This window comes from Staurois parvus, unplaced genomic scaffold (genome assembly GCF_062004578.1).
Source record: "Staurois parvus isolate SC_StPar_1 unplaced genomic scaffold, SC_StPar_1.0 ptg001566l, whole genome shotgun sequence".
NCBI lineage: Eukaryota > Metazoa > Chordata > Amphibia > Anura > Ranidae > Staurois > Staurois parvus.
The window spans coordinates 584,911-729,089 of NW_028319362.1; the positions used below are offsets into that span (position 1 = coordinate 584,911).

The 144,179-nt window shown below is 42.0% G+C and overlaps 4 protein-coding genes across 4 annotated transcripts; 1 reads left to right on the forward strand and 3 right to left on the reverse strand.

Moving 5' to 3' along the window:
* Window positions 1–15,677: 15,677 nt before the first annotated feature.
* On the reverse strand, window positions 15,678–17,400 carry LOC149435271 (uncharacterized). The gene is made up of 2 exons (XM_089662847.1): window positions 16,832–17,400; window positions 15,678–15,776 (listed from the first exon to the last, which is right to left on the reverse strand). The coding sequence occupies exons 1-2, from the start codon at window positions 17,396–17,398 to the stop codon at window positions 15,678–15,680; spliced, it is 666 nt and encodes a 221-aa protein (XP_089518973.1). The 5' UTR covers window positions 17,399–17,400.
* Window positions 17,401–20,060: 2,660 nt separating this feature from the next.
* On the reverse strand, window positions 20,061–77,454 carry LOC149435272 (uncharacterized). Its single transcript, XM_089662848.1, has 4 exons — window positions 77,413–77,454; window positions 76,456–76,621; window positions 66,688–67,394; window positions 20,061–20,417 (listed from the first exon to the last, which is right to left on the reverse strand). The coding sequence occupies exons 1-4, from the start codon at window positions 77,452–77,454 to the stop codon at window positions 20,061–20,063; spliced, it is 1,272 nt and encodes a 423-aa protein (XP_089518974.1).
* An 8,495-nt stretch (window positions 77,455–85,949) lies between these two features.
* LOC149435273 (serine/threonine-protein kinase SBK1-like) lies at window positions 85,950–101,898 on the reverse strand. The gene is made up of 5 exons (XM_089662849.1): window positions 101,861–101,898; window positions 93,236–93,352; window positions 87,699–87,874; window positions 86,921–87,123; window positions 85,950–86,531 (listed from the first exon to the last, which is right to left on the reverse strand). Exons 1-5 carry the CDS (start codon window positions 101,896–101,898, stop codon window positions 85,950–85,952), a joined length of 1,116 nt encoding a protein of 371 aa, XP_089518975.1.
* Window positions 101,899–102,149: 251 nt separating this feature from the next.
* On the forward strand, window positions 102,150–118,326 carry LOC149435274 (ribosomal protein S6 kinase 2 beta-like). The gene is made up of 8 exons (XM_089662850.1): window positions 102,150–102,270; window positions 102,945–103,147; window positions 103,432–104,031; window positions 104,125–104,214; window positions 115,075–115,243; window positions 115,918–116,120; window positions 116,412–117,194; window positions 118,255–118,326. Exons 1-8 carry the CDS (start codon window positions 102,150–102,152, stop codon window positions 118,324–118,326), a joined length of 2,241 nt encoding a protein of 746 aa, XP_089518976.1.
* The last annotated feature ends 25,853 nt before the right edge of the window (window positions 118,327–144,179 follow it).

The window sequence follows — 144,179 nt, forward strand, 5'->3', positions numbered from 1 at the left end:
AAATCAGTGAGCTTTTGAAAAAAAAGTCTATGTGTTGCAGATCGTATTTACATGCATATACATAAATATTTATAGAGGATATTGAAATGGTGGATAGAATTATTCACTGACCTGTTTTCCTGTCGTTTGCCAAGAATACTTTCCCAAATCCACCTTCTCCAAGTTTCTTCACAATGTGGACGTGCTTCTCTAAGTCTATCTTCTTTAATCCTCGGGAATAGAAGGAGACCTTTCTATCCAGAAGACGTTCCACATAATAAGCACTGGAGGCCATAGTGTCCTGGAGAGAAAAAAAAGAAAAGGATGAAAGTGACCTTACCTTAATGTGGTGAAGATTCCGCTGTGATGAAGTCAAATCAGTTTTCTTTGAGTATTGGGTTCCTCTGCAGATCAGCTCCGGACAACGTCACCAAATCTCCAGCTGGGCTGTAGTAGATGAGTATACCGGAATCTCTGGAAGTAGAGTCACTTATTAGAGGAGGGAGAGGCCCGCTTTATACAAGGGAGATGGGCGGGAAAGGCAGAGAAGGGAGGTTTTTGATTGGTTGACTTCTAATAGAAATGTTGTGTAAATAAACCCGGACTGTTGTTGCTGATTTGCATATTAAAAGGTTTTCTAGAGAATAGGTGATACAATTAAACATGATGAAACCCAAGAATGTTGAAACTTTACTGAATTTTAAAATGAAACTTTCCACCATATTAACAATGAAATGGAAAATTAGTTTTATTTTATAAGATTTATATTTTTAGAAGAACTTAGAATTTTAAAATAACTAATGCAAGAGTGAGTATTAACCAGATAATGAAATATGAAAAAAATGAAACAAATCTCATTGTCACAATGGCTGTAGGTTCTTACTGTTCTTTTATACCATTAGGTCTTATTTCTGGCAGCATTGTACACCAATGGGGTTAGTTTAAAAATGACTTGATTGAAAATAAAAAATAAATGACTATAAACTGTAATCAATAGAAAACGAGTTTGCAGGATTAAAAGGACCTGTCAGGATAGAAATATTGGAGCTTCCATATCTGAGTTTATTTCTGGAGATTCATCTCCAAACATCCTCATCATTTCTTCACTACTTGGTGGGTCAGTGACCTAGAACAAGCCATGTGTAGATCAAGTAATGGAAAATATCATACTGACATGATGTTCTGGGTGAATGACAAACCAAGTGTTGAGGCAAGGAACCCAGATCTGTAGATATTTAGATATCCCATAAATATGTTGGAAGAACCATCAAAAACAATTCAATTGAATGGGGAGGATATCAGAAGGAATTTTTGGGTTTAATTTGATATGTTTAAAAATGTGCTCAACTTACTTCAGTTTCTTAGGTTTGTGTTTTTGTTGGTGACATAATTTTATGAGAAAGAAGCAATTTCTGCCACTGACACCAGTGATCTTTTCAAGCTATCTGTAGGTGGCATTTTCTTCCATTGACCACAAATGTAAGGAACATTCTTCCCACTGACCATCACACTGATGTACACGGAGATGAAGCTCTATCTATTATTAGCAGAGGTTCTCTGAGACTTGGAAGTTATGTCAAAGGTTCCTCCTTGTTGAAAAAGTTGAGAATGGATGGCATAGACACTCTTTCTACAAAATGTAAATCATTTAGATTTGTATATGACAATGTTCAGCTTAAAGTGGAATTACACATAATGGTCCCCATGAGTTACAATCTACGTTTATGTGACATCTCCATTGACAGATGTAAATAATCTGATAACAAGAAATATATTTTATTTAGAGTTTGATGGATGTGGTTGTGTAATATGTTGTCTTATCTGTCCAAGTTCTGAAGAAAGATGGGAATTGTTTGATATTCTATTATTAATTACAGGTGATACTGTATGCCTGAAAGTGTGACAATAGGTGGAGACTATCCAGTGCCTGGGTAGTTATCTAGACAATGGGATCCAAATCTTTGTTTTCCAGATATCCATTTCAAAGGATCCTCTTGGTTAGATATGCAATAAGGGTGTCCAGCCTTCCAGGAATGCATAACTTGACCATTGGAGACCCTGTAATTCTTGCTCCAAAAAAATGTGCTGAAAGGTTGCTGAGACAATGAACTCTCTGGGATCTATTATCTCTAGTGGTATAATTTAGTAAAGTATATCGATTGGGTAACTTAATTTGTGACCACTTGTCAGAACACTCAACTGAGGGTTTCAGTGCAACATAGTGGGTATTAGAAGACCTCCAAAACAAACAGGGAGGATACACCACAGAATTGTTTTTCAATATTTAGATCTCCCATAAATATATTGGAAGAACCATTAAACACAGTTCGATTTAATGGGGAGGATATCAGTAGTGGGAACTTTTGGTTTAATTGATTTGTTTAAAATGTGCTCAACTTACTTCAGTTTCTTGGGTTTGTGTTTTTGTTGGTGACATATTTTTATTAAGAAGGAATTGAAAGATTGTTTTTTTTCCTAAAGTTTTTACTTATTTTTTCTCACTATGATATTTTTTTTTTTATAAGGTAAAAAAGCTTGACTTTTTTTAATAAAAGCCTTAACAGTTTTTTCATTATTTAAATTTTGTGTCACTGAAATGCATTGGGGTTGATTTATAAAAACTGGAGAGTGAAAAATCTGGTGCAACTTTGCATGGCAGCCAATCAGCTTCTAACTTCAGCTCATTCAATTAAGCTTTGACACAAACAAAACTGGAAGCTGATTGGTTTCTATGCAGGGATGCACCAGATTTTGCACTCTCCAGTTTTACTAAATCAACCCCATTTTATTTTGCAGGAAAGTGAAACTAGGAGAAACTTATGGAGATGATTTTAATGTTTTAAGCATTCTCATTGCTGGGAAAGTGGAAATGAATTCATTACTTCCAATTATTTTAAATAGATGAGTTTTGGTCTTTCTGTGCAAGGCTAAAAAACGTTCTAGGGTATGGAGCTGTGTATGTGTGGTCAGTTTAGCAGATACGTATTTGTTGGATTGTGTTTTTAATATCTGTTACATCTAGAATACATTATTATAAGTTGAGGATGACTTTTGAGGTGTACTGCCCCCCTAACATTGGCTGTTGAATGGGTTGTGGTAGTTATTAGCATAACACTGCCAATGTTTACTGTTCCTATTGTCTTCCTGGGGGGTCCACCTGTACTATTGTTCATTCCATGCTTACTGTACATACAGGATCCCATCACCATTGTTCATCATGTCCCCTCTGTCTATTGACTATCAGGTGTTGGCTATTCAAAGTAGACACCATTGTTATTCTAAATTTTGTGTCTCCATCCTGTGTTTGGAATATTCCAGTCTTAGAACATTGTGGGATACGTTTTTTTTTATTTGGTGGTGGTGTACTGTTGAATAGCTACTAAAAATTTTGCACTTTATGGAGAAGTTGATGGACAAGATTGGTAAAGTTGAAGAAAGGACTGAAATGATAAAAGTAATGAAGGAAGCCCATGGCACCAGACACAGGAGGATGTGAAATTAAGGCTTATCGATAAAATTCAGTAAATGTGATGGAAAGACAAGGCTAACATTTGCTGCTGTTGGATGGTTGAGCAATGTGAATATTTAAAGGTTCAAAAAGAAGAACTTTGACTGAGTATCTTTGGATACCCAGGCCTCCTATCCCTCTTGTATTGAACTGTATTGTTGCTGTATTGTCTCCCGTTATATTGTAAAGCGCTGAGCAAACTGCTGGCGCTATATAAATCCTGTATAATAATAATAATTTGTGCTCACACTAAAAAAGTATAATTTCAGGAAGTCAAGAAAGCTGATCCAAAGGACTTAACTAAGTCAGCTATACCAAATTAAAATCTTTATGGAAGGATGTTCAAGAAAAAAATGCAACATGATCAGATCGCATTTCAGACTTATTTATTATTGGACTGCTGAGAACTGTGATCTGTGATTTTTTTTTTCTTTTGTGATTATGAATTTAGTACATCCAGAGCAAATGATGGACTACAGATATTGAGATCCAGATCTATGGAAAAGAGATCACAGAGCTGTACTGGAGTCTACCTCCATGCTGCCTGCCAATGGGGTCCAATCTGCCTCCATTCTGCCTGGCTATGGGGTCTAGTCCCCCTCCCTGCTGCCTTCCAAAGGGGTCCAATGGGTCAGTAGACTTCATTTTGTGCTTAAAGAGTCTTCAGAATACAAAGGCAAAACTATAAATCGTAAAGGAGATTGCATATAAACCATTATTACATGTGTGGTCTGGTTTTACTGGCTACAAGGGGGTGACTGTTACAATAGGAGTTTATGTGAAATCTCCATTGGTAGATATCAATAGTTCTTGTCCTGGACTAGGTCACTTACAGACCATTTACCGTGATCTACCAGTGAGCCAAATTAATATGAGAATACGTGCACGTGGAAGTAAGACACTGACACTTCGCAGTAATGCCAAGTTCCTAAAATTCTGTTTTATTGAGGAACTAACAGTATCATTTATAGGGCATATGATGCAGGCAAAGCATATACATTGATTGGGTGAAAAGTCCACTGGGTTTCTGCGTGTTCGTCCATCCGTGTTGATACCTTCCAATCATTGTCCCCAAAGAGACTCTTTCCCTTTTATGGGGGTTGTTTACATTAAAAGATACTTTTCTACTAATGAGTCACCAAGGGTGAGACTCCGGATGAAGGCGCCATCTTAATTATCATCATTGTTCTGTCAACCTATATCTGATTGTTTACTTAAGAGAGTAAGGAATTTAAAGAGCAAGATACAGACAGTAGCAAGACTATAAAATTGTCATTTTACTGATCATCTAATAAAACGTGGACTGTCAATCACAATCCACTACATTCTTGTACTGAGAAATATATATTAGCTAGAGTTTGATCAATGTGGTTGTGTAATACGTCTTATATTGTATGTCCGGGTTCTGAAGATAGATGGGAATTGTTTGATTTTAATGTAAGCTGCCAAGGGGCGATATTCTATTAATTACAGGTGATACTGTATGAGATAACAATAGACCGGGTTGCAGGAAGGTAGTCATATTGGCTCATTATAAGGAGAATCTGATTCCATCTTATCATATTTGTTGTAATTCACCTCTTCTCATTATTGTTCTACCTGTCTGAACAGACTGAATACAATCAATACACTTGCTGTGTAGCTTCCCCCTCATGTCAGCTGTTGTTCATCAAGGAGGCCTACTGCATGGAGATGGTCACTAAAAGAAGCACCTAAAATCTGAAATGTAGTGAAAAATATAAAACAAATAATGTAACAATAGAGATTGTGATATTCACTAAAATACACTTTGGTTTTGCTTCATAGCAAAATGTAGTTGCTAAATATAGAGAGAACTTTTACCCCCAGGACAGAACTGACCATAATAATGGTGATGGACTTGTGAACTGATATGGTAAAGAGGATGTAGAACACCTGGCTGGGGTGTGACTGATGATACTGTTCCCATCACAATGGTCATGTTTATGGAAGCCACCCTCCATTGTTGGGACTAGGGGTGTCCAACTGTGGCCCTCAGGAATGCCAATTTTGCATGATAATCTTAGTATTGGAAGGGAGACAACTGCTTACATTAGCAACCATTGCAAGAGTTGCCATAAACATCAACAACCCAACTATTACACAGGTCTGCAAAAAATACATATCAGACCAGTTGGACAACTAAAATACCTTAAGATACATGCATCTGCACAAAGGCAATGGGAGGGAGCATCCGGGCATACCATGAGAGGCCAGTCAATGAGGGGACCCCACAAAATTGGGGGGGGGGGGGCAAGCCGCCTGCCCTGTATAAATACCTGATGTATAGAAAGTATGTAATATTTGAAAACAGTATAATTGGACCCTCTTAATGGTTAATACCACTATGATTATAAAAATCCGAGGAGAGTAAAGGAGAGGAGAGGAGAGAAGGGTAGAGATTGGGAAAGAGAGAGAGAACAAGGGAGGAGGATGAGAGAGAGAAGGAGTAGAAATGAGGAAGAAAGAATGGAAAAGAGAGGAAGCGAGAATGGTGGGTAGGGAAGGCAAAGAGAGAAAGGAAAGGGGACAGGATGGGTGAAAGAAAGGAGGGGAAGAGAGAAAAGAGAGGAAAAAGATTGGAAGGGATGGAAAGAGAGAGAGAGAGAGAGGGTGGAGGAAAGTGAGAGAGTGAAGGGGGGGGGGGGGTAAAGAGAGGGGAAGAGAAAGAGAAAATGGAAAGAGAGAGCAGGAAATTGGAGTGGAAGGAGGATGGAGAGGAGAAAAGAAAGTTGAGAGGAAAATGGATAAAAAGAGAGAAGGAAAAACAAGGGAGTGAGAGAGAGAACCTCTAATGAGATCATTACAGAGTCACTGCTGACCTTTCATTCTAAAGATTCTATGTACCTGACTGTCCTAAACAAGTCTGGTTGTTTTGCTGAGGATTAAAGATGAAGAGATGATGAACCAAATTCATGCAAGAAATATGGCTAAGTGGTTGACTTACTAATGTATGCATATAGGCATGTATTTCAAAACCTGGCTGAAAGATTTGCTTGAAATTTCAGTGCAACAGAAAAAGTGTTGTTAGCTCAAACAGGAATTTAGGAGCTCACTGGACTTCTGGCAGGATCAAACTGTATTTTTCTGTACAGAGACACATCAAGAGCACCACCCAGTGCAAAGAAGGAGTAACTACTTATATATGTACAAGTTACATCTCCCATGTACCAGGCAGGGGTCTTGTTCATCCATTGGGGATAGTCCAGACTTGTCATCTAAAAAAATTAAAGAAATATTGTTAGAAGAAAATAAAGAAATGATCTGTGAAATGCAAACAAGAAAATTAAATTTATAATGACAAACTGCATGCGGTCAGTTCAACAGTGGTAATATGGTGGGACAAAGAGTAATGACTACACACTTAGATCAGAAATGCTAGTGTGGCTTGCCCCTAAAAGTTTGAATTGTGGAGCTGACTACTACAAAATACATATAGGATCTTTTGATGCTTTAATTTTCTCAAGAAAGCCACATACCTGAGAAAGTTGACCATATGTGATGTTCTTTCAGATGTGCCATCACTCACCAATTCTTCTTTACTCAATGTGTATTTCTGCTCCAATGTGTAAAGAGAATTCATCGTCAAAAATCACTAGTGCCTCTTCCATGTCATCTTTGGGTGGATCTGGAGTCATCTCCGACTGGGATTCAGAAGTGTCTATGATCAACTGGCCAGATGTGGAGCTGAAACTTGACACAATGGATTTGCTGCTCTGGTGGGAGGCCTCACACAAGGGTTCATCAGATTCCAAAGACGAATAGATTTCTATGGCATCTTCATCCTTTTGCCTTGTGGCTAAACCTGGGCTTTCTGCTTTCCAGCTTTCCTTTGTGTATTTCAGCACTTCCGTAGTCCGACTTCTTTTAGTATGGTCAATGGCCAGAAGATCACTAATCATCCTTTGTATCCCAGAGGCGACCTTGGTCAATGCTTCCGGAGGATTCTCACTCTTGACATTGTTTTGCCAGTCAACAAAACCTTGATATTTTTCATCGTCCGGAATGGCATCCTCCCATGGAAGCTCTCCTGTAAGTAGACAACAGATGACTACTCCAAACGCCCACACATCAAGGCTGCCACCTACAACCAGGCCAACTGAAGTGTCAATTTGGAACATTTCTGGAGCCATGAAGGACATGGTGCCACACTTGCCTCGAATCACTGTGCCTTTGACCTTAGCAAGGCCAAAGTCTGTGAGCTTGATGGAATAGCAGTCCCGGTCAAAGACTAAAACATTCTCTGGCTTCACATCCATGTGCACCAGTCCTTTTTCTGACATGAATTCAAGGGCACTTGAAATTTGCACAGAACACCTCTTTACTGCATCTTCTGGAATTCCCACCTAAAAAAATAAAGGGGAACTTCAGATTAATTATTCAGAGATTGGAAATATAGAGTATTTATCCAGAAACAATTAAATGATATGTATAGCTACAACATATTTAGTTTTAGACTAGGGATGGATTCTTTTGTCATAAGTATGTCCGTATGTGCTCAGAACAAGTACGAGTAGTCAGAACAAAAGGCAAGTGAAAATCTTTCAACATGGACACCTCTACTAATGTCAACTAAGAGAGTTTCCCTCACTTCCTGTTGCATCTCTAGGCGAGGAAGTGAAAGGAAATCTTTCCAAAAGGATACAGACAACATAAAATAACTTGACAGGAGTTGTAACTCTTCTTAACTCTATGCAAACCAAAGAAAAAATAATTCTCTATACTTCAATCTTAATGTACTTACATTTGGTATAATCATGGAGAGCAGATCACCAAAAGGTGCCAATTCTTGAATAAATCCAAAGTGGTCGGTGGTGGTGAAGGCGTTGCCATAGCATCTGATGATGTTAGGATGAATGGAAAGTAAGCACGAAATACTGAATTCCCAGAGGAAAGACCGCTGAGTGGTTCGGTTTTTTTCTGTGACCTTCAATGCCATTCTTCCACCTGTGCAAAAAAAATAAATTTACCTTAGATCAATAACTGGACATTTTAAGCCGGTAATTTCTGGATATTTTACTTGAAAATCATTCTAAAAAGATCTCTTGCACCCAGATGTATTCCTTTCATAAAGATGTCATAAATTCTATCATTGGGCCATATAGGTTCACTCCATATTCCTGCTATTCTTCATTTAAAGTGTTACATGGGAATTCTACTTTACTTCTGCTTATATTTTAGAGTACATCTACAAATCAGTGAGCTTTTGAAAAAAAAGTCTATGTGTTGCAGATCGTATTTACATGCATATACATAAATATTTATAGAGGATATTGAAATGGTGGATAGAATTATTCACTGACCTGTTTTCCTGTCGTTTGCCAAGAATACTTTCCCAAATCCACCTTCTCCAAGTTTCTTCACAATGTGGACGTGCTTCTCTAAGTCTATCTTCTTTAATCCTCGGGAATAGAAGGAGACCTTTCTATCCAGAAGACGTTCCACATAATAAGCACTGGAGGCCATAGTGTCCTGGAGAGAAAAAAAAGAAAAGGATGAAAGTGACCTTACCTTAATGTGGTGAAGATTCCGCTGTGATGAAGTCAAATCAGTTTTCTTTGAGTATTGGGTTCCTCTGCAGATCAGCTCCGGACAACGTCACCAAATCTCCAGCTGGGCTGTAGTAGATGAGTATACCGGAATCTCTGGAAGTAGAGTCACTTATTAGAGGAGGGAGAGGCCCGCTTTATACAAGGGAGATGGGCGGGAAAGGCAGAGAAGGGAGGTTTTTGATTGGTTGACTTCTAATAGAAATGTTGTGTAAATAAACCCGGACTGTTGTTGCTGATTTGCATATTAAAAGGTTTTCTAGAGAATAGGTGATACAATTAAACATGATGAAACCCAAGAATGTTGAAACTTTACTGAATTTTAAAATGAAACTTTCCACCATATTAACAATGAAATGGAAAATTAGTTTTATTTTATAAGATTTATATTTTTAGAAGAACTTAGAATTTTAAAATAACTAATGCAAGAGGGAGTACTAACCAGATAATGAAATATGAAAAAAATGAAAAAAATCTCATTGTCACAATGGCTGTAGGTTCTTACTGTTCTTTTATACCATTAGGTCTTATTTCTGGCAGCATTGTACACCAATGGGGTTAGTTTAAAAATGACTTGATTGAAAATAAAAAATAAATGACTATAAACTGTAATCAATAGAAAACGAGTTTGCAGGATTAAAAGGACCTGTCAGGATAGAAATATTGGAGCTTCCATGTCTGAGCTTATTTCTGGAGATTCATCTCCAAACATCCTCATCATTTCTTCACTACTTGGTGGGTCAGTGACCTAGAACAAGCCATGTGTAGATCAAGTAATGGAAAATATCATACTGACATGATGTTCTGGGTGAATGACAAACCAAGTGTTGAGGCAAGGAACCCAGATCTGTAGATATTTAGATATCCCATAAATATGTTGGAAGAACCATCAAAAACAATTCAATTGAATGGGGAGGATATCAGAAGGAATTTTTGGGTTTAATTTGATATGTTTAAAAATGTGCTCAACTTACTTCAGTTTCTTAGGTTTGTGTTTTTGTTGGTGACATAATTTTATGAGAAAGAAGCAATTTCTGCCACTGACACCAATGATCTTTTCAAGCTATCTGTAGGTGGCATTTTCTTCCATTGACCACAAATGTAAGGAACATTCTTCCCACTGACCATCACACTGATGTACACGGAGATGAAGCTCTATCTATTATTAGCAGAGGTTCTCTGAGACTTGGAAGTTATGTCAAAGGTTCCTCCTTGTTGAAAAAGTTGAGAATGGATGGCATAGACACTCTTTCTACAAAATGTAAATCATTTAGATTTGTATATGACAATGTTCAGCTTAAAGTGGAATTACACATAATGGTCCCCATGAGTTACAATCTACGTTTATGTGACATCTCCATTGACAGATGTAAATAATCTGATAACAAGAAATATATTTTATTTAGAGTTTGATGGATGTGGTTGTGTAATATGTTGTCTTATCTGTCCAAGTTCTGAAGAAAGATGGGAATTGTTTGATATTCTATTATTAATTACAGGTGATACTGTATGCCTGAAAGTGTGACAATAGGTGGAGACTATCCAGTGCCTGGGTAGTTATCTAGACAATGGGATCCAAATCTTTGTTTTCCAGATATCCATTTCAAAGGATCCTCTTGGTTAGATATGCAATAAGGGTGTCCAGCCTTCCAGGAATGCATAACTTGACCATTGGAGACCCTGTAATTCTTGCTCCAAAAAAATGTGCTGAAAGGTTGCTGAGACAATGAACTCTCTGGGATCTATTATCTCTAGTGGTATAATTTAGTAAAGTATATCGATTGGGTAACTTAATTTGTGACCACTTGTCAGAACACTCAACTGAGGGTTTCAGTGCAACATAGTGGGTATTAGAAGACCTCCAAAACAAACAGGGAGGATACACCACAGAATTGTTTTTCAATATTTAGATCTCCCATAAATATATTGGAAGAACCATTAAACACAGTTCAATTTAATGGGGAGGATATCAGTAGTGGGAATTTTTGGTTTAATTGATTTGTTTAAAATGTGCTCAACTTACTTCAGTTTCTTGGGTTTGTGTTTTTGTTGGTGACATATTTTTATTAAGAAAGAATTGAAAGATTGTTTTTTTTCCTAAAGTTTTTACTTATTTTTTCTCACTATGATATTTTTTTTTTTATAAGGTAAAAAAGCTTGACTTTTTTTAATAAAAGCCTTAACAGTTTTTTCATTATTTAAATTTTGTGTCACTGAAATGCATTGGGGTTGATTTATAAAAACTGGAGAGTGAAAAATCTGGTGCAACTTTGCATGGCAGCCAATCAGCTTCTAACTTCAGCTCATTCAATTAAGCTTTGACACAAACAAAACTGGAAGCTGATTGGTTTCTATGCAGGGATGCACCAGATTTTGCACTCTCCAGTTTTACTAAATCAACCCCATTTTATTTTGCAGGAAAGTGAAACTAGGAGAAACTTATGGAGATGATTTTAATGTTTTAAGCATTCTCATTGCTGGGAAAGTGGAAATGAATTCATTACTTCCAATTATTTTAAATAGATGAGTTTTGGTCTTTCTGTGCAAGGCTAAAAAACATTCTAGGGTATGGAGCTGTGTATGTGTGGTCAGTTTAGCAGATACGTATTTGTTGGATTGTGTTTTTAATATCTGTTACATCTAGAATACATTATTATAAGTTGAGGTTGACTTTTGAGGTGTACTGCCCCCCTAACATTGGCTGTTGAATGGGTTGTGGTAGTTATTAGCATAACACTGCCAATGTTTACTGTTCCTATTGTCTTCCTGGGGGGTCCACCTGTACTATTGTTCATTCCATGCTTACTGTACATACAGGATCCCATCACCATTGTTCATCATGTCCCCTCTGTCTATTGACTATCAGGTGTTGGCTATTCAAAGTAGACACCATTGTTATTCTAAATTTTGTGTCTCCATCCTGTGTTTGGAATATTCCAGTCTTAGAACATTGTGGGATACGTTTTTTTTTATTTGGTGGTGGTGTACTGTTGAATAGCTACTAAAAATTTTGCACTTTATGGAGAAGTTGATGGACAAGATTGGTAAAGTTGAAGAAAGGACTGAAATGATAAAAGTAATGAAGGAAGCCCATGGCACCAGACACAGGAGGATGTGAAATTAAGGCTTATCGATAAAATTCAGTAAATGTGATGGAAAGACAAGGCTAACATTTGCTGCTGTTGGATGGTTGAGCAATGTGAATATTTAAAGGTTCAAAAAGAAGAACTTTGACTGAGTATCTTTGGATACCCAGGCCTCCTATCCCTCTTGTATTGAACTGTATTGTTGCTGTATTGTCTCCCGTTATATTGTAAAGCGCTGAGCAAACTGCTGGCGCTATATAAATCCTGTATAATAATAATAATTTGTGCTCACACTAAAAAAGTATAATTTCAGGAAGTCAAGAAAGCTGATCCAAAGGACTTAACTAAGTCAGCTATACCAAATTAAAATCTTTATGGAAGGATGTTCAAGAAAAAAATGCAACATGATCAGATCGCATTTCAGACTTATTTATTATTGGACTGCTGAGAACTGTGATCTGTGATTTTTTTTTTCTTTTGTGATTATGAATTTAGTACATCCAGAGCAAATGATGGACTACAGATATTGAGATCCAGATCTATGGAAAAGAGATCACAGAGCTGTACTGGAGTCTACCTCCATGCTGCCTGCCAATGGGGTCCAATCTGCCTCCATTCTGCCTGGCTATGGGGTCTAGTCCCCCTCCCTGCTGCCTTCCAAAGGGGTCCAATGGGTCAGTAGACTTCATTTTGTGCTTAAAGAGTCTTCAGAATACAAAGGCAAAACTATAAATCGTAAAGGAGATTGCATATAAACCATTATTACATGTGTGGTCTGGTTTTACTGGCTACAAGGGGGTGACTGTTACAATAGGAGTTTATGTGAAATCTCCATTGGTAGATATCAATAGTTCTTGTCCTGGACTAGGTCACTTACAGACCATTTACCGTGATCTACCAGTGAGCCAAATTAATATGAGAATACGTGCACGTGGAAGTAAGACACTGACACTTCGCAGTAATGCCAAGTTCCTAAAATTCTGTTTTATTGAGGAACTAACAGTATCATTTATAGGGCATATGATGCAGGCAAAGCATATACATTGATTGGGTGAAAAGTCCACTGGGTTTCTGCGTGTTCGTCCATCCGTGTTGATACCTTCCAATCATTGTCCCCAAAGAGACTCATTCCCTTTTATGGGGGTCGTTTACATTAAAAGATACTTTTCTCCTAATGAGTCACCAAGGGTGAGACTCCGGATGAAGGCGCCATCTTAATTATCATCATTGTTCTGTCAACCTATATCTGATTGTTTACTTAAGAGAGTAAGGAATTTAAAGAGCAAGATACAGACAGTAGCAAGACTATAAAATTGTCATTTTACTGATCATCTAATAAAACGTGGACTGTCAATCACAATCCACTACAATCCCCCCTTAAAATGGCTATTTTATTCCTGACTGTCCCTATATCTTCTGATGTCCTAACTGCCTGGTGGCCCTCTCTCTGGAACTCTTTTAAGACGCATATAGAGCCCCTTAGTGGCTAATCCATCCCTAGAGTCTCGATACGTCCTGAGAAGGCCACAGTCAGGCACTGTCTTTCCCTGCTTATAGTTGCCTGTTAGGGGGGGGGGGGAATTTGTAGCATTCCCTTTTTTTTTATAAGTCTGAAATATGATGATCAGGGGCCATAGTCTGTAAGGGAGTATAGGATTCCCTTTCTTCACGGGGGAGTTCAACATTGTTATAGTTCAGGAATGTAGGGGAGATCTCGTTCACAGCTTTTCCTATTAGCCTCTTAATGCAAGGGATCACACAGCAGGCGACTATTGCCATTAGAATGATAATACCCAGGATAACCACCCCTGCTTGGGCGAGGGCTTTCTGCCAGCCACTCAGCCATCCAAACCACTGATCCCAGGGATGTGTAATACCAGAGTTTTCCTTAAGCTCATTTGACAGGTCCTCCAACCTCTTGATGGCCAGTGTCACCTTCCCATTTGGGCATGTGTTATCTGGGATATACGTACAGCAGGTCATGGTCTTTGGTATCATTTTACAGACCCCCCTTTTTCAGCTAATAACATATCGAGTGTCATATGATTTTGAAAGACCATGTTAGAAGTAGCCTCCAACTGCTCTGCTATCCCCTTTAGGGCATCTCGTGTGTAGTTTACAAACCGTTGTTGATTATAGTAGATGTAGTTTATCCAATCTACATTCTTGTTCTCAGTGATGAAGAGGAATAGGGATTCAAATCCCGCGGCCACCTGGTCTCTGGCCTTGAATTCATCGGGTACCCCCCTTGGGACTCCTATCGCATCTATATAGACATGGGGGTCAAAACTCCCTTGTGGGGCACTTCGTTTGTGCTTGGTTGCATGGGGGGGGTTAGGCGGCCCCTTAAGTAATGGATCTGAGAGGATGTGCAATGGCATTATGGCATTGGCAAGGGTACATTCCCCTCTCCATTTCCCTATCAGTCGGGTCCTAATCTTCTGATCACCACAGATCCAGAATATATCCCCCAATGACATGACCTGGTTCTGGGTGAGATCTGACCGGGCTTTACTATAAGCAGCACAGAATCCCTTTGTGAAGTTCCCCAGAAACCTTCCTCCTCCCTCATAGTTGGCATAGCAGGTATAATTACCGGGATATATAGTTAAACCATTTGGGGCCTTTTCGTCTCCTTGGATTAAGGGGTAACGCTTCTTCCAGTCCTCACATAAAGACTGGTTCGTAGAGACGTTAGTATACAGGCTTAAGACACACTCCTCTATGGAATCTGGTAGGGTTAGTGGCACCGTCCCCAGATGTGGTCTGGCATGCCCACACACATAGCAGTTGGACTTATTATGCGAGTTTGCATTGTATCTCATCCATTCTAACCACAGATTAGTGTCTGAGAGGCCGGTTTCTACTGCTATAGTATCTTCGTATGTAGGGTTTGCTATGGCCACCATCTCTGCCAACGTTTTGATCTTTGGCATAAGTGGGTTATAGGTGGGAGCAGTATCTCTGGAAGATTTCCATCGGTTTGATCTATACATATCCCTTATCCGGAATTGTCCCATCACTCCCCCATGTCCCCAGTATCCCAACCAGTAAAGCCCCTCATCTCCTGGGCTGGGGTTCTCTATGGTGAGGGTGAGTGGCATAGTTCTCCCTGTTGGGTTTTCATATGAACATGTGCCTTTTTTAAATATAGTCAATCTATCAATTAGGCTCTTCCCATTTTTATCTTTGCGGTTTAAGGCACTTAGCGGTTTATACCCCCAGTCAGGCCCCGTATTCCATCCTACTGAGCCCCAGTATCTGCATTTGTCTCCCCAATAGTCATCCGTCACACATATATATATACTACTGGAGTGATCCTGATACGTAGTACACTGCCAAGGTTGTTTCGGACAAGGTGCTATGAAGCAGAAGTCAAAGGCAAAAGTGGCCACACGGGTGTTGGAAGAATTGTATCAAAATGTTATCAGGCCACTCTGTTCGGGTGTCCCACCTTCCCTTGTGATTGCCACTCTTTGTCCCCTACCCATTCCCGAAAGCACATACAAAAGGATATATGTGTATAGTCTCATGTTTCTAGTTGTCTTCTGGGGGTGCAACTTTCTTGCAGTGAGAGGCGTGGATCCAGGTACTCTTTCCTTCTAGCTTCACTGAGGTGGCCGTCACCAGAAGCACCTGGAAAGGACCGTCATATCTGGGTTCCAATGTGTGTTTCCGCAGAAACTTCTTGACCAAGACCCAGTCTCCAGGTTGCAAAGTGTGCGTTCCAGTGTCCGCCTCAGGATCTGGAATGGAGGAGAAAACTTGCGCATGGATATTAGTCAACACACGTGCCAAAGATATCACATACTTTGTCAACGAGTCAGACTGCAACTGTAATTGTTGAGGATAGTAGGTACCCAGTCTAGGGGCGGACCCAAACAAAATCTCATAGGGAGACAACCCATGACTTCCCCTTGGTGTGTATCTAACGCTGAAAAGAGCAATAGGCAAGCTGTCCGGCCATCCCATGCCTACCTCTTGGGCCATTTTTAACATTCTTGACTTCAGGACCCCATTTAGGCGCTCTACCTTCCCACTACTCTGGGGATGATAGGGTGTGTGAAACGCAAGTGTGACCCCCAGAGCCCCCCAGATCTCTTTCGTGACATTGGCAGTAAAAGCCGGTCCCTGATCGCTTCCAACCACCTCGGGCACTCCATATCTGCAGACTATCTCCGTGAGCAGCTTCTTGGCAGTGGTTCTTGCCGTCTGGTTGGTTACTGCGAATGCCTCTGGCCATCCTGAGAACATATCCACCACCACTAGGGCATATTCAAATCGTCCACTTTTTGGCATCTGGATATGATCTATCTGGATCCTCTGAAATGGATATAGTACCCTAGCCAGATGCTTGCTTGGAGGTTTCTCAGGTCTTCCAGGATTGCACTTGGCACATACAACACAAGACTTACAGAATCTGTCTGTGTAAGCCGTAATTCCGGGTGCCACATAGTATTTACTGATCAAAGAGTTCATTAGCATCTTGGACAGGTGTGACGCTCCATGTGCCCACTGCACTGTTGCCGGATATAAGGATCGGGGGAGCAAAACCTTCTTCCCCACCACCCAAAATCCTTTGTCCTCAACTGCTCCTTTCTGCATCCATTCCTTCCTTTCTTCTTCTGAAGCATTATCCTGGCTTCCTGGAGTTGGTTGTCCTTGGGCTGATGAATTAACACAGACATCACCTCACTGCACATCTCTTCACCCTCTTCCTGCTCCCTGACCGCAGCTTGCTTAGCAGCCATGTCTGCCAGATGATTTCCTTTTGCTTCCATAGTGGTCAATTTACCGTGGGCCTTCACCTTCAGTATGGCTACTTGGGCTGGTAGTAAAAGTGCTTCCATAAGGTGGTTGATCGCCTTTCCATGCTTTACAGGAGTCCCAGCTGCCGTGAGAAAGCCCCTCATTTTCCAGATTAGGCCAAAATCCAGTGCAACCCCCGGTGCATATCTGGAGTCCGTGTAAATGTTAGCTGTCTGTCCTTTTGTTAATTCACAGGCTTTGGTGAGGGCCCTTAGTTCAGCCTCTTGCGCAGACATGAAAGGTGGAAGAGGTCTAGCTTGCAGTACCATTGTGTCGGTAGTCACAGCATATCCAGTGTGGTAGGTGCCAGCATTATCTGCAAAACGGGATCCATCCACAAAAAGTATTAGGTCAGGATTTGATAGGGGCGTATCATGGACTGTTGGTAGGTGTGTAGTTTCTGCCTGCATAAGTTCCAAACAGTCATGTACCACATCCTCTGGTGCCATGTCTTTGGTGTCTTCTTCTACTTCGTCTACCCCCCCCCCCCTGGAAGAGGGAGAAGAGTTGCAGGGTTTATCTGGGTGCATCTGACCAGGGTGACATGATCAGGTAAAAGAAGGGAGCCTTGCAGTCGCAGATGCCTGGCGGCAGATAGATGTTTTGGTTGGGTTTGGTTCAGTATTGCGGTAATGTCATGGGGGGCCAGAAGTGTGAGTGGATGTCCTAAGACCAAATCTGCCATTTTATCCAGAAGAAGATGAGCAGCAAAAGCAGCCCTCAGACAGGAGGGACCACCTCGTGCAACCGGGTCTAGCCTGCAGGAGTAATAACCCAGAGGCCGGAGGCGACCCCCATGGCGTTGTGCCAGAACTCCTGTTGCATGACCCTGTCTCTCAGCCACAAAAAGCTTGAAGGGCTCATCATAATCTGGTAGACCTAATGCAGGTGCAGTGGAGATGGCTTTTTTCAGGCGATGGAAATCAAGTACAGCTTCTTCTGTCAGGGAAAAGGGTTCAGATTTCAGGGCATCATAAAGGGACTGCATCAAGACGGAAGCTTCTGGGATCCAGGAACGACAATAGGAAACCAACCCTAGAAAAGCATGCAGGGTTTTTGGTCCCTGAGATATTGGGACATTCTGGATAGCCCGTACTCTATCCGGTGTGAGGTGACGAGTGGCTTGGGAAATGCAATGTCCCAAGAAAATGACAGAAGTTTGGCACCACTGTAACTTGTCCTTAGAAACCTTGCAGCCCTGTTCAGCCAGGTGGTGGAGGAGGCTCAGAGAGGCGATTTTTCCTTCAGAATGGTTGGTGGCACATAGGAGCAAGTCATCCACATATTGGAGCACTATGACTTCCGGGTGTGACTGTTGCCAGGTGCTGAGGATAGTTGTCATGGCCTTTGTAAATTGGCTTGGCGAATTTTGGGCCCCTTGGGGCATAACTCTCCAGGTATACTGTCGGCCAGCATGGGTAAAGGCGAAGAGATACATGCAAGAGGGGTCCAGCGGAACACTGAAGAAGGCATTTGCCAAGTCAATAACTGTGAACACTTGGGCTGTGGGAGGTACCCCTGCAAGCAGGGTGTGGGGGTTTGGTACAATGGGGGTTTCCAAAATAGTTGCCTCGTTGACTGCCCTCAGATCTTGAACCATGCGATATTTGGTGGGCTCACCTTTTGGAGTTCTTTTCTTCACTGGGAAAAGGGGTGTATTGCATGGGGACACACAGGGAATTAATGCCCCATTTTCCAGAAGTATATTGACTTGTTTGGAGATGGCGTCCATCTGGGCTTGCTTCAGAGGGTATTGAGGCTTCCGTGGCAATGGTGCTCCAGGCTTAAGCTGGACTAACACTGGAGCAACTTTCAGATGGCCAATATCCTCAGGGCCGGTGGACCAAAGAGTGAGTGGCAGCTCCTGTAAGGCCTGTTCTACATGGTCTGGCAAGGGGTGGCCTGAAACTTCTTGTAGAGACATCATCAGTGGTAATGAACATAGAGCCGAGGTGTCTTCCTCTCCCAAGGGGGTGGAGAGCTGAATGGTGCCATCTGGTTGGTAGGATATAGTTGCTTGCAACCTGGACAAGACATCAGCTCCCAGCAGATTCAACGGGCAAGTATTTGACACCACAAAACGAGACATAAGATTGGGTAAGGTGCCGATATGTAGAGGTTTTGTAAGCCAACTGCGTTGTGGGCAGCCGTCTACTCCAACGCAGGAAACATCAATGTTTGAGAGGTATGTTTCATTGGGTAAATCTTCTCTCCGCAAAACGCTTCTGGCTGCACCTGTGTCCACTAAGAATTGTGTAGGATGTCCCTCGATGGGGACATTGACCTGTGCTAGGGGCCCACTAGCACAATATCCATGAGAAGAAACTGTCATAAGGGGAGTGGACACAGGTTTGCCCCTGTCCTATTGGAGAAGGTTTAGATGTTCTTGGGTAGGACCTGTGCGTGGGGGTCCTGGAAGCGGTGGAGGTGGTGGCATTGCAGACTCTTCCCACCCTGAGTTGTAGTCATTGGGTCGTCGTGAACGTCTGGGAGCTCTGCATTCCCTTCTGAAATGTCCCGGTTTTCCACAGTTGAAGCAGATAAGTGGGTTTCTTCTGGAGACCTGCTCTCCAGCCGACAGCATGAGTGGTGTCGGCTTCCGGGCCACCTGGGCGGTCTCTAGACCTTTTGCCACCAATAGCAGTATATCCAGGTGGAGGGTACGGTACTCTGGACGGGCAGTGATCAAACCCTTGCGAACAGACTCCTTTAGTCCTGATACAAATGCAGAGGCCAGCATTTGAGTATGTACCTTGTTATGGACACTGAATCCCAGGTCTGTAAACACCTGTGTTAGTCTGGTATGGAACTTTTCCACCGACTCAGTCTTGTCTTGGGTAATGTCCTGCAATGTGGTTGCCTGGTCCGCCAGTCTCTCTCTGGCCCACTGCTGCAACTGGTCACAGAAAGAAATTCCCGAGGCATAAGTGGTGTCCTCATTTGGCTTTACTCTGGTGAGATCCTTTTCCATTATAGGCCAATATGCATCCCCAGCCTTGATCTCACACAGACTGACCAAATCCCTCCAGGCTGTGGAATAGGTCTTGTGGATCTGGGCTATGCGCCGGTAAAAAGGCATCGGGTGTTTCTCCGGGTCCGGGAGAGTTGTGACTAGTGCGGAGGCTTGGGACGGAGTGAAGGCCACATACATGATAGGAGCATCAGGTAGGTTGGGCACCGGGCGGGGATGGTCTTCTTCAGATCCTTGGGGGCGATAGACAGGATTGTGGTAAGTGGAAGAAAAGGGATGAGGTGCTGAGTCTGCTCCCATTCCAGACTCATACATAGATAATTTTTGACGATGGGGTTGTGTGGTTGGGGGAAGTTGAACGAGTGGTTTGCTTTCTGGACCATGGCCTTCTGAGAACGGATCATTCTGTTGGGAACAAATGGAAACAGCATCATCCTCTCGGGTACCCTGGCGGACTGCCGCAGCCACTGTCTTTTCTTGAGCCCATCCTCTTCTGTCTGGCAGAGAGGTAGGGGTTACCACATCTGTAAAATTCCAGCCCTGCCATTCTGTGGGTGTCTTCAGTTCAACTTGGGCTGAAGCCTCTGTTTGTTTTGGTGGTGGTGGTACTACAGGCATTAGGGGTGTGTGGAGGGCCGAAGGTGGTTGGGAGCCAGAGACAGTTAGCACTGGGCACAAGGTGGTAGCTGGTATGAGGTGTGTATGGTGTATCGGTGTACTAAGCCCAGAGTCAACATGGCTTCCGGTGGCCTCACTGGGCGCCGCCATCTTTGAAGAGGGCGGAAGCGGAAGGGGCAGGGGGCCGGAGGCGGAAATGGAGGTGACGGAGTTGGAAGCATCGGATGTTGCATAGTCAGCTTCCGGTCACATCCCTTGCAAATCTCCTCCCACCCCGGATTCTTAACTGAACACCCCTTACATATCCGGAGGTTCTGACTACACGGTATGCAAAAATCTGGACTCTCGGGGTGGGGCCTTCCTGTATTTCCACATGCCTCGCACCTCTAGGACGGGCCGTCATCATAGGGGGGCGGCGCCTTGCCGGGCGCATCTCCTTTCCTGTAATATACATATACAACTCCCCTGTCCTGATTCAGTTTTTGCTCCACCCACCCCTCCTGGTGTAGGGTGCGGGCCACATTAAACCAAGTTTCTGCTGTCTTTAACATGTTATATTTCAGTAGAAGCCCTTTCTTCTCTTTACACAGCTTTCTCCAGTCCTCCGCCTGCAACCTCCCACCATTCTTACATGTTCCACCCAGCTTGTTTAACTGTTTTAACTTTTTTACATACTCTGGTCCCTCTCTCTCCTCCACCAGTTCACAAGCAAACGAACTGTTCTCTGGCTTTATAAGTTTCTGTCCCATTTTGTTTTACTTCCCTCCCAGGGACCCTAAGGTGGTCCCCAAAGCCGTCACTCTGTCTTGTTCTGAAAGTGCTGTGTCGTGAGACGTTTAAGCGCAGCACTTGCCCCCCCTGCTTCTCCTCCAGTAACTTCCCTATTTTTCAGCTACACTGAGAAAAATGTACATTAACCCTGTAAACCAATATATCAGGAGCTACGATTGTCACTGTACTTCTTTGCACCAATCCTCACTCTTTCGCGGTGTACACCAAACATTAATCCACATACACAGTGTGATCATGACATAGTATTTCAGACACGCCTGTCGGGAGTAAAATGTTTTTTTTTTTTTTTTTTAGTTTTCTTTTTCCCCCACAAGCCAATCCCTGGCTGTGGTTATTTTTTCCCTCGAGTCACCATTACTGCGACTACGAGTTTCCCCTCGACAGTCACCATCACCGCGACTGCGAGTGCCCGGCACCCTCTCTCAAATCAGAGTGTATCCTGTCCACTCCTGACGAGGAATATTTTGCCGTAATTCTCCCCTCCCTCACAGGCGCATCAACAACAACCCAAACAATCACACTGGTACACACAGACAACACAAAAGACAAGACATATCACACTGGTAGATGACGTTACACTGACAGGTGGGTTCAAAGGAGCCCCGGGCAAGTATACCTGTCACTTTGCTGATCAACGGACAGCCAGACGGGTGAGTAGTCCCGCTGGGCAATTCCAGACTACGCAGGTAAGGAATTATTAGACATAAAAATTCACTTACCGCTTTCGGAGGTGATCAGTCTCCGCGTCTGGAATGCTCCACGGTCCCCCTCATCCACTCTGGGTCGGGCTGAGCCGGTGTTCAGAACCCGGGCCCCACGTTGGGCGCCAAATGTCCTGGACTAGGTCACTTACAGACCATTTACCGTGATCTACCAGTGAGCCAAATTAATATGAGAATACGTGCACGTGGAAGTAAGACACTGACACTTCGCAGTAATGCCAACTTCCTAAAATTCTGTTTTATTGAGGAACTAACAGTATCATTTATAGGGCATATGATGCAGGCAAAGCATATACATTGATTGGGTGAAAAGTCCACTGGGTTTCTGCGTGTTCGTCCATCCGTGTTGATACCTTCCAATCATTGTCCCCAAAGAGACTCATTCCCTTTTATGGGGGTTGTTTACATTAAAAGATACTTTTCTCCTAATGAGTCACCAAGGGTGAGACTCCGGATGAAGGCGCCATCTTAATTATCATCATTGTTCTGTCAACCTATATCTGATTGTTTACTTAAGAGAGTAAGGAATTTAAAGAGCAAGATACAGACAGTAGCAAGACTATAAAATTGTCATTTTACTGATCATCTAATAAAACGTGGACTGTTTATCACAATCCACTACATTCTTGTACTGAGAAATATATACTAGCTAGAGTTTGATCAATGTGGTTGTGTAATATGTCTTATATTGTATGTCCGGGTTCTGAAGATAGAAGGGAATTGTTTGATTTTAATGTAAGCTGCCAAGGGGCGATATTCTATTAATTACAGGTGATACTGTATGACATAACAATAGACCGGGTTGCAGGAAGGTAGTCATATTGGCTCATTATAAGGAGAATCTGATTCCATCTTATCATATTTGTTGTAATTCACCTCTTCTCATTATTGTTCTACCTGTCTGAACAGACTGAATACAATCAATACACTTGCTGTGTAGCTTCCCCCTCATGTCAGCTGTTGTTCATCAAGGAGGCCTACTGCATGGAGATGGTCACTAAAAGAAGCACCTAAAATGTGAAATGTAGTGAAAAATATAAAACAAATAATGTAACAATTTAGGTAAATGTAACAATACAATAGAGATTGTGATATTCACTAAAATACACTTTGGTTTTGCTTCATAGCAAAATGTAGTTGCTAAATATAGAGAGAACTTTTACCCCCAGGACAGAACTGACCATAATAATGGTGATGGACTTGTGAACTGATATGGTAAAGAGGATGTAGAACACCTGGCTGAGGTGTGACTGATGATACTGTTCCCATCACACTGGTCATGTTTATGGAAGCCACCCTCCATTGTTGGGACTAGGGGTGTCCAACTGTGGCCCTCAGGACTGCCAATTTGCATGATAATCTTAGTATTGGAAGGGAGACAACTGCTTACATTAGCAACCATTGCAAGAGTTGCCATGAACATCAACAACGTAACTATTACACAGGTCTGCAAAAAATACATATCAGACCAGTTGGACAACTAAAATACCTTAAGATACATGCATCTGCACAAAGGCAATGGGAGGGAGCATCCGGGCATACCATGAGAGGCCAGTCAATGAGGGGACCCCACAAAATTGGGGGGGGGGGGGGCAAGCCGCCTGCCCTGTATAAATACCTGATGTATAGAAAGTATGTAATATTTGAAAACAGTATAATTGGACCCTCTTAATGGTTAATACCACTATGATTATAAAAATCCGAGGAGAGGAAAGGAGAGGAGAGGAAAGAAGGGTAGAGATTGGGAAAGAGAGAGAGAACAAGGGAGGAGGATGAGAGAGAGAAGGAGTAGAAATGAGGAAGAAAAAATGGAAAAGAGAGGAAGCGAGAATGGTGGGTAGGGAAGGCAAAGAGAGAAAGGAAAGGGGACAGGATGGGTGAAAGAAAGGAGGGGAAGAGAGAAAAGAGAGGAAAAAGATTGGAAGGGATGGAAAGAGAGAGAGAGAGAGGGTGGAGGAAAGTGAGAGAGTGAAGGGGGGGGTAAAGAGAGGGGAAGAGAAAGAGAAAATGGAAAGAGAGAGCAGGAAATTGGAGTGGAAGGAGGATGGAGAGGACAATAGAAATTTGAGAGGAAAAGGGGTAAAAAGAGAGAAGGAAAAACAAGGGAGTGAGAGAGAGAACCTCTAATGAGATCATTACAGAGTCACTGCTGACCTTTCATTCTAAAGATTCTATGTACCTGACTGTCCTAAACAAGTCTGGTTGGTTTGCTGAGGATTAAAGATGAAGAGATGATGAACCCAATTCATGCAAGAAATATGGCTAAGTGGTTGACTTACTAATGTATGCATACAGGAATGTATTTCTAAACCTGGCTGAAAGATTTGCTTGAAATTTCAGTGTAACAGAAAAAGTGTTGTTAGCTCAAACAGGAATTTAGGAGCTCACTGGACTTCTGGCAGGATCAAACTGTATTTTTCTGTACAGAGACACATCAAGAGCACCACCCGGTGCAAAGGAGGAGTAACTACTTATATATGTACAAGTTACATCTCCCATGTACCAGGCAGGGGTCTTGTTCATCCATTGGGGATAGTCAAGACTTGTCATCTAAAAAAATTAAAGAAATATTGTTAGAAGAAAATAAAGAAATTATCTGTGAAATGCAAACAAGAAAATTAAATTTATAATGACAAACTGCATGTGGTCAGTTCAACAGTGGTAATATGGTGGGACAAAGAGTAATGACTACACACTTAGATCAGAAATGCTAGTGTGGCTTGCCCCTAAAAGTTTGAATTGTGGAGCTGACTACTACAAAATACATATAGGATCTTTTGATGCTTTAATTTTCTCAAGAAAGCCACATACCTGAGAAAGTTGACCATATGTGATGTTCTTTCAGATGCGCCATCACTCACCAATTCTTCTTTACTCAATGTGTATTTCTGCTCCAATGTGTAAAGAGAATTCATCGTCAAAAATCACTAGTGCCTCTTCCATGTCATCTTTGGGTGGATCTGGAGTCATCTCCGACTGGGATTCAGAAGTGTCTATGATCAACTGGCCAGATGTGGAGCTGAAACTTGACACAATGGATTTGCTGCTCTGGTGGGAGGCCTCACACAAGGGTTCATCAGATTCCAAAGACGAATAGATTTCTATGGCATCTTCATCCTTTTGCCTTGTGGCTAAACCTGGGCTTTCTGCTTTCCAGCTTTCCTTTGTGTATTTCAGCACTACCGTAGTCCGACTTCTTTTAGTATGGTCAATGGCCAGAAGATCACTAATCATCCTTTGTATCCCAGAGGCGACCTTGGTCAGTGCTTCCGGAGGATTCTCACTCTTGACATTGTTTTGCCAGTCAACAAAACCTTGATATTTTTCATCGTCTGGAATGGCATCCTCCCATGGAAGCTCTCCTGTAAGTAGACAACAGATGACTACTCCAAACGCCCACACATCAAGGCTGCCACCTACAACCAGGCCATCTGAAGTGTCAATTTGGAACATTTCTGGAGCCATGTAGGACGCGGTGCCACACTTGCCTCGAATCACTGTTCCTTTGACCTTAGCAAGGCCAAAGTCTGTGAGCTTGATGGAATAGCAGTCCCGGTCAAAGACTAAAACATTCTCTGGCTTCACATCCATGTGCACCAGTCCTTTTTCTGACATGAATTCAAGGGCACTTGAAATTTGCACAGAACACCTCTTTACTGCATCGTCTGGAATTCCCACCTAAAAAAATAAAGGGGAACTTCAGATTACTTATCCAGAGATTGGAAATATAGAGTATTTATCCAGAAACAATTAAATGATATGTATAGCTACAACATATTTAGTTTTAGACTAGGGATGGATTCTTTTGTCATAAGTATGTCTGTATGTGCTCAGATCAAGTACGAGTAGTCAGAACAAAAGGCAAGTGAAAATCTTTCAACATGGACACCTCTACTAATGTCAACTAAAAGGGTTTCCTCTCACTTCCTGTTGCATCTCTAGGCGAGGAAGTGAAAGGAAATCTTTCCAAAAGGATACAGACAACATAAAATAACTTGACAGGAGTTGTAACTCTCCTTAACTCTATGCAAACCAAAGAAAAAATAATTCTCTATACTTCAATCTTAATGTACTTACATTTGGTATAATCATGGAGAGCAGATCACCAAAAGGTGCCAATTCTTGGATAAATCCAAAGTGGTCGGTGGTGGTGAAGGCGTTGCCATAGCATCTGATGATGTTGGGATGGATTGAAAGTATACACGAAATACTGAATTCCCAGAGGAAAGACCGCTGAGTGGTTCGGTTTTTTTCTGTGACCTTCAATGCCATTCTTCCACCTGTGCAAAAAAAAAATTTACCTTAGATCAATAACTGGACATTTTAAGCCGGTAATTTCTGGATATTTTACTTGAAAATCATTCTAATAAGATCTCTTGCACCCAGATGTATTCCTTTCATAAAGATGTCATAAATTCTATCATTGGGCCATATAGGTTCACTCCATATTCCTGCTATTCTTCATTTAAAGTGTTACATGGGAATTCTACTTTACTTCTGCTTATATTTTAGAGTACATCTACAAATCAGTGAGCTTTTGGAAAAAAAGTCTATGTGTTGCAGATCGTATTTACATGCATATACATAAATATTTATAGAGGATATTGAAATGGTGGATAGAATTATTCACTGACCTGTTTTCCTGTCGTTTGCCAAGAATACTTTCCCAAATCCACCTTCTCCAAGTTTCTTCACAATGTGGACGTGCTTCTCTAAGTCTATCTTCTTTAATCCTCGGGAATAGAAGGAGACCTTTCTATCCAGAAGACGTTCCACATAATAAGCACTGGAGGCCATAGTGTCCTGGAGAGAAAAAAAAGAAAAGGATGAAAGTGACCTTACCTTAATGTGGTGAAGATTCCGCTGTGATGAAGTCAAATCAGTTTTCTTTGAGTATTGGGTTCCTCTGCAGATCAGCTCCGGACAACGTCACCAAATCTCCAGCTGGGCTGTAGTAGATGAGTATACCGGAATCTCTGGAAGTAGAGTCACTGATTAGAGGAGGGAGAGGCCCGCTTTATACAAGGGAGATGGGCGGGAAAGGCAGAGAAGGGAGGTTTTTGATTGGTTGACTTCTAATAGAAATGTTGTGTAAATAAACCCGGACTGTTGTTGCTGATTTGCATATTAAAAGGTTTTCTAGAGAATAGGTGATACAATTAAACATGATGAAACCCAAGAATGTTGAAACTTTACTGAATTTTAAAATGAAACTTTCCACCATATTAACAATGAAATGGAAAATTAGTTTTATTTTATAAGATTTATATTTTTAGAAGAACTTAGAATTTTAAAATAACTAATGCAAGAGTGAGTACTAACCAGATAATGAAATATGAAAAAAACGAAAAAAATCTCATTGTCACAATGGCTGTAGGTTCTTACTGTTCTTTTATACCATTAGGTCTTATTTCTGGCAGCATTGTACACCAATGGGGTTAGTTTAAAAATGACTTGATTGAAAATAAAAAATAAATGACTATAAACTGTAATCAATAGAAAACGAGTTTGCAGGATTAAAAGGACCTGTCAGGATAGAAATATTGGAGCTTCCATGTCTGAGCTTATTTCTGGAGATTCATCTCCAAACATCCTCATCATTTCTTCACTACTTGGTGGGTCAGTGACCTAGAACAAGCCATGTGTAGATCAAGTAATGGAAAATATCATACTGACATGATGTTCTGGGTGAATGACAAACCAAGTGTTGAGGCAAGGAACCAAGATCTGTAGATATTTAGATATCCCATAAATATGTTGGAAGAACCATTAAAAACAATTCAATTGAATGGGGAGGATATCAGAAGGCATTTTTGGGTTTAATTTGATATGTTTAAAAATGTGCTCAACTTACTTCAATTTCTTAGGTTTGTGTTTTTGTTGGTGACATAATTTTATGAGAAAGAATCAATTTCTGCCACTGACACCAATGATCTTTTCAAGCTATCTGTAGGTGGCATTTTCTTCCATTGACCACAAATGTAAGGAACATTCTTCCCACTGACCATCACACTAATGTACACGGAGCTGAAGCTCTATCTATTATTAGCAGAGGTTCTCTGAGACTTGGAAGTTATGTCAAAGGTTCCTCCTTGTTGAAAAAGTTGAGAATGGATGGCATAGACACTCTTTCTACAAAATGTAAATCATTTAGATTTGTATATGACAATGTTCAGCTTAAAGTGGAATTACACATAATGGTCCCCATGAGTTACAATCTACGTTTATGTGACATCTCCATTGACAGATGTAAATAATCTGATAACAAGAAATATATTTTATTTAGAGTTTGATGGATGTGGTTGTGTAATATGTTGTCTTATCTGTCCAAGTTCTGAAGAAAGATGGGAATTGTTTGATATTCTATTATTAATTACAGGTGATACTGTATGCCTGAAAGTGTGACAATAGGTGGAGACTATCCAGTGCCTGGGTAGTTATCTAGACAATGGGATCCAAATCTTTGTTTTCCAGATATCCATTTCAAAGGATCCTCTTGGTTAGATATGCAATAAGGGTGTCCAGCCTTCCAGGAATGCATAACTTGACCATTGGAGACCCTGTAATTCTTGCTCCAAAAAAATGTGCTGAAAGGTTGCTGAGACAATGAACTCTCTGAGATCTATTATCTCTAGTGGTATAATTTAGTAAAGTATATCGATTGGGTAACTTAATTTGTGACCACTTGTCAGAACACTCAACTGAGGGTTTCAGTGCAACATAGTGGGTATTAGAAGACCTCCAAAACAAACAGGGAGGATACACCACAGAATTGTTTTTCAATATTTAGATCTCCCATAAATATATTGGAAGAACCATTAAACACAGTTCAATTTAATGGGGAGGATATCAGTAGTGGGAATTTTTGGTTTAATTGAAATGTTTAAAATGTGCTCAACTTACTTCAGTTTCTTGGGTTTGTGTTTTTGTTGGTGACATATTTTTATTAAGAAGGAATTGAAAGATTGTTTTTTTTCCTAAAGTTTTTACTTATTTTTTCTCACTATGATATTTTTTTTTTATAAGGTAAAAAAGCTTGACTTTTTTTAATAAAGCCTTAACAGTTTTTTCATTATTTAAATTTTGTGTCACTGAAATGCATTGGGGTTGATTTATAAAAACTGGAGAGTGAAAAATCTGGTGCAACTTTGCATGGTAGCCAATCAGCTTCTAACTTCAGCTCATTCAATTAAGCTTTGACACAAACAAAACTGGAAGCTGATTGGTTTCTATGCAGGGATGCACCAGATTTTGCACTCTCCAGTTTTACTAAATCAACCCCATTTTATTTTGCAGGAAAGTGAAACTAGGAGAAACTTATGGAGATGATTTTAATGTTTTAAGCATTCTAATTGCTGGGAAAGTGGAAATGAATTCATTACTTCCAATTATTTTAAATAGATGAGTTTTGGTCTTTCTGTGCAAGGCTAAAAAACGTTCTAGGGTATGGAGCTGTGTATGTGTGGTCAGTTTAGCAGATACGTATTTGTTGGATTGTGTTTTTAATATCTGTTACATCTAGAATACATTATTATAAGTTGAGGTTGACTTTTGAGGTGTACTGCCCCCCTAACATTGGCTGGTGAATTGCTTGTGGTAGTTATTAGCATAACACTGCCAATGTTTACTGTTCCTATTGTCTTCCTGGGGGGTCCACCTGTACTATTGTTTATTCTAAGCATACTGTACATACAGGATCCCATCACCATTGTTCATCATGTCCCCTCTGTCTATTGACTATCAGGTGTTGGCTATTCAAAGTAGACACCATTGTTATTCTAAATTTTGTGCCTCAATCCTTTCTATGGAATATTCCAGTCTTAGAACATTGTGGGATACGTTTTTTTTTATTTGGTGGTGGTGTACTGTTGAATAGCTACTAAAAATTTTGAGCTTTATGGAGAAGTTGATGGACAAGATTGGTAAAGTTGAAGAAAGGACTGAAATGATAAAAGTAATGAAGGAAGCCCATGGCACCAGACACAGGAGGATGTGAAATTAAGGCTTATCGATAAAATTCAGTAAATGTGATGGAAAGACTAGACTAACATTTGCTGCTGTTGGATGGTTGAGCAATGTGAACATTTAAAGGTTCAAAAAGAAGAACTTTGAATGAGTATCTTTGGATACCCAGGCCTCCTATCCCTCTTGCATTGAACTGTATTGTTGCTGTATTGTCTCCCATTATATTGTAAAGCGCTGAGCAAACTGCTGGCGCTATATAAATCCTGTATAATAATAATAATTTGTGCTCACACTAATAAAGTATAATTTCAGGAAGTCAAGAAAGCTGATCCAAAGGACTTAACTAAGTCAGCTATACCAAATTAAAATCTTTATGGAAGGATGTTCAAGAAAAAGGTGCAACATGATCAGATCGCATTTCAGACTTATTTATTATTGGACTACTGAGAACTGTGATCTGTGATTTTTTTTTCTTTTGTGATTATGAACTTAGTACATCCAGAGCAAATGATGGACTACAGATTTTGAGATCCAGATCTATGGAAGAGAGATCACAGAGCTGTACTGGAGTCTACCTCCATGCTGCCTGCCAATGGGGTTCAATCTGCCTCCATTTTGCCTGGCTATGGGGTCTAGTCCCCTTCCCTGCTGCCTGCCTATGGGGTCTAGTCCCCCTCCCTGCTGCCTGCCTATGGGGTCTAGTCCCCCTCCCTGCTGCCTTCCAAAGGGGTCCAATGTGTCAGTAGACATCATTTTGTGCTTAAAGAGTCTTCAGAATACAAAGGCAAAACTATAAATCGTAAAGGAGATTGCATATAAACCATTATTACATGTGTGGTCTGGTTTTACTGGCTACAAGGGGGTGACTGTTACAATATGAGTTATGTGAAATCTCCATTGGTAGATATCAATAGTTCTTGTACTGAGAAATATATACTAGCTAGAGTTTGATCAATGTGGTTGTGTAATACGTCTTATATTGTATGTCCGGGTTCTGAAGATAGAAGGGAATTGTTTGATTTAAATGTAAGCTGCCAAGGGGCGATATTCTATTAATTACAGGTGATACTGTATGACATAACAATAGACCGGGGTGCAGGAAGGTAGTCATATTGGCTCATTATAAGGAGAATCTGATTCCATCTTATCATATTTGTTGTAATTCACCTCTTCTCATTATTGTTCTACCTGTCTGAACAGACTGAATACAATCAATACACTTGCTGTGTAGCTTCCCCCTCATGTCAGCTGTTGTTCATCAAGGAGGCCTACTGCATGGAGATGGTCACTAAAAGAAGCACCTAAAACCTGAAATGTAGTGAAAAATATAAAACAAATAATTTTACAATTTAGTTAAATGTAACAATACAACAGAGATTGTGATATTCACTAAAATATACTGTGGTTTTGCTTCATAGTTTAACAATGACTATGTACTTGCAAAATATAGAGAGAACTTTTACCCCCAGGACAGAACTGACCATAACAATGGTGATGGGCTTGTGAATTGATATGTTAAAGAGGAGGTAGAACACCTGGCTGAGGTGTGACTGCCAATACTGTTTCCATCACAATGGCCATGTTTATGGAAGCCAATGTCAGAGCCTGGAATCGAACCTGGGCCTTCTGCGGTGAGAGACAGTGTTTCTTCTCACTGAGCCACCTGGAATGCTGGACAGCTCCCTTGACAATTCTTTGGATGATCCTGCCTTGCCCTGTTTTGTCTTGAACCTTGAACTCCTTGCTCCTCCCATGAACTTCCTATAAATGCCATGTCTCTGCACTTCCTGGTTGCCAGATTATTGTGCCTTTCCAGCCAATATCCCGCTACTGTTCATGCTGCTGTCTACATCTCCACTACTGACCTTTGGCTTGTTCCTAACCACGATTTCGTCTCATCCTAACGTACTACGATTGATCTGCTACCATTTGTGACCGATCCTTGGCTTGTGACTGACTCTGCTTTCGTCTGATCCCTAACCTGTTGATCCGCTATTTGTTCCCAGTCAGCTCATTCCCTGGTGGGGTGATCCTGACATCTGCGACCTGGTATTAACACGCAGCCCAATCCATCTCCACCATTAGGAGCTCTGGTGAATATCGGTTAATACTTAGACCCCGCACCTCAGGTGAGCCTGCGTCATTCCCAGGGGGATCCGCTGGTGTACCAATCCTGCTGGTTTCAGGTAAGCCTTTTACTGCTATAGCAACTGGTCTCTGAACCTGACCTTATACCGTGACAACCAACCTCCATTGTTGGGACTAGTGGTGTCCAACTGTGGCCCTCAGGAATGCCAATTTTGCCTGATAATCTTAGTATTGGAAGGGACACAACTGCTTACATTAGCAACTGATGCAAGAGTTTCCATAAACATCAGCAACCCAACTTTTATCAGTGCATATGTGTTGTGCTATCCCTTTAAAAGCTCAATGAATCCAGTGACACGTATAATCAGTTCATGAAAATGACAAATACATTTGCTATAAATCATATAAATGATACTTATAAATGAATTATGACAAATCCCTGTGGTGGAAACTCTAATACCAGCTGAGCTATCGCAGTCTTTGTTGGTTGGATTTCTGGAAGTGGATTGTTTGCACTAATCAATGGCTTCCAGTAACCATCAATGTATTTCTTACATCTCTACTATAGTTTTGGAGCACTCTTCTTTCACCAACTGCTCCAAGTCTCTCAGATTGGAAGGGTTCCTCTTCCCGACTGCTGGATTGAGATCTCTCCACAGAAACTCTATGGGACTGAGCTCTGGACTCATCGCTGGCCCGCCAAGCGCTTTGTCTGAAACCATTTCTGGGGGCTTTTTGACGTGTACTTTGGATCATTGTCCTGCTGTAAGACCCATGACCTCTGACGGAGACCCAACTTTCTGACACCGGGCCCTACATTGCACCCCAGAATACTTTGGTAGTCTCCACATTTCATAATTCTGTGCACATGGTCAAGACATCCAGTCCCTGAAGCAGCAAAGCAACCCCAGTGACCTCTACAATGTTTGACTGGATTGTTTTCTTTAAAGGTCTCATTTGTTTTTCTAAAAACAGTAGAATGATGGGCTTTACCAAAAAGCTGCCATTTTGTTTCATATGTCCATAGCATTCTCCCAAAAGGATTTTGACTTCCTCAAGTATGTTTTGGCAAACTCGTCAGGCTTTTTTATGTTTCTGTGTCAGCAGTGGAGTCCTCTTGGCTCTACTCCCTTTTCATTCCGATGGTGATGTATAGTGTGAGCTGACACAGCTGTACTCTGTGCCTGAAGGTCAACTTGAATTTGTCTGGAAGTTCATCGAGGTTCTTTAGTCACCATTTGAACAATCCTTGTTAAAATCTTTGATCAAATTTTTTCTTTTGTCCATGTCCAGGGAGATTAGCTATAGTGCCATGGACTGTAAATTTCTTAGATTGTACACCCCTTGAGGGTTAGGGATTGATGTGAATGTTCAATAGATATGTGTAAAGCACTGCGTAAATTGACAGTGCTATATAATTACCTGAAATAAATAAATTTCTTGACAATGTTGCACACAGTGGACACAGGAACATTAAGATCTCTGGAGGATTGAGAACAAAAATTGAGGAAAAGCATGGACAATCTCACGGTTACAAATTCATCTCCAGACAACACATTATGAAACTTTTTTTTTTTATTAACGGGCTTGTCAAAAATGGGCTTGACTTTTTTGTGGACGAGTTGGGATGCTTTGTACCTCTTGCTCACTCAGTAGGGGAAAAAAAGCTAGATGCCCCTTTATTGTTACATTTTCTACCCACAGACTCCCATAACCACCAGCCAGGAACAAGGTGCTTTTTCCAAGGATGGTTCAAGAAGAAAGGTCACACATTTGCCTCCCTCTTTTCTGCCCAGCTAGGTTGCATACCAGGATAAGGTACTGGTTTGGACTTTTGAGGGGAGCTCATCCTTTTTTTTTGTGCATGTATGCCATCCATATAATTTTCCAGACCTAAAAGGGCCATTTATAAATTATAGGGGAACCCTCACACTTTTTTTTTAATACATTTCTGGCCCCTTTGTTTACATAGCCGGAGATACAGACAGCTGATGCATAAAAAACGTTAGCATCTCCCAGGTGATTGACTATACATGGACATGCCTATATAGGGTAAATGACATCACTTAAATCCCATGACATCATTGACACCTCCACCCCTTGAATATACATTTCAACCAGATTTAAAATGATCTGATATGAAGTGGAGGGAAGGCCAATACATTTCTTTTCCTTTACTCCAGGTTCACACCTCAGCGTTTTACAGAACCGGAGTAGAGTCTATTTAATATGATTTCCTATGGGACAGGTTCACATCTCTGCGTTTTCACCCAATGCGGTTTTTAGAAAGGGTCAAGGGCTTTTTTGAACACAAAAAGTTGTGTTTTTGGTTCTATAGACTTCAATGGAAATGCTGCAGAAAAGCATGTAATGTATTTTTGCATTCCTAACAAGGAGGAAAAAAGAAAAAAAAAAAAAAAAAAAAAAAAAAAAGACAAACCACAGCAAAAATGCAGGTGCAAAACACCGCAAAATGGAATGCAGAAACAGCTCAAATGCAAACTGCATAGGTGTGACCCTAGCAGAAGGATAAGGGTCTGGTATGGACTGATGGCATCCTTTGTCATTTCTTTAAAACAGAACAAAGCCGCTGGGAGCTGTTTTGGGCAATTTAACCGCTTCCTGACCAGCAACATACCGCTAGGTCACTGGATAGGAAGGGTGATATCTGAGTTATTGCTGCAGCAATGATCAAGATTTTTTTTGTGCCAGACATTTTGGCGTAAAAGAGATCCCAGTGGCCAAGACGTCTGGGGAAAGCCCAGTAAGGATGCAATGGCATCTGGTCCCTGGGACACAGTGAGGAAATGTTGTCCTTCCCACTGTGTGGGATCAGAAATAGAAGCAATGAGGATTTTGTCACTTCCGGTCATTACCAGTTTGAGCAAGCATTTGGTCAAATCATTCTTGGTTTGATCAGATGCTATGGAGGCCAGGAGGAGAGCTATAGGGTCTAATAATGACCCCAGATCTCTCCATAAAGAGGACCTGTCATGGGCAATTCTACCACAAAGGATGTGATTTATCCCTAATAGCAATAATAAAACTATGTATACAATTTTTTTTTTTCTTTTTTTTTTTTTTAAATCAAAGAAGCCCTGTTCCCTCATACTGATCCCACACAGGTAAACAACAATTGCACCACACATGAGGTATCGCCATGAACAGCGGAGCGAGGGAAAGGATTTCAGCTCCAGCCCTCCTAATGCTAAAATGGTAACCTATAGAGGCTTTTAAAGCATCACCTATGGAGATTTTGTGGTACTGTAGTTTGGCAATGTTGGAGTATTTATTTACTTAGCGTAATATATTTTACCAAACAATTGAGTATTTTATTGTGTTTGTGCATTAAATTTTTTTTTTTTTTTTAATTTGGAAAAAAAATTGTTAAAAAATTGCTACTCAAATTTTGTGTGATATAAAAACCATGCAAAACCCACCATTCCCTAGGACCTCTGCTTAAACATTATATAATTAAATGTGTTTTGGGGCTCCAATTGTTTTTTTTTTCTCTAGAAAAAAAAAAAATACTAAGACACACAGAATGTCAGAATTGACCCGGAAGCAGCTAACATTTTTGTAAATCAGTGTTATTGTTCCAATTGACAGGCAGGGTAAGGACACATCCCTAGGCATGTTATTTAAGGTTTTTTTTCTATTTGTAATATTCCACACACAGAAAAATAAATAAACTACCTCGCACCCCCCACCTTAAAATATAAATTAATTAGTTTAGGTTGATGTCCCCCAGGGCTGTGTCCAGCCTCACATTTATTTGACATTTCCTTGGCTATTAACCCAGAAAATAGCCATAACTGTTCCCCATTCTATGTCAATGGTGTTCGGGTTCGGCGCCTGAACTTTACACTTTTTCACTGAACGTAAACTTCACCCAGGTGTATACAGCTCATCACAACTTTTTTTTTTTTTTTAAACATTGGAGGTGGTAGTTTGGGCTTAGAGCAGTTATACATTTCCCAGCTAGGAGTGGTCTTCAAACTATGTCCAGATTCAACTCTTTTCTTGCCTTCAACCAACCCTTGAGATTTTATGCCTTCTACTGATATGAATAGGGCACCATCTCTCCTCCCAATATCAAAGATGGGCCACTTTTCCTCCCATTGACACCAACAATGGGGCATTTCCACCCCCCCAATGCCAGGACACTTTCTACTCCCACTAGAAACAGTCAGGAATCTGAAGGCCAGGAAACTGATCCTTCTTGCTCTATTCCATACCATAAACAGATTTCAGTTCAGGTTGGCACCTGTTTTTCCCCCTCTACTTAACCTCCCTATTAAAATTTACATCTAACCACACTCTTTTTTTCCCCTTTCTTTGGGGGGGAATACAGAGTTAGAGGCCCCAAGCTTTCTTGACCAAATATAGGTCTTTGTGGACCTCATTTTATGCCCCCACACATTATAAATAGTTTCCACACTAATCACTGGAAAATAGGTGATCCAATACTTGGGGGAAGCAATTCAAACACTATATAAATGAAACTCTTTCAAAATTTTAAAAATCTGGTATATTCTAAAGTGTACAATAATTTATATATTTTCTTTATTTCACCTAGACCATTGAAAAATGTTATACACTCAAGAAACTAGACATTTGGGGTTAATTATACCAAGGTAAGAAAAATGGAAGCCTGGTAGCATGGGTAGGTCATAAGTGTGGAGTACAGGAGAATCTGAGGGGAAACCTTTGTACAACATTGAGAAGGAATCATTGAAACAGATGAGGATGTAGGTGGTGGTGATAGGAAAATTCTGAAAAACCCAAGTAGGTTGCACTGGGCTATCCAGAGTAGCATTTACTACAGTACCTTCCCTTTCATATCATGTATTTGTGTATGAATTAAGAAAATGTTATTTATGTGATGGTATATGGGTAATATTTGTTTTTGGAAATTTAATAAAAACATTACACAAGGATATAAAAAAATTAAAGACAACATAGTACAAGAATGACCTATTTACTGTATCCACATGTAATATCCATCCAAAAGTCAAATATTTATCTCTGCTTAAAGAATCAGACTGGACAACGGACGACAAAAAAAAAAAAAGTTATTTTTCCCCCCTAAAAAGGAGTAAAGTCATGTAAAATGAGGAAAAGCTGGGAGCCATGTTCTGCACAACGATATCATGCCTTTAGAGAAAAAAAAAGCAAACAAAACACCACACACAGGTTCCTTCCAGCTTTCATTCATGTATTTTAGTATTAAAGTCTGACATATTTTGTTATAATCAATGTCCAAAAAGATTGCTAAACATTTTTGTATCCCAGTGGGAACCCTTTCCATAATTCAGGAGATCAGTCTGGAAATAGGAGTTTCTATGGCATGTGATGAATAGTTTTGCCACTTTAGATTTCTGTTACGTAGGTGGTAGATGATTACTCGCGCATCAAAAGCTGCCCTCCACAGCCAGGCCATGGTAAGGGTCATTCCCCACATTTCCCGGGTGATATTGCCACACTGGGATCCAATCACTGTCCCTTTGACCTCTGGAAGGACAAAGTCTGATCTTCACACATCATTTCTTGTCCAAAACAAAAAAAAAAAAAACACAAATTCTGTATGTTCACTTGAAAATCTCAAACACATTAAGAAGATCTGCTGCTCCAATATTGAGAATGTATTACGCTCCATTTAAAGCTAAACTTCAGCCTTCCCATCAGTCAGCTGTACAGGAACCTCTTGTCCTGAAATGGCATATTGTGATGTCACTGCTCACTGATATTGTTACAATCTGCATTAGAAGCAAGTCAAAGAGCCTGCCTCATTCCCAAACTACAATATTTCCATTCTCATCGAACCTCTCATCCCCGGCCTAATTGTTCCTGACCCATCCCTTTCAGTCATTGGATTAGGGTTCATAACATGTGGGCACCATCTAGTGCAGTTGCATGGCTGTAGGCAGGTCCAGTCTACTTTCTCTACTCTAGGTGGCGCTCAATGCAATGGATCGCGTAGGGACAGGTCACCCATCTGTCAGGGACAGCATTAGTGGCAGGGAAAGGTTCCCAACTAGTAGAGAACACTTATGGATACACCACTCATTTTAGAAACCTCACCACTTGGGATCGGACTAGCCAGGTCGCATTCCACTCCCCCAAAAGAGATGCTGTTGGCTCGGCTGAGACCAGCTTAGCTACACACTGCTGTACTCCATGACTGTTCTGGGTTGGGCTTTCTTCCTCTGGGCTTGTAAACAGTTTTGACTTCAATGCAAGTTTCAATTGCAACTTGTCTGAGTGCATTATTGCCGCTGCACCCAACCACATGCACTACAGCCTGTCTGGGAACACCAACTCCTCCAGATACTGGATGTACCTGTCAAGGCATTTTGATATTTACATATGTAGCTCCTCATGAGATCCAGCCCACAGCTCAGTTCCCAAAATAATTTTAACATTAAATCTTTCAAACATTAAATTCATAAATAGAGATGTAATACATTCTGTCATTGGGCCATACACACCTCTCACTCTCCATATAACTGCTATCCTTCATTAAGAGTGGTGCACCGGGATTCTACTTCACTGCCTTTTATTTTAGAGCAAGTCTACAATTAGTGACCTCTTGTTAAAGATAAAAAGGTATTATTTTGCAGATCAAACATGCAGATCCATACATATTTGTGGGGGATATTGAAATGGTGGTTAGAGTAATTCATTGACCAGTATTGCTGTCCTTTGCAAGAATACTCTTCCAAATCCACCTCCAAGGATGAAGTGCTCTTCTAAGTCCTGTTGTAATCCTTTTGACTAGGAGACCATCCTCTCCAGAAGACCTTCCACACCATGAGTAATGGAGGCCAGAGGGTCCTGGAGAGCAAGCACAACCCCCTCCCCCCCCCCCCCCCCCAAAAAAAAAAAAAAAAAATTCTAGACATGAAATGTTCAGTATTACACATCGTATTGGTAATAAGGAATGGATAGAAATGTGAGCTCAAGACAGACTTTTATGGAGTAAGATTAAAAACCCAAATATGATAAATATGTAATCTATATTAAAAATAATCAAGTATGCTTCTAACATAAGTGCAAAACCAATGGAACAGACAATACATAGATAAGTGCCAGGATATGCCCAAATAGTTACATAGTTAGTCTGGTTGGGGGGGAAAAAAAACAAAACAAAAAACCACACACCACAAACCCACCAGCAAAGCATGATCCAATTTGCTTCTGCAGGAAAAATTCCTTCCTGATCCAGAGAGACAATCTGATATTCCCTGGATCAACTTTACCAAAAAAACAAAAAGTTAGTATCCAGTTATATTCTGTGTATGCAAGAAAGAATCCAGGACTTTAAAGCAATCCACTGAGCTGGCCACAACCAACTCTGCAGGGAGTTTATTCCACATTCTCACAGCTCTTACTGTGAAGAAACCTTTCCGTGTTTGGACATCACATTTCTTTTCCTCCAGATGAAAAGAGCGTCCCCTTGGCCTCTGATGACCTCAGAGGTGAATAGCTCTACACCGAGTTCACTATATGAACCACTGATTTATTTATACATGGAGCTCATATCCCCCCCCCCCCCTTATGTATTACACATGGAGCTCATATCCCCCCCCCCCCTTATGTATTACACATGGAGCTCATATCCCCCCCCCTTATGTATTACACATGGAGCTCATATCCCCCCCTTATGTATTACACATGGAGCTCATATCCCCCCCCTTATGTATTATACATGGAGATCATATCCCCCCCTTATGTATTATACATGGAGATCATATCCCCCCCCCTTATGTATTATACATGGAGATCATATCCCCCCCCCCCTTATGTATTACACATGGAGCTCATATCCCCCCGCCCTTATGTATTACACATGGAGCTCATATCCCCCCCTTATGTATTACACATGGAGATCATATCCCCCCCTTATGTATTATACATGGAGATCATATCCCCCCCCCCCTTATGTATTATACATGGAGATCATATCCCCCCCCCCCTTATGTATTACACATGGAGCTCATATTCCCCCCCCCTTATGTATTATACATGGAGATCATATCCCCCCCCCCTTATGTATTACACATGGAGCTCATATCCCCCCCCCCTTATGTATTACACATGGAGCTCATATCCCCCCGCCCTTATGTATTACACATGGAGCTCATATCCCCCCCCTTATGTATTACACATGGAGATCATATCCCCCTTATGTATTATACATGGAGATCATATCCCCCCCTTATGTATTATACATGGAGATCATATCCCCCCCCCCTTATGTATTACACATGGAGCTCATATTCCCCCCCCCCTTATGTATTATACATGGAGATCATATCCCCCCCCCCTTATGTATTACACATGGAGCTCATATCCCCCCGCCCTTATGTATTACACATGGAGCTCATATCCCCCCCCCTTATGTATTACACATGGAGATCATATCCCCCTTATGTATTATACATGGAGATCATATCCCCCCCTTATGTATTATACATGGAGATCATATCCCCCCCTTATGTATTATACATGGAGCTCATATCCCCCCCCCCCCTTTATGTATTATACATGGAGCTCATATCCCCCCCCCTTTATGTATTACACATGGAGCTCATATCCCCCCCCCCCCTTATGTATTATACATGGAGATCATATCCCCCCTTATGTATTATACATGGAGATCATATCCCCCCTTATGTATTATACATGGAGATCATATCCCCCCTTATGTATTATACATGGAGATCATATCCCCCCTTATGTATTATACATGGAGATCATATCCCCCCCTTATGTATTATACATGGAGATCATATCCCCCCTTATGTATTATACATGGAGATCATATCCCCCCTTATGTATTATACATGGAGATCATATCCCCCCTTATGTATTATACATGGAGATCATATCCCCCCTTATGTATTATACATGGAGATCATATCCCCCCTTATGTATTATACATGGAGATCATATCCCCCCTTATGTATTATACATGGAGATCATATCCCCCCTTATGTATTATACATGGAGATCATATCCCCCCCTTATGTATTATACATGGAGATCATATCCCCCCCTTATGTATTATACACGGAGATCATATCCCCCCTTATGTATTATACACGGAGATCATATCCCCCCTTATGTATTATACACGGAGATCATATCCCCCTTATGTATTATACACGGAGATCATATCCCCCCTTATGTATTATACACGGAGATCATATCCCCCCCTTATGTATTATACATGGAGATCATATCCCCCTTATGTATTATACATGGAGATCATATCCCCCCTTATGTATTATACATGGAGATCATATCCCCCTTATGTATTATACATGGAGATCATATCCCCCCTTATGTATTATACATGGAGATCATATCCCCCCTTATGTATTATACATGGAGATCATATCCCCCTTAATCTCCTCTTCTCAAGTTACCAGTCCAATAGTGTGCGGGGTCCTATCAGTAACTGGTGGTCAAACTCATTTTACTCATGGATCTCCAATATAGGACCAGCTCCCAGAACTAGCATTTAATATCACCAAGTTAGACTAGTCCTCTAAGGATTAGATACAAAAACACGTCATCTTCAGATATCCTCGCCCCTTTTCATGCAAAATTTAAATGATCTGATCACAAAGAGTTTGGGAAGAAAAGTTAGATATGTAGGTATTAAACAGTTCCCAGGGCAATGTACACAGCAAAAGCCGGCCACCCCTGATGAGTATGTAACAATGGAAGGCATGGATGCTGGTATCTGAGGCAAAGCAGAGAGTGCCCATATTCAATGAATGTGGCCCCAACCTGGCTGGAGGAATTCTCCCCCTACGGTCTTTTTGCATATTATCTGGAACTCCCTGAATATCCCTGGCATTTGTTTCACATACAATCAACTTATATACAACCAGCTTGTCTGTTTTTCCAATCAGGCTGTGGCACTGGATATAGCCTGCAGCACTGATCATTGTATTCTGGCAGCAGGAAGATTCCCCCCCCCCCCCCCCATCCCTGTTGTGTGTGGATGAGGGAAGCAGATTGTTCAACACACTGGAATTAAAAAACACAAAAACTATAATATACGAGCCAATAAAGATCTATACAAATCAGGGAGTGCATCAAATAATAGCTTTAGCATGCAATCTCTATAAGATTTGGAGAACAGGGAGCGGAGACAGAATCTCTGTATACGTGTCATTCCTGAGTCAATAGGCAATGATGACCTGCAAGATTTACGGGGTCTGTTCACCTCATTGACCCCGGCAGTTCTGGACATAGATTGGCGAATGGATAGGGCCCACCACTCTTGCCTCAAAACCTCCACTGGGCACGAGACCAAGAGACATCATTGTCCAGTTTCATTACTATGATAGTAAGGATATCTCTGCTGAATTCTACATGCAACACTGCCTTGGTTGACTATAGAGGGGGGGGGGGAAATTCAAATCTATAGCCATCTATCCCCTATCACATTGTCTAGGACGTACATTTCGTCCGCTTACTCTCCACCTTCAGAAGTATCGCATTATATACAGATGGGGCTTTCCATTCAGGTTAACCGTAACCAAAAGATGGCACTCACAGATCTTCAAGAAGGAGAGGAGTTTGTGTAACTTAGGCCTGCCCACTCTCCCGGATGAAGCTTTGGCACTACCCTTATCCAAGTCAAGAGCGGTCAGCACTCCTAACAAGATGTGGACCCTGGCAAGATCCAGAAACAAGATATGCCTTCCGATTCCTCCACAGTCTCCTTCCTCCCAGTTATCTTCTAATACTTGCTGACGTCACGCAAACCGCAGCTGATGCTACTTAAAGACTCAATGTCCATAGACATGTTCTGCCCCTCAGTTTTGATATCCTTTTTATGATAAATCCGATACCCTATCGGGATGTTCTCTGATGCCGTTCTGTTATTTGCGGTTTAATTTGGAAGAAAGGAGTGAAGTTACTGCCCGTTTTTCACCCTCCCTATGTTGTCCCCAAACATCTACAACTATTGCTGTGGATGTCTGGGCAGCCTCCTCCATACTTTGGTATCCTACTACCATGTTTGCAAATCGTTTTTTGGATTGGTTTATTCTGTGTCTGCTAGTTTTTCTGAGACGTGCTGGATGAGTCTTCCTTAGTCAATGATTTGTGTTTTGTTAGAACAGCATGGTTTGTCATATCGCCCTGCATACAATTGCTTCATGTTCACAACACACCAACATGTCTTTATGACTATATGCTTGTAATGTTAAAGATTTAACTTCAATAAGGAAGAGGTCGATGGCTCTTAGGGAACTCCGTCAGTCTAAAGCCAATATTCTTATCCAAAACACATTTCAAAAAGGGAAGCTCATTTAACTTTGCCTTTAAGCATTTCCCTATATCATACTCCACTATGGATGGCACTGGGAAAGCAGGTGTTGCTATTCTGATCAAGAAAAGTTGCCCTATCTGGGTGGTATACTCTGTATTAGACACCCCGGGCAGATTTATACTACTGCAATATCAATATGCTGATGTCTAGATTACAATATATACGCTCCTAATACTAATCAATTGGTGTTCTTTAGAGATTCTATATCCCCACTTTTAGCTTCTTCACACCCATTCACGATTATTGGTGGAGACTTTAAATTTAGCTATATCAGCCGCACGAGATAGGAGATCCCTTTGGGGCCAATTGCCCTCAAAACTTATTTTCAAACAGTCCACCTCCTTCAGTTAATGGATCAGAGAACATAAGCTGTTTGATATTTGGAGAATACAACACCCGAATGCTAAACAGTTTTCGTTCTTTTCCTCGGTGCATCACATCTACACCGGACTAGATTACTTTCTGCGATCAGCCCCCCTACTTAGACAGTAGGCTCAGTTATTGTCCCCAGCTCCTGGTCAGATCATTCTTTTTTGGCTTCAGATCTGTTTGCAGATCGATCCAATTCACACACATGCCATTGGTGCCTGAATGACACTTTACGTCAATCAAGTTTCAACACTTCTATTTTGAAACAATGCGTGAACTTTTTTTTTTTTTTTTTTTTTTTTTTTAACTCAATGGATCTGTGTCAGCTTCTTAAACTTTGTGGGAAGCTCACAAAGTGTTTTAGGGGTCGTTTTATAATGGTAAAGCTCACATCTTAAGAAGTTCCTGCTCCATCAGAAAATTGACCTCATGAACCAATTGCTACAAGAGAAAAAAAAACAAAAACAAAAACAAAAAAAAAAAAAAAACACCTGACGATCTTGGCTAACTACAGGCACACAGCATTATTAAAACAGATTATAAAGTTTTTAGCTAATAGTCTAGCTCCTTTGCACCCCAAAATCATACACAATGATCAGGAGACAACACAAGGCGTACGATTAGTTTAGTTGATATACTCAATGGCTCATGAACACTGACTCTATTGTTAAGTTTAGACTCTCAGAAGGCATTTGACCGGTTGGGATGGCCCTATATGTTTGAACTCTGCGACATGAGGGAATACAAGGGCCTTTTTTAAAGCAATTACAGCACTGTATTCACGACCTACCGCACAGGTTAAGCTTCCCTTTGCCACATCTGACACTCTTCCCATGATCAACGAACCAGACAGGGGTGTCCTGTCTCCGCTCCCATTTGTGTTGTGCCTTCAACCATTAGCAGTGATCAGAACACACCCTGACATAGCAGGAATGACTGAGGGAAGGAGTACAAGCGCTCACTTTTTGCAGATGTTTTATTGACCATTAAAAAAATAAAAAAAACCCACACTTGTCATTGCCTGCTTTGCATAAACTTTTGCAAGCTTTTAGCGACTTGTCTGGCTATAAAATGAACACTTCAAGGGAAAAAAAAAAAAAAAAAAACCCACACGGAAACTCTGCCCCTTAATATCCCATCCCAAGACCTTTTACTGCTCCAACAAAATTACTCTTACCGGGGTGCAGAGGTGGGAGAAGACAAGGTCCAGGGTGTTTCCATTGGTGTGGGTGAAGGACTGTGTGTGCGCAAAGGAGGAGGAGTTGGGAAGTAGCCGGGTTGCTGGCATTGATGGGGATGTTGAAGTCCCCTAGGATGATGGTCGGTAGCTCGGAGGAGAGGAAGAAAGGAAGCCAGGCGGCAAAGTCGTCTAGGAAGAGGGATGCAGAACCAGGAGGTCGATAGATTACTGCAATCCTCAGGGGGGGTGGGAGAGAAGAACCGGATGCAGTGGGCCTCGAAGGATATGGAGGGGGGGGGGGTTTAGGGAGGGACCTGGAAGGTGCTCAGCGGTGGCAGGAGCATACCGATCCCACCACCTCTGCGGCCGCTCGGTCTGGGTGAGTGGGTCCAGACGAGGCCTCCATAGGAGAGTACTGCAGGGGAGGTGGAGTCAGTGGCTTGGATCCAGGTTTCAGTGACCGCTAGGAGGTTGAGGGAGTTGGAGACAAAGGTCGTGGATGGCTGTGAGCTTGTTGCAAACCGAGCGGGTGTTCAGGAGTGCAACCAAGAGAGGAGGGGTGGATGCGGGGAGGAGGGGGACAGATATGGGGTTGAGGTGGCTGGCGGGAGTAGGGGGGTGCCGAGAGGGGGAGCGGGGGGCCAGGGTTCGGGGAGATGTCTCCGGCAGTTAGGAGAAGGGTGAGGAAGGTGGCATGGGAACAGGATGTGCAGGAGGGAGTGGGTCTGTTGGTGGTGGCGTGTGAGTCGACGGGGGAGTGGAGTATCAGGAGGAGGTGGTGAGAGCCGTAGAGGGGAGAAGGAAGAAGTGAGGGTGCAATGTAGAGCTGTTTTGGGGGAGTAGGGGGGTAGAGGGAGGCAAGTTTGGGAATGGAGGAGAGGAGAACGAGGAGGAGTGCAGGTGGCATGCTAGGGTGAGCGGAGTGCTGGACGGGTCAGGGAGAAGGGAGGTTTCAGTCAGGACTTGAGCATGGGGAGAGTCTGTTATGCCATGTCGGAGTTCAGTGTCCAATCATAGGAGGGGAGTGGAAGTGGTGGGTGGCTGGGGCCGCAGCTGGCTGGTTGCAGTCTGTGGGTGCTGTAGGCTGGTGTCAGTGGGTGTTATGGCGCAGCGTCGGTGGGCACAGTGGTTCGGTGACCGGTCGAGCTGTGGGGCGTGGTGTTTGGAGGTGCTGAAGGCCGACGTCTGAAGGCGGTGAGGGCCGATGTCTGGAGGTGGAATGGGCTAAGCGTTGGTGGGTGCTTCCACCAGATGGAGCGGGGCTCAGGGCTGAGCAGTGGCAGGGGCGTGGCTGAGTGGAGCAGATGAGGCAGTGGTGGCTTACCCAGTTGAGGCCGATGGTGGCTTACCCTCTCCGTGCCTGCCAGTCTGGGTGGTTGCCGCTTCCTTCGATCTGCGGAGCCTGGAGCGGGGCGTCACGGCGACGATCCTCGGCCCTCTGGGGTCGTGGTAGGCCACGAGTCGCCGGAGGGACAGCGCGCCGGAGGGCAGGCTTACGGTCCCTGGTGGGCTTGCGATCCCAGGTGGGGTGGTGGGCTTGCGATCCCTGGTGGGATAGTAGCCCAAGGTCCCTGGTGGTTTGCAGTCCCTGGTGGGTAGTGGGTACCCCTGTTTGTTTAAGATTCTTACCGTCACCTAGGACACGAGTCTTGTCTAAGGCAGCACTTGAGGCTCCACAATGGACAACATGCACTCTGTTATGTCACATGTATGACTGTATTCCTGATTCTCTGGAGGCATTTCCGATTTCCATTGCAGGTAGACAGATTTTAAAAATGTCCATAGCAGAACACCTCTCAGAGGCATTGAGGGCCAACAAGTCCCAGAACATCTGCCTGGCTTCAATGGAGAATTGTTGCCAATGTTAGATCCTTATTTATTTGCTACCAAGCAAAGTCCCGATACATGTGGTCATGACCCTTTGCTTCTTTTCAAGGAAATCAGCCGGTCATAATTGTGTACAACAGGACTCCAAAAGGCCCAAATGTCAATGCTCGGGTGCAGCAGCAAATGATCCCCTTCTTTTAGGCTGCACAGTTCTGGAGTAGTCCAAAATCTGCTACTTTGACCTCATTACATTCAATGTCCATAGAGCAGAATGTTGTCCAGTTTAATGTCCCGATGGACCATTCCTCTGCTGCACATAAAGTCCAATGCACTCGCTACCTGTGGAACAAAGCGCTTCACAACATCTTAATTTAAAACCAACCTGAAAAAAAATAAATAAAAATTTAATGTCACTAGACACAAATATAACACAATGTTACCCAACATATTGAACCCACCTTACCTCTTGTACAGGGAAACAAACATACATTAGCTGAATACACAAGGACTAGGATTAAAGGAAACTTGTGACCATGGAAAATGTTGCAAGATCCATCTTAACCCATCTTACTCCATTTTAAACCTTGCTTCAAAACTGGAGTGATACACATACCTAAAACAAGCGTATGCCAACTATACATCCTACCAACTCACTGCCCTGAGAAAAGAATCTTTAAAACTCAGAAATGCTTTAAAGCAACTAAAAGTAGAAATCGTGACTTTTTAAAGAGGATTCCATTTTTGATACAAACTTACATTTGGCTTTACTATTGACTGAAGGTTTCCAGCTGGTGCCACCTCTTGGGCAAAGAGATAGTCGCTGCTGGTATGGAAAGCAATTTCATGGGTTGTGATGATGTTTGGATGGCCACTGAGACAAAGACATTCTGTATGCCATTAGGAGGTTGTCCATTGGAGTTGTCCCTTTGCTCATCAGTTTCAAAGCCACCAACTTATCTGTTGAAAAGAAAAGACAATGAGTATCATAAACCCAATAGAGAAATAATGAAACTCACTAAAAACCTATTGAAGCTAAAAGCTTGTGTAAATCAAAGCACTGATTAGGATTAATAATCACTCAAACTGGAAGTGAGGGTTGCTTGGAGAACTTTAAAGAATGCTGCTTAAAGCTTTGGAAATTCTCTGTTGATTCTTAGATGTCACACTCATATCTCAGTTTAGAAGTAAAGATCCTTTAGACATCTGAGCTCTAAAAAGAACTAAATCTGCAGAGGGTACCCAGAGCATTAACTAGAATATGTAAATATCAGACTTGTATATTATGGCAGACTTGCTCATTATAGTTTCCCCTCCTCTGGTGATGCAATATCTACAGTATGATCCCCCTTGTTGCACCATGCAAAAAAAAAAAAAAAAAAAAAAAAAAAAAAAAAAAAAAAAAAAAAAAAACTTTACCTACTAGTTCTTCTTTTCCTTAGTTTATTTCCACTCATTCAGAAGCACAACTGATTCTGTATATCATTCTCTTTACATGAATTAGGCTACAAATTTACCTGAACCCCGATGTTTGGCCAAGAGAACCTTTCCATACAACCCTGTCCTGAGCCGTTTAATGTGGTGGAAATGGTCTGTCACCTCCATCATCCTCAGGTTTTCAGCGATGAGCTCAAGAAAGTTCTTGCTAGTGTTCTTGGTTACTTATAAAAATGTTAGAAGCCATTATGGGAATACATAAAAAATTGTATTGTAACCAAGTTATTTTAAGTTTTAAATCTGCTATATGTATACAATTATTATTAAATACATTTTGGGCTTATGTTGAGATGTTTTTCACAGCAAGTGGATATTGCTTTCCTATACAAGTCTATGGTAAAGCAAAACCCACTTGAAGTCGGTCAAATTCACCTGTCAATATACAATAGAACACATTTTAGAAGGGTCTCAAACTGATTCTATTGACAAACCCTTACTGTGATATTAGAGATAAATACAAGAAGTAAAATTATTTTATAGATTCCAGAGAGAAAGGAGTGATGTAGAATGGCACTGGGCAAAGGACCGAGAGTGCCATCATTCCAAACCAACAAATGACTACAACAAGGTAACAACCGGGGACTTCCTAGGATGGCAGCCAGGGATATCAATGTATTAGTCACAGCATACAAAAGTTTCTCTATTGAACATAATGTGTGAATCTTTTACACTTTTACATGATGTGACTAAACCATTAGAAAATCTTTTTGACTTTCGATCCTTACATGCCATCCTTGAAAGTCCCTGGTTTTACTTTGCTGTAATAAAGTAAATTTACTAAAGATAAAATTTACTTTACGACTTCAAGCACAAATCCAACCAAAGAATCTGGATAAAAATAGGAAAAAAGGTTAGAACATCTTTTAACATTTTATTGCCACTTCCGATGTCCGATCTTCCCTCACTTCATGTGTGTGGTCAGCAAAACCGCTTTAAGAGGCACAAGTGGGGGAAGAATGAAAACCTTTAATATGTTTTAAAAGGTTTTTTGCTCTACAATTTTAAAATAAATTAAAGATAAAGTACATAAGCAAAGCTCTGGGGACTAAAAAAGGTGACCAATATAACTGGACAATGAAAAAAAATGCATTCTAGCATTATATAGTATCAGGAAAATACAAGGGGTCCCTCACCATGGACCTATACTTGTCTTGCTATGCATACACCATAGATAAGAATTTCTCAGTCAAGGCACCCTTTAAAATTCCACACAATATTGAGGAACCCCATTCTAAAATGTAAAAAAGGGGGCGCATGCGCGGCTGGCTCCTGGATGGACGCGCTTCACTGACAGCTCCATCCACCCGCCAGGACAAGCGCAGCTCACACCGGCCCCAAGGGATATAAATCCCACAGCGACTACCTAAACGAGTGTGCAGACCTCCCCAGCTATGGCCCGCAGGAGATAAACCCCGGGACAACCAGGAAAACTAACAAAATTCTTCCCTGCTATCACAGAATCCAAGATGGCCCCGGCTGCAGTAACACAAGGAGCAGCAGCCATGAGAGGGACCACACAGCCCAGCAGACTGATCCCAGACTGCAATACCAGCTGTATCCAGGGGACCCTGGTGAGTCATCTCCCCCTATGTCCCCCACCACAAGCAGCCCGGCCAAGTCCAGACCACATCTTGACCCTGAGCAGTCTTCTGCCTACCAGACCCTCAGCCATCCATCACCTCAGCTTAACACTGACCTACCAGCAATAGAAGCATTCCCTGCGTCAGATCAACCTATTACCGAGATATGCATGAAAAACATGCTTTTATCGCTCAGACAAACCCTGCATAGCGATATATCGTCATCACTAGCCAAAATCACTAACATGGTTCAGCAACCAGAACACAGATTACTCCATATTGAATCCAGAATGGGAGAAAGAATTATAGCGCATAACTATTTGATTGACGCACATGCGGATCATACCTCTGACATCGAACAAATTAGAGATTAGCCGATCTGGAAGATCGATCAAGGTGTAACAATATCAAGTTCAGAGGTATGCCCGAAAGCATCACTAATGAGGCACTACTACCCTATATATAGCAATATATAAAACGCCTCATTCCATCTCTCTCTAAACTGGAGCTTGCTATAGGCCGAGCCCACAGACTACCTAAACGTTCATTTCTGTCAGCATCTATCCCAAGAGATGTTCTGGTGCGTATTCACTTCTACTACATTAAAGAAAAAAATTATGTCGGCAGCCAGAAACCCACCTCCGCTCCCACCATCACATGCGAATATCCGACTATTGCAGACCTGTCAAAGGCCACGCTCCTTAACCGGAAAAAAGGATTACTATTACCAAAGCCTTAAGAAACCATGGCATAGGCTATCAATGGGGTTTCCCCACAAAAATAAACCGTGAAACATGGTAGAGTCTTCACAATCAAAACCCTCGAAGCGGGCCTAGATTTACTTAAAGCTTGGAATATACTACCTGTGGACACACAGCAATCCACACCTACCAATATCCAACATATGGAGGCAGAATAACGCCAACGCAGCACACACCTTTTATACACCACCAATACTTCATCTCAGAGGTTATATCCCGTGTTACTATTTTCTGGCAATCGGGCATGTTCCAAAAATGTTCACGTTACAAGAAAATGTGTGGCATGACCTTCATGGTCAAAGCCTATTCAAACCCCCTAGTTCTGAAGTAGCAAATCAAGCTACTCAGGTCACTTGCATTGTACGCAAGTTCTTTTTTATCTCCTTCCACCTTCCTCTTCTCCCCTGGCACCACCAGTCAATCAACTATACTTCAACATTCATCTTCAATGAATTATCATGGAATACCCACCCTGCCAGACTACATTGATCAGCAGCTGCTGATTGCCAGTTTTCTAACATTCCCATTTGACATTAGCTGATCCAATGACCGCTATAGATGGACTGAAATTCAGCCGGTCCCTGCTAAACCAGCCACATTTACATCCATATATGGCCAGTTGTGGACATTGCGGCATATGTTTTGTGGTGCATCTAATGCGAGGCAAGCAAGGAGTTTGCCATGGGCAGCAAACTGCTCTGAGATACACTGTACATTGTACCCATTGATGATACTGTCAGGCACTGCTGCAGGGGTTAAAGTATCCCCACATACAGTGTCCCCTCCCATGGCAGCTCCACCTCCTTAGCTCAATGAGATCCTATACATGGTGACAATCTGTTCCCCTCCCTGGGGCAGCTGCATGGCAAACCCACTGTCTGGTAGTGTGACCCTGTGCCAAGCTCCCCCTCCTCCCCCCAAATCTGACAACTTTCACTGGGTGTCTGCTTCATAATATTGTGGGTTAAAAAAAAAAAAAAAAAAAAAAAAAAGTCAAGCTATGCAATAGAAAAGTATAAGCCCCGTGAGACATTCGAAATATACAGGTAACAAATGATCATTTAAGCAAGAGATGCTAACAATTGCTGACCAAACAGGTGGCCACACAAAAACACCGAGTCCAAATGTTCTATTCAACTTTCAGAATTGAGAGGAAGAGCAAAGAAAGACGACAACGGTTTCACGCAGCCCTGACCAGAAGACTTTCCGGTGTCATAAAATGTTCATTGTGAAGACACATCATAAATGTACCTGGATTGTAAAAGAAACATCTGGAAAGAGAATTGTCTCACAATTTTGGAAAGGACTCAAAGGATAAAAAAAAAAAAAAACACAAATCTATAGAGAAAACACATCAAGTAGTAACCAGTTTCCAATACCATAGGCTATGGATGGCGATTCTCAGGTGGACCGTTTGAAAAATATTAAAACAAAAATGATTTACTAACAATACGTACCTACAAATCAGAATGCAAAAAGATACGAGGTATATTATAGGATAGACTGAAATAGCACCTTTGCATCATCTGATAAAGTGCCATGACACATTTCAGGAACATTCTTCTGAAAGAACAGCCATCTTCATTGATAACCGCAGAGATATATTTCCCATCTAACAAGGATGGTTCACAATGTCTAACCCAACGCAAACCAATGGACTTTAAGAAGGATATCTATGAAAGCCATGCTGATATTTCATCATGACAGACCTTCCATGCAATATTAATTACATTTCATAGAAGTCTTCCTGACAGTAAAATCAAAATCTCCATTCATGGAACATGACCTCCTCTAGTGGACAGGTACAGAACAACAATGTATCCTGACTGTCCAAACTGAAAGACAGTCACCATTTACTATGGGGGGGAGCCAACAGACAATGGATCCCCACAGTATTTAAACAGAAGAAAATAAAGTCCAAAGACACCACATACCTTTTCTGCTTGCTAAAAAGCGGAGAACGTTTGCTAGCTGGAAGAACTTTGGCTTACAAAAAAAAAAAAAAAAAAAAAAAAAAAAAAAAGACACTTTTGCTGCTGACACACTTAATTTTTCTTGAAGACGCTTTGATTGATGAAAAGGAAACACACACACACACACACACACACACACACACACACCTGGGAGTGGTGAGCAGGGGCGGACTGACAACTCATGGGGCCCCGGGCAATAGGGGGATCATGGGACCCCTGTGTCCTTTCCCAAACTCAAAAAAGCCGATTAAAAAAAAAAAAAAAAAAAAAAGTGTACCAGAGGCATCTTATGGAGCCCCCTACTGACCCCGGGCAGTGCCAGAGTTTCCAAATTGTCAGTCCGCTCCTGGTGGTGAGATATTGTGGTCAAAGTATCATAACTTATCCATACCAAAAACGCATTAATGGAACTTTAACTGTCTCTATGGAGCTGTAGTGCTGGTACTGTGCACGGCGATATAAACTGATTATTCCATAATTGTATAAATCTTGTTGAAACATTGAGATTGGATGATGTATAGGGAGATTGGGTGCTTATTTATCGTATTGGGTTGTATTGTTTGTAGGAAAGAGTATTGTGTTCTCATTATGGCTCTGCTGAAAACGTATGGGTTTTAGGACGCACCAAGTGTGTTTCAGTTTGTTATATCAGAAGTAGTCTCCTACCTTCCTTCATTAGAGGAACTGCACCGAATACTGAAATGCTAGTGTATACATTTAGGGCTCCATGCACACTGGGGGGGGGGGAGGTTAACGCTGGTAATGTCAGCTGTGTCAAGTCATGGTCTTAAAAAAAAAAAAAAAAAAAAAAAAAAGTCAAAAGCCGCTGTAAAAACATCCCGTGTGCATGGGGACTAAAGTTTGACCTAAATTGCAAGTTATCGCGGGTTGTTCCTTTGATCGGGTGTAGGAAATACGAATCCCCAGTAATTTGTATTTAAATTATTTGAATTAGTCCAATTGGAGATATTTGTATATCTGGTAAGAAATCACATTGTGGTAAAATACTCAGGAAAAGGACATTGTGGGGGTGGATTTTATCAAGGGGTCTGTAGTAAAGTGATTTGGCTGTAACGGCTGGAGACCCCATCATAATTAAACACAGGAGTCAGACTCCGCCCATTAATTGAGATTTCTCTTTTGAGGAATTTAAAGCAGGCAGTGTGGTATTTGGGACACGATTATCATTTTAATGAGATATATGTTGGGGAATTTGTTTATTTAGTGCAGTTTTCATATTTTTTGCATATTAATTGATATTGCTGACTGTTATACAAAATCAAAAAAAGCACCACGTTACCCCAATGCATTACAAGAACTTGGAGAGGGGGGGTGGGTCTGCTGGTTGTTTTAGTGCAGGGCAGTGATTGGCAGCTTTGGACTTCCCAAACCCCCCATACCCCCTCCCTGTCAAACAACCACCCTCTAAGCTCTAATAGGAAGATGTGGATCCAAAACAGGAAGGGGTGGGACAAAGTTAGTTGGAGGGGGGGGGAAGTTGATTTTATTCTTGCCTAGAGCAGCACGAAATACACCACTGGGTGGGCTGTTGTGTTACTGAAAGTTTGTGCATCGTGGGAAAGTTAATGGCAGATTGCAAAAAGTTAGAGAGAGAATTCTACAATTCTAAAAAAGTAATGAAGGAATCTAAAAGCCCGTGGCACCAGACACAGGAGGAGGTGAAATGAAAGCTCACTGAGAACAGATACAGCAAGTATGAGGGGAGGGCTGCACTAATATTGCTGTCTGTTGGATGGCTGAGCAATATGAACATTTACGGTTACAAAAAGTATCCCTAATAGAGGATCTTGAGTAGATCCATTGGTTGCCTTCAGCGCAAAGAGCTTTAGGGTTCTTTCACACGGGAGTTCCATTTTTTATTTTTTTTAATCAAAAAAAAAAAAAAAAAACCCCATACAGATCAGTTTACATCCTTTTCCCAATTAGTTAACATCTTCTAGTCCATAGAAATACATTAAGTGTCAATTTTTCATCCATAAATGGACAGAAAAAAAAAAAAAAAAAAAAAAAAAAAAAGACATACAGAAGGCCTGTGTGAAAAAGGGGCCTTAGAAAGGATTTTACCAAAAGAATAGTTAATGCTTGGAATAGACCTCCAGCAGAGGTAGTCATTACCAGGAGGAGGAATTATACTCAAAATAGGTCAGACTCAAACCATTTGGCCATTTTCTGCTGTTTATATTTCTACAATGAGATAAGATTTAAGCAAGACGTAAGAAAAAGAAAAAAAAAAAAAAAAAAACCCACACACACCCCAAACATACACCTTGTGCAGTTACAATGCCGTGTTCCTATGTGAAACCTTATTGTAAGCAGCTGTGCCAACAATCCAATGAACAGTCAACAAAAATACAAAGTGCCCTGTGCTGGATCAAAACCCGACCACTAAACCATATAACCCTCTAAAAAGATACACTGCAAATACAATACATAAATATATACATAGCATAGAATATAATAAATTCATATATCAAAAAGGAGAACACATCTTAGAGAGTATTAGCAAATCTTCCCAACCCCAAAGTGGTGCTTCTCTTGTGCAGGAACCACAAATGTGCTCCACAAAGCTGAACAAAAAAGTCATCCACCCCAAATTATAACTAGACTTTAGACTAAGGGGCACATGGATGGGTTTTATAGAAAACAGAACATAGTTCCAGCACACTGACCAGGAATCCAATAACATCAAACAGTCCAACCAAAGGCTTTAGTCTCCCAACATCCACAAATTTCCCCAGCAGCCTTGCCATGACCACCTTGTATAGCCCAGACTCCAGTCTATGAGCTCCTCCATGTTGGAGGATATATAACAATGGATCAATTGAGGACGGGTGTGTCTAAAGGAAGAGGCTGCCTGCAAAGATACAGGGACATGGAGGAAGCCCAGCAAAGCCCAATGGCAGCTGAAGGCATCTTCAAAGTCAAACAAAAAATGTCATCCACCCCAATTTATAACTAGCTTCCAGGGGCACATGGAAGAGCTTTGCACAACACAAACTCCATTCCCCAGAGCACTCAGCAGCTTGACTGCAAAAAAAAAACAAACAAAAAAACAACACAGAAACAAATGACTTATTCCAACAATTTGCATAAAAACAGAGGTTTAGTTGCACAAAATCTCCAAGTATACAGAATATCCACTTACTGCCCAAACCTATCTGGACACTTCTCACATAAATGTAAAATCAGGTGTTTTTTTTTTCTATAAAATGGCTTAGAACCCCAAAACATTATATATATTTTTTTCTAAGCAGAGGCCCTAGAGAGTAAAATGGTGGGTGTTTTTATTTTTTTTATGTCACACGGTATTCCTGCTGAAGTTTTTAAAACACATTTTTTGGGGTGGAATACACTTTAATGAATTTTAATGCACAAAACCCGATATAATAGTCAATTGTGTGGTAAAGGATGGTGTTACACCGAGTAACTAGATATCTGTCACGCTTTACAATTGTGCGCACTCATGGAATGGAGACCTACCGCACTACTTAATAATCTCCATAGACAACATTTTAAAAGCCTTTTCAGGTCACCAGTTTAGAGTCACACAGGAGGCTTTATGCTGGAATTATTGCTTTCTCTCTGACGATCACTGCGATCCTCTCATGTGCGGTGTGAACACTGTTTATATATGTGGGCGGGACTTCTGTATGCGTTCACCTTTGTACACAAGCACAGGGGTGCTTTAACCCCTTCCCAACTGTGCTATAGCCAAAAGATGGACCAGAATCATCCAGTTCTGGGGGGGTGTCTATAGATCTCGTCACAAATCATGGTAAAGGGCCAATCACAGTGGCCTTTACCATGTGATCAGCTGTGTCCAATCACAGCTGATCACATTGTAAACTCATTTGCTGGTTATCGACAATCTTTTCCAGTAACCAGCGATTTTGACGGATATTTACACTGATCATCAGTGCCTGATTATTAGTGCAGCTCAATCAGTACTGCCTTTCAGTACCTCCTCATCAGTGCCTCCTATCAGTACCCATCAGTACCTCCTCATCAGTGCCGCCTATCAGTACCCATCAGTACCTCCTCAAATATCCAGGTGGATATGACCCATCTTTCGGAGGCACAAATAACGGTCATCCCTAAACCAGGGAAAGATACTACACTAGTTTCCAACTATCGCCCAATTTCACTACTCAATGTAGATCTGAAAATTTACGCAAAAATTCTAACAAATCGGCTTTTAACAATCATACACTCTATCATCGCCAGAGATCAAGTGGGATTCGTTCTGGGCAGGGAAGCTAGAGACAACACAATGAAGGCAGTAATCATTCACCATTGGCTCACTACCTCTCAACAACAAGGCTTTTTTTCTCTCTTTGGATGCGGAGAAAACGTTCGACAGACTAGCCTGGGACTACTTGCAATCGGTTCTCCAGAGGTTGGGTTTGGGAACCCAATGAATACATATTGTTATGGCCCTATATGTGAACCCCACAGCAAGAGTACTTGTTACAGGGAGTCTGTCGAGCGCCTTCTCCATCCACAATGGGACACGGCAGGGTTGCTCCGTCCCCACTGCTCTTCATACTCATGCTAGAACCTTTCATTAACTGCATTCGGCAGTCATATGATGTCCTCCCATTCTCACCATGCATGTGCGGCTCAGGGAGTGCGCAGCGTGGCGACCGGCGGTGTGCTATGTCCCTCGGACACAGCGGATCACCGATCCATGGAAAGAGCCAAAGATTTCGACTCGATCATGTGATCAGCTGTGTCTAATCACAGCTGATCGCATAGTAAATAGGGAAATGCCGGTTATTGGCATTTCTCTCCTCTCAAGCGGTCACGCTGACAGAGGAGAGGAGAGCCGGTAATCGGCATTCCTCGGAGGGGACATGTACACCGATCATCAGGGCACTGATGATCAGTGTGCCCTGATGATTTGTGTAGCCCCAGCAGTGCCACCTGTCAGTGTCCATCAGTGCCAGCTGTCAGTGCTCATCCATGCCACCTGCCAGTGCCACATCAATACCACATATCAGTGCCTACCAGTGCACATCAATGCCACATATCAGTGCCTACCAGTGCACATCAATACCACATATCAGTGCCTACCAGTGCACATCAATACCACATATCAGTGCCTACCAGTGCACATCAATGCCACATATCAGTGCCCATATGAGCTGCCTTTCAGTGTCACCCATCAGTGCCAGCCAGTGCCACCTATTAATGCCAATCAGTGCTGTCAATCAATGCCACCTATCAGTGCTGCCTGTCAGTGCCACCTATCAGTGCCAGTGCCATATATGAGTGTTGCCTTTCAGTGCCCATCAGTGACACCTACCAGTGCCTCCTCATCAGTGTCCATCAGTGCCACCTATCAGTGTCCATCAGTGCCACCTATCAGTGTCCATCAGTGCAGCCTATCAGTGCCTATCACTGCATCCTCATTAGCGCACATCAGTGTAGAAGAAAAATCACTTATTTACAAAATATTATAACAAAAACTAAGAAATTTTTTTTCAAAATTTTCATTGGTTTTTGGTTTAAGAAAAATAAAAAAAACAGAACTGATTAAATACCACCAAAATAAATCTGTCAAAAAAAAACTCATATGGGTACAATGTTGCATGACCGCGCAATTGTCATTCAAAGTGTGACAGCGCTGAAAGCTGGAAATTGGCCTGGGCAGGAAGGGGGTAGAAGTGTCCTGTAGGCAGGAAGGGGGTAGAAGTGCCCGGTAGGGTAGGGGTTAAAATCAATTTCAGCAAATCTCATGCTGTGAACATTACCTTGCCAGTGGCCATGGTTAAGCTTTGTAGAGACAATTTCCCCTTCTCTTGGCAACCGGAGGCCATCATGTACCTTGGTGTCCAGCTGCCAAAATGCCTCAATGAATTATTCACAAGAAATCATGTTCTGCTTTTACGCACTGTGACGGAAGATCTTAAAAGATGGGACAACCCCAAGTTTTCCTGGTTTGGGAGAGTGGCAATTTTACAAATGAATGTGCTTCCGCGCCTTTTGTATATCCTACAGACCGTACCAATAGAAATCCCCCAGACCTTCCTAAAAGCCTACCAGAGGATATGCTCACGGTTCCTTTGGTGCAGGAAAACCCCACGTATTAGCTATAGCCAACTGACACTAACCAAGCAGTTAGGAGGAATAGGACTCCCCAATCTTACGAAATTCTACTGGGCGTGCCATATATCCAGAATAGTAGACTGGCATGTCCATGGTACAAGATTGGATTAGTCCGGAAGCCTCCTTTATGGATGTACCCTTGCAGGCGATTCCATGCCTAGCTAGCAAACACCTTCCTTCTGCTATCCAAGCGCCCCCTTTGATCAAACCGACCATTCTCACCTTTCACGCAGCATGTAAGTGTACTGAAATCTCCTCGATCCCGGGCCCTATGACCCCTATCAGAATGAATCCAGATTTTCAACCAGGTATGACACCAAGATTTATACCGGACCTCTCATCAAATTCAGTCAGTCATCCGGGCCAATCAGTGCTTTCATGCCGGAAAGCTAAGGGATCGAGCGTACTTCACTTCACAACAGCCGGCAATAAAACTCTCCCCGTGGACATTCCTCCAGCTTCACCACTTTCTCACATCTGCTCCATACTTGATGTCTATGTCTTGTAGTCTGACAATACTCGAAAAACTTTGCTTGAAAACCGCTACACAACAACATGTCATTTCCACTGTGCATACTCTCCTAGATGCTCATATATCAGCCGATTCGGGGTTAGCGTGTCCAAAGTGGTCTACAGACCTACAAACTGAACTTTCTCCTGAGAATTGGGAACAAATCTTTCACACAGCACACAAAGGTTCGGTGAATGTATCGACCCAGGAAACGAATTACAAACTGTTGTCCAGATGGTACAGAACACCAGATAGATTACACAAAATGAATCCGACGCTTCCAGACAAATGTTGGCGATGTCAACAATCCCTAGGAACTCTCTTACATATCTGGTGGAAATGCTCAAAAATTCAAACTTTCTGGATGAAAGTTCACACACTGATTCACCAAGTTACCTCTGACTCACTAGAGTACTTACCTGCTGAATACCTACTGCACTCCTCCTCCTCATCTAGTCGGGCCTACCATAAGTCACTAGTGATGGATCTGGTGAACGCAGCAAGGGCCTGTATACCGGCACACTGGGGTTCCCCACTCGTCCCCTCACTAAAAGAATGGTTCAGATGTATAAACAGAACAGAGGGAATGGAGGAGCTGATACCTACAGCTAAGGAATCTCCATCTACATTTATAAGTATTGGGCTTGGCTGGGATCATTTCATATCTACCGAGATTTACCGTGTAATAGTAGACTAATGACATCATCTATTCATCATCAACACATTTCCAGACTTTTCTACAATTTCTAGTGACTCGAGCAACGGATTATTACCCTCTCTTTATTACTTATGCTACATATGCCCCTCTCCACTCCCAAGTGAATCCACTTCTACTGCAAAGCTCTACCTCATGGGATTGTGTAGATTGGGAGGGGTGGGGGGTAGTGGTTGGGGCTGACCAGACCCATAAGGTTTCTTTACTCACTATGCAATAAATGGAATCAGTGAGCGCTTAGTAATATAGCAGTTATGGCACAAAAAAGGTCACCACAATAACACCTCATAAAATACACAATTATAAAGTGCAGAACTAAAAGATATATACTCCAGTCTGGTAATAAATGATAATAAATGATAAAATAATAGTAAAATAATAGTAAAATAATAGATCAGTAAAATAATACAATAATGATAAAATTGGTGACAGTTGGTGGTAGGTGCTAGGTACAGGAGTGGATAGTGACTTCACGTTCCGGTGGCGTGGTGATAAATAGTAAAAATACACACTCACCAGATGCGTATCTTTCATATAATCAATATAACCAGAGGTCCCCCTCATGGGATGGGATGGATGAGCTGGGCAGTCTTAATGGACTCTCCTCCCTCTGGGTATTGGGCAGCCAAACAATCGTCTCCCTTGGTGTAAAACACCGGGCATCAATGTAGAAGCCTCTTAGGTGGATGGGCAGGATCCTGGTCAGCTCACAGCGGAACTAGTGTCCTCCTCTGGACTGGTGGACTGGTGTCATAAGTGATGTGGCTCCTATGCCTTGAAATATGGGCTCTAGAAATTAATGTTGGCTCACTGGGGAGCCAACATAAAATGGCCCATAGTGTAGTATTTTTAAAATTAATTTATTAATCCACGTGGTTAAGGACATAAAAAAGTATACAGGCAAAGGTATACTGACCATATACAATAAAAATATGGCCACCGGACCTATGATAGGAGCCAGTAGAAAGACGTCACGGCGTAATGGCCCCTCTGAAGTTGTACAATTGTACTTCCTCAGAAAGGGATAGTCATCACGCCAGTGCCGTGTGTCATGTCTAATATATATATATATACATACACAGTGTCAATGGAAACGATCATAAGACGCTGGCACATGTGCAGTGAGCTCGCACCATCTTCCTGCACTTTGCGCATGCGCGGTACGTGCGGCTTGTTAGGTAATGGCTGACGCATGCGTGGTTCACCCATGCCACATTGCCGGAGAGTGGAAATGGCCGTGAGCGCCATTTTGCCATAGTCCGGTAAATATATGTACAGTCTGAAGACCTGTCACTGGAATGATTGTGACAGTTGGCAAACCTCATATAAGTGAGGAAAAAACAAAGCAGCGATGCAGCAGGGTGCATAGTGGGCATGCTGATGGGGTCATTTGCTGATCTATATGCAGAATGCCCAAACATAGTGATTTCTCAGTGGGGAAAGATAATGTGCATATACCGCTCTATGGCAAAAAAACATCATATTAATAATGGGGCATACAATATTCTAAAACAGGTCAGTAAAAGAATAAACAGCATAATAAGAATATCATAATGAAATATAGAGAACAAAATTAAAAACCCCCATGAGATAAATGATTAGCATGAAATAAAAATGAATAGAATGACATTAAAAATTGAATAAAATACACTAAAAGCCATTAAAATGCATATAGGATACTAAATACTGCTTAAACAGGGCTAAAATCCAATATAATGCATATTAATATAGGATACTAAACAGGAATAAATGAAAATGAAAATACCTAAAAATACTCAAGAAAAATGATAAAAATGATAAAAAAAATATTTATTTTAATATGGAGAAGTCATGGGTGGGGGTACGGGCTGGAGGAAATACTAAGAGCTCAGTTTTGGAAAGATTGAGGACGTGGAGTGACATCCATGCCGATATGTTACTTAGTAGGTTAGTAATGTGAGAGGAGACTGAAGAGATGAGGTGAGGAGGAGACTGGAGGGGCAAGGTGAGGAGGAGACTGAAGGGGCGAGGTGAGGAGGAGACTGAAGGGGCGAGGTGAGGAGACTGAAGGGGGGAGGTGAGGAGGAGACTGAAGGGGGGAGGTGAGGAGGAGACTGAAGGGGGGAGGTGAGGAGGAGACTGAAGGGGGGAGGTGAGGAGGAGACTGAAGGGCGAGGTGAGGAGGAGACTGAAGGGCGAGGTGAGGAGGAGACTGAAGGGGCGAGGTGAGGAGGAGACTGAAGGAGACTGAAGGGGTGAGGTGAGGAGGCGGCCCTAGTGGACATGACGTTGGAATGTTCCTCCCAGCTGTCGGCTGTGTGATCGCGGTGCAGGAGGTCCGTCCCTTGGTTTTTCCCTTGTGGATGTGGCATTATAGAGGTGTCATTGCTGGTGTCGGCTGTGTGATCGCGGTGCAGGAGGTCCGTCCCTTGGTTTTTCCCTCGTGGATGTGGCATTATAGAGGTGTCATTGCTGGTGTCGGCTGTGTGATCGCGGTGCAGGAGGTTCGTTCCTTGGTTTTTCCCTCGTGGATGTGGCATTATAGATGCTGTCATTGCTGGTGTCGGCTGTGTGATCGCGGTGCAGGAGGTCCGTCCCTTGGTTTTTCCCTCGTGGATGTGGCATTATAGAGGCTGTCATTGCTGGTGTCGGCTGTGTGATCGCGGTGCAGGAGGTCCGTCCCTTGGTTTTTCCCTCGTGGATGTGGCATTATAGAGGCTGTCATTGCTGGTGTCGGCTGTGTGATCGCGGTGCAGGAGGTCCGTCCCTTGGTTTTTCCCTCGTGGATGGGGCATTATAGAGGTGTCATTGCTGGTGTCGGCTGTGTGATCGCGGTGCAGGAGGTCCGTCCCTTGGTTTTTCCCTCGTGGATGTGGCATTATAGAGGTGTCATTGCTGGTGTCGGCTGTGTGATCGCGGTGCAGGAGGTCCGTCCCTTGGTTTTTCCCTCGTGGATGTGGCATTATAGAGGTGTCATTGCTGGTGTCGGCTGTGTGATCGCGGTGCAGGAGGTCCGTCCCTTGGTTTTTCCCTCGTGGATGTGGCATTATAGAGGTGTCATTGCTGGTGTCGGCTGTGTGATCGCGGTGCAGGAGGTCCGTCCCTTGGTTTTTCCCTCGTGGATGTGGCATTATAGAGGTGTCATTGCTGGTGTCGGCTGTGTGATCGCGGTGCAGGAGGTCCGTCCCTTGGTTTTTCCCTCGTGGATGTGGCATTATAGAGGTGTCATTGCTGGTGTCGGCTGTGTGATCGTGGTGTAGGAGGTCCGTCCCTTGGTTTTTCCCTCGTGGATGTGGCATTATAGAGGTGTCATTGCTGGTGTCGGCTTTGTGATCGCGGTGCAGGAGGTCCGTCCCTTGGTTTTTCCCTCGTGGATGTGGCATTATAGAGGTGTCATTGCTGGTGTCGGCTGTGTGATCGCGGTGCAGGAGGTTCCTCCCTTGGTTTTTCCCTCGTGGATGTGGCATTATAGAGGTGTCATTGCTGGTGTCGGCTGTGTGATCGCGGTGCAGGAGGTTCATCCCTTGGTTTTTCCTTCGTGGATGTGGCATTATAGAGGTGTCATTGCTGCTGTCAGCTGTGTGATCGCGGTGCAGGAGGTCCGTCCCTTGGTTTTTCCTTCGTGGATGTGGCATTATAGAGGCTGTCATTGCTGGTGTCGGCTGTGTGATCGCGGTGCAGGAGGTTTGTCCCTTGGTTTTTCCCTCGTGGATGTGGCATTATAGAGGTGTCATTGCTGGTGTCGGCTGTGTGATCGCGGTGCAGGAGGTCCGTCCCTTGGTTTTTCCCTCGTGGATGTGGCATTATAGAGGTGTCATTGCTGGTGTCGGCTGTGTGATCGCGGTGCAGGAGGTTCCTCCCTTGGTTTTTCCCTCGTGGATGTGGCATTATAGAGGTGTCATTGCTGGTGTCGGCTGTGTGATCGCGGTGCAGGAGGTTCCTCCCTTGGTTTTTCCCTCGTGGATGTGGCATTATAGAGGTGTCATTGCTGGTGTCGGCTGTGTGATCGCGGTGCAGGAGGTTCCTCCCTTGGTTTTTCCCTCGTGGATGTGGCATTATAGAGGTGTCATTGCTGGTGTCGGCTGTGTGATCGCGGTGCAGGAGGTTCGTCCCTTGGTTTTTCCCTCGTGGATGTGGCATTATAGAGGTGTCATTGCTGGTGTCGGCTGGACACCTTCCTGGTGAGTGTTATACGTTACTAATAACATTTTACTGGTATTAAACGTCCTGCACCATCAGATCTCTTCTGATTCCTCCAGCTTTGCCCATGTTATTGGAAGATCATTTGCTGCTTAGCTGTTCCCTATGTGCTGATTGGATCACTATTGGTTGCTGTTCCTGGGATATCCTGCAGATCATCGCTCCCAGAGCAACATGCCATCATGCTGGTTTATAATATAATCAGCATATAGCTCTGGTGAGGGGATTCCCGTCATCTGGTGTCGGATTTGCACACGGGGGGGGGGGGGGGGTTTGTTTTCAAGATTGACATTAAGTTGTATTGGACTATCACTGTTATGGGGGCCGGACTTATGTTTATATTTATGGATTTATTTATATTCTTATTATTTATCCTTGCATGTTTTGTGAATAATTAGCGCACTTTTTATTTGTACACTATTTTACCTTTTTTGGTTAGAGGTGCTGCTTATTATGTGATTTGTTTTGTATTTTCTGTGGCGCTTCTTATATCTGCTACAATTATACCGTACCATTAGTATTGCTTCCATCTGACATTCCCATCTTCTGAGGGGTTCAACATTCACTGCGTACACTTGGGATCCATTGAGGATCGGGTCACTGATCATAGATCCCCAGAGGATTGGGTCACCGATTATAGATCCCCGGAGGATCGGGTCACTGATCATAGATCCCCGGAGGATCGGGTCACCGATTATAGATCCCTGGAGGATCGGGTCACCGATTATAGATCCCCGGAGGATCGGGTCACCGATCATAGATCCCCGGAGGATCGGGTCACCGATCATAGATCCCCGGAGGGTCGGGTCACCGATCATAGATCCCCGGAGGGTCGGGTCACCGATTAGAGATCCCCGGAGGGTCGGGTCACCGATTAGAGATCCCCGGAGGGTCGGGTCACCGATTAGAGATCCCCGGAGGGTCGGGTCACCGATTAGAGATCCCCGGAGGGTCGGGTCACCGATTAGAGATCCCCGGAGGGTCGGGTCACCGATTAGAGATCCCCGGAGGGTCGGGTCACCGATTAGAGATCCCCGGAGGGTCGGGTCACCGATTAGAGATCCCCGGAGGGTCGGGTCACCGATTAGAGATCCCTGGAGGGTCGGGTCACCGATTAGAGATCCCTGGAGGTCACTGTTTGTGTGTTTGTTGCACATGGTGTCACCTTTATACATGGTGTCATTTCTATGTATATATTTATATAGTATCCGTATCAATCTCATTATCAGAGTAGCGCTGCATCACTTCCTGGTTATAGGAAATATTTGTGACATTCAATAGAGATGAGAAGAATGAGCCGTCATTGGAATATAGAGGAAGGATCAGCATGCTGGGTGCACATCGATCGTTACAAAGATCCATCTCAGAATGGAGGGAGGCGGAGTCTTAGCTTGGATTAGAGAGGAGGGGCGGGGTTCTGTGTGGAGCATTCCAGTGGCTGTATGCCCTCCATACACCCAGAGATGGGCGTGGCCTCAGGTGAGACACCGAGAGCAAACCAATCCTGCGACATACATTGTCTCCCAGGACTAGGACTAGGCAGGTGCTCTTCCTTGCATTCCAAATCAAAGTTCAGAATAAATGAAAAAATAATAGAGTAAGATAGAATAGAATATAAAATAAAAGGATAAAATAGAAAGGAATATGAAATAAAAGAAAAGACTAAATAGAATATAACTGAGCTCTGAAATTCAAATTTTGTTTAGAATAAATTTTCTCAAATTTATTACTTTATATTTCTGAATTTAGTTGAATAGAATCCAACGAATATAACAGTTTTCCAACATTAGAATTTTGAATAGAATACATCTGAATGCTGATTCAATACTTTTTGAATTAGATTTGAATTTTCTGAATTTGAAACAAAACAAAACTAAACAAATTCCAAAACCGGAAAATGGAGGGAAATGAAATGAAAGGAAGTGAAGGAAAAGAAATGTGTTGGTGGTGCTCATGTCTAGCCAGGATGGTCCTGCTATGCAGGGCTCCAATACAGAGAGACTTCCCCTCACTTCCTGTCGGGGAAATTGTTATCAGCAGGACAGGAAGTGAAAGGAAACCATTCTGACAGAGTCCTGGATAGCAGGAAAAACTGACAGGGGCTCTAATCCTTCCACACTCCATCCAAAACTGAAAACACACATTGTGGCTACAGATACACTGGGAAGGTGTCGGCTCCAGGGCTATCATCTCCATCCAGGCTACACTACTTAGGGTGTCACTGATCCACAACAAGCAATCAGCCAGTGAAGGCAGAACACTCGGACCTCCTGCATGCTTGTTCCTGGTCAGTGACACACTAGGGAGTGAAGTGAGGTTTAGGATGAAGATGACAGCCCCGGAACCTGCAGCTTTCTCCACAACTCACTCCTGTTTCCTGCCCTTCCTCCTATTGGCTGAGTATTGCACCAATCACCAATCAGATCATCCCCCTTGTGATGTCTCTGGGCAGATCTCTCACTCCTGGCTCCTCCCACATATGTTTATACAACCTACCCATACACCTACCCCAGCATGGAGGGGCTGAGTGAAGGTGGTGGTGATGGTGTGGAGGTGTCGGATCGGGTCACACAGATCATAGAAGGAGATCCGCCCGGCCTCATAATCCAGATCTATCCTGACTCTGGTACTGGAGACACCGCCGGGGAATGGGGTCCTATTACTGTCATGTATCACTGAGTACTCATCATTCCACAACACCTCCAACCCCCAGGACTTCTTATTACATCCAATCACTGACTGACCTCCTCTCCTGTCTATATTGGTGTAACACATCCCGACTCTCCAGTACTCTGACCCCCCGACATCCACGTCCCAGTAATGTCTCCCGGAGGAGAAGCTCTGACTGCTCATCACCTGAGGACAATCCTGGAACCTCTCTGGTGTTTCTGGCTGATTCTGATGTGATGATGACCAGGATGCAGTTTTCCCGTCATCTGATATATGTAGATGATTACCAGCTGTCCTCACATCCAGTAATATGTCTGTAACCCCTGACACCCCCCATGTTTGCTGTACAGCCCCAATATTTGGTCCTCCAGTGGGGGAGGGTTGGGGGTCTGGCCTGGATGGTGGAGCATTGATGGGACCTTTGCCCTTTGTAGTAGAATGTGGAGCAACATGTGTGCCTGTACATTTCTGTACATTGACCCCAGACATGATATCAGATAAACCCGTGTGTAATGTGTGTAAGATCCCCCCCACATCCCCATCCCCTCCATCATGGAGGAGGTTCTCATGTCTCTCTCTGTCCTCATCTCCACCCTCAGTATCACACAAGTCACCTGTGTCTGATTCCTGTAGGACAGTCAGTGGATCCGTCATGTTACACAGCTCCTCAATGTCCCTCATCTTCCTGGACAGCTCCTCCTTCTTTATTTCCAGATCCCGAATATAATAAAACATGGGACGGGAGACCCGCTCTGCCCACCTGGAGATGTCCCTCAGGACTCTTTTCTCCAGGTCTTCCAGACGTCTCCTGAGGTCTCTGAACAAGGCAGGGACTCTCTTGGTTTCATCATATGCTTTTCCTTGTACTTTCCTCCTGCGTTCCTGCAGACTCTGGACTCTTTTCTCCGTCTCCGCTCTCTCTGTCATCAGTTTCTGCAGAACATTCCTCAGTTTCTTCTTCTTCATCTCAGAGGCCTGCTCCAGAATCTCCACCTGGTGTCCCCGATGTTCTCCATCCAGGCTGCAGGACACACAGATACAGGTGGAGTCCTCAGTGCAGTAATACTCTAAGATATTCTTATGGATGGAGCATTTCCTGTCCTTCAGGGAAGTAGTGGGATCACATAGGACGTGTTCTGGTGACTTGCTGTGGACTCTCAGGTGGTTGTCACACAGAGAAGCTTTACACATCAGACAGGATTTCACAGCCGGTACAGGAGTGTGAATACAGCGAGTACAGAAGACCCCGGACTCCTGCTGCTCTGGATGGGTAGACTGGAAGTTCTCCACTATATTACGTAGCTTCCAATTCTTCTGAAGGACAGGACGTTTCTTGAAGCTTTGATTACATTCAGGACAGGAATAACCTCCAGACCCCTTCTGTGTATCCAACACACGGCCAATACAGTCCCGACAGAAGTTGTGTCCACATCTCAGGGTTACAGGATCTGTATAAAATTCCAGACAGATGGAACATTCCAGCTCCTTCCTCAGATCAGAAGACGCCATCGCTGAGAGCGGAAGAGAGAAATGAAAGTGAAAGTCTTACACTCCGTACCAAAACCTGGGTACGGTACAGGCCACTGACTCCACTTCCCCTGTGGCACTCACCCATGGAGGTCTCATCTGGACCCATTCGCCAAGACTGAGCGATCGCAGAGGAGGTGGTGTCAGCTTGCTCCTATCACCGCTGAGCACCTTCCTGGTTCTCCCTAACCCACCCTCTCTATCCTTTATCTCCTTTGAGGCGCACTGCATCCAACTCTTCTCACCCACCCCCCTAAAGGATCGCAGTGATCTACAGACCTCCTGGGTCCATACCCCTCTTCCTGGACAACTTCACCGCCTGGCTTCCCTTCTTCCTCTCCTCTGAGCTACCGACCATCATCCTTGGGGACTTCAATATCCCCATCAATGACAACAACCCGGATACTTCCCAATTCCTCCACCAGCATCCTCTCACTGTCATGTCCTGACATAGCCACCACCTTGTACAACGACTCACTGTCAGCTGCCCTAGACTCTCTGGCACCCCTAACACGCATCATCAACCCTAGGCCACTTCAACCATGGCAGAATGACAGCACTAAATGCCCCAAACGTCGCAGTCGCGTGCTAGAGAGACTATGGCGCAAAACCAGGTCCCCTCATGCATTCTCCCTCTACAAATCTGCCTTCCTCACTTACACCTCCTCCCTCCACGCCACCAAGCAGGCCTACTTTGTTAACCTGATCAACACCCTCTCCTCCTGCCCTCGCCGACTCTTCTCCTCCTTCAACTCCCTGCTCTCTCCCCTCCCTCCTCCGCTCAGTACCTCACTCACTGCCCACGAGATTGCCACCCATTTCCACAACAAGATTGACGCTATGCGTAAGGACATTGTCAACTCGCAATATACCTCCCCACCTAGCCTCCCCCCCATCACCCCCTCATCTCCCTCCTCCTCTTCCCTCACAACCGCACTGCCTCCCACCTCTCCCAAGGCCCCGCCCACCATAACCCCCCCTGCACTGCACTCCCTCAGCCCTGTCACCACTGAGGAAGTTGCCAAGGTCCTCTCAGAAGCCTGCCTCACTACCTGCCCCCTGGACCCTATCCCCTCTCAACTCCTCCGGTCACCCCCCTCTTCCCTCATCCACTCCCTCACCCACATCTTCAATCTCTCCCTCTCTACTGGCGCATTCCCCTCCCCCCTAAAGTACGAGCATATCTCCCCCATCCTCAAAAAGCCCTCCCTGGATCCCGCGGACCCCAACAACCTCAGACCCATCTCCCTGCTGCCACTCACCTCCAAGCTCCTTGAGTACATAGTCTTTGATCGCCTAAGCGCCCACCTTATTGACAAGAACCTCCTTGACCCATTACAGTCCGGCTTCCGTCCCCTACACTCCACTGAAACTGCCCTCCTCAAAATCACTAACGACCTTCTAAACGCCAAAGCCAAGGGCGACTACTCTGTCTTCCTTCTCCTGGACTTCTCCGCGGCCTTCAACACAGTTGACCACCCCCTCCTCCTTAATAAACTACTCTCCCTTGACTTCAGAGATACCGCTCTCTCCTGGTTCTCATCCTACCTATCCCTATGCTCCTTCAGCGTCACCTACAACGGTGCCACCTCCCCCTCTCTGTTGGGGTCCCCCAAGGCTCTGTCCTTGGACCCCTTCTCTTCTCCATCTACACCTCCTCCCTGGGCAAACTCATACACTCCCACGGCTTCAACTACCACCTCTACGCTGACGACACTCAAATTTACCTCTTCACCCCCCACCTCACCCCCACTATCTCCGCCCGCATCACTCACCTCCTAAACGACATCTCAGACTGGATGTCGCTACATTTCCTCAAGCTTAACCTCTCCAAAACAGAGCCCCTCGTCTTTCCCCCTGCCCACACCCCCTCCTCCCCATCCTATCCATCATCACCAACAACTCCACTATCATTCCCGCCCCGCAAGCTAAAGTCCTTGGCGTCATTCTTGACTCGAATCTCTCCTTCCAACCTCATGTCAAATCACTTACAAACACATGCAGGCTCCACCTCCGCAACATCGCCAAAATATGCACCTCCCTTACCCCAGACACCACTAAACTACTCGTACACTCCCTGATTATCTCACGCCTGGACTACTGCAACTCCCTCCTCACCGGCCTACCCCAGTGCAAGCTCTCCCCGCTTCAGACCATCCTGAACTCAGCGGCTAGACTCATCCACCTCACCAACCGCTCCACCTCTGCCACCCCCCTCTGCCTCTCCCTCCAGTGGCTCCCAATTGCCCAACGCATCAAATTTAAACTTCTAACCCTGACCTACAAAGCCGTTCACAACACTGCCCCTGACTACCTCACCAACCTGATCCCCAAGTACCGCCCTACCCGTACCCTTCGCTCCTCACTGGACCTCCTTCTATCCTGCTCCCTGGTCTCCGCCTCCCATGCACGACTGCAAGACTTCTCCAGGTCCTCCCCCATCCTCTGGAACTCACTGCCCCAATCCAGACTGTCGCCTTCCCCCCCACATTCAGGCGCTCCCTCAAAACCCATCTCTTCAGGGAAGCCTACCCCACCCTCACCTAACGGCCATTCTCCCTCATTCCTCCCACCACTCCATTCCCCACAGCCACTCCCTACTGTACCACTACCCCCTCCCTCCTAGATTGTAAGCTTGAAAGAGTAGGGCCCTCTTACCCCCCGTACGTTGTTTGTTATTGTTGTACTGTGCCATGTATTGTCCCCCCCTCTATTGTACAGCGCTGAGCAAACCCTTTGGCGCTATATAAACTCCATGTAATAATAATAATAATAATAACCAGTGTGACCCGTTCTGTACCCTCCTACACGGGGCGAGGTGTACATTCCTACACGGGGCGAGGTGTACATTCCTACACAGGGGGAGGCTGGGACTGAGACACATAGCTAGAAGGCTCCATGCACACTGGGGGGGGGGGGTGATAACGCTGGTAACATTAGCTGTGTAAAGTCACTTTAAATACCGGAGTTTTTTTAGCGTTTTTGCATTAGCATTTAGCAACGTTTTGCGGTTTTTCAAGGTTTTTTTGGTAAAAAAAAAAAGTTCAAAAAACACTGGTTTGCTGCAATTTACTGCATTTTTCTACGTTTTTCAGCATTAGAGCGTGTTTACAGCTAAAACATTTATCTAGAAGCCCGCTAGTTTTGATTTTATTTCCAGCCAGAAAACGCTGATTCCAGTCTCTGTGTGTATGGACACCGAGGAGAACATGCTGGGGGGTTTACTGGATGGAGAAAAAAATCATCAAAAGCCAAAAACAGCCGCTGTAACAACGTCCCGTGTGCATGAGGACTTAGAATTCTTGTACAGAAGGACACAGACATGTAATAAGTAGTGACGGGTCCAACACCCCCCTGTTCAGTTCGCGGTCGAACATTCCAACTTGAGGAAAGTTCAACTGCAAACTTTGAACTCAATGCAAGTCTATGGGACTGGAAGTTGTACATTGAAAAGTGACCATTCTGAAGGCTTTTATGCCAGTTATTGGCCCCAGAAGTGGTATGGGGACTCTGGGACGGCCCTGAGGGACAGGAATCAGTGAAAAAAAAATTCAAAAAGTACTGTTTCAAAAGGACAGTCATTTTTTCATTGCTTAAAGTAAAAAAAACAAAACAAATTAAAAACTTTATTATCATTCCTGGGGGGTCCCCATAATCTACCTGCAAAGTTGCACATCTGTACAATGTATAGAGCCTGCTGCAGCACGACTGACATTTATATTAAAAAAAAAAAAAGTGTGGGGTCCCCCTAATCCTTACCAGACCCTTTGGGTCCGGTGGGAAGGTTAGGAAGGACCCCAAAGTGAAATTTATTTTTTAATGTGCATGAGGTTCCCCCTAAAAGCCATACCAAGCACTTAGGCCTTAAGGGGAACCCCACCCCCCAAAAAATAGGTGGAAAAAGTGTGGGGTCCCTCCTAACCTCCTACCAGACCCTTTATCTGAGCGCAGGCCTGGCAGGCCAGAAAGGGGGGGATGGATGAGCGGCCCTCCCCTCTCTGGGCCTTACCAGGCCATGTGCTCTCAGCATGGGGACAAGGGCCTCTTCCCCACAACCCTGGCCTGATGGGTGTCTGCGGGCAGGGGGGTCATTAGCATAAGTGTACCCCTTTATATAAAAGGGAGCGCCCTGATGCTGCCCCCCCTTGTGAATGAGTAAAGGGTACAAAATAAATAAAATAGTGCCTTGAGTGTTGGTGGGGCCCTAAACCAAACAATTGTTGGAAGCGACCATAATCAGTGGAAGTCTAAACTGGAACTTCAGCAACGCATAGACTTCTGCCATCTCTGGGGAAATTGCTGCTCTCATCTCCACTCCAAACTGGAACTTCAGCAACGCATAGACTTCTGCTATCTCTGGGGAAATTGCTGCTCTCATCTCCACTCCAAACTGGAACTTCGGCAACGCATAGACTTCTGCCATCTCTGGGGAAATTGCTGCTCTCGTCTCCACTCCAAACTGGAACTTCAGCAACGCATAGACTTCTGCCATCTCTGGAGAAATTGCTGCTATCATCTCCACTCCAAACTGGAACTTCAGCAACGCATAGACTTCTACAAACCTCAGAACAAATAGTGTATATATTTTGGTCTGTTTGTGTTGGTTGATTCTCACCTCTTGTTGCTCTTCACTCTGGTCTGTGTTGGAGAAACATCCCCCCAATTCATGTGATCCTTATCAGTTCCTAATTGGGGCGGAGAAGAGTTGTGTTGTGTTATACATTTAGATCAGCTCATGGAGGGAGGTCACAGCCGGGGCGTGGTCACAGATAGGGCGGGGTCACAGATGGGGCGGGGTCACAGCCTTCAAACAGTTCTTTATACAGGCCATACACGAGTTGAAAATCAAGTGATTTAACAAACGATAAACAAAAAATCGGCCGTTCGTTAAGCTGACGTTACCACCACCACTTACACAAATCGGCCGACTAAGTCATGAAGATAACCCCATATAACAGCCAGACTTCTGTTCCTTGCAGGTCACGGCTCATGAGCATATTTTTTTTGTTAAAACGATCGTCCGATTTGGCCATCATTGCCGCAAAAATCGTCCGTTTTCCACAAATTTTCCAACATGGCTGATAATCCAAAAGTGCAAAAAACCCGAACATCGGCCGACCAATTATCCCACTAACAGAGCGAAAATCCGCCGATTATTCTTTCAGATGAAAAATCAGCCGATTTTCAAACCGTCTATGGCCGGCATTAGTCCTCAGTGCCCAGGACTGTTAGGTTTAAGCACCCATCGGCAGGGTCTGCATCATATGGTGCAGGATTATCTAGGGGCAAGAGCAGACTTGGAGACCTTTCCAACTGAACATCCACTGGGCTACTGGGTCTTGAGGATGGATCACTGGCCAGAACTTGCTCAATATGCCATCCAGCTACTGACCTGTCCTGCACCCAGCGTGCTTTCCGAACGGACATTCAGTGCTGCTGGAGGTTTTGTGACGGATAAAAGAGTGCGTCTGTCCACAGACTCCGCTGACCAGCTGACATTTATCAACATGAATCAGTCCTGGATCAACAGCAACTATCTTGTCCCTGATGCTGATGTAACTGATTCCATTTGTTAGGGATCTGGGATCCCTTGAAGACTGCCTATGCTGCCTATCCTATTCCTCAGTCCTGATTATTATTATTATACAGGATTTATGGCGCCAACAGTTTGCTCAGCGCTTTACAATATAACAAGGAAAAATGTCACCAGCACACCGAGGATCACCAATACGGGTCCAAAGGTTTTAATAAACCATCACATAGTCACAGCAAGGCAATGTTTCAGAGTCTCGCAGGACCCCTTCATCAGGCATGTGACATCGCATGCCTGATGAAGGGGTCCTGCGAGACTCCAAAGCATCCCATGCCTGATGAAGGGGTCCTGTGAGGCTTAGAAGTGTCAAATGCCTGATGAAGGGGTCCTGCAAGGCTCAGAAGTGTCCCATGCCTGATGAAGGGGTCCTGCGAGGCTCAGAAGCGTCACATGCCTGATGAAGGGGTCCTGCGAGGCTCAGAAGCGTCCCATGCCTGATGAAGGGGTCCTACGAGGCTCAGAAGCGTCCCATGCCTGATGAAGGGGTCCTGCAAGACTCAGAAGCATCACATGCCTGATTGAGGGGTCCTATGAGGCTCAGAAGCGTCCCATGCCTGATGAAGGGGTCCTACGAGGCTCAGAATCGTCACATGCCTGATGAAGGGGTCCTGCAAGACTCAGAAGCGCCCCATGCCTGATGAAGGGGTCCTACGAGGCTCAGAAGCGTCCCATGCCTGATGAAGGGGTCCTACGAGGCTCAGAAGCGTCACATACCTGATGAAGGGGTCCTACAAGCCTCAGAAGCGTCACATGCCTGATGAAGGGGTCCTGCGAGGCTCAGAAGCGTCACATGCCTGATGAAGGGGTCCAACGAGGCTCAGAAGCGTCACATGCCTGATGAAGGGGTCCTGCGAAACTCAGAAGCATCACATGCCTGATGAAGGGGTCCTACGAGGCTCAGAAGCGTCCCATGCCTGATGAAGGGGTCCTACGAGGCTTAGAAGCGTCACATGCCTGATGAAGGGGTCCTGCGAGGCTCAGAAGCGTCACATGCCTGATGAAGGGGTCCTACGAGGCTCAGAAGCTTCCCATGCCTGATGAAGGGGTCCTGCGAGGCTCAGAAGCGTCCCATGCCTGATGAAGGGGTCCTGCGAGGCTCAGAAGCATCCCATGCCTGATGAAGGGGTCCTGCGAGACTCTGAAGCATCCCATGCCTGATGAAGGGGTCCTACGAGGCTCAGAAGCGTCCCATGCCTGATGAAGGGGTCCTGCGAGAGTCTGAAGCGTCCCATGCCTGATGAAGGGGTCCTATGAGGCTCAGAACCGTCCCATGCCTGATGAAGGGGTCCTGCGAGACTCCGAAGCGTCCCATGCCTGATGAAGGGGTCCTGCGAGAGTCTGAAGCGTCCCATGCCTGATGAAGGGGTCCTATGAGGCTCAGAACCGTCCCATGCCTGATGAAGGGGTCCTGCGAGACTCCGAAGCGTCCCATGCCTGATGAAGGGGTCCTGCGAGACTCTGAAGCATTCCATGGCTCATGAAGGTGTCCTGCAAGACTCTGAAGCATCCCATGCCTGATGAAAGGGTCCTACGGGGCTCAGAAGCGTCCCATGCCTGATGAAGGGGTCCTGCGAGACTCCAAAGCGTCCCATGCCTGATGAAGGGGTCCTGCGAGACTCCAAAGCGTCCCATGCCTGATGAAGGGGTCCTGCGAGACTCTGAAGTGTCACATCTGATCACATAGTCACAGCAAGGCAACGTTTCAGAGTCTCGCAGGACCCCTTCATCAGGCATGGGACGCTTTGGAGTCTCGCAGGACCCCTTCATCAGGCATGGGACGCTTTGGAGTCTCGCAGGACCCCTTCATCAGGCATGGGACAAATTGTGAGAGAAACTAGAGAACTATTTAAGAAAACCATCCACCAATCAGAGTGAAGTGAAATGAGCTTGGCCCCGCCCCATGATGTCATGTTCCCTTCAAAAATGTATTCAAATCAATGGAAACAGAAACATTACAAACTGAGAAAATAAATAAAACAATCATCAGATGTACATAAACTGCATTCCCGGGGATATAAACATGGTGGTCACATGTGGATCATGGTACTCCCCAGATTGTAATAAAGTGTCAGCTGAAAGCAGCGCTGGGTTCTGGAAACAACAACCAGCAGCATATACTGTATGTCCCTGACAGCAGATAAAGACTGATGCCTAGAGATGGGGGGGGGTGTCTCCGACTGCCAAGTGAGCTGCAATGGGGACACCTACAGTGTGTCAGGACAGTATTCAAGTTCTCAGAAAGACAAGGTTGCTACAAGTGTTACAATTGTAATGTACGCAACTCATTGATCTGTGGGGAATATTTCACACCCCCCACAGTGGGAAACGTTACCAGATACAGGGTTTCCTGAACTGTAACACCGATCACTGCGTTTATATTCTGAAATGCCCGGCTCACCAGTTTATGTGGGGAAAACATTTGGTCCCTTTAAGCGGAGATTTCAGAAACACAGGAGTGACATGAGGACAGCTCTAGTCAAGAGTACCAAAGGTGAACCCATTGGTTTGAGCAAACCCGTAGCAGTCCATTTTATTTCGGCAGGACACCAGGGAAATGAATTGAGGGGCATGACCATCGAACACGTCAGTCGATCGGCGAGAGGAGATCGTGACAACTTCATCCTCCGTCATGAAGCTGATTGGATCCATAACCTGGACACAACACAACCGAGGGGACTTAATGCTAACACATCATATTTGTGGTTTTTGGACCGCAGATGAACTTTGGTTCAGATGATTCCTCATGATTGAAGTGTATATAGTTTTGTAGATAACTTTTGGTTTGGATTTTTCACATTCGCACTATTCACAGCGGCTCTCTCCTTCTCTCTGCAAGCTGGTGAGCTGCCTCACCTACACATTCCTTCTTTTCCATTTTATCACTCCCTTTTCTTCCACCTCTCCCCAGCTCCATTCATGGACTGATTATCATCATTTTCAGGGCCGGTTCGTACTATGAAGACATAGTAGAGATGCGTTCCAGATGCATTTTTGCCTGTGCGTTTTGACATGGTTTTTAGCACATCTGGTGCGTTTTTGATGCTTTTTATGCATTCTAGTCTGTTTTTTCCCCCTCTGTTTTTCAATTTAGATGGGAATGTGTGCTACGGTGCATTTTTGGTGCATTTTGATGCGTTTTGCCGCGTTCCAGTGCAGCTCTGTATGAGTGAGATGCGTCCTGTTCTGCTTTTTATCTGCAGCTGGAACACACTGGAACTGCGAGCGCTGGTGTGAACTATGACATTGACCACCATGTACAGTATACTACTTTATCTTTGGATGCAGATGGAGGGTAACTGAAACGCATGTGGTGTGAACTGGCCCTCAATCTGTTTCCTTTCTGTTCCTCTTTTTCTTCACAGCTCATCTCTGCAACCCCGCCCACCCATCCATTGGTTTGTGTGGCGTCGGCCCCATGTGTTTCTATGACGCCGGTAACTTACCTCCGCCTTGTCCTTCCCGGCACCGACGTCATGGGTTTCCATGATAATGGCGGTCGGTGCAGGAATGTCTTTGAGCGCATGCGTGAGTAGTGAACTCTCATGGTGCATGCAGGTGACATGTGTTGCTATGAAACTGTCGGCCGCTGCACTAATAGGACCACTGTAGGTGTCCCCATTGCAGCTCACTTGGCAGTCGGAGACACCCCCCCACATCTCTAGGCATCAGTCTTTATCTTCTGTCAGGGACATATATGCTGCTGGTCGTTGTTTCCAGAACCCAGCGCTGCTTTCAGCTGACACTTTATTACAATCTGGGGAGTACCATGATCCACATGTGACCACCATGTTTATATCCCCGGGAATGCAGTTTATGTACATCTGATGATTGTTTTATTTATTTTCTCAGTTTGTAATGTTTCTGTTTCCATTGATTTGAATACATTTTTGGAGGGAACATGACATCATGGGGCGGGGCCAAGCTCATTTCACTTCACTCTGATTGGTGGATGGTTTTCTTAAATAGTTCTCCAGTTTCTATCACAATTTGTCACATGCCTGATGAAGGGGTCCTGCGAGACTCCGAAACGTTGCCTTGCTGTAACTATGTGATGGTTTATTAAAACCTTTGGACCCGTATTGGTGATCCTCGGTGTGCTGGGGACATTCTCCCTCGCTGATTTTGTTCAGTTCCAGCCGACGGTCGCTGCAGCACCCACTTATACACACCGCCATTTTTAACACAGGAACGTGTGCGTTTGGATTGTACACTTACAATATAACGGGAGACAATACAGCAACAATACAGTTCAATACAAGAGGGATAGGAGGGCCTGATCCTGGGAGCTTACAAGAAGGGAGGGGCTAGTGGTACAAAAGGTAGTAACTGTGGGGGATGGACTGGTAGGAAGAGTAGAAGATTCCATTATTAGCTGAGGGCAGGATAGGCTTCCCTGAAGAGATAGTTTTTCAGAGATCGCCTAAAAGTGAGCAGAGTAGGCGATAGTCTGATAAATTGGGGTAGAGAGTTGCAGAGGATGGGGAAGCTCTGGAGAAGTCCTGGAGACAAGCATGGGAGGAGGAGACAAGCATGGGAGAAGGAGGCAAGGAAGCTAGAGAACATGAGGTCGTGGGAGGAGCGGAGAGTACAGTTTGGGTGATATTTGGAGACAAGATTGCTGATGTAATTTGGGGCAGAGTTATAAATGGCTTTATATGTTATTGTTAATGTTTTGACTTTTATCCATTGGGCAACGGGAAGCCAATGGAGGGATTGGAAGAGGGGTGGAGGACACGGAGTGGAGGACAATGGAGGGATTGGCAGAGAGGGGCGGAGGACACTGAGTGGAGGCCAGTGGAGGGATTGGAAGAGGGGCGGAGGACACTGAGTGGAGGACAGTGGAGGGATTGGCAGAGAGGGGCGGAGGACACTGAGTGGAGGCCAGTGGAGGGATTAGAAGAGAGGGGTTGAGGACACTGAGTGGAGGCCAGTGGAGGGATTGGCAGAGAGGGGTGGAGGACACTGAGTGAAGGACAGTGGAGGGATTGGCAGAGAGGGGTGGAAGGACACTGAGTGGAGGCCAGTGGAGGGATTGGCAGAGAGGGGTGGAAGGACACTGAGTGGAGGCCAGTGGAGGGATTGGCAGAGAGGGGTGGAGGCCAGTGGAGGGATTGGCAGAGAGGGGTGGCAGATACAGAATGGTTAGTAAGGTGGATGAATCTGGGAGCAGCATTCATGAAAGACTGAAGAGTTGATAGCCTGCGATCAGATCAGCCAATGAGGAGGGAGTTACAATAGTCAAGGTGAGATATAACAAGGGAGTTAATAAGTTGCTTAGTAGTTTCCGAGGTTAGGAACGGCCGTATCTTGGAGATGTTGTGGAGGTGAAGTCTACAAGATTTGGACAGTGATTGGATTTGGGGGTGAAAGGACAGATTGAAGTCTAGGATTACACCCAGTACCCTGGCATGAGGGGAGTAACTGATGGTTGTGTTATTGATCTTGATGGAGAAGTCAGGGGAGGGGCACGGGCTGGGGGGAATACTAAGAGCTCAGTTTTGGAAAGATTGAGTTCAAGGAAGTGGAGTGACATCCACGCCGATATGTCACTTAGTAGGTTAGTAATGCGAGAGGAGACTGAAGGGGTGAGGTGAGGGGTAGAGAGATAGATTTGTGTGTCATCAGCATAGAGATGGTACTTAAAGCCATGGGAGTTTATCAAGTAACCAAGGGAGGAGGTGTAGATGGAGAAGAGTAGGGGTCCAAGAACGGAACCTTGAGGGACCCTTACAGAAAGAGGGAGTGAAAAGGAAGAGGCAGCATTATAGGTAATGCTAAAGGAGTGCTGCGATAGGTAGGAGGAGAACCAGGAGAGAGCAGGGTCTTGGAGACCAAGAGTGGAGTTTTTAGAGGAGGAGGGGATGGTCAACCGTATCAAAAGCTGCAGAGAGGTCAAGTAGTAAGAATACGGAGTAGTGGCCATTGGCTGGGATGAGTATGGAGTAGTGGCCATTGGCTGGGATGAGTATGGAGTAGTGGCCATTGGTTGGGATGAGTACAGAGTAGTGGTCATTGATTGGGATGAGTACGGAGTAGTGGTCATTGATTGGGATGAGTACGGAGTAGTGACATTGGTTGGGTTGAGTACGGAGTAGTGGCCATTGGTTGGGGTGAGTACGGAGTAGTGGCCATTGGTTGGGGTGAGTACGGAGTAGTGGTCATTGGTTGGGATGAGTACGGAGTAGTGGCCATTGGTTGGGATGAGCACGGAGTAGTGGCCATTGGTTGGGATGAGTACGGAGCAGTGGCCATTGGTTGGGATGAGTACCGAGCAGTGGCCATTGGTTGGGATGAGTACGGAGTAGTAGTCTTTGGCTGGGATGAGTACGGAGTAGTGGCCATTGGTTGGGATTAGTATGGAGTAGTGGCCATTGGTTGGAATGAGTACGGAGTAGTGGTCATTGGTTGGGATGAGTACGGAGTAGTGGCCATTGGTTGGGATGAGTACGGAGTAGTGGCCATTGGTTTTAGCTGTTAGTAGATCATTAGTGAGGTTTAGTAGGGTGGTGTCAGTGGAGTGTAGTGAGAGAAAGCCAGACTGTAAAGGGTCAGGAAGGTTGTTGTCGGTGAGGTGGGAGCTCAGGCGATTGTAGACTAAGCGTTCTAGGAGTTTAGAGGTAAATGGCAGCAGGGAGATGGGTCTTAAGTTGTTCTGGTTGGTGGGGTCCAGGGAGGGCTTGTTAAGCATGGGAGTGATGTGTGCATGCTTTAGGGGGGAGGGGAAGGCACCATTAGAGAGGGAGAGATTGAAGATGTGAGTGAGGGAGCATAGGATGGAAGAAGAGGGTGACTGTAGTAGTTGTGAGGGGAAAGGATCCAGGGGGCAGGTAGTGAGACGGGCTTCTGAGAAAACCTTAATGACCTCTTCGGTAGTAGAAAGGTCAAAAGAGGAAAGTGTTGGGGGAGGTTTAGTATAAGGTATGCTAAGTGGGATGGATGTCTGTGCAGTGGAGATGCCCCTATGAATTGCATCAATCTTATTTTTGGGAATCCTCTGCAATGTGTTAGTGCTGCTGGGCCAGTTCAGCCGTGTTACATTGTCTTGGTTACCACCTTGTCAGAACGTTTCTACCAATACACGTTACTGCAATCTCTGGTCTCCATGTGTATTCTCTCCTCTCTGGGTGCCAGTCACCTGGCCCCGCCCACAGATGTGTACAGCAGGCGGGTGTGGAAAGACATCAGTGGTTTACTAAAGGAAAATACCCTCATTTTCCCCAGAGCTTAGTGAATGTGGTGAAGCTTCACTTTGTAAAAAGCATCCAATCAGGTGCAAGGAAAATAATCCCAGCATGCAGTGGTAATTTCATTGACAAAAACATTTTCACCCATAATTTTCCTCAGCGGCATTTTTCCAATGATGAAAACAAAATGCAAATGACCCGACATATTCATCAATGGAGGAAAACTATGAGGAAAATCAATTTATTTTCGCCAATGAATGAAAAGGTAATGAAAATGTGAGGGAGGGACGTTTACCTATGGGGACTTCCGGGGTCCTTGGAGCTCCACCTGTAAAACCTGTGAGTGCTTCCCCTCCCAGCAAGCAAGGTATTGACTGTAGTGTGTCTAATACTGTGTGCATTCAGGACCTCCCCAGACCACCCAGAGCATTGTGTACATTACAGGTCACTTCAGACCACCCAGAGAACTTTGTGCATTACAGGACTCCTCAGACCACCATCCAGAGCCCTGTGTGCGTTATAGGCCTCTTCAGATCACCCAGAGAACTGTGTGCATTACAGGCCTCCTCAGACCACTGTCTAAAGTACCACCTGAACTTGTAATGCACAGTGCTCTGGAAGGTGATCTGAGGAGGCATTTTATGCACACAGTGCTCACAGTGCTCTGGACGGTGGTTGGAGGAGGCCTGTAATACACACAGTGCTCTGGATGGCCATCTGAGGAGGCCTGTAATGCGCACAGAGCTCTGGATGGTCATCTGAGGAGGCCTGTAATGCACACAGTGCTCTGGATGGTCTTCTGAAGAGGCCTGTAATGCGCACAGAGCTCTGGATGGTCATCTGAGGAGGCCTGTAATGCACACTGTGCTCTGGATGGCCATCTGAGGAGGCCTGTAATGCGCACAGAGCTCTGGATGGTCATCTGAGGAGGCCTGTAATGCACACTGTGCTCTGGATGGTCTTCTGAAGAGGCCTGTAATGCACACAGTGTTCTGGATGGTCAACTGAGGAGGCCTGTAATGCACACAGTATTCTGGATGGTCATCTGAGGAGGCCTGTAATGCACACAGTGCTCTGGATGGTCATCTGAGGAGGCCTGTAATGCACACAGTGCTCTGGATGGTCTTCTGAAGAGGCCTGTAATGCACACAGTGCTTTGGATGGTCTTCTGAAGAGGCCTGTAGTGCACACAGTGTTCTGGATGGTCAATTGAGGAGGCCTGTAATGCACACAGTGCTCTGGGTGGTCTGAGGAGGACTGTAATACACAGTGCTCTGAATGGTCATCTGAGAAGGCCTGTAATGCATAAAGTGTTCTGGATGGTCATCTGAGGGGGCCTGTAATGCACACAGTCTTCTGGATGGTCATCTGAGGAGGCCTGTAATGCACATAGTGCTCTGGATGTTCATCTGAGGAGGCCTGTAATGCACACAGTGCTCTGGATGGTCATCTGAGGAGGCCTGTAATGCACACAGTGCTCTGGATGGTCATCTGAGGAGGCCTGTAATGCACACAGTGCTTTGGATGGTCATCTGAGGAGGCCTGTAATGCACACAGTGCTCTGGATGGTCATCTGAGGAGGCCTGTAATGCACACAGTGGTCTGGATGGTCATCTGAGGAGGCCTGTAATGCACACAATGCTCTGGACGGTGGTCTGAGGAGGCCTGTAATGCACACAATCTTCTGGATGGTCATCTGAGGAGGCCTGTAATGCACACAGTGCTCTGGCTGGTCATCTGAGGAGGCCTGTAATGCACAGTGCTCTGGATGGTCATCTGAGGAGGCCTGTAATGCACACAATCTTCTGGATGGTCATCTGAGGAGGCCTGTAATGCACACAGTGCTCTGGCTGGTCATCTGAGGAGGCCTGTAATGCACACAGTGCTCTGGCTGGTCATTTGAGGAGGCCTGTAATGCACACAGTGCTCCGGCTGGTCATCTGAGGAGGCCTGTAATGCACACAGTACTCTGGCTGGTCATCTGAGGAGGCCTGTAATGCACACAGTGCTCTTGCTGGTCATCTGAGGAGGCCTGCAATGCACACACTGCTCTGGATGGTCTTCTGAGGAGGCCTGCAATGCACACAGTGCTCTGGATGGTCATCTGAGGAGGCCTGTAATGCACACAGTGCTCCGGCTGGTCATCTGAGGAGGCCTGTAATGCACACAGTGCTCCGGCTGGTCATCTGAGGAGGCCTGTAATGCACACAGTGCTCCGGCTGGTCATCTGAGGAGGCCTGTAATGCACACAGTGCTAAGCACCCCACACCACTAAGCATGCTACAGTCACTACCTTGCTTGCTGGGAGGGGAAGCCCTCACAGGCTTTACAGACGGAGCTCCAAGGAAACTGGAAGTCCACGTGGGTAAATTTCCCTCCCTCACATTGTCATTCTGTTTTCGTTTGTTGATAAAAATGGAATTGTTTTTCCTCATAGTTTTCATCAAAGACATAAATTTGGGGTCATTTTCATTTAATTTCCGTCACTGGAGATATGCTGCTCATGAGAATTATGACACAAATGTTTTTGTGGATGAAATGAACACTGCTGGACTGGAGTAAGCTGCCTCCCTGTATAGAAAACCTTCAGCACAATAAATGCCTCCTAATGAATGTGCAGCTAGCATGTGATGTGTTCCCACATATAACAAAGTCCAATAGTAATAAAATGCAGCGCAGCAATGAGATGAATAGAATGGCGCTTGTTGTGTTACCTGCATCCTCCTAAGTGCGTCTTTCAGTAGTGACAATCAGGAACACTCTTCTGTGCTTGTGATGGTCAATATATGCTACTCATCATCTATTCCGATAAGTACATATAAACCCCATAAATTCTAGAACATCAGCAGTGCTTTGTGATAGAAATACAACAGAAATGCTGCAACTTCATACAATGGCAGTTATAGTGGTCTGTCCCTTTAAATCGGCAGTACCTTCCCGTGGAGCGGTGTTGTCACACTGCTGTATACCAGTGTCCGGTGCTCCTGTATCCCCCCTCAGTGCTCTTCCACCTCCAACACACTTCTGTGCTCACCTCCAAGTTGGACCCATAATGACGGGTCAGACTGGACTTTTCCCTTGTATCCCGGGTAGGTATCATGGTACCCAGATCTTCCCACTCTCTGCCGGCACTTTTATGTAGATCCAATCCACTCCGCATTCATGTAGAAAACGCTGAATATAGTGTAGTATGTCTACCAGAAATAGCCTTTATTTCACCCAATATGTATCCACTGACATTACAATGTGTCCTCCTGGGACCCCGCGGGGTTAAACACTCCCTATACCAAGCTCCAAGCACAATGTATGCTGGAATCCCTCTTTCAGAAGGTAAATCCATTGAGTTCCCCATCTAGACTCCCATCAGCCATGTCATCGTCTCAGTAAGCCACTCCCATGACTCCTTTTCAGCATGTGACTTGTGCCATGTTTCATGACGGGCCATATTATGGTAGTTGAAGAATATGGGTAGTCATGGTTTTATTGTCCTATGAAAGTATTGTATTGGGACTTTTAAATGTACATCTACTAAGTAGTATAAAGTGATAGTAGTATTAGTAATAGTCATATTGCTGTATAAACATAATAATACAATATTGAATAAACCAGAGGTGAAGAAGCACAAGAGCACCACCCAGTGCACAGGAGGAGTAACCACAGATTAGCAAACGTTACTACACTATGCAGCTGGGGGGGGCTTGCTGATCTCAGGCTCGGTAATGTAACATCATTCCATCAATGTATCCAAGGATTCCTCAGTCCATACTGCAATAGAGACATTAAAGTCTTCATTTATTATGACAATATTATACTTACCATATATGCCTTGTACAGAAGGATTGCAGAACACATTCCAATACACTTGACAATGAACAACAAAAGTGAAAAGAAAATCAACAAAATGTAAAAAATGTCAATTTGTTCTAATATAGTACACATGTTTAGGAGCTTTATTTAAATCTGTCTTTATTCTTGCTGGCCGGGCTGGACATACGATTCACATGTGTTTCCCATCCTCATCTATCCTCCAGCAGGGAACAGGTCCTGAATGCTGCTGCAGAGAACTGGGCTCATGTGATGCGGTGAGCTTGGCTCCCTGAATCATTTCCCTGTCAGCTCACAGAAGATGTTGCATAACATTGGGTGTCAAATCCTGGAAAAGACCGAATCTGGAGCAAAGACAATATGGGGCAGCACTAAAGCTTAGGGAGGGAGAACATTGCTTGTTTTTGTAAACAGGCCCCCCTCCTACCACATGAAAGAATAAAACTGGAAATGAGTTTTAAGGCCATTTAAGGAGAACAATAAAATCAATGGTGAGAAGAAGTGCAATGTAATTTCTATGTAGTATAACCATGCCATTAGCTGCTCTGTGGCCCTGGAGCAGAGGGTCCCGTAATTTGACCATATAATATTTTCTTAGGCAGGGGAAGCATTGGGAGACTAAAGCCAAATAGAATGAATGTGTAATTAGTGTAGGTACCATGTAAGCATACATCGGTGTTATAGCTTTAGAACGGTATATGTTTGAATAGTGAAATTGTTTTTGAGAACTGTGGTGGAAAGAAGTGGACATGTGGTCCAATTAGATCTGTGCTTCTGTGGCTCATTATATACGGTTTTCCTACGCTATGAGTTAGTATTCCTGAAATCAGCAATTACAGTAGATAAGCAAACATGTGACCAGCTACAGAAAAAGCCAGCAGTCCTAAGATTTAGACTTACCTTCCCCTAGGACATGAGTCTTGTATGAGGCAGCACTTGATGAGGCTCCACAATGGACATCATGCACTCTGTTATATCACATGTATGACCGTTTTCCTGGTTAGATTCTCTGGAGGCATTTTTGCTGTCCATGGCAGGTGGACATATTTTAAAATGTCCATAGCAGAACACCTCTCAGAGGCATTGAGGGCCAACAAGTCCCAGAACATCTGCCTGGCTTCCATGGAGAATTGTTGCCACTTTCCTGGTGCCAAGGTTAGGTCTTTCTTCATTTGCCACCAAGCAAACTCCCGATACATGGGGTCATGACCCCCTGCTTCTTCCCAAGGAAATGTGCCGGTCATAACTGTGTACAACAAGACTCCAAACGCCCACACGTCAATGCTCGGGTGCAGCAGCAATTGATCCCCTTCTTTTAAGCTGCACAATTCCGGAGCAGTATATGGGATGGACGAGGACATACATGGTGCTTGAGTGCCCCGGAGCCTCGTCAGTCCAAAATCTGCTAATTTGACTTCCTTACATTCAATGTCCATGAGCAAAATGTTGTCCAGTTTAATGTCCCGATGGACCATTCCTCTGCTGTGCATAAAGTCTAAGGCACTCGCTACCTGTGGAACAAAACCCTTTACAAGATCTTCATTTAAACCAACCTGTAGAAAAAAAAGAGAGAAAATTAGTCACTAGACACAAATATAGCACAATGTTACCCAACATATTGAACCCACCTTACCTCTTGTACAGGGAAACAAACATACATTAGCTGAATACACAAGGAGTATGATTAAAGGAAACCTGTCAGCATACAAAATGGTGCCATTAATGGTGCAAGATCCATCTTAACTCATCTTACTCCATTTTAAACCTTGCTTCATAACTTGAGTGATACACATACCTTAAACAACAAACGTATGCCAACTATACATCCTACCAACTCACTGCCCTGGGAAAGGAACCTTTAAAACTCAGAAATGCTTCAAAAGTAACTAAAACTAGAAATCGTGACTTTATAAAGATCAATACATTTTTGATACAAACTTACATTTAGCTTTACTATTGAATGAAGGTTTCCAGCTGGTGCCACCTTCTGGACAAAGACATAGTCGTTGCTGGTTTGGAAAGCGATTTCATGGGTTGCGATGATATTTGGATGGCCGCTGAGACTAAGAGACATTCCGTATTCCACTAGAAAGTTGTCCATTGGAGTTGTCTCTTTACTCATCAGTTTCATAGCCACCAACTCATCTGTTAAAAAGAAAGACATAAAAAGACAATGAGTATCATAAACCCAATATTAGAGAAATGATGAAGCTTGCTAAAAACCTGCTAAAGTTAGTTAAAAATTTATGTAAATCTAAAAGCTCTGACTTATTAAGATCCATAACCATCACTCAAACACTGGAAGCAAGGGGGGCTTGGAAAACTTAGAAACTTAAAAATGCTGCTCAAAGCTTTGGAAATGTTCTGCAGCCGAAGCATTCTGTTGATTCTTAGATCTTGGATGTCACACTCATATCTCAGTTTAGAAGTAAAGATCCTTTAGACATCTGAGCTCTAAATAGAACTAAATCTGCAGAGGGAACCCAGAGCATTAACTAGAATATGTAAATATCAGACTTGTATATTATGGCAGACTTGCTCATTATAGTCTCCCCTCCTCTGGTGATGCAATATCTACAGTATGATCCCCCTTGTTGCACCATGCAACCGAAGAACCTTTACCTGCTAGTTACTCTTTTCCTTAGTTTATTTCCACTCATTCAGAAGCACAACTGATTCTGTAAATCATTCTCTTTACATGAATTAGGCTACAAATTTACCTGAACCCCGATGTTTGGCCAAGAGAACCTTTCCGTACGATCCTGTCCCGAGCTCTTTGATGGGGTGGAAGTGGTCTGTGACTTCCATCATCGTCAGGTTTTCGGAGGTTTCAGCGATGAGCTCAAGAAGTTTCCTTGCAGTGTTCTTGGTTTCTTCTACAATGCTAGAAGCCATTCTGGAATCACAACATCAAAACATACAAATGAGTTTAATTTGGCACTAATCATTAGTAAGCGGCATTAATCATCTCTCTGGATATCACCCAGTTACTGTCATTAATTGTCACCTTCATTAGAGGTGGGGGGAGGGGTAGTATTGTAACTAAAGACAGTTATTTTACATTTTAAAGCTGATATATGCTTACAATTCTTATTAAATACATGTTGGGCTTATGTTGATGAGCTTTTATTCACAGCAAGTGGATATTGTTTTCCTATATAAGTCTATGGTAATGCAAAACCCACTTGAAGCCGATCAAATTCACCTGTCAATATACAGTATTATAAATTATTTTAGAAGGGTCTCAAATGGACATCAAACTGATTCTATGGACACGAACCCTTACTCTGATACATACAAGTTATATGTAAGAAGTCCAATTATTTTATAGATTCCATTCAGAGAAAGGAGTGATGTAGAATGGCACTGGGCAAAGGACCGAGAGTGCCATCATTCCAAACCAACAAATGTCTACAACAAGGTAACAAGCGGGGACTTCCTAGGATGGCAGCCAGGGATATCAATTCAAAACATAGGGATACAAATTCCAAATGTATTAGTCACATCATACAAAAGTTTTTGTATTGAACATCATGTGTGAATCTTTTAAACTTTTGCATGATATGACTAACATTTATGAAAATATCTTTTATAGCTGGGTGATGACTTTCTGTCCTTAGGTGCCATCCTAGGAAGTCCCTGGTTTTACTTTGCTGTAATACAGTAAAATTATTTACTAAAGATATGTGACTTCCTGAGACTTCAAGCACAAATCCAACCAAAGAATTTGGACAAAAACCGAAAAGGGTTAGAACATCTTTTAACTTTTTTTTGCCATTTCTGACGTCCGATCTTCCCTCACTTCATGTGTGTGGTCAGCAAAACCTTCTTTAGGAGAACACAAGTGGGGGAAGAATGAAAACTTTTATTAGGTTTTGTAATTTTTTTGGTCCCATGATATTTTTATTAAAGATTAATAACAGGTACATAAACAGAAAGAAGGTTTGGTGGCTATTTCCAAAGGTGACCAATATCAATTCACAATAGGAAATATTCCAGAGTCAGGTATAACTGGACAATGAAAAACTGCATTCTAGCATTATATAGTAACAGGGAAATAAAAGGGGCCCCTCATCATGGACCTATACTGGTCTTGCTATGCATACACCATAGAACAGTGTTTCTCAACCTTTTCTTAGTCAATGTGCCCTTTACAATTCCACACAATCTTGAGGCACCCCATGCTAAAATGTAAAGAACTAAACAAATAGTTTTACATAACGTAGCAACATCCACACAAGTAGGACCCCCAACATTAGAAGTGGTTTGTTCTTTCATAGCTATTGCACCTTTGCACATTGCTACCGACATGTCCCAACATTCTCCCTCACTCAGCTAAAGTGACCCCAGTGCTGATGGAGAGGGGCAAACAAGGATTCAGGTGACTGATGTCCTCCTTTTAACCAATTACATCATCCGTTGTTAGGATGTCAGTGGCTGGACCCCACAGAACCCAAGGTTGTAATGCTGCACAATACAAATTTGTGGTTTGTGTAACAAAAAGGCAGGACTGATCCACTTTCTGTCATTGGGGAATTTGGGGCAATTTTCCCAAGTCACTGCTGAAGAACTCAGCACCCTGGTTGGGGAAAAAAAAAATCTACCACAGAATATTCTAGCCAGACTAGCAAGCCATGGATAGAAACAGAAAGATAAAAAGGCAGGTTTTGCATTATACATGTCATAGGACAAGATAGTTAGAGGACTCAGACTGATATCTTTGTCAGGTGTTTATTGCCATGTGTGTCCCAGTATTGGGTCACTAGCGGATCTTCCCAATAAGGACCCAGGTGGTAATAAAAACCTGACAGAAGTTATAACTCATTCATAAATCAAGCAAATAAATGGGATTGGCTGGAGTTGGCCTCTAGCTACAGCCGTTGTATTGAGTTGCTGGTCAGAGTTGCCAACATTCTAGTCAATGTTATGTAAGCTTGTCATTGTAACAATATAGTGGAAGAGAAAATAGAACCCCACATGTACTAAATATGACAAATGGGAATAGTGGAATTTGGAACCCGATTACTATAAAAAAAAACATTTTTTTGCTGGATTGTGATTTCAAACCAAACTGAAAATTACCTAACAGACAATCTAGGATGACCTAAGAAGACCTGTATAATTTTACTTCTAGGATACATGAAGAAAGAAAATCTCAATGTATGTATGAGGTTGGTTATATTCTAAAAAATATTCAATCAATACACAGACCTCTAAACAAAAGAAAATAATGAATTCATACTTGTAGGGCAATAACAGGCAATTTAGATAAAAGGTAAAAAATCTAATTGAGGGAACATAAAAACGTTTGTCTATTTAACTTACTGCTAAAACAGGTTCTTATTGGAAAATTTGGAAAAGCAAAGAATATTAGGGGGGGAACAAAGTTTCATGTACAAAAAGACAGACAGGAATGGTGAAAAATCTTTTGATGGTGAATTGTTGTTTAACACACAACTACTAATCTACAATCTCTCAGACAACCTCGGATGGAACGGTTTAATTTTATTTCAAGGGAAGATGAAGAAAGAACATCTGAATGTGATGCATGAGGTTGGGTAGATTGTAGAAATAACATATTGCAGATATTCCATCAATCTATGGATCGCTCAACAAAAGGCAATCATTTAATCCTTCTTGTAGGGTAATAACAGGCAAGGGAAATAAAGATAAAATCTTCTAAATTCTGGGAACATTAAACATTTTTTATTTATTTAATCTTTTTGCTACGACATTTGTATTGCTGGGTTGTCATTGTAAAATATGATGAATGAGAAATATAGGAAAACAATGGAGTGTACAAAAAGACAGACAGGAATGGCAACATATGAAACTTAGGGAAATAAAAAATCTTCTGGTACTGAATTGTTTAGCATGCAATTGCTAATCTACAACCTACCAGACAACCTGGGATGGAACGGTTTCATTTTATTTCAAGGATACATGAAGAAAGAACATCTGAATGTAATGCATGAGGTTGGGTAGATTGTAGAAATTACATATTGCAGGATAATGTGGATATTCCATCGATCTATGGATCTCTAACCAAAGACAATCATTGAATCCCTTTTGGTGGGCAATGTAACCTTCTGCTAAGAAATCTGTATTGTTAGGTTGTCATTGTAAAATATGATGACAAAGAAAATTAGGAAAACACTTGTATGTATGAAAAAGTCAGACAGGAATGGCAAAATTACAGGAATGGCAAAATTACAGGAATGGCAAAATTTTGAACTCAGTAAAAAAACTTGATTTTGAATTGTGTTTAACAAGCAACTGCTAATCTACCATCTAACAGACAACCTGAGGAGTAATTGTTTTTTTTAACTATTTCAAGTGTACATGAAGAATGAATATCTGATTGTAAAGCTTAATGATGAATATATTTTACAAATAAATGATCACAATATCATGTGGATATTTAATCAATATATCAATCTCTAAAATAAAAGGCCTATTTGTCTGACAATAAATAACAGGTCAGTGAAAAAATAGAGAACATTCTACATTTTTACTATTTCAATTTCTGCTAAGTACATCTCTTAATAGTAGAGAAAAATGCTAGCTAAGGATAAAACTTCTGCAGTCTTCTGAAGAGCAATTCTGGCGGGAAGCAGTCAATGGAGGAAATGAATCACTTTTGCTAAATGAGAGTCACTGAAAGTAAGAACTGGAGGTCTGGTATATATGTGAGGAGAAAAGGGAATTTGTTAAATGAGATTCTGATTGGCCAAAACAGAGGAGCTGCTCATTAACATATGATTGGTGACTTTGGAATGGGCTCCTGAAGGGGGGAGCAGGTAGATCCATATGAATGGGGATTGTTTATGCTGTGCCAGTGTGATGAGGGCGGGAAATTACCCTGAAACTAATTTTAAATGATTTAATTAACCAAGGAAACAGTTTCTAGATCCTAAGATTTATAGAGATAATATAAAATGTCTTAATATTCTTTTTTCTTTATAATATCTTTTTATTAAATTGTTCATCATAAATTTACAAGATCTGCTGACTTCCATCATCCAATTATATGCAAGCACAACTTATTTTTTTTCTTAATTTTCCTGGCATGTGATGTGAAAGGTTGATGAGATTTTTTGGCTAGAATGTTCTAGGGTATATAGCTGTGTATATGTGGTCAGAGAATCAGAGATTAATTGGCTTGTATTTTTTATTCTTTTATCATCAGTTGAGTTTGTCTCATTTATAGGGAATATACAGGGGTTAGACAAAAGATGGAAATACTCCACCATTTGCAGGTGTGAAAGTGACTCCATGTTTGGCTGTGAATGCAGAGGTGATGTAACACATTTTTGCTTCCACTGTGTGATGAGACACCTAGCTAACAGGTGGGAAGCCTCACTTTCCTCATTCTCTGCAGGCGCTGCTAGTAATACAGAGCAATGTCAGAGCTTAATGAAAAAAAAAAATATTTCCAGCTAGCAATAAATGAAATCATGTTTTGGTACTGAATTGTTTAGCATGCAACTGCTAATCTACAACCTACCAGACAACCTCGGATGGAATTGTTTCATTTTATTTCAAGGGAACATGAAGAAAGAACATCTGAATGTAATGCATGAGGTTGGGTAGATTGTAAAAACAACATATTGCGAGTTAATGTGGATATTCCATCAATCTATGGATCTCTAAACAAAAGACAATGATTTAATCCCTTTTGTAAGGCAATAACAGGCAAGTGAGAAAGAAAAAATAATTTCAAATTTTGGGAGAATTAAAAACAGTTTTTTTTCAATTTAACTTTCTGCTAAGAAATCTGTATTGTTAGGTTGTCATTGTAAAATATGATGAAAGAGAGAATTAGGAAAACACTTCCATGTATGAAAAAGACAGACTGGAATGGCAAAATGACAGGAATGCAAAATGTGAAACTTTTGATTCTGAATTGTATTTAACATGCAACTGCTAATCTACCATCTATCACACAACCGAGGATGGAATTGTTTCATTTTATTTCAAGGGTACAAGAAGAATGAACATCTGAATGTAAAGCTTAAGGCTGAATATATTTTAAAAATAAATGACTGCAAGATAATGTGGAGATTTAGTCAATATATAAATCTGTAAAATAAAAGGCCTATTTGTGTGACAATAAATAACAGGTAAGTGTGAAAAATAGAGAACATTAAACAGTTTTACTATCTAACTTTCTGCTAAGTACATTTTCTAATAGTAGAAAAACCCTAAAAAGGATAAAACTGAGGATTATAAAACAATGAAGTTCTATATGACTTACTGTGGAAAATGAAGGTATAGATGGTCTCCAAGTCGGTCTTCACGGAGGAAATCTATGTGGTCTTCTGAAGAGCAATTCTGGCGGGAAGCAGTCAATGGAGGAAATGAATCACTTTTGCTACAAGAAAAATGAGAGTCACTGAAAGTAAGAACTGGAGGTCTGGTATATATGTGAGGAGAAAATGGATTTTTTTTAAATGAGATTCTGATTGGCCAACACAGAGGAGCTGCTCATTAACATATGATTGGTGACTTTGGAATGGGCTCCTGAAGGGTGGAGCAGGTAGGTCCATATGAATGGGGATTGTTTATGCTGTGCCAGTGTGATGAGGGCGGGAAAATTGCTAATTTTGATTGATTTAATTAACCAAGGAAACAGTTTCTAGATGCTAAGATTTATAGAGATAATGTATAAAATGTCTTAATTTTCTTTTAATAATATATTTTTATTAAATCGCTCAACATAAATTTACAAAAATGCAAAATATCACATTGACTCAATTTAACCATGGAAAGTTTATGTATAAAATATCTGTCTAAATAAATGAAATATAAACACGCATCCATATATAAATCATAAATATACAATCTAAAATCAACATAGAACTCCACCCACCTGAGACTATAAAGTGGGCAATATATATGAACTGATAAAGGCTGGAATGCTGAGCTGTGATTGGACCCTGAAAGTAAAGTTATTCTTTAAAGGTTTTAACAAAGATGTTCCATCACTAAAAGCTTCAAAAATAATCTGCAGATTCTTACGATATATACTAATCTTTTACAAGCAGAGGATTTACATATAAAGTTTGAGGGCCAAAATACATTTTTCTGCTATGGGGCTTCATCACTAGTCATTTTTAGTAATGTGGAACTGCTCAGACTCAGCACTGCGCTCATACACATATATGTTCATTGGGGGGATGAAGGAACTTTCCTTGAGATGGTGAAATGTATGTCTTTATTGTCATGTTTGGTTTCTATTTGTTGTATTTTGTCTCCACAATCTACTTTACTTTAAATGTTCACATTGAGGTCAGAAAACCGAAAGTAGAGAGTACTCCATTGTGACAAGTCCAGATCACATTGGGAGCTATATTATTTTAACTGAAAAGGTTAATAAACCCCCTGATGTTGGTAAAATCCAGATTTTCTTCTCTCCTAAGGGTAATGAAGTGTTTTTGGGGTGCCCTAGTAAAGGTAAGGAGGTGGCCTCACCAGTGTGTCCCATACTTCCAGTACTTTATTGAGCAAGGCATAGGGAATCATAGACCAAATGTGGAGGAAATGCAGGAAATAACCAGCTACTCTGCATTAGGTTGGATAGTAGAACATGCTTGATAATTACCTTCTATATTACTAGATTGCAGGATTGCCATATTCAGGAAAAGGATATTGGAAGAACCAACTGAAGCTGGTCAATTTAATAGGGATAATAGTAAACTGAAGAGGAAATATTATTTTGTTTGTTTGATTTCATTTTTTTTTTGCTTATTTTATTATTAAGGTAAAAAAAATCATGAATTGAAAGATTTTTATTTTTTTAAAACTTGTTTTAGTTTATTGTGATTTGTTTTATTGAAATGCATTGTATTTTATGAAATTAAAGCTAAATGTAGCAGGGAGGATGTTTGGTAATGTTCACATTCTAGCATCCTCATTTTTGGAAAAGTGGAACTTTGTAGAAAATGAATAAATTGAATACAGATGTTGCAGATAAATTATAGTTTTATTTTTTTCTCTGTGCATTGTAAAAACTTTCTAGTGTATAAAGCTGTGTGTGGTCAGTGGACCAGAGTATGGAGTATTTTAGGTTCTTTTGGTATACACTACAAAACATTGTTGTTGGGGGAAATGGTAGCCATTGTCATTGTCAATTGTTTCTGCTGAGTGTCTGGGTGTTCACCTCTATTATTGTTTGTTTACTGTAATTACCAAATCCCATCACCATTGCCTTCAGTCACTCCTCTGTGTATTGTCTGTTGGGTGTAGGCTGAAACCATTCAGGGTAGATCTTATTGTTATGGTAAATTTCTGTGCTCCAACACCTTGGGTGTACTGAATATTGTAGTCTCAGACTAAAGGCTTAAAAAAATAAAATGTTTTTTGGTTTTCTTTGTGTCATTTATTTTTCTATCACTTATTTTCTCAACTTGTTAGCAGAACTCTGAAAAGTTTTAAGATTATTACTTGGAAACTGTGTGCACCACCTGCTGGAAATGGCTGCCATGTCTAGTATGGAAAGCTTTGTAACTAAATCCGGCCACAGCAGGTTCAAATCTTGGACGGTTCAGCAGGGACCTGCCAAGATTTTACCTATGTATATAGACAGGGTGAATGTACCTAAGTTAATCGATCAATCAAATTTGGTACAACCAACCTGTTGGGATTTCTATGTGATTATTGCTAGCAGCTAATATAGACTCCCCATGCCACCTATCTCCACCAGGGGAACACAATAGCTCCATGGGAAGGATTCCCCCATCAACACTGACTGGTGTTGGTGAGTGAATCAAGCAATTTTTGTTTCCTGCAACTCATGACTATAAGACTATAAACTCTCTGAGATCTATTATCTCTAGTGGTAAAATTTAGTAAAGTATATTGATTGGGTAACTTAATTTGTGACCACTTGTCAGAACACTCAACTGAGGGTTTCAGTGCAACATAGTGGGTATTAGAAGACCTCCAAAACAAACAGGGAGGATACACCACAGAATTGTTTTTCAATATTTAGATCTCCCATAAATATATTGGAAGAACCATTAAACACAGTTCAATTTAATGGGGAGGATACCAGTAGAGGGAATTTTTGGGTTTAATTTGATTTGTTTAAAATGTGCTCAAATTACTTCAGTTTCTTGGGTTTGTGTTTTTGTTGGTGACATATTTTTATTAAGAAGGAACAGAAAGATTGTTTTTTTTTGTTAAAGTTTTTACGTATTTTTTTCTCAGTATGTTTTTTTTTTTTTATAAGGCAAAAAAGCTTGACTTTTTTTTAATAAAAGCATTAACAGTTTTTTCATTATTGAAATTTTGTGTCACCTAAATGCATTGGGGTTGATTTATTAAAACTGGAGAGTGAAAAATCTGGTGCAACTTTGCATGGCAGCCAATCAGCTTCTAACTTCAGCTCGTTCAGTTAAGCTTTGACAAAAAAAACCTGGAAGCTGATTGGTTTCTATGCAGGGATGCACCAGATTTTGCACTCTCCAGTTTTACTAAATCAACCCCATTGCATTTTGCAGGAAAGTGAAACTAGGAGAAACTTATGGAGATGATTTTAATGTTTTAAGCATTCTCATTGCTGGGAAAGTGGAAATGAATTCATTACTTCCAATTATTTTAAATAGATGAGTTTTGGTCTTTCTGTGCAAGGCTAAAACACGTTCTAGGGTATGGAGCTGTGTATGTGTGGTCAGTTTAGCAGATACGTATTTGTTGGATTGTGTTTTTAATATCTGTTACATCTAGAATACATTATTATAAGTTGAGGTTGACTTTTGAGGTGTACTGCCCCCCTAACATTGGCTGGTGAATTGGTTGTGGTAGTTATTAGCATAACACTGCCAATGTTTACTGTTCCTATTGTCTTCCTGGGGGGTCCACCTGTACTATTGTTCATTCCATGCTTACTGTACATACAGGATCCCATCACCATTGTTCATCATGTCCCCTCTGTCTATTGACTATCAGGTGTTGGCTATTCAAAGTAGACACCATTGTTATTCTAAATTTTGTGCCTCAATCCTGTGTATGGGATATTCCAGTCTTAGAACATTGTGGGATACGTTTTTTTTTTATTTGGTGGTGGTGTACCCATGAATAGCTACTAAAAATGTTGAGCTTTATGGAGAAGTTGATGGACAAGATTGGTAAAGTTGAAGAAAGGACTGAAATGATAAAAGTAATGAAGAAAGCCCATGGCACCAGACACAGGAGGATGTGAAATTAAGACTGATCAATGAAATTCAGTAAATGTGATGGAAAGACAAGGCTAACATTTGCTGCTGTTGGATGGTTGAGCAATGTGAATATTTAAAGGTTCAAAAAGAAGAATTTTGAATGAGTATCTTTGGATACCTGGGCCTCCTATCCCTCTTGTATTGAACTGTATTGTTGCTGTATTGTCTCCCGTTATATTGTAAAGCATTGAGCAAACTGCTGGCGCTCTATAAATCCTGTATAATAATAATAATTTGTGCTCACACTAATAAAGTATAATTTCAGGAAGTCAAGAAAGCTGATCCAAAGGACTTAACTAAGTCAGCTATACCAAATTAAAATCTTTATGGAAGGATGTTCAAGAAAAAAGTGCAACATGATCAGATCGCATTTCAGACTTATTTATTATTGGACTACCGAGAACTGTGATCTGTGATTTTTTTTTTCTTTTGTGATTATGAACTTAGTATATCCAGAGCAAATGATGGACTACAGATATTGAGATCCAGATCTATGGAAGAGAGATCACAGAGCTGTACTGGAGTCTACCTCCATGCTGCCTGCCAATGGGGTCCAATCTGCCTCCATTCTGCCTGGCTATGGGGTCTAGTCCCCCTCCCTGCTGCCTGCCTAAGGAGTCTAGTCCCCCTCCCTGCTGCCTGCCTATGGGGTCTAGTCCCCCTCCCTGCTGCCTTCCAAAGGGGTCCAATGTGTCAGTAGACATCATTTTGTGCTTAAAGAGTCTTCAGAATACAAAGGCAAAACTATAAATCGTAAAGGAGATTGCATATAAATCAATATTACATGTGTGGTCTGGTTTTACTGGCTACAAGGGGGTGACTGTTACAATATGAGTTTATGTGAAATCTCCATTGGTAGATATCAATAGTTCTTGTACTGAGAAATATATATTAGCTAGAGTTTGATCAATGTGGTTGTGTAATACGTCTTATATTGTATGTCCGGGTTCTGAAGATAGATGGGAATTGTTTGATTTAAATGTAAGCTGCCAAGGGGCGATATTCTATTAATTACAGGTGATACTGTATGACATAACAATAGACCGGGGTGCAGGAAGGTAGTCATATTGGCTCATTATAAGGAGAATCTGATTCCATCTTATCATATTTGTTGTAATTCACCTCTTCTCATTATTGTTCTACCTGTCTGAACAGACTGAATAAAATCAATACACTTGCTGTGTAGCTTCCCCCTCATGTCAGCTGTTGTTCATCAAGGAGGCCTACTGCATGGAGATGGTCACTAAAAGAAGCACCTAAAATCTGAAATTTAGTGAAAAATATAAAACAAATAATGTAACAATTTAGGTAAATGTAACAATACAACAGAGATTGTGATATTCACTAAAATACACTTTGGTTTTGCTTCATAGCAAAATGTAGTTGCTAAATATAGAGAGAACTTTTACCCCCAGGACAGAACTGACCATAATAATGGTGATGGACTTGTGAACTGATATGGTAAAGAGGAGGTAGAACACCTGGCTGAGGCGTGACTGATGATACTGTTCCCATCACAATGGACATGTTTATGGAAGCCACCCTCCATTGTTGGGACTAGGGGTGTCCAACTGTGGCCCTCAGGACTGCCAATTTTGCATGATAATCTTAGTATTGGAAGGGACACAACTGCTTACATTAGCAACCATTGCAAGAGTTGCCATAAACATCAACAACAAGGTCATTGTGATGGAAACAGTATCGGCAGTCACACCTCAGCCAGGTATTCTTCCTCCTCTTTAACATATCAATCCACAAGCCCATCACCATTGAGATGGCCAGTTCTGTCCTGGGGGTAAAAGTTCTCTCAATATTCTGCAGGTATATTGTCATTGTCAACGCAAAACCAAAGTGTATTTTAGTAAATACCACAATCTCAGTTGTATTATTACATTCATCTGAATATTTAAATTGTTTTTTTTGTTTTTTACTACATTTCAGGTTTTCAGGTGCTTCTTTTAGTGACCATCTCCATGCAGTAGTCCTCCTTGATGAACTACAGGTGACATGAAGGGGAAATAACATAGCAGGAGTATTGATTTTATAGACTAGTGGAGTTATATTGAGATGAGGTGAAGTAAAACAAAAAGTGATAAGATGGAAGCAGATTCTCCATGTGGAATGAGCAACTTTGACTCTGTCTTTGTACACATAATCTTTTCTTTTTACCTTAATGCTTAACTCCACAAAGTTACATAAAACCTGGCCAGCCAATAAAAAAGCTGAAGACTCTGGAACCAGAAGACCAGGAGAAGGTGGCAATGGAGCAACTAGGTGAAACCTGGACATCATGTGAGGGAAATCTGCCATAATGTACAACAATGATGTATGAACTTGAACATTATCGCACAAGCCCTGGATACCCTATGTTTAGTTCCACTTTAAGCTGACCCTTAAGTCATGTCTAAACCATCATTTCTCAGATTTTTGAAAATGGTCCTCTGCAATAACTTTCAAGTCTCAGAGAACCCCTGCTAATAATTACTCTACAGTATGTACAGCTCTGTGTATGTTAGTGTGATGGTCAGTGCAAAGAATGTCCTTTGCCTTTGTGGTCAATAGGAAGAATCCCCTTTACAGATAGCTAGACAGATAACTGGTGTTAGCCTCAACTCATCTATGAGGTAGAATTTGCTCCATGGTCAAGGAACCCTTAGCAACCTCTGGAGGAACCTTAGGCTTCCATGAACCCTGATTGAGAGAAGCTGATCTAGACCAATTCTCTTATTATTGGAGCTAAGTTTCCAGCAGTTAAGGAATGACAAGTGTGGGCCAATGGGGCCTTTCTGCAGCAGTTTTCCATTTAGAATTATAAGGTTCAAGGCATCCTTTATGCCATGACAAACTCTAGTTTTATGCTGAATTCATTTTAAATTCATTGTTTTTTTTATTGGCAATAAAGTTTTTTTAGGTTTAGTTTTTTTTATTAAACCCATTGGTGTGCAATGTGCTAGAAATAAGGCATAATGTATAAAAGAACCAGCAAATAATGGGTACATTTGTTTTCAATAAATGAGCTGGTTACTATTTCCTCTTGTATTATTTACTTAAATTAAAATCATGTAAAATAAAATAAATCTTATAAAGCAAAAATAATTTCCGATTTTATAGTTACAATGTTGAAAAGTTTAATATTAAAACTGTAAAGTTCCAAAGTATTTGGTTTTCATCATGTTTAATCCTATCACCTATTCTCAGAAAAAACTTTTTATATGCAAATCAGCAAGAACAATCCGGGGTTATTTACACAACATTTACATTAGGAGTCAGCCAATGGAATGAATTCATTCTCTGCCTTCCCCACCCATCTCCCTTGTATAAAGAGGTCCTCTCCTTCCCCTGATCAATGACTCTACTTCCAGAGATACCGGTATACTCATCTACTACAGCCCAGCTGGAGATTTGGTGACGTTGTCCGGAGCTGATCTGCAGAGGAACCCAATACTCAAAGAAAACTAATTGGACTTCATCACAGCGGAATCCTCACCACATTAAGGTAAGGTAACTTTCATCTAACCAACCAATGGATCTTTATTATTTAATGAACATTTTTTTAAAAATCCTGCAGAGGTTTATGAGGCATATTTAATAAATATATGGAAAACTGACACAAAGGGGCAATGAGTGGAGGTTTAGGACAGGATAATATGAAATACAATGTATACAGAAGACAGGATAGCCATTGGAGGCTTCCCATGATCAGCCTGATGAAAAAGTTGTTCGTATTACAGGATATAATAAACATTGTGGCAGTAATTTGTGTGATGTAATACAATTTCAAACATATGTTTAGGTGGCCAAATAATTTATAATTGTTTTCTAAATCTCCTATTACAAGTATATTCCAATCTGTACAAAAAAATTGACTGAACAATGTTGAATTCTTTGCTATGAAATACTACCTCTCACCAAAAAAGAAGTACAACATTATACTTCATAATCTCACTGAAAATTCACTTCATGATGTCTGTCCTTCTGATTCTATATGGTCTTCCTGAAAACATAAAGATGACATTTAGCAGGAAAACGCCTTGAAAATGTTTTTAAGATGCCTGAAAAGGGATGTGACCGTTGAGTGTTTGGATGATATGACATCACTCATGGTAATTGTGGATCATTCTGGGACGTCACAGTTTTGGAGAGAATGTTTTAGGGAAATGCCACTAATATCTTCTGATATCCTTTAGCATGACCTCTGCTGTCTTCTGAGTACAAAAAGTGAGGCAACCCTTTTCTATATTTTCCTTGAGAGTTTTGATTAAATTACGCTTTTTAACTGACTGAGCTCCGTGTTCATGCTCCTGAATTTATGTAACCAAAACTGGAAAGTTGGCCCAGCTGGTCGGCAACAAGAGAGCAGAGTATCTCTTGTAGATTATTCTTATGGAATGTTTACTCTTTTCATGGAAGTATCTGCCAGAAATATGAGGGTCACCAAAACTCTTCTGGCAGCAGATACACCTTTCCATCAATGCTGACCAAAGTTTATTACATTCTCTTTCTGAAGGAGACTTGGGGGTTAAATGAGTCTTCTGACCACCAATTACTGAGAGCCTCTCCCCCCGCACACAACTGCACTTATAGCTATTGGATATATTTATGTGTTGCTATGTCTTGGCTTTTCCATTTTGTTTTTGCACTTGATAAAGTTATAACCTTACTTGATAATTTTCTTATATAAGGATTGCTGGCTTTCCATATTCAGCTCATTTAACTATACTCCATAAATTTCTATTCCCGAGCCCCATTCAATAAGATGTGAAGCTTTAGTGAGCATCTCCTATATATATATATGTATATCAATGTGGGTAATAGTATTCATATTTGAAATATTTCTATAGTTTTTCTAAAATAATTTGTTTTCTTCTTAATAATTCAACGTTTTCTTTTTTTGCTCTCCAGGACACTATGGCCTCCGTTACTCATGGTGTTGAAGGATTTCTGAATAGAATGGTCTCCTTCTATTCACAAGAAATAAAGCAGGTAGACTTACAGGAGTACTTCACCATTATGAAGGAACTTGGAGAAGGTGGATATGGAAGAGTATTATTGGCAAAGGACAAGATAACAGGTCAGTGAACTATTCTAAGTACCGTTTCAGTATCCTCTGCAAATATTTATGTATATGCTTGTACATTTGTACACTATAGACTTTATATTTATTAAATCTCCATAAATATATCATGCTTAAATATTTTTTCATGTTGGTAGAATGATTTAGGGAAATAAGCATTGGGCTGATTCTTGGGAGCAGTTATGCAAATATTAAAATGCCTTGATGGGTACATATCTGTCTGGAGCAGTGGACTGTATTTCCATGCAGACTGTCCTAGATAATGATCACATGTGATGCTGAGCCTCCATGATTAAAAGGACAGACATATAATGAATGAAAGGGGCAGGCCAGGAATAGTCAGGCTGGGAAGGATATGATGCTAACAATGCTAGATGTCTTCCAGCCAGGAAACGAGATGGGGTTTGTCTGACTTGCTGAAGCTTCTGATGCACAATGAGAGATTATCGCTGTGTTCAGTGAAATCAGAATAGGACATTTCAGCCCAGGAAAGGTTCTTGTACAGCTGATTGATGGTAAAGCTGAAATTTAGCTATGAATGAAGCATAATACATTCTCAAACATTTTAATAATATCCGTTGCTCGAAGATTGAGATTTTCAAGTAGATAGAAAAAATGATCAGCTAAAAATTTCCATTTCTTAATCAAAGTTAAATTATTTTTTTTTACAGGTCAAAGAATGGCATTGAAGACCACGGATAAAAACAGAACCAGCCAGCGGTCTTTCCTCCAGGAGTTCTGCGTTTCATACTTTCTTTCATCTCATCCCAATATCATTGGATGTAATGGCATCGCCTTCACCACCATCGACTACTTTGTGTTTGCCCAGGAACTAGCCCCTGTTGGTGATCTCTTCTCCATGATTACACCATACGTAAGTACATTAAGGTTTCAGTATGCCCTTTTTTTTAAAGTTTTGGATAAGGGAGAGTTAAAACTATAAATGCCCATCACTTTGTCTTAATAATGGAGATTGCCGGAACATTTATAAAAAGAGAATCTCTTTTGGCGGAAAACAAACGGCAATAGACTCCACTCCTAGTCTAAAACTAGATCAAAAGTGATGGCCATGCTTATACTTTAACTGATTCTGAATTACTCTTTATATTCTATCTTACTGTATTTAACAACTATTGTATTTTGATTTTGTTTTCCTAGGTGGGAATTCCAGAAGACTCAGTTAAGAGGTGTGCTCTTCAGATCTCCAATGCTCTCGAATTCATATCCGAGAAAGGACTGGTGCATATGGATTTGAAGCCAGAAAACATTTTGGTGTTTGACCAGGACTGTCACTTCATCAAGATCACAGACTTTGGCCTTGCGAAGGTCAGAGGGACAGTGATAACATCCAGGTGTGGTAGCAAAACCTACATGGCCCCAGAACTACGTGACATGACCATTACGGATGGACTGGTTGTAGATGGCTGCCTTGATGTGTGGGCGTTTGGTGTTACCATCTACTGCCTACTCCAAGGGGAGTATCCATGGCAGGTGGCCATGCCTGAAGATGAAGGATATAGAGGTTTTGTTGACTGGCAAAACAATTTTCATATGGACAATCCTCCTGAAGCATGGAGAAAGATTTCAACTGGAATAAGAAGGATGTTTGGTGATCTTTTGGCCATTGACTTTTCTAAAAGAAGTAAATCTACAGAAATCCTGAAATACATGAACGAAAGCTGGAAGGAAGAAATCCCAGATGCAATCACAGGACAAGAAGATGAGGATCCCATCAAAAGCAGCTCTGTACAATCTGAGGTAACCTCCATTTCTCACCTGAACACCTCACAGCGTAGTGTTACTAACACGTCCTTGTCTTACTTTTTGACCACAGACACTTCTGTATCTCAGTCTGAGATGACTCCATTGCCCCAGAAGGATGACATGGAAGAAGCACTGATCATATTCGATGATGAGTTCTCCTTACTTGTTGGTGCAGAGGTAAACATTGGATGAAGAAGAATCATGAGTGATGGTGCGTCTGAAAGAACATCACATATGGCCAACTTCCCCAGGTATGTGCCTTTCTCAATTCACAATTTAATCTTTTAGGGCCATGTCACACTAGCAGTTCAGCACTAAGTCATCACTTTTTCCACCACAATATCCATCACTGATTTTGCTTTGATACTAAAGCAATCCAGTTTCAGTCAATAAATAGCCGCCACCTTATCTTCCTATAGAGGGATTATATTCTTTTAGAGGCTCTCTGTACCTCTTCTGATCTGCAGATCTCTATAAAATGTATTACCAATCTACCAAGAATGTTGTAACACACTAAACCTTTCATCCCAACTCTACATTTTTGTAAGAATGGCAGGGGTGCAGTATATACCTACATACTTGCATTATGCGTCCTTCACTTTCATCTCAGATGGTTGGGGGGGGGGGGTACGTCAGTGATAGAAATCTTGTTAGCAACTCACAAAGGGGTTGGGTTAGGCCTTGTAGTTTGGAAGTTTAAAGTGAAGCTTGAATCAAAGGGGCCGATACTAAAGTCCTTCTAGCTAACAATGGTAATAACAGGACTATTGTTGGATATGATATTAGAAGTTTGCAGTAAAATATTTGAAATTGTTAGTATTTTATTATGGCATTGCCAAGACCATTTATAGTACATTATGAGAGAGCCTTCGTCATTCATTTTATTTATGAATCTAGAGCAGTCAGACCAGTGAAGGATGGTTGCTTTTTGGTTGCTGTAGGTCTCTATCCATTTTTATTTTGTCTTTTTGACTAGATTTGTCTACTCTGTGGATAGTTTGTAATTTACACAACCACAATCTGTCATATAACCTCTTGGAGGAACCTTTTAAACATTTTTGCAACCTTTTTAACTGAACCACAACCGGTGATTTCATTTATTACTCCAGGATACTCATTTCTATATTTTGCTCTAACAATATTTCTTTACATTTTTCAGATGACAAGTCTGGACTATCCCCAGTGGATGAACAAGGCCCCTGCCTGGTACATGGGGGAATGTAACTTGTAGATATATGAGTAGTTACTCCTCCTGTGCACTGGGTGGGGCTCTTGAATTTTCTCTGTACAGAAAAATGCCCATTGATCCTGCCAGAAATTATTTGAGTTCATAAATTACTTTTTGAGCTGACAACACTGCCTCTGTTGCATCTGAAAGGCTAAGCAGTGTTGTCAGCCAGGTTTAGAAGGACCTGTTTAGCACTGACAGAGGTATATACTGGTATGTCAACCACTTTGCCACATGATTTAACATTTGTAACTGTGTGTACTGGTAAGTCAACCACCAAATTACTTTTTGGTGAATTGGATTCATCATTGAGGCAAATTGTAGCTTCCAGGCAACTCCTGCTTGGAGTAAACCGTGATTATCATATAGTATATCCGGGTAAATAGCATCTTCAGGTTTTCTTTAAATTCACCATTTTCACCTCACTATGTGAATTGTTCTCAAAGTTTATCATATTTTTGGGGGCGCATGCACGGCCGGCTCTGGGATTACAACTCCGTGAGGAGAGCTCCGCATCCCCGCCAGCCATAACCCGGCACTCACCAATCCCAGCAGCGGCACTGACCTCTCCCCACGCTGATCTCCACTGGATCCCCAGGGAATATGCCCCGATGCCGCAGATCACCAGAGAAGCTGGGAAAGCTGACAAACTTTTTCCCAGCTCTCAGCCCCTGCAGGCAAGATGGTGCCGGCTCCTCACAGACAGATGCCTTACAGACAGAACGGAGACCAGAGCACACCACAGACCAATCTTTGGTTCCATTTTGAAAATCCTTCCCTCCTGAAATGTAATCTCCCCATTGAAGTATTTAAAGGTTTAAGTCATATCCCTCCCCTGTGCATGTTTTCCTCCAGACTTGCATATTAAGTCTCTACTGATATTTTATCCCTCAGACCTTTCACCATTTTGGTTGCTCATCGCTGGATTCATTCTATTTTATCAATACCTTTTTGTAAGTGAGATCTCTAGAACTTAACACAGTATTCCTGCCCTGAAGATACAAAAAGAAAATGTACAAAGTGAGGGAATTCCCCTCTTAGACAGGTGTCAGTGGAACAGGTATTCCCATTGGACGAATTCCCCTCTAGTCCTGTTTTGGTTACAACTGTAAAATTGTGGATTTCTGATCGGTTTCTGTTTTAGAGACAATGGTCACCAGGACAAATAGAGAGGGTGGATCTCCCCAGAAGTGACACATACAGAAAATCAGAACCTGACAAAAGATATAATCCTTCACCAGTTGATGGAGAACTCAAAAATATTTTTTACCATTACATAAACTTTGGACAGGTTAGTTTCTCATTCATTTTTTTTGTTTTGTAAATTTCTCTGCTGGTGGAATAATCTGACCAAGATCAAGTCTGGATTAATTTCAATGCGCGTTCTACTGTATAAAATGTACACTGATGGAGCAAAATCTACACGAGTGCATCACATGGATCAAAGTGCAGGGAAGTGTGTCTGCTGGATTAACATTGTAGAGTTTAGTAAAAGATGAATTTTTATCATGCAGTGAGGACCCCCCCCCCATTGTCTTCATAAACAAAGAAAATTAAGTCTCCGGTGACTTTTAGTGTATGGATTGTATTATACGGGTCAGAAAATCTCTTCTGCCCAAAGCATTGGACTCCAGTCCCCCAAAGCCTCCCAAAATGCCAATTTTCCCCAACAGAGTAGATAAGTGTTGTTGTCTCAGGCTGCCCATCGATAAACCGCTTTAGTCATGGGCAAATACATCTGTGACATGCAGAGGTTTGTCATGGTTCTTGACTTTCACCCCAAATCTATTTACATTAAGATGTAATATCTCCAAAGATATGATTTGGTAGAGTGTTCACACAACTGACTGAAAGCTTCAACACAACAACAGAAATATATTGGTAAAAAGGTTTAAATCTAACAAACCATCAATCTATTCATTTACACAGAAATGATTAAAGTGACACTAATGTTTTGTTTTTTCTTAAAAACATCAAACATGTCATACTTATCCGCTGTTTGCAATGGTTTTGCACAGAGCAGATGGGATTCTGCTCTTCACGGGTCCTCCGCTGGTGCTCCTGGTCTTTCCCTTCTGTCTGGTGCCCCAATAGCAAATAGCTTTCTATGGGAAAATCTGAGCAGGCGCACTCCCAAACCACGGTTCTACGTATCCATTCACATACAAAGCTGTGTCTGAGCCCCGCCCCTCCCTCTCCTAATCGACTCACTGGCTGTGAATTGGCTCACGCTGCTGCATCATCCAATCAAGAGTGAGGTCCCAGAAAACAGAGGCTGTCATGGACATCAATGGATCAAGAGGGAGCTCAGATAAGTGTTGGGGGAGCTGCATACATAGAATGCATGAAGGTAAAAAACCCTGAGACTTTACAACCACTACAAAAAGAAAATTAAATGGATTGGTATAGAGCTCTTTCCATAGACTTGCATGGTGTACTACCAATTGGTGGGTCTATCTATTCCATCTACTCAAATATTACTCATCTTTTCAGGATTGGACAACTTCCAATATACCTTTAGTTAGCATACTGTAATAAATCCTAAGCACAACCTTTTTGGAGGGAAAATTAGATATAAATAGGACTGGGACTTCAAAGGTAAAATAACACATTCCTGAAAGGATGGCCTCCCTCATTACATATCTAAACAAGGGGATCCATTAAAGTGGATATTTTGGAGTTGGTTCCTTTGGGGGAGATTTACTAAAATTGATGCGCACACAGTCCGGTGCAGCTGTACATGGGAGCCAATCAGCTTCTAGCTTCAGCTTCCTCAATTAAGCTTTTAAATAAGACCTGGAAGCTCCAGTTTTGTAAATCTACCCCATTATGTAGATCACTACTGAGACACGGAATCATCTGAAAGAAGCTCCTCAGCCTATTGTCAGCCTTCTCATATACAGTATCATCTGTAATGAATAGAATGTGCCCCTTGGCAGTTTCCATTCAGATCACACAATTCCCTTCTATCTTCAGAACCTGGGGATATCAGAAGACATATTACACACTAGATATGGGCTGTATGTTCGACTCGAACATGGGCCGTTCGTGTGTTCACTGAACACAGCTCAGATGCATTGCTTTGACCAATCTCAGTGTGTGATGATGTCACAAGGGGTAGGATGAACCCCCGCCCCCTTGTGCCATAATGACAGTATATCAGAACTGTCATGGTGGGTGCAGCTGTCAGACAGTGAGAGCCAGCATGGAGCGCGGAGTGTTTTTTTCTTTTTTTGGGTAGTGGCAGCAGCGGGCATCGTGATTGATGTTGGATCTACTTTGGGGGACATTTTTCTAATTTGTATGTTTAATAAAGGACTTGTCAAAAACTGTCTCCTGTCTTTTTTACACTACACTTTTTCTTTGCGAATGGGTAGCGGTACTATGTGCCGCATACTCATTTACATGGGGGGGGGGGTGGTTAGGATCTTGTAAAGGGGGATTCCATATTCCGATAAGCCCTCCACCCGCATATCCCCACAATCACAGACCACTGTGGGGAAGAGGCCCTTGTCCCCATCAACATGAGGCAAGGTGCTTTGGGAAAGGGGATCCCCTGCCCTAAGTGCCCCTCAATATTGAGGACATGTAACCTGGTATGGTTCATAAGGTGGGGGGGGGTACTCGCTCATCTCACCCCCTTTCCTGTCTTGCCGGGCTCCATTGTCGGATAAGGGTCTGGAATTTTTTTGGCGGAACCCCCACACCATTTTTTTTTACTTTTTGGCGTGGGACTTCCCCTCAAAATCCATATCAGATCCCAAGGGCTTGGTATGAATGGGAGGGGGGACCCCACGCTGTTTTTTTTTAAAAGTAATTGTCGTGAAATGCCAACAATTCTGTTTACATTCACCTGTCAGCAGGGAAACCCCACTGACAGCTGAAACATGAATGAATGTTTCACTACTAAAAAACGCATGACTTTATAACAGAACTCAGGCCAGATTTTAGTAACTGAGCGGGATCTCACCACATACTCAGATGCAGTCAGATACCACTCAGTTGTTCAGTTCGTGTACGAAGTTCGCGGTCAAACATTCTGTAGGTTCCAATGTTCAACCGCGAACCAAACAGAGCGGTGTTCGGCCCATCACTATTACTCACCCACATTGATCAAACTCTAACTAAAATATATTTCTAACCACAAGATTCTTTACAGCTATGAATGGAGATTTCACATAACCTCATAAATAATGGCGGGCTCACCTCATGAAAGGATATTGCATGTGGTATTTGGGTCACGTGACACGTTTCCCAAATATCGCATGTGATACTGAAAATGATAATTCACTATCCCTTTATCCGGTATTTACCTCAAAAAGCAGAAATACTTAGTAAACGTTAGTCTATTCACTAAACACACGGCTGGTGACGACTCTGGAAGAACCAGCTGAAATTTCATACATTACTTGAATATCGCATACCTGGACCTCTACTTATTTAACATTTACATTTATTTAGTTATGTACTTTTGGTGAATCGACTTTAACACTTTTAGGAAATATTTATCTAGTTTTAGCATTTTGAAGTAAATTCCACATAAACGGATAATAAATTGACATTTCCAGTATTGCATATGATATTTGGGAAAAATGTGTCATGTGACCCAAATATCACATGCAATATCCTTATGTGAATTGAGCCCAGAGTGCTTTGTTCGTTCCTTCTTCATAGATGAGTTAGGAATCAGAAGACTTCAGTGTTTATGAAGGTCTGTGACTCTCTGTATACACTCATAAAGCCGGGCTGTGTTCCTGTGACTCTTGTTTTCACCACATGGAGAGGTTGTAGAAGGTCGGACTTGTAAGGATCAAGTGTAATAGTTTGGTTGTTCATGTAATTCCTGCACAGGTTACTACTGAGATAATCATGAAAAGTTGGCATTCCCTGAGGGCCACAGTTGGACATCAGGAGTCCCAACAATAGAGGTTGGTGTCCATAAACATGGTCATTGTAATGGAAACAGTATCGGCAGTCACACCTCAGCCAGGTATTCTCCCTCCTCTTTAACATATCAATTCACAAGCCCATCACCATTGAGATGATCAGTTCTGTCCTGGGGGTAAAAGTTCTCTTTATATTCTACAGCTAGATAGTCAAAGTTTTACGCAAAACAAAGTGTATTTTAGTGAATAACACAATCTCGGTTGTTATATTTACAGAATTTTTTAAAAAGTTTTTTTTTAAATAGTTGCTCATTTATTTTTATTTTCATTTATTTTTTATTTTCATTTATTTTTTTCACTACATTTCAGATTTTCAGATTCTCCTTTTACTGGCCATTTCCATGCAGTAGGCCTCCCTGAATGAACCACAAGTGACATAAAGAGGAAGCAACATAGCATTGATTTTATATGGTTTGTTCAGGCTGGTAGATCTATATTGGGATGAGGTGAAGTAATACAAAATTGTTAAGATGAAATCATATTCTCTGTATGTAATGAGCAATTATGAATCCCTTCTTATACACATTATTGTATGATAGTCATTGGGAAGAATGTTCCTTACATTTGAGGTCACTGCAAACCCCCCTTACAGAAAGCTAGAAAGATCATTGGTGTCAGTGGCAATATATCAATGAAGCAGAAATTGCTCCTTGCTCAAAGAATCCTCAGCAACCTCTGGAGGAACCTCGGTGTTCCATGCAATGATGGCTGAGAAAGGCTGATCTAGACAAATCCTCTTCTTAAAGAGATTCAAAGTTTTCCAGCAGTAAAGGAAAGGCTATTTTGTCCAACAGGATCATTCTGTGGTGGTTTTCTATTCATAATACTATGGTTAAGGTTTCTTTAAGTATGCCAAAATCCAGTGTTGTGTTATTGTTCAGAATAATTATATCTAACCCACGTTACTTGTACAATATTCAGAAGCAGCCATTTTTAAAGTTTGCTTTTGAAGGTGAAAGTTACAGATCTGGGTTCCTTGCCTCAATACTTGGCTTGGTATTCACCCAGAACATCATGTCAGTATATTTTCCATTACTTGATATACACCTGGCTTGTTCTAGGTCACTGATCACCAAGTAGTGAAGAAATGATCAGGATGTTTGGAGATGAATCTCTAAAAATAAACTCAGACATGGCAGATCCAATATTCCTATCCTGACAGGTCTGTTTAATCCTCATGAAAATATTTCTTTGCTAATTACATTTTTTAAGTTAATTTAAATCTTTTTTGTCAATAAAGTATTTTTTATGTTAAACCCATTGGTGTTCAATGTTGCTGGAAATAGGGAAAATGGCATAAGATCCATCAAGAGGCCACAGCCCATATTACACTGATACTTCTTTATTCAAAATACATTCCTGTTTTCCCCTCATGGAGAGGTCATAGAGGTTCTTATAGTTGGAAGTGATTCTTTGCTTTGTGATGATCAGATATAACATTTGGGTTTATTCATCTCAATGACAACTCTTGTACAGATTATTATTTAAGCACTTATGTCCCTTCCTATACTAATATAATCATGCAAATTTGGCATCCACAGAGGGCCACAGTTGGGCACCACTAGTCCTAACAATGGAGGTTGGCTTCCATAAACAAGGTCATTGTGATGGAAACAGTATCTGCAGTCACACCTCAGCCAGGTATTCTACTTCCTCTTTACCATATCAATCCACAAGCCCATCACCATTGAGATGGCCAGTTCTGTCCTGGAGGTAAAAGTTATCTCAATATTCTGCAGATACATTGTCATTGTCAAAGCAAAACCAAAGTGTATTTTAGTACGTTACACAATCTCAGTTGTATTATTACATTCATCTGAATATTTAAATTGTTTGTTTTTTTACTACATTTCAGGTTTTCAGGTCCTTCTTTTAGTAGCCATCTCCATGCAGTAGTCCTCCTTGATGAACTACAGGTGACATGAAGGGGAAATAACATAGCAGGAGTATTGATTTTATAGACTAGTGGAGTTATATTGAGATGAGGTGAAGTAAAACAAAAAGTGATAAGATGGAAGCAGATTCTCCATGTGGAACGAGCAACTTTGACTCCGTCTTTGTACACATAATCTTTTCTTTTTACCTTAATGCTTAACTCCACAAAGTTACATAAAACCTGGCCAGCCAATAAAAAAGCTGAAGACTCTGGAACCAGAAGACCGGGAGAAGGTGGCAATGGAGCAACTAGGTGAAATCTGGACATCATGTGAGGGAAGTCTGCCATAATGTACAAAAATGATGTGTGTAGTTGAACATTATCGCACGAGCCCTGGATACCCTATGTTTAGTTCCACTTTAAGCTGTCCCTTAAGTCATGTCTAAACCATCATTTCTCAGATTTTTGAAAATGGTCCTCTGCAATAACTTTCAAGTCTCAGAGAACCCCTGCTAATAATTACTCTACAGTATGTACAGCTCTGTGTATGTTAGTGTGATGGTCAGTGCAAAGAATGTCCTTTGCCTTTGTGGTCAATAGGAAGAATCCCCTTTACAGATAGCTAGACAGATAACTGGTGTTAGCCTCAACTCATCAATGAGGTAGAATTTGCTCCATGGTCAAGGAACCCTTAGCAACCTCTGGAGGAACCTTAGGCTTCCATGGAACCCTGATTGAGAGAAGCTGATCTAGACCAATTCTCCTATTATTGGAGCTAAGTTTCCAGCAGTTAAGGAATGACAAGTGTGGGCCAATGGGGCCATTCTGCAGCAGCTTTTCATTTAGACTTATAAGGTTCAAGGCATCCTTTATGTCATGACAAACTCTAGTTTTATGCTGAATTCATTTTAAATTCATTGTTTTCTTATTGGCAATAAAGTTTTTTTAGGTTTAGTTTTTTTTTTTTATTAAACCCATTGGTGTGCAATGTTGCTAGAAATAAGGCATAATGTATAAAAGAACCAGCAAATAATGGGTACATTTGTTTTCAATAAATGAGCTGGTTACTATTTCCTCTTGTATTATTTATTTAAATTAGAATCAGGTAAAAAAAAAAAAATCTTATAAAGCAAAAATAATTTCCCATTTTATAGTTACAATGTTGAAAAGTTTAATATTAAAACTCTGTAAAGTTTCAAAGTATTTGGGTTTCATCATGTTTAATCCTATCACCTATTCTCAGGACAAACTTTTTATATGCAAATGAGCAAGAACAATCCGGGGTTATTTACACAACATTTACATTAGGAGTCAGCCAATGGAAAGCCTTCATTCTCTGCCTTCCCCACCCATCTCCCTTGTATAAAGAGGTCCTCTCCTTCCCCTATTCAATGACTCTACTTCCAGAGATACCGGTATACTCATCTACTACAGCCCAGCTGGAGATTTGGTGACGTTGTCCGGAGCTGATCTGCAGAGGAACCCAATACTCAAAGAAAACTAATTGGACTTCATCACAGCGGAATCCTCACCACATTAAGGTAAGGTCACTTTCATCTAACCAATCAATGGATCTTTATTATTTAATGAACATTTTTTTAAAAATCCTGCAGAGGTTTATGAGGCATATTTAATAAATATATGGAAAACTGACACAAAGGGGCAATGAGTGGAGGTTTAGGACAGGATAATATGTAATACAATGTATACAGAAGACAGGATAGCCATTGGAGGCTTCCCATGATCAGCCTGATGAAAAAGTTGTTCGTATTACAGGATATAATAAACATTGTGGCAGTAATTTGTGTGATGTAATACAATTTCAAACATATGTTTAGGTGGCCAAATAATTTATAATTGTTTTCTAAATCTCCTATTACAAGTATATTCCAATCTGTACAAAAACAATTGACTGAACAATGTTGAATTCTTTGCTATGAAATACTACCTCTCACCAAAACAGGAGTACAACATTCTACTTCATAATCTCACTGAAAATTCACTTCATGATGTCTGTCCTTCTGATTCTATGTGGTCTTCCTGAGAACATAAAGATGACATTTAGCAGGAAAACGCCTTGAAAATGTTTTTAAGATGCCTGAAAAGGGATGTGACAGTTGAGTGTTTGGATGATATGACATCACTCATGGTAATTGTGGATCATTCTGGGACTTCACAGTTTTGGAGAGAATGTTTTAGGGAAATGCCACTAATATCTTCTGATATCCTTTAGCATGACCTCTGCTGTCTTCTGAGTACAAAAAGTGAGGCAACCCTTTTCTATATTTTCCTTGAGAGTTTTGATTAAATTACGCTTTTTAACTGACTGAGCTCCGTGTTCATCCCCCTGAATTTATGTAATCAAAACTGGAAAGTTGGCATAGCTGGTCGGCAACAAGAGAGCAGAGTATCTCCTGTAGATTATTCTTATGGAATGTTTACTCTTTTCATGGAAGTATCTGCCAGAAATATGAGGGTCACCAAAACTCTTCTGGCAGCAGATACACCTTTCCATCAATGCTGACGAAAGTTTATTACATTCTCTTCCTGAAGGAGACTTGGGGGTTAAATGAGTCTTCTGACCACCAATTACCGAGAGCCTCTCCCCCCGCACACAACTGCACTTATAGCTATTGGATATATTTATGTGTTGCTATGTCTTGGCTTTTCCATTTTGTTTTTGCACTTGATAAAGTTATAACCTTACTTGATAATTTTCTTATATAAGGATTGCTGGCTTTCCATATTCAGCTCATTTAACTATACTCCATAAATTTCTATTGTTGTGTTCAAACTCTTACTTTAATAACTGAAACTTATTCCCGAGCCCCATTCAATAAGATGTGAAGCTTTAGTGAGCATCTCATATATATATATATGTATATCAATGAGGGTAATAGTATTCATATTTGAAACATTTCTATAGTTTTTCTAAAACAATTTGTTTTCTTCTTAATAATTCAACGTTTTCTTTTTTTGCTCTCCAGGACACTATGGCCTCCGTTACTCATGGTGTTGAAGGTTTTCTGAATAGAATGATCTCGTTCTATTCACAAGAAATAAAGCAGGTAGACTTACAGGAGTACTTCACCATTATGAAGGAACTTGGAGAAGGTGGATATGGAAGAGTTTTATTGGCAAAGGACAAGATAACAGGTCAGTGAACTATTCTAAGTACCGTTTCAGTATCCTCTGCAAATATTTATGTATATGCTTGTACATTTGTACACTATAGACTTTATATTTATTAAATCTCCATAAATATATCATGTTTAAATATTTTTTCATGTTGGTAGAATGATTTAGGGAAATAAGCATTGGGCTGATTCTTGGGAGCAGTTATGCAAATATTAAAATGCCTTGATGGGTACATATCTGTCTGGAGCAGTGGACTGTATTTCCATGCAGACTGTCCTAGATAATGATCACATGTGATGCTGAGCCTCCATGATTAAAAGGACAGACATATAATGAATGAAAGGGGCAGGCCAGGAATAGTCAGGCTGGGAAGGATATGATGCTAACAATGCTGGACGTCCTCCAGCCAGGAAACAAGATGGGGTTTGTCTGACTTGCTGAAGCTTCTGATGCACAATGAGAGACTATCGCTGTGTTCAGTGAAATCAGAGTAGGACATTTCAGCCCAGGAAAGGTTCTTGTACAGCTGATTGATGGTAGAGCTCAAATTTAGCTATGAATGAAGCATAATACATTCTCAAACATTTTAATAAAACCCGTTGCTCGAAGATTGAGATTTTCAAGTGGATAGAAAAAATGATCAGCTAAAAATTTCCATTTCTTAATCAAAGTTAAATTATTTTTTTCTACAGGTCAAAGAATGGCATTGAAGACCATGGATAAAAACAGAACCAGCCAGCGGTCTTTCCTCCAGGAGTTCTGCGTTTCATACTTTCTTTCATCTCATCCCAATATCATTGGATGTAATGGCATCGCCTTCACCACCATCGACTACTTTGTGTTTGCCCAGGAACTAGCCCCTGTTGGTGATCTCTTCTCCATGATTACACCATACGTAAGTACATAAAGGTTTCAGTATGCCCTTTTTTTTTAAAGTTTTGGATAAGGGAGAGTTAAAACTAATGTTTTGAATTGCCCATCACTTTGTCTTAATAATGGAGATCACCGGAACATTTAGAAAAAGAGAATCTCTTTTGGGGAACACAAACGGCAATAGACTCCACTCCTAGTCTAAAACTAGATCAAAAGTGATGGCCATGCTTATACTTTAACTGATTCTGAATTACTCTTTATATTCTATCTTACTGTATTTAACAACTATTGTATTTTGATTTTGTTTTCCTAGGTGGGAATTCCAGAAGACTCAGTTAAGAGGTGTGCTCTTCAGATCTCCAATGCTCTTGAATTCATATCCGAGAAAGGACTGGTGCATATGGATTTGAAGCCAGAAAACATTTTGGTTTTTGACCAGGACTGTCACTTCATCAAGATCACAGACTTTGGCCTTGCGAAGGTCAGAGGGACAGTGATAACATTCAGGTGTGGTAGCAAAACCTACATGGCCCCAGAACTACGTGACATGACCATTACGAATGGACTGGTTGTAGATGGCAGCCTTGATGTGTGGGCGTTTGGTGTTACCATCTACTGCCTACTCCTAGGGGAGCATCCGTGGCAGGTGGCCATGCCTGAAGATGAAGGATATAGAGGTTTTGTTGACTGGCAAAACAATTTTCATATGGACAATCCTCCTGAAGCATGGAGAAAGATTTCAACTGGAATAAGAAGGATGTTTGGTGATCTTTTGGCCATTGACTTTTCTAAAAGAAGTAAATCTACAGAAATCCTGAAATACATGAACGAAAGCTGGAAGGAAGAAATCCCAGATGCAATCACAGGACAAGAAGATGAGGATCCCATCAAAAGCAGCTCTGTACAATCTGAGGTAACCTCCATTTCTCACCTGAACACCTCACAGCGTAGTGTTACTAACAAGTCCTTGTCTTACTTTTTGACCACAGACACTTCTGGATCTCAGTCTGAGATGGCTCCATTGCCCCAGAAGGATGACATGGAAGAAGCACTGATCATATTCGATGATGAGTTCTCCTTACTTGTTGGTGCAGAGGTATACATTGGATGAAGAAGAATCATGAGTGATGGTGCGTCTGAAAGAACATCACATATGGCCAACTTCCCCAGGTATGTGCCTTTCTCAATTCACAATTTAATCTTTTAGGGCCATGTCACACTAGCAGTTCAGCACTAAGTCATCACTTTTTCCACCACAATATCCATCACTGATTTTGCATTGATACTAAAGCAATCCAGTTTCAGTCAATAAATAGCCGCCACCTTATCTTCCTATAGAGGGATTATCCTCTTTTAGGAGCTCTCTGTACCTCTTCTGATCTGCAGATCTCTATAAAATGTATTACCGATCTACCAAGAATGTTGTAACACACTAAACCTTTCATCCCAACTCTACATTTTTGTAAGAATGGCAGGGGTACAGTCTATGCCTACATACTTGCATTATGCAGCCTTCACTTTCATCTCAGATGGTTGGGGGGGGGTACGTCAGTGATAGAACTCTTGTTAGCAACTCACAAAGGGGTTGGGTTAGGCCTTGTAGTTCAGAAGTTTAAAGTGAAGCTTGAATCAAAGGGGCCGATACTAAAGTCCTTCTAGCTAACAATGGTAATAGCAGGACTCTTGTTGGATATGATATTAGAAGTTTGCGGTAAAATATTTGAAATTGTTAGTATTTTATTATGGCATTGCCAAGACCATTTATAGTACATTATGAGAGAGCCTTAGTCATTATTTTTATATGAATCTAGAGCAGTCAGAACAGTGAAGGATGGTTGCTTATTGGTTGCTGTAGGTCTCTATCCATTTTTATTTTGTCTTTTTGACTAGATTTGTCTACTCTGTGGATAGTTTGTAATTTACACAACCACAATCTGTCATATAACCTCTTGGAGGAACCTTTTAAACATTTTTGTAACCTTTTTAACTGAACCACAACCGGTGATTTCATTTATTACTCCAGGATACTCAGTTTTTCTATATAGATATTCAGAACTGACCACATGCATTTTATCCTGTTACATTCCCTGTTCATGTTTGCATTTCACAGATCATTTCTATATTTTGCTCTAACAATATTTCTTTACATTTTTCAGATGACAAGTCTGGACTATCCCCAGTGGATGAACAAGGCCCCTGCCTGGTACATGGGGGAATGTAACTTGTAGATATATGAGTAGTTACTCCTCCTGTGCACTGGGTGGGGCTCTTGAATTTTCTCTGTACAGAAAAATGCCCATTGATCCTGCCAGAAATCCTTTGAGTTCATAAATTACTTTTTGAGCTGACAACACTGCCTCTGTTGCATCTGAAATGCTAAGCAGTGTTGTCAGCCAGGTTTAGAAGGACCTGTTTAGCACTGACAGAGGTATATACTGGTAGGTCAACCACTTTGCCACATGATTTAACATTTGTAACTGTGTGTACTGGTAAGTCAACCACCAAATTACTTTTTGGTGAATTGGATTCATCATTGAGGCAAATTGTAGCTTCCAGGCAACTCCTGCTTGGAGTAAACCATGAGAATCATATAGTATATCCGGGTAAATAGTATCTTCAGGTTTTCTTTAAATTCACCATTTTCCCCTCACTATGTGAATTATTCTCAAAGTTTATCATATTTTTGGGGGCGCATGCGCGGCTGGCTCTGGGATTACAGCTCCGTGAAGAGAGCTCCGCATCCCCACCAGCAATAACCCGGCACTCACCAATCCCAGCAGCGGCACTGACCTCTCCCCACGCTGATAAGGGGACGCAGGTCTCCACTGGATCCCCAGGGAATATGCCCCGATGCCGCAGATCACCAGGGAAGACAGGAAAGCTGACAAGCTTTTTCCCAGCTCTCAGCCCCTGCAGGCAAGATGGTGCCGGCTCCTCACAGACAGATGCCTTACAGACAGAACGGAGACCAGAGCACACCACAGACCCCAGGCTCAAAGCAACATTATACCCTGGAGACCCTGGTGAGTCCTCTACGCCCCTGTCTCCCACCACAAGTAGCCCTGCTAAGTCCAGACCTAGGCTGGACATAGAAAATCCTCCTGTCACTCAGCCTTCCTATTCTACACTCAATCCTGCTATTTCTACTCCATCCTTAATAGAAAATTTTCCTGCTTCAGACCAACCTATCACTGAACTGTCTATGAACAGTATGCTTCTCTCACTGTGACAAACATTACATGATGACCTGACGACGACACTATTGCAAATTTCAACCGCGGTACAACGAGAGGACCACCATATCAGCCATATTGAAAATAAAATGAGGGAAATGTTCGCAGCTCACAATGGCCTAATAGACGCATACAACGACCAGGGCACCGACGTAGAACAGATTAACCTCAAACTAGCGGATCCTGAAGACCGCTCTAGGCGGAACAACATCAAATTCCACGCAATCCCATAAAACATCAATTCGGACGCCATAGTACCATATTTACAACAATACATGAAATACCGCATTCCTTCAATATCATATGTAGAGCTTGCTATAGATCGTGAGCACAGATTACCAAAACCATCGTTCCTACTGGCCGTAGTACCTAGGCACATCCTGGCATGCATCCACTTTTACCATGTGAAAGAAAAAATTATGATAGCCACGAGAAACATTACATCACTACCGCCAGACCAAGCAAATATAAAATTATTTGCAGTCCTACCTAAAGCCACTCTTCTAAACCTCAAGAAGCTTGTCACCATAACAAAAGCGCTGCGGAACCACGGAATTGGCTACCGATGGGGTTTCCCCACAAATCATTGTTAAACAACAAGGAAGGTTCTTTACAATTAAATCTCTTGAAGCAGGCATCGACCTCTTGAAAGTCTGGAAGATCCTATCAGCGGACTCCCACCAACCCACCTCCAACCATACGCAACACATGGAAGCAGAATGGTCCAGATCCTAAGATCACCACCATCAACAACCAACCAACCAACAAGCTGGGACCCTATCAACCACTAATGGCTGGCATATGGCCCCATTATGACCATCATCGAACCCCAAGTTACTCGTCAACATGACTTACCATGTAAGTCATGTATGTTCAAATCCCCCCGTTAGATAGTAGCAATAAGTGCTACACATACCACTTGTGTTTTCAACAAGTTTTTTTTACCCCCTTACCCTCCTACCTATACCAGTCGATTGACTCAACCTCTCCACATTCAAAATAACGTCCTACAAGATGAAACATCCTCATCAAACCAGCGACCACATCCAGCAAGTTACCTCTTCTTTGTGGAAAATTCTCAAAAACAACAAAAAGATATGCCATTACTCTACATTATCCATGAAATACCTCTGCTACTTCGAACAACTCGCCTACATCCAGGACTATGATTAAAATATCATCCTTAAATGTCCGTGGCCTCAACTCACCATTCAAAAGATCTCTACTACAAAAAGAAGCTCGTTCGTTGCAGGCTGATGTCCTATTCCTTCAAGAATCCCACTTTGCCACCAACAAAATCCCCAAATTTCACTTACACCATTTTTCTCCAATCTATATGGCAACCAGCCAAAAGAAGACCGGTGTCATCACAGCCATTAGAGACTCTCTCCAATACCACTGCATCTCAGAAGTCGCAGACCCTCAAGGGCGCTACCATATCCTGATATGCAAAATTAATGGAATCCTGTACACCCTGGTCAACATCTATGGTCCAAACACCAATCAACTCCAATTCTACAACAAAATCAATTCCACTATTTCCGCTCAGAAACAAGGCAGACTAATTATAGGAGAAGACTTCAACATTACTGGCAACCCACTCCTGGACTCTTCTTCTAGCAACCGCTCCTCCAAACAATCGTTTAACGTCTTTCTACACAAAAATGACCTCTACGACATCTGGCGATGCCATCACAGTACAGAAAAAGACTACACCTACTACTCCCCCTCTCAGCTCTCCTACTCCAGAATTTACTTTTTCATCACAGACAAGTAGACTTTACAACACGCCACATCCTCCAAAACTGGTACCATAACCTGGTCAGATCACCCTCCAATCTCCATCTACTTAGATCACAATCAACACTCAACAATCCCCTGTATCTGGAGACTTAACACATTCTTATTGAAGAACCTGGACCACAAAAAACTCATATTGGACTCTCACAATATGTTTTTTTACATAAATGACTCACCTGAAACATCGATACACACACTATGGTCCACATATAAGGCATACATGAGAGGTATCCTTATACAATTAAATTCCCGAATCTCCAAACAGAGAAACTAACAAATCGAAAATATCCTCCTCTCCATTAAAACAAAAGAAGAATTAAACAAAAAATCCCCAAACTCCGCAACATCTGCCCAACTCACCGCTGACAGAAACAAACTTAGAACCCTCCTGCTCTACAAATCCTCAACCTTCAAAAAACTACATTCTACTCCCTTAGCAACAAAGCCAACTCCTTACTAATCAAAATGATTAAACAACAACGACTAAGAAATAAAATATCTTCAGTTTATCATCCATCCTCACGATCCCTAACCACAAACCCGCAGGATATAGCTAATGCCTTCTCGACCTATTACCAACAACTATAAAACCTTAAAGACGACCCCAACACTATTCAACCAACACCTACGTCCATACAACAATTCCTCCACACAATTAAACTCCCTCAACTTTCCTCAACCCAACTTGATGACATATCAACTCCGATCACTACCACTGAAATAGAATCCACCATTAAAACACTTCCTCTTAACAAGTCTCCAGGAAATGACGGTTATATAAACGAGTACTACAAACAATCTGCCCCTAACCTATCGCCATATTTGACTAGACTCTTCAACCATGCGGCCACCACTGGCACATTCCCCAAGGACATGCTACAATCAACAATAACCACAATACCAAAGCCTGGCAAAGATCCACAGTTTGTCCAAAATTATAGACCAATTTCCCTACTTAACACAGACGTCAAACTCTATGCAAAAATTATAGCGTGAAGACTACTCCCCTATCTCCCCACTTTGATACACCCAGACCAAGTAGGATTCATACCAGGCTGCCAGGCACCTGACGCTACTAGAAGACTCATATCCCTCATCCATCACTTAGAACACACCAAACAACCCTCATTGCTTTTATCATTGGACGCTGAAAAAATGTACGACCGCATACACTGGCTATTTTTGCAAATGACCTTACAAAAATTTGGCATCACAGGTTGGATGTTAACAGCCATTTTAGCACTATACTCCCTCCCATCACCCAGAGTATTAACTGACAGAACACTATCAGACCCCTTTGATATTATCAATGGCACCAGACAAGGTTGCCCCCTATCTCCTGTCATATTTGCATTACTTATTGAACCCCTAGCCTCTAAACTTCAAGACGACCCGATGTTCACTGGCATACGACACCTTAACACTGAGCACAACATTTTCCTATTCGCAGACAACATCATACTGATGATTATCAACCCAGCCAAATCCCTCCAAACAATACATACCCATCTTCAACAATATACGATGGTCTCCTATTATAAACTAAACAAGCCCAAATCCTCAATTCTAAACCTCCACACACCATATATCACTCAACTATTCCTTTGCTAAACAATTTCCCTTCACTTGGGAAAAAAATAATATCCCATATTTAGGAATCAAACTCTCGGCCACAACAGACCAGCTATTTACCTTGAACCACAAAAAAATACTTGAAAATGTACCCCAAGAAATTGCCAACCTTCCTACCTCAGAACAAAGTGAGGAAATTCCCCTCTTAGACAGGTGTCAGTGGAACAGGTATTCCCATTGGATGAATTGCCCTCTAGTCCTGTTTTGGTTACAACTGTAAAATTGTGGATTTCTGATCGATTTCTGTTTTAGAGACAATGGTCACCAGGACAAATAGAGAGGGTGGATCTCCCCAAAAATGACACATACAGAAAATCAGAACCTGACAAAAGATATAATTCTTCACCAGTTGATGGAGAACTCAAAAATATTTTTTACCATTACATAAACTTTGGACAGGTTAGTTTCTCATTCATTTTTTTTGTTTTGTAAATTTCTCTGCTGGTCGAATAATCTGACCAAGATCAAGTCTGGATTAATTTCAATGCACGTTCTACTGTCTAAAATGTACACTGATGGAGCAAAATCTATACGAGTGCATCACGTGGATCAAAGTGCAGGGAAGTGTGTCTGCTGGATTAACATTGTAGAGTTTAGGAAAAGATGAATTTTTATCATGCAGTGAGGACCCCCCCCCCAATTTTCTTCATAAGCAAAGAAGAAAATTAAGTCTCTGGTGACTTTTAGTGTATGGATTGTATTATACGGGTCAGAAAATCTCTTGTGCCCAAAGCATTGGACTCCAGTTCCCAAAGCCTCCCAAAAGGCCAATTTCCCCCAACAGAGTAGATAAGTGTTGTTGTCTCAGGCTGCCCATCGATAAACCGCTTTAGTCATGGGCAAATACATCTGTGACATGCGGAGGTTTGTCATGGTTCTTGACTTTCACCCCAAATCTATTTACATTAAGATGTAATATCTCTAAAGATATGATTTGGTAGAGTGTTCACACAACTGACTGAAAGCTTCAACACAACAACAGAAATATATTGGTAAAAAGGTTTAAATCTAACAAACCATCAATCTATTCATTTACACAGAAATGATTAAAGTGACACTAATGTTTTGTTTTTTCTTAAAAACATCAAACATGTCATACTTATCCGCTGTGTGCAATGGTTTTGCACAGAGCAGCTGGGATTCTCCTCTTCGCGGGTCCTCTGCTGGTGCTCCTGGTCTTTCCCTTCTGTCGGGTGCCCCAATAGCAAATAGCTTGCTATGGGAAAATCTGAGCAGGCGCACTCCCAAACCATGGTTCTACGTGTCCATTCACATACAAAGCTGTGTCTCAGCCCTGCCCCTTCCTCTCCTAATTGACTCACTGGCTGTGAATTGGCTCACGCTGCTGCATCATCCAATCAAGAGTGAGGCCGCAGAAAACAGGCTGTCATGGACATCGATGGATCAAGAGGGAGCTCAGATAAGTGTTGGGGGAGCTGCATACATCAAATGCATGAAGGTAAAAAACCCTGAGACTTTACAACCACTACAAAAATTTTTTTCAATGGATTAGTATAGAGCTCTTTCCATAGACTTGCATGGTGTACTACCAATTGGTGGGTCTATCTATTCCATCTACTCAAATATTGCTCATCTTTTCAGGATTGGACAACTTCCAATATACCTTTAGTTAGCATACTGTAATAAATCCTAAGCACAACCTTTTTGGAGGGAAAATTACACATAAACAGGACTGGGATTTCAAAGGTCAAATGACGCATTCCTGAAAGGATGGCCTCCTTCATTACATATCTAAACAAGGGGGATTCATTAAAGTGGATATTTTGGAGTTGGTTCCATTGGGGGAGATTTACTAAAATTGATGTGCACACAGTCCGGTGCAGCTGTACATGGGAGCCAATCAGCTTCTAGCTTCAGCTTCCTCAATTAAGCTTTTAAATAAGACCTGGAAGCTACAGTTTTAGTAAATCTACCCCATTATGTAGATCACTACTGAGACACGGAATCATTTGAAAGAAGCTCCTCAGCCTATTGTCAGCCTTCTCATATACAGTATCATCTGTAATGAATAGAATGATCCCCTTGGCAGCTTCCATTCAGATCAAGCAATTCCCTTCTATCTTCAGAACCTGGGGATATCAGAAGACATATTACACACTAGATATGGGCTGCATGTTAGACTCGAACATGGGCCGTTCGTGTGTTCGCTGAACACAGGTCAGATGCATTGCTTTAACCAATCACAGTGTGTGATGATGTCACAAGAGGTAGGATGAACCCCTGCCCCCTTGTGCCATCATGACAGTATATCAGAACTGTCATCGTGGGTGCAGCTGTCAGACAGTGAGAGCCAGCATGGAGTGCAGAGTGTTTTTTTTCTTTTTTTGGGTAGTGGCAGCAGCGGGCATCGTGATTGACGTTAGATCTACTTCGGGGGACTTTTTAAATTTGTATTTTTAATAAAGGACTTGCCAAAGACTGTCTCCTGTCTTTTACACTACACTTTTTCTTTGCGAATGGGTAGCGGTACCATGTGCCGCATATTCATTTACATGGGGGGGTTGGGATCTGGGGGCCCCCTTGTAAAGGGGGCTTCCATATTCCGATAAGCCCTCCGCCCGCATATCCCCACAATCACAGACCACTGTTGTGGGGAAGAGGCCCTTGTCCCCATCAACATGAGGCAAGGTGCTTTGGGAAAGGGGATCCCCTGCCCTAAGTGCCCCTCAATATTGAGGACATGTAGCCTGGCATGGTTCATAAGGGGGGTACTCACTCATCTCACCCCCTTTCCTGTCCTGCCGGGCTCCATTGTCGGATAAGGGTCTGGAATGTTTTTTGGGGGAACCCCCACACCATTTTTTTTTACATTTTGGCATGGAAGTTCCTCTCAAAATACATACCAGATCCCAATGGCTTGGTATGAATGGGAGGGGGGACCCCACGCTGTTTTTTTTTTTTTTTTTTTAAGTAATTGTCGTGAAATGCCGACAATTCCTTTTACATTCAGTTGTCAGCAGGAAACCCCACTGACAGCTGAAACATGAATGAATGTTTCACTACTAAAAAACACATGACTTCAGAACAGAACTCAGGCCAGATTTTAGTAACTGAGCGGGATCTCACCACATACTCAGATGCAGTCAGATACCACTCAGTTGTTCAGTTCGTGTACGAAGTTTGCGGTCAAACATTCTGTAGGTTCCAATGTTCAACCGCGAACCAAACAGGGCGGTGTTTGGCCCATCACTATTACTCACCCACATTGATCAAACTCTAACTAAAATATATTTCTAACCACAAGATTCTTTACATCTATGAATGGAGATTTCACATAACCTCATAAATAATGGCGGGCTCACCTCATGAAAGGATATTGCATGTGGTATTTGGGTCACGTGACACGTTTCCCAAATATCGCATGTGATACTGAAAATGATAATTCACAATCCCTTTATCTGGTATTTACCTCAAAAAGCAGAAATACTTGGTAAACGTTAGTCTATTCACTAAACACACGGCTGGTGACGGCTTTGGAAGAACCAGCTGAAATTTCATACATTACTTGACCATCGCATACCTGGACCTCTACTTATTTATCATTTACATTTATTTAGTTATGTACTTTTGGTGAATCGACTTTAACACTTTCAGGAGATATTTATCGAGTTTTAGCATTTTGAAGTAAATTCCACATAAACAGATAATACATTGACATTTCCAGTATCGCATATGATATTTGGGAAAAATGTGTCATGTGACCCAAATACCGCATGCAATATCCTTATGTGAATTGAGCCCAGAGTGCTTTGTTCATTCCTTCTTCATAGATGAGTTAGGAATCAGAAGACTTCAGTGTTTATGAAGACATGTGACTCTTTGTATACACTCATAAAGCCGGGCTGTGTTCCTGTGACTCTTGTTTTCACCACATGGAGAGGTTGTAGAAGGTCAGGCTTGTAAGGATCAGGTGTAATAGTTGGGTTGTTAATGTAATTCTTGCACAGGTTACTACTGAGATAATCATGAAAAGTTGGCATTCCCTGAGGGCCACAGTTGGACATCAGGAGTCCCAACAATAGAGGTTGGTGTCCATAAACATGGTCATTGTAATGGAAACAGTATCGGCAGTCACACCTCAGCCAGGTATTCTCCCTCCTCTTTAACATATCAATTCACAAACCCATCACCATGGAGATGGCCAGTTCTGGGGGTAAAAGTTCTCTCTATATTCTACAGCTAGATAATCAAAGTTTTGCGCAAAATAAAGTGTATTTTAGTGAATAACACAATCTCGGTTGTTATATTTACAGAATTTTTTAAATAGTTGCTAATTTATATTTTTCACTACATTTCAGATTTTCAGATTCTTCTTTTACTGGCCATTTCCATGCAGTAGGCCTCCCTGAATGAACCACAAGTGACATAAAGGGGAAGCAACATAGCATTGATTGTATATGGTTTGTTCAGGCTGGTAGATCTATATTGGGATGAGGTGAAGTAATACAAAATTGTTAAGATGAAATCATATTCTTTGTATGTAATGAGCAATTATGAATCCCTTCTTATACACATTATTGTATGATAGTCATTGGGAAGAATGTTCCTTACATTTGAGGTCACTGCAAACCCCCCTTACAGAAAGCTAGAAAGATCATTGGTGTCAGTGGCAATATATCAATGAGGCAGAAATTGCTCCTTGCTCAAGGAATCCTCAGCAACCTCTGGAGGAACCTCAGTGTTCCATGAAATGATGGCTGAGAAAGGCTGATCTAGACAAATCCTCTTCTTAAAGAAATTCAAAGTTTTCCAGCAGTAAAGGAATGGCTATTTTGTCCAACAGGATCATTCTGTGGTGGTTTTCTATTGATAATACTATGGTTAAGGTTTCTTTAAGTATGCCAAAATCCAGTGTTGTGTTATTGTTCAGAATAATTATATCTAACCCACGTTAATTGTACAATATTCAGAAGCAGCCATTTTTAAAGTTTGCTTTTGAAGGTGAAAGTTACAGATCTGGGTTCCTTGCCTCAATACTTGGCTTGTCATTCACCCAGAGCACCATGTCAGTATGATATTTTCCATGACTTGATATACACCTGGCTTGTTCTAGGTCACTGATCACCAAGTAGTGAAGAAATGATCAGGATGTTTGGAGATGAATCTCTATAAATAAGATCAGACATGGCAGCTCCAATATTCCTATCCTGAGAGGTCTGTTTAATCCTCATGGAAATATTTCTATGCTAATTACATTTTTTAAGTTCATTTAAATCTTTTTTGTCAATAAAGTATTTTTTAAGTTAAACTCATTGGTGTTCAATGTTGCTGGAAATAGGGAAAATGGCATAAGATCCATCAAGAGGCCACAGCCCATATTACACTGATACTTCTTTATTCAAAATAAATTCCTGTTTTCACCTCATGGAGAGGTCATAGAGGTTCTTATAGATGGAAGTGATTCTTTGCTTTGTGAGGATCAGATATAACATTTGGGTTTATTCATCTCAATTTCAACTCTTGTACAGATTATTATTTAAGCACTTATGTCCCTTCCTATACTAATATAATCATGCAAATTTGGCATCCACAGAGGGCCACAGTTGGGCACCACTAGTCCTAACAATGGAGGGTGGCTTCTAGAAACAAGGTCATTGTGATGGAAACAGTATCAGCAGTCACACCTCAGCCAGGTATTCTTCCTCCTCTTTAACATATCAATCCACAAGCCCATCACCATTGAGATGGCCAGTTCTGTCCTGGGGGTAAAAGTTCTCTCAATATTCTGCAGATACATTGTCATTGTCAGCGCAAAACCAAAGTGTGTTTTAGTGAATAACACAATCTCAGTTGTATTATTACATTCATCTGAATATTTAAATTGTTTGTTTTTTTTAACCACATTTCAGGTTTTCAGGTGCTTCTTTTAGTGACCATCTCCATGCAGTAGTCCTCCTTGATGAACTACAGGTAACATGAAGGGGAAATAACATAGCAGGAGTATTGATTTTATAGACTAGTGGAGTTATATTGAGATGAGGTGAAGTAAAACAAAAAGTGATAAGATGGAAGCAGATTCTCCATGTGGAACGAGCAACTTTGACTCCGTCTTTGTACACATAATCTTTTCTTTTTACCTTAATGCTTAACTCCACAAAGTTACATAAAACCTGGACAGTCAATAAAAAAGCTGAAGACTCTGGAACCAGAAGACCAGGAGAAGGTGGCAATGGAGCAACTAGGTGAAACCTGGACATCATGTGAGGGAAGTCTGCCATAATGTACAAAAATGATGTGTGTACTTGAACATTATCGCACAAGCCCTGGATACCCTATGTTTAGTTCCACTTTAAGCCGTCAATTAAGTCATGTCTAAACCATCGTTTCTCAGATTTTTGAAAATGGTCCTCTGCAACAACTTTCAAGTCTCAGAGAACCCCTGCTAATAATTACTCTACAGTATGTACAGATCTGTGTATGTTAGTGTGATGGTCAGTGCAAAGAATGTCCTTTGCCTTTGTGGTCAATAGGAAGAATCCCCTTTACAGATAGCTAGACAGATAACTGGTGTTAGCCTCAACTCATCTATGAGGTAGAATTTGCTCCATGGTCAAGGAACCCTTAGCAACCTCTGGAGGAACCTTAGGCTTCCATGGAACCCTGATTGAGAGAAGCTGATCTAGACCAATTCTCTTATTATTGGAGCTAAGTTTCCAGCATTTAAGGAATGACAAGTGTGGGCCAATGGGGCCATTCTGCAGCAGCTTTTCATTTAGACTTATAAGGTTCAAGGCATCCTTTATGCCATGCCAAACTGTAGTTTTATGCTGAATTCATTTTAAATTCATTGTTTTTTTTATTGGCAATAAAGTTTTTTTAGGTTTAGTTTTTTTTTTTTATAAACCCATTGGTGTGCAATGTGCTAGAAATAAGGCATAATGTATAAAAGAACCAGCAAATAATGGGTACATTTGTTTTCAATAAATGAGCTGGTTACTATTTCCTCTTGTATTATTTATTTAAATTAGAATCAGTTAAAAAAAAATAATTCTTATAAAGCAAAAATAATTTCCCATTTTATAGTTACAATGTTGAAAAGTTTAATATTAAAACTCTGTAAAGTTTCAAAGTATTTGGGTTTCATCATGTTTAATCCTATCACCTATTCTCAGGACACACTTTTTATATGCAAATCAGCAAGAACAATCCGGGGTTATTTACACAACATTTACATCAGGAGTCAGCCAATGGAAAGCCTTCATTCTCTGCCTTCCCCGCCCATCTCCCTTGTATAAAGAGGTCCTCTCCTTCCCCTATTCAATGACTCTACTTCCAGAGATTCCGGTATACTCATCTACTACAGCCCAGCTGGAGATTTGGTGACGTTGTCCGGAGCTGATCTGCAGAGGAACCCAATACTCAAGAAAACGAATTGGACTTCATCACAGCGGAATCTTCACCACATTAAGGTAAGGTCACTTTCATCTAACCAATCAAGGGATCTTTATTATTTAATGAACATTCTGATAATTATCCTGCAGAGGTTTATGAGGCATATTTAATAAATATATGGAAAACTGACACAAAGGGGCAATGAGTGGAGGTTTAGGACAGGAAATTGACTGAACAATGTTGAATTCTTTGCTATGAAATACTACCTCTCACCAAAACAGGAGTACAACATTCTACTTCATAATCTCACTGAAAATTCACTTCATGATGTCTGTCCGTCTGATGCTATGTGGTCTTCCTGAGAACATAAAGATGACATTTAGCAGGAAAACGCCTTAAATGTTTTTAAGGTGCTTGAAAAGGGATGTGACAGTTGAGTGTTTGGATGATATGACATCACTCATGGTTATTGTGGCTCATTCTAGGACTTCACAGTTTTGGAGAGAATGTTTTAGGGAAATGCCACTAATATCTTCTGATATCCTTTAGCATGACCTCTGCTGTCTTCTGAGTACAAAAAGTGAGGCAACCGTTTTTTATATTTTCCTTGAGAGTTTTGATTAAATTACACTTTTTAACTGACTGAGCTGTGTGTTCATCCTCCTGAATTTATGTAATCAAAACTGGAAAGTTGACATAGCAGGTCGGCAACAAGAGAGCAGAGTATCTGTTGTAGATTATTCTTAAGGAATGTTTAATCTTTTCATGGAAGTATCTGCCAGAAATTTGAGGGTCACCAAAACTCTTCTGGCAGCAGATACACCTTTCCATCAATGATGACCAAAGTTTATTACATTCTCTTCCTGAAGGATACTTGGGGGTTAAATGAGTCTCCTGACCACCAATTACCAATAGCCTCTCCCCCCGCACACAACTGCACTTATAGCTATTGGATATATTTATGTGTTGCTATGTCTTGGCTTTTCCATTTGTTTTGCACTTGATAAAGTTATAACCTTACTTGATAATTTTCTTATATAAGGATTGCTGGCTTTCCATATTCAGCTCATTTAACTATACTCCATAAATTTCTATTGTTGTGTTCAAACTCTTACTTTAATAACTGAACCTTATTCCCGAGCCCCATTCAATAAGATGTGAAGCTTTAGTGAGCATCTCATATATATATATATGTATATCAATGTGGGTAATAGTATTCATATTTGAAACATTTCTATAGTTTTTCTAAAACAATTTGTTTTCTTCTTAATAATTCAACAAGTTTTCTTTTTTCGCTCTCCAGGACACTATGGCCTCCGTTACTCATGGTGTTGAAGGATTTCTGAATAGAATGGTCTCCTTCTATTCACAAGAAATAAAGCAGGTAGACTTACAGGAGTACTTCACCATTATGAAGGAACTTGGAGAAGGTGGATATGGAAGAGTTTTATTGGCAAAGGACAAGATAACAGGTCAGTGAACTATTCTAAGTACCTTTTCAGTATCCTCTGCAAATATGTATGTATATGTTTGTACATTTGTACACTATAGACTTTATATTTATTAAATCTCCATAAATATATCATGTTTAAATATTTTTTCATGTTGGTAGAATGATTTAGGGAACTAAGCATTGGGCTGATTCTTGGGAGCAGTTATGCAAATATTAAAATGCCTTGATGGGTACATATCTGTCTGGAGCAGTGGACTGTATTTCCATGCAGACTGTCCTAGATAATGATCACATGTGATGCTGAGCCTCCATGATTAAAAGGACAGACATATAATGAATGAAAGGGGCAGGCCAGGAATAGTCAGGCTGGGAAGGATATGATGCTAACAATGCTGGACGTCCTCCAGCCAGGAAACGAGATGGGATCTGTATGACTTGCTGAAGCTTCCGATGCACAATGAGAGACTATCGCTGTGTTCAGTGAAATCAGAGTAGGACATTTCAGCCCAGGAAAGGTTCTTGTACAGCTGATTGATGGCTGAAATTTAGCTATGAATGAAGCATAATACATTCTCAAACATTTTAATAAGATCCGTTGCTCGAATATTGAGATTTTCAAGTGGATAGAAAAAATGATCAGCTAAAAATTTCCATTTCTTAATCAAAGTTAAATTATTTTTTTCTACAGGTCAAAGAATGGCATTGAAGACCATGGATAAAAACAGAACCAGCCAGCGGTCTTTCCTCCAGGAGTTCTGCGTTTCATACTTTCTTTCATCTCATCCCAATATCATTGGATGTAATGGCATTGCCTTCACCACCATCGACTACTTTGTGTTTGCCCAGGAACTAGCCCCTGTTGGTGATATCTTCTCCATGATTACACCATACGTAAGTACATTAAGGTTTCAGTATGCCCTTTTTTTTAAAGTTTTGGATAAGGGAGAGTTAAAACTAATAATGACCATCACTTTGTCTTAATGATGGAGATTGCCGGAACATTTAGAAAAAGAGAATCTCTTTTGGGGGAACACAAATGGCAATAGACTCCACTCCTAGTCTAAAACTAGATCAAAAGTGATGGCCATGCTTATACTTTAACTGATTCTGAATTACTCTTTATATTCTATCTTACTGTATTTAACAACTATTGTATTTTGATTTTGTATTCCTAGGTGGGAATTCCAGAAGACTCAGTTAAGAGGTGTGCTCTTCAGATCTCCAATGCTCTCGAATTCATATCCGAGAAAGGACTGGTGCATATGGATTTGAAGCCAGAAAACATTTTGGTTTTTGACCAGGACTGTCACTTCATCAAGATCACAGACTTTGGCCTTGCGAAGGTCAGAGGGACAGTGATAACATCCAGGTGTGGTAGCAAAACCTACATGGCCCCAGAACTACGTGACATGACCATTACGGATGGACTGGTTGTAGATGGCAGCCTTGATGTGTGGGCGTTTGGTGTTACCATCTACTGCCTACTCCTAGGGGAGTATCCGTGGCAGGTGGCCATGCCTGAAGATGAAGGATATAGAGGTTTTGTTGACTGGCAAAACAATTTTCATATGGACAATCCTCCTGAAGCATGGAGAAAGATTTCAACTGGAATAAGAAGGATGTTTGGTGATCTTTTGGCCATTGACTTTTCTAAAAGAAGTAAATCTACAGAAATCCTGAAATACATGAACGAAAGCTGGAAGGAAGAAATCCCAGATGCAATCACAGGACAAGAAGATGAGGATCCCATCAAAAGCCGCTCTGTACAATCTGAGGTAACCTCCATTTCTCACCTGAACACCTCACAGCGTAGTGTTACTAACAAGTCCTTGTCTTACTTTTTGACCACAGACACTTCTGGATCTCAGTCTGAGATGACTCCATTGCCCCAGAAGGATGACATGGAAGAAGCACTGATCATATTCGATGATGAGTTCTCCTTACTTGTTGGTGCAGAGGTAAACATTGGATGAAGAAGAATCATGAGTGATGGTGCGTCTGAAAGAACATCACATATGGCCAACTTCCCCAGGTATGTGCCTTTCTCAATTCACAATTTAATCTTTTAGGGCCATGTCACACTAGCAGTTCAGCACTAAGTCATCACTTTTTCCACCACAATATCCATCACTGATTTTGCTTTGATACTAAAGCAATCCAGTTTCAGTCAATAAATAGCCGCCACCTTATCTTCCTATAGAGGGATTATATTCTTTTAGAGGCTCTCTGTACCTCTTCTGATCTGCAGATCTCTATAAAATGTATTACCAATCTACCAAGAATGTTGTAACACACTAAACCTTTCATCCCAACTCTACATTTTTGTAAGAATGGCAGGGGTGCAGTCTATGCCTACATACTTGCATTATGCATCCTTCACTTTCATCTCAGATGGTTGGGGGGGGGGGGTACGTCAGAGATAGAACTCTTGTTAGCAACTCACAAAGGGGTTGGGTTAGGCCTTGTAGTTCGGAAGTTTAAAGTGAAGCTTGAATCAAAGGGGCCGATACTAAAGTCCTTCTAGCTAACAATGGTAATAGCAGGACTCTTGTTGGATATGATATTAGAAGTTTGCGGTAAAATATTTGAAATTGTTAGTATTTTATTATGGCATTGCCAAGACCATTTATAGTACATTTAGAGAGAGCCTTAGTCATTATTTTTATATGAATCTAGAGCAGTCAGACCAGTGAAGGATGGTTGCTTTTTGGTTGCTGTAGGTCTCTATCCTTTTTTATTTTGTCTTTTTAACTAGATTTGTCTACTCTGTGGATAGTTTGTAATTTACACAACCACAATCTGTCATATAACCTCTTGGAGGAACCTTTTAAACATTTTTGTAACCTTTTTAACTGAACCACAACCGGTGATTTCATTTATTACTCCAGGATACTCAGTTTTTCTATATAGATATTCAGAACTGACCACATGCATTTTGTCCTGTTGCATTCCCTGTTCATGTTTGCATTTCACAGATCATTTCTATATTTTGCTCTAACAATATTTCTTTACATTTTTCAGATGACAAGTCTGGACTATCCCCAGTGGATGAACAAGGCCCCTGCCTGGTACATGGGGGAATGTAACTTGTAGATATATGAGTAGTTACTCCTCCTGTGCACTGGGTGGGGCTCTTGAATTTTCTCTGTACAGAAAAATACCCATTGATCCTGCCAGAAATCATTTGAGTTCCTAAATTACTTTTTGAGCTTACACCACTGCCTCTGTTGCATCTGAAATGCTAAGCAGTGTTGTCAGCCAGGTTTAGAAGGACCTGTTTAGCACTGACAGAGGTATATACTGGTATGTCAACCACTTTGCCACATGATTTAACATTTGTAACTGTGTGTACTGGTAAGTCAACCACCAAATTACTTTTTGGTGAATTGGATTCATCATTGAGGCAAATTGTAGCTTCCAGGCAACTCCTGTTTGGAGCAAACCATGATAATCATATAATATATCCGGGTAAATAGCATCTTTAGGTTTTCTTTAAATTCACCATTTTCACCTCACTATGTGAATTGTTCTCAAAGTTTATCATATTTTTGGGGGCGCATGCGCGGCTGGCTCTGGGATTACAGCTCCGTGAAGAGAGCTCCGCATCCCGGCCAGCCTAAACCCGGCACTCACCAATCCCACAGCGGCACTGACCTCTACCCACGCTGATAAGGGGACACAGGTCTCCACTGGATCCCCAGGGAATATGCCCCGATGCCGCAGATCACCAGGGAAGACAGGAAAGCTGACAAACTTTTTCCCAGCTCTCAGCCCCTGCAGGCAAGATGGTGCCGGCTCCTCACAGACAGATGCCTTACAGACAGAATGGAGACCAGTGCACACCACAGACCCCAGGCTCAAAGCAACATTATACCCTGGAGACCCTGGTGAGTCCTCTACGCCCCTGTCTCCCACCACAAGTAGCCCTGCTAAGTCCAGACCTAGGCTGGACATAGAAAATCCTCCTGTCACTCAGCCTTCCTATTCTACACTCAATCCTGCTATTTCTACTCCATCCTTAATAGAAAATTTTCCTGCTTCAGACCAACCTATCACTGAACTGTCTATGAACAGTATGCTTCTCTCACTGTGACAAACATTACATGATGACCTGACGACGACACTATCGCAAATTTCAACCGCGGTACAACGACAGGACCACCATATCAGCCATATTGAATATAAAATGAGGGAAATCTTCGCAGCTCACAATGGCCTAATAGACGCATACAACGACCAGGGCACCGACGTAGAACAGATTAACCTCAAACTAGCGGATCCTGAAGACCGCTCTAGGCGGAACAACATCAAATTCCACGCAATCCCATAAAACATCAATTCGGACGCCATAGTACCATATTTACAACAATACATGAAATACCGCATTCCTTCCCTATCATATGTAGAGCTCGCTATAGATCGTGCGCACAGATTACCAAAACCATCGTTCCTACTGGCCGCAGTACCTAGGCACATCCTGGCACGCATCCACTTTTACCATGTGAAAGAAAAAATTATGATAGCCACGAGAAACATTACATCACTACCGCCAGAGCAAGGAAATATAAAATTATTTGCAGACCTACCTAAAGCCACTCTTCTAAACCGCAAGAAGCATGTCACCATAACAAAAGCTCTGCGGAACCACGGAATTGGCTACCGATGGGGTTTCCCCACAAATCATTGTTAAACAACAAGGAAGGTTCTTTACAATTAAATCTCTTGAAGCAGGCATCGACCTCTTGAAAGTCTGGAAGATCCTATCAGCGGACTCCCACCAACCCACCTCCAACCATACGCAACACATGGAAGCAGAATGGTCCAGATCCTAAGATCACCACCATCAACAACCAACCAACCAACAATCTGGGACCCTATCAACCACTAATGGCTGGCATATGGCCCCATTATGACCATCATCGAACCCCAAGTTACTCGTCAACATGACTTACCATGTAAGTCATGTATGTTCAAATCCCCCCGTTAGATAGTAGCAATAAGTGCTACACATACCACTTGTGTTTTCAACAAGTTTTTTTTACCCCCTTACCCTCCTACCTATACCAGTCGATTGACTCAACCTCTCCACATTCAAAATAACGTCCTACAAGATGAAACATCCTCATCAAACCAGCGACCACATCCAGCACATTACCTCTTCTTTGTGGAAACTTCTCAAAAACAACAAAAAGATATGCCATTACTCTACATTATCCATGAAATACCTCTGCTACTTCGAACAACTCGCCTACATCCAGGACTATGATTAGAATATCATCCTTAAATGTCCGTGGCCTCAACTCACCATTCACAAGATCTCTACTACAAAAAGAAGCTCGTTCGTTGCAGGCTGATGTCCTATTCCTTCAAGAATCCCACTTTGCCACCAACAAAATCCCCAAATTTCACTTACACCATTTTTCTCCAATCTATATGGCAGTCAGCCAAAAGAAGACCGGTGTCATCACAGCCATTAGAGACTCTCTCCAATACCACTGCATCTCAGAAGTCGCAGACCCTCAAGGGCGCTACCATATCCTGATATGCAAAATTAATGGAATCCTGTACACCCTGGTCAACATCTATGGTCCAAACACCAATCAACTCCAATTCTACAACAAAATCAATTCCACTATTTCCGCTCAGAAACAAGGCAGACTAATTATAGGAGAAGACTTCAACATTACTGGCAACCCACTCCTGGACTCTTCTTCTAGCAACCGCTCCTCCAAACAATCGTTTAACGTCTTTCTACACAAAAATGACCTCTACGACATCTGGCGATGCCATCACAGTACAGAAAAAGACTACACCTACTACTCCCCCTCTCAGCTCTCCTTCTCCAGAATTTACTTTTTCATCACAGACAAGTAGACTTTACAACACGCCACATCCTCCAAAATTGGTACCATAACCTGGTCAGATCACCCTCCAATCTCCATCTCCTTAGATCACAATCAACACTCAACAATCCCCTGTATCTGGAGACTTAACACATTCTTATTGAAGAACCTGGACCACAAAAAACTCATATTGGACTCTCACAATATGTTTTTTTACATAAATGACTCACCTGAAACATCGATACACACACTATGGTCCACATATAAGGCATACATGAGAGGTATCCTTATACAATTAAATTCCCCAATCTCCAAACAGAGAAACTAACAAATCGAAAATATCCTCCTCTCCATTAAAACAAAAGAAGAATTAAAGAAAAAATCCCCAAACTCCGCAACATCTGCCCAACTCACCGCTGACAGAAACAAACTTAGAACCCTCCTGCTCTACAAATCCTCAACCTTCAAAAAACTACATTCTACTCCCTTAGCAACAAAGCCAACTCCTTACTAATCAAAATGATTAAACAACGACGACTAAGAAATAAAATATCTTCAGTTTATCATCCATCCTCACGATCCCTAACCACAAACCCGCAGGATATAGCTAATGCCTTCTCGACCTATTACCAACAACTATAAAACCTTAAAGACGACCCCAACACCATTCAACCAAAACCTACGTCCATACAACAATTCCTCCACACAATTAAACTCCCTCAACTTTCCTCAACCCAACTTGATGACATATCAACTCCGATCACTACCACTGAAATAGAATCCACCATTAAAACACTTCCTCTTAACAAGTCTCCAGGAAATAACGGTTATATAAACGAGTACTACAAACAATCTGCCCCTAACCTATCGCCATATCTGACTAGACTCTTTAACCATGCGGCCACCACTGGCACATTCCCCAAGGACATGCTACAATCAACAATAACCACAATACCAAAGCCTGGCAAAGATCCACAGTTTGTCCAAAATTATAGACCAATTTCCCTACTTAACACAGACGTCAAACTCTATGCAAAAATTATAGCGTGAAGACTACTCCCCTATCTCCCCACTTTGATACACCCAGACCAAGTAGGATTCATACCAGGCTGCCAGGCACCTGACGCTACTAGAAGACTCATATCCCTCATCCATCACTGAGAACACACCAAACAACCCTCATTGCTTTTATCATTGGACGCTGAAAAAATGTACGACCGCATACACTGGCTATTTTTGCAAATGACCTTACAAAAATTTGGCATCACAGGTTGGATGTTAACAGCCATTTTAGCACTATACTCCCTCCCATCACCCAGAGTATTAACTGACGGAACACTATCAGACCCCTTTGATATTACCAATGGCACCAGACAAGGTTGCCCCCTATCTCCTGTCATATTTGCATTACTTATTGAACCCCTAGCCTCTAAACTTCAAGACGACCCTATGTTCACTGGCATACGACACCTTAACACTGAGCACAACATTTTCCTATTCGCAGACAACATCATACTGATGATTATCAACCCAACCAAATCCCTCCAAACAATACATACCCATCTTCAACAATATACGATGGTCTCCTATTATAAACTAAACAAGCCCAAATCCTCAATTCTAATCCTCCACACAACATATATCACTCAACTATTCCTTTGCTTAACAATTTCCCTTCACTTGGGAAAAAAATAATATCCCATATTTAGGAATCAAACTCTCGGCCACAACAGACCAGCTATTTACCTTGAACCACAAAAAATTACTTGAAAATGTACCCCAAGAAATTGCCAACCTTCGTACCTCAGAACAAAGTGAGGAAATTCCCCTCTTAGACAGGTGTCAGTGGAACAGGTATTCCCATTGGATGAATTCCCCTCTAGTCCTGTTTTGGTTACAACTGTAAAATTGTGGATTTCTGATCGGTTTCTGTTTTAGAGACAATGGTCACCAGGACAAATAGAGAGGGTGGATCTCCCCAGAAGTGACACATACAGAAAATCAGATCCTGACAAAAGATATAATCCTTCACCAGTTGATGGAAAACTCAAAAATATATTTACCATTACATAAACTTTGGACAGGTTAGTTTCTCATTCATTTTTTTTGTTTTGTAAATTTCTCTGCTGGTGGAATAATCTGACCAAGATCAAGTCTGGATTAATTTCAATGCACGTTCTACTGTCTAAAATGTACACTGATGGAGCAAAATCTACACGAGTGCATCACATGGATCAAAGTGCAGGGAAGTGTGTCTGCTGGATTAACATTGTAGAGTTTAGGAAAAGATGAATTTTTATCATGCAGTGAGGACCCCCCCCCCCAATTTTCTTCATAAGCAAAGAAAATTAAGTCTCTGGTGACTTTTAGTGTATGGATTGTATTATACGGGTCAGAAAATCTCTTCTGCCCAAAGCATTGGACTCCAGTCCCCAAAGCCTCCCAAAAGGCCAATTTCCCCCAACAGAGTAGATAAGTGTTGTTGTCTCAGGCTGCCCATCGATAAACCGCTTTAGTCATGGGCAAATACATCTGTGACATGCGGAGGTTTGTCATGGTTCTTGACTTTCACCCCAAATCTATTTACTTTAAGATGTAATATCTCTAAAGATATGATTTGGTAGAGTGTTCACACAACTGACTGAAAGCTTCAACACAACAACAGAAATATATTGGTAAAAAGGTTTAAATCTAACAAACCATCAATCTATTCATTTACACAGAAATGATTAAAGTGACACTAATGTTTTGTTTTTTCTTAAAAACATCAAACATGTCATACTTATCCGCTGTGTGCAATGGTTTTGCACAGAGCAGATGGGATTCTGCTCTTCGTGGGTCCTCTGCTGGTGCTCCTGGTCTTTCCCTTCTGTTGGGTGCCCCAATAGCAAATAGCTTGCTATGGGAAAATCTGAGCAGGCGCACTCCCAAACCACGGTTCTACGTGTCCATTCACATACAAAGCTGTGTCTCAGCCCTGCCCCTTCCTCTCCTAATTGACTCACTGGCTGTGAATTGGCTCACGCTGCTGCATCATCCAATCAAGAGTGAGGTCCCAGAAAACAGGCTGTCATGGACATCGATGGATCAAGAGGGAGCTCAGATAAGTGTTGGGGGAGCTGCATACATCGAATGCACGAAGGTAAAAAACCCTGAGACTTTACAACCACTACAAAATTTTTTTTTAATGGATTAGTATAGAGCTCTTTCCATAGACTTGCATGGTGTACTACCAATTGGTGGGTCTATCTATTCCATCTACTCAAATATTGCTCATCTTTTCAGGATTGGACAACTTCCAATATACCTTTAGTTAGCATACTGTAATAAATCCTAAGCACAACCTTTTTGGAGGGAAAATTACATATAAACAGGACTGGGATTTCAAAGGTCAAATGACGCATTCCTGAAAGGAGGGCCTCCTTCATTACATATCTAAACAAGGGGGATCCATTAAAGTGGATATTTTGGAGTTGGTTCCATTGGGGGAGATTTACTAAAATTGATGCGCACACAGTCCGGTGCAGCTGTACATGGGAGCCAATCAGCTTCTAGCTTCAGCTTCCTCAATTAAGCTTTTTAATAAGACCTGGAAGCTCCAGTTTTAGTAAATCTACCCCATTGTGTACATCACTACTGAGACACGGAATCATCTGAAAGAAGCTCCTCAGCCTATTGTCAGCCTTCTCATATACAGTATCATCTGTAATGAAAAGAATGAGCCCCTTGGCAGCTTCCATTCAGATCAAGCAATTCCCTTCTATCTTCAGAACCTGGGGATATCCAAAGACATATTACACACTAGATATGGGCTGCATGTTAGACTCGAACATGGGCCGTTCGTGTGTTCGCTGAACACAGGTCAGATGCATTGCTTTAACCAATCACAGTGTGTGATGATGTCACAAGCGGTAGGATGAACCCCTGCCCCCTTGTGCCATCATGACAGTATATCAGAACTGTCATCGTGGGCGCAGCTGTCAGACAGTGAGAGCCAGCATGGAGTGCAGAGTGTTTTTTTTTCTTTTTTTGGGTAGTGGCAGCAGCGGGCATCGGGATTGATGTTGGATCTACTTTGGGGGACATTTTTTTAATTTATGTTTTTAATAAAGGACTTGCCAAAGACTGTCTCCTGTCTTTTACACTACACTTTTTCTTTGCGAATGGGTAGCGGTACCATGTATCGCATACTCATTTACATAGGTGGGTTGGGATCTGGGGGCCCCCTTGTAAAGGGGGATTCCATATTCTGATAAGCCCTCTGCCCGCATATCCCCACAATCACAGACTACTGTTGTGGAGAAGAGGCCCTTGTCCCCATCAACATGAGGCAAGGTGCTTTGGGCAAGGGGATCCCCTGCCCTAAGTGACCCTCAATATTGAGGACATGTAGCCTGGCATGGTTCATAAGGGGGGGTACTCACTCATCTCACCCCCTTTTCTGATCTGCTGGGCTCCATCGTCGGATAAGGGTCTGGAATGTTTTTTGGGGGAACCCCCACACCATTTTTTTTTACGTTTTGGCATGGAAGTTCCCCTCAAAATCCATACCAGATCCCAATGGCTTGGTATGAATGGGAGGGGGGACCCCACGCTGTTTTTTTTTTTTTTTAAGTAATTGTCGTGAAATGCCGACAATTCCTTTTACATTCAGTTGTCAGCAGGAAACCCCACTGACAGCTGAAACATGAATGAATGTTTCACTACTAAAAAACACATGACTTCAGAACAGAACTCAGGCCAGATTTTAGTAACTGAGCGGGATCTCACCACATACTCAGATGCAGTCAGATACCACTCAGTTGTTCAGTTCATGTACGAAGTTTGCGGTCAAACATTCTGTAGGTTCCAATGTTCAACCGCGAACCAAACAGGGCGGTGTTCGGCCCATCACTATTACACACCCACATTGATCAAACTCTAACTAAAATATATTTCTAACCACAAGATTCTTTACATCTATGAATGGAGATTTCACATAACCTCATAAATAATGGCGGGCTCACTTCATGAAAGGATATTGCATGTGGTATTTGGGTCACGTGACACATTTCCCAAATATCGCATGTGATACTGAAAATGATAATTCACTATCCCTTTATCCGGTATTTACCTCAAAAAGCAGAAATACTTGGTAAACGTTAGTCTATTCACTAAACACATGGCTGGTGACGGCTTTGGAAGAACCAGCTGAAATTTCATACATTACTTGACTATCGCATACCTGGACCTCTACTTATTTAACATTTACATTTATTTAGTTATGTACTTTTGGTGAATCGACTTTAACGCTTTCAGGAGATATTTATCGAGTTTTAGCATTTTGAAGTAAATTCCACATAAACGGATAATACATTGACATTTCCAGTATCGCATATGATATTTGGGAAAAATGTGTCATGTGACCCAAATACCGCATGCAATATCCTTATGTGAATTGAGCCCAGAGTGCTTTGTTCATTCCTTCTTCATAGATGAGTTAGGAATCAAAGACTTCAGTGTTTATGAAGACATGTGACTCTTTGTATACACTCATAAAGCCGGGCTGTGTTCCTGTGACTCTTGTTTTCACCACATGGAGAGGTTGTAGAAGGTCAGGCTTGTAAGGATCAGGTATAATAGTTGGGTTGTTCATGTAATTCTTGCACAGGTTACTACTGAGATAATCATGAAAAGTTGGCATTCCCTGAGAGCCACAGTTGGACATCAGGAGTCCCAACAATAGAGGTTGGTGTCCATAAACATGGTCATTGTAATGGAAACAGTATCGGCAGTCACACCTCAGCCAGGTATTCTACCTCCTCTTTAACATATCAATTCACAAGCCCATCACCATGGAGATGGCCAGTTCTGGGGGTAAAAGTTCTCTCTATATTCTACAGCTAGATAGTCAAAGTTTTACGCAAAATAAAGTGTATTTTAGTGAATAACACAATCTCGGTTGTTATATTTACAGAATTTTTTAAATAGTTGCTAATTTATATTTTTCACTACATTTCAGATTTTCAGATTCTTCTTTTACTGGCCATTTCCATGCAGTAGGCCTCCCTGAATGAACCACAAGTGACATAAAGGGGAAGCAACATAGCATTGATTTTATATGGTTTGTTCAGGCTGGTAGATCTATATTGGGATGAGGTGAAGTAATACAAAATTGTTAAGATGAAATCATATTCTCTGTATGTAATGAGCAATTATGAATCCCTTCTTATACACATTATTGTATGATAGTCATTGGGAAGAATGTTCCTTACATTTGAGGTCACTGCAAACCCCCCTTACAGAAAGCTAGAAAGATCATTGGTGTCAGTGGCAATATATCAATGAGGCAGAAATTGCTCCTTGCTCAAGGAATCCTCAGCAACCTCTGGAGGAACCTCCGTGTTCCATGCAATGATGGCTGAGAAAGGCTGATCTAGACAAATCCTCTTCTTAAAAAAATTCAAAGTTTTCCAGCTGTAATGGAAAGGCTATTTTGTCCAACAGGATCATTCTGTGGTGGTTTTCTATTGATAATACTATGGTTAAGGTTTCTTTAAGTATGCCAAAATCCAGTGTTGTGTTATTGTTCAGAATAATTATATCTAACCCACGTTAATTGTACAATATTCAGAAGCAGCCATTTTTAAAGTTTGCTTTTGAAGGTGAAAGTTACAGATCTGGGTTCCTTGCCTCAATACTTGGCTTGTCATTCACCCAGAGCACCATGTCAGTATATTTTCCATTACTTGATATACACCTGGCTTGTTCTAGGTCACTGATCACCA

Coding starts and splice junctions, on each gene's coding strand:
- LOC149435271 (XM_089662847.1), bottom strand. CDS start 17,398: ATGGCACCAGAGGATGTGGTACATGACTGTTTGGAACTTATGCAGGCA. Junction 15,777..16,831: donor GTGAAGAGATGTGCAGTGAG/GTGATGTCTGTG, acceptor GGTCCTTTCCAG/GTGCTTCTGGTGACGGCCAC.
- LOC149435272 (XM_089662848.1), bottom strand. CDS start 77,454: ATGGAAACCCATGACGTCGGTGCCGGGAAGGACAAGGCGGAG. Junction 76,622..77,412: donor CCGGGAAGGACAAGGCGGAG/GTAAGTTACCGG, acceptor TGTTGTGTCCAG/GTTATGGATCCAATCAGCTT. Junction 20,418..66,687: donor CTCAGCCCCTCCATGCTGGG/GTAGGTGTATGG, acceptor CCTCTCTGCCAG/ACAGAAGAGGATGGGCTCAA.
- LOC149435273 (XM_089662849.1), bottom strand. CDS start 101,898: ATGGAAAGCCAGCAATCCTTATATAAGAAAATTATCAA. Junction 87,875..93,235: donor CTATACCTTCATTTTCCACA/GTAAGTCATATA, acceptor TTGTGATTCCAG/AATGGCTTCTAGCATTGTAG. Junction 87,124..87,698: donor GGCCAAACATCGGGGTTCAG/GTAAATTTGTAG, acceptor TCTTTTTAACAG/ATGAGTTGGTGGCTATGAAA.
- LOC149435274 (XM_089662850.1), top strand. CDS start 102,150: ATGGTCTCCTTCTATTCACAAGAAATAAAGCAGGTAGACTTACAGGAG. Junction 103,148..103,431: donor TCTCCATGATTACACCATAC/GTAAGTACATTA, acceptor TTGTTTTCCTAG/GTGGGAATTCCAGAAGACTC. Junction 116,121..116,411: donor TCTCCATGATTACACCATAC/GTAAGTACATAA, acceptor TTGTTTTCCTAG/GTGGGAATTCCAGAAGACTC.